General features: G+C 55.6%; 2 protein-coding genes across 2 annotated transcripts; both read right to left on the bottom strand.

The window, feature by feature from the left end:
* Positions 1-2,395: 2,395 nt before the first annotated feature.
* PPARA (peroxisome proliferator activated receptor alpha) lies at positions 2,396-68,952 on the bottom strand. Its single transcript, XM_047067261.1, has 7 exons — positions 68,820-68,952; positions 27,361-27,596; positions 17,491-17,651; positions 15,697-15,835; positions 14,753-14,955; positions 6,636-7,083; positions 2,396-3,698 (listed from the first exon to the last, which is right to left on the bottom strand). Exons 2-7 carry the CDS (start codon positions 27,566-27,568, stop codon positions 3,451-3,453), a joined length of 1,407 nt encoding a protein of 468 aa, XP_046923217.1. The 5' UTR covers positions 27,569-27,596; positions 68,820-68,952; the 3' UTR covers positions 2,396-3,450.
* Positions 68,953-101,187: 32,235 nt separating this feature from the next.
* LOC124502009 (uncharacterized) lies at positions 101,188-107,059 on the bottom strand. The gene is made up of 5 exons (XM_047066418.1): positions 106,925-107,059; positions 106,080-106,274; positions 104,694-104,825; positions 102,018-102,401; positions 101,188-101,709 (listed from the first exon to the last, which is right to left on the bottom strand). The coding sequence occupies exons 1-5, from the start codon at positions 107,057-107,059 to the stop codon at positions 101,296-101,298; spliced, it is 1,260 nt and encodes a 419-aa protein (XP_046922374.1). The 3' UTR covers positions 101,188-101,295.
* Positions 107,060-121,896: the final 14,837 nt, after the last annotated feature.

Raw genomic sequence — 121,896 nt, 5'->3', positions numbered from 1 at the left:
CCGGGTTCTGCTCAAACTCTGTGCCGCTAAACGGGGCGGCGACTTCTGCACACGTGTATCTCCGAGGCTCCCTTTAAACAACAAGCGTGCCTTCAGAAAGCAATAACCTTCCATCTCCGTGTGCGCAGTCAAGCAAAGAAAGGTGAGCCTGACTCCACGTGCTCCAGAAGGACCCCACGCGTTTTGTGCACCTTAATTTTAACAGTGCCTTTTGATGTAGCTCATTGAGGTAGCTGCTACGCTGTGGATTTGGGGAAACAGTAGTGGCTGAATGGACAGTTTACTTCTCACCGGACGTTGAACCAAGGATTGTACTTGTGCCTCGAGCTTCTGCTCAGATCGTGGGGTGCTGCCCGGTCTCGGGGACCGCCACACGACCCTTGAGGCTGCTCGTTTCCTTAGAGTTCTGGACGGCCCAGAGTAAGAAATGCATCCAAAACCCGGAAAGAAACGTTCTTGCTTTGAAAACGAAAAGAATCCCTTGACCACAGGGACAGCTCTTGCGGACATCCTGGAACGCCCTGGGCACCACGTTTCTTCTCCTGGACTTGAACGTTCTTACTCGTGTAGACGTATACGTACTCTTTAGGAAGATGCTCTCAATGCGTCTCGTCCGAGAGTCTGAGGAAGGCTGCGGGGAAACTCGAGCAAGGCGGGACGGACGGAGCAGCTCTCTGGCACTCCGGCGATTCCCCCGCGTGCTGATGCGGTGGCCAGCACCCTGGTTTTGATGATGCTGGGCCTCGCCGAAACGGCCGCGGGCGCGTGCAGCCCTCAGGGTGGCAGGGGCAGAATTCAGCGTGTGGGACGCCCGGCCGGACCCGCCCAGGAGGCAGAAGAGGAGGGACGCTGGGGGAATCGGGTGGAGAGGTCCGGCTGGCTCCCGGGCTCAGGATTCATCCTTGTCAGCCCTGCAAAGGCCGTTCGTAATCCTGTGGTCTCCCGGGCGTTTGGCATTTGTGGCTTGGTGAAGAGGGGAGCCGCCCCGTGGGCCAGTCCACCAGGAAGGAAGGGCTCCGGGCTCTGGCTTGAGGCTTCTTGAACCTGTTGTGTCCCATCTACTGAACTTCACGCTGACGTCAACTGAAACCCAGCAGGCACTGCATGCAGTTTAAAGAGTCCCTGCTGGAAATGCTACAGTATTTTGAACTGGTGAACAGTTTGTCCATCTGACTGTCAGTGGTCTGAGAAACTTTTCAATAGGTGACCCAAAATATTGAGTGGCGATTAGTGACTATTATTTAAAACGAATGTGTGATAAACGTGAACGAGTTCAAGTGGCTTTCGAGCTGAGGTCTCCGCGGCCTCCTCTGTGGCTTCACCGGGAACGTGGCTGGGAGTCTAGCTGGGCCCCGAGAGTGCCAAATGCTCGCCAACGCTAGGAACGCAGGACCTGTGGCTTTGTCAGCCTGTCGCCACAGGATGCGTGAAATAAGGAGTTTTTCAAAAATAAGTTTCATGAAAATAGAGACGGTGTGAGCGACTCTTCTGAAAGCCTGGGTCTCGAGGCTCACTTTCCGAGGCCACGTCTGTGAACAGCGTCTATCTGGGGCACCTCAGGAGAGAGGCCAGTGGTCAACAGAGGCAGCAAGGACCTGGCATCGGAATGTAGCCTCTGTCCCTGAACCTGTGGACAAGCCACGGCCCTTCGGCCCCACAGATCCAGGGAGCCCCGTCCTAGGGCAGGACGCGGACGCGCCTCTGACTCAAAGCTGAGCTCCCTTCTGATTTCGGATGACCTCTTGACTGGTGTCATCCATATGTGGAAATACTTTCACTTGCTTCCAACAGATCCTTTAACCGGATCTTTCCACAGAGTGAAAAGTGAAAAGTACCACTCACGTTTAATTCTGAAAAGGATGCGCCCGTTGTAGCGTGTGCCTTTTCCAGCTGAAACCTCAGCTGCCCTCTCTGTGGCTGCATTCCCGGGGTGCCGATCTTGGGAACTTGATCAATTTCAATCCTGATCATTCTTCCAACAGCAAATAGCATCGACCCGCTAGAGCCACATTTTCTAAAGACAGAGGGGGAGGGGCGCTGAGGGCACAACCAGGTCCTAAGTGCTGCTGGGAGGAGAGGTGGCCGGTGTCCCCGCCCCCCACCGGAAGCCTCAGCCCTGGCAGGCTCAGCCCGGCCTGGCTTGGAGGGCGGGGACTGCCGCCACCCTCCCATGGGACGCTCACCTTCCATGGTGGACAGAAAGAGAGAGTCTTTCCGGGTCCATATGTTCTAGACAGAAACCACGATCAACACTGCTTTCCTAACCAGACCAAGGTTGAGAAATGACCTTTAAGGCTGAAATAAGTATTTTAGGTGTTGGGAAAGCTACCACACGAAGGACTCTGTGCCTGCCCCCCTCACTCTCCAGGTGCCCCCCACCACCCCTGCCCTGGCCCGTGTCTGCCTCATTTTCTCCACTCTCGGGAGCAGCTGCTCTCACCAAGGGTTAAAAAAATAAAGCTGCCCATTTGAAAAAGTGACACAGGAAAAGACCAAGGAGCTGCCTTGACACACAGGGCTCAGAGGAACATCGACAGACCGTTTGTCAGTTTGCTCCTGAAAACGCTTTCGTGGCCCCCAGACAACCTGACTCGGTCGGTTCAGGTTTGGAAACAGAGGTCAGAGGAACAGAGAGCCTGACATACTTTCTTTTTGTCTTGCTCCTGCTGCCCACAGACGCCAGCTCGAAACGGGCAGGCCGTCAAGCCCAGGGGCGGTCTTGGGACGTGGCTTCCTGGGATCTTCCACACAAACCTGGAAGCGGGCCTTCGCGGCGCACTAGCTACAACCACAAAGACAGCGAAAACCAACCGGCCGCTGCGTCCCGGTGGCTTATCAGGCATATCTCGGAAACTTTAAATCCTCCGATTAAAAACCAGCATGCTGTCTTTCCTCACACGCGGGACACAGAATTAACACCTTCCCAATAAATATTTTACCACTTTTTACATACCTGACCTTTGGGTTCCTCTAGATTTACAGGATCATAAAAGTTAAAAAGTGCCGATTAGTTTTCAAAACGATACAGGAGCGCAAGAGTCAAAAGGTGGGGAAAAGAGGAGGCCGACCACATATGTCGAGGTCACCAGTTAACCCGACAGTAAATTGCTAACGCGACATGAAGAAATCCGCACTAACACCGGGTGAGTCAAAACCAGACGGCTGCGCGTCACCCCCCTTGACTTCCCAAGAACTGCATCTCGGCCACTTGTCACCAGCTTTTCAGTACTTGGCACGCTCTGAGAAGTCCTGGTGTGAAAGAAAGAGAGAGAGAGAGAGAGAGAAATGCGGACTAGGGTTCCGGTTACCTAGAGCTTTCGTCCCGTTCTCTGAGGTGAGAACGGTGGAGTTTGTGCAAAGTGGGCATGGCTCCCACTTGTCACGCGGTAGGGCTGTCGCCTCGGAAAGACCCTCGGAGAGCCGCGCGCTTCGCCGTTCGCTTCGCAGCCGTCAGTACATGTCCCGGTAGATTTCCTGCAGCAGCGGGTGCAGGGCGGCATCAGACTCCGTCTTCTTGATGACCTGTACGAGCTGCGCGTGCTCGGTGACCAGCTGCCGGAGGTCCGCCATTTTTTGCAGGAGCTTCGGGAAGAGGAAGACGTTGTCGGGATGGTTGCTTTGCAGGTGAAGTTTGAGCACGTGCACGATGCCCTCCTGCATTTTTTCAATGTGTCCCACGTTGAGAAGGCCCGGCCGATCTATCCTCGAAAGAAAGAAGAGGTGGTTGGGATCGTCACAGCGTTAGCGCCTTGTAACTATTTATCAGTGCGGGAAAGCAAACCTCCTTATTTTGTGTGACCTTTCTAAATTTTTTTTTTTTTTTACATTTATTCATTTTTGAGAGACAGAGCACAAGCGGGGGAGGAGCAGAGAGAGAGGAGGAGACACAGAATCCGAAGCAGGCTCCGGGCTCCCGAGCTGTCAGCACGGAGCCCGACGCGGGGCTGAAACTCACGAGCTGTGAGATCACGGCCTGAGCCGAAGTCGGACGCTCAACTGACTAAGCCACCCAGGCGCCCCTTGTATGACCTTTCTTTCTTTCTTTCTTTCTTTCTTTCTTTCTTTCTTTCTTTCTTTCTTTCTTTCTTAAATTTTTGTAATGTTTATTTATTTTTGAGAGAGAGAGAGAGAGAGCGAGTGTGTGAGCAGGGGAGGGGCACAGAGAGAGGGGGAGACACAGAATCCAAAACAGGCCCCGGGCTCCAGCTGTTAGCACAGAGCCTGATGCAGGGCTCAAGCTCATGGACTATGAGATCATGACCTGAGCCGGAGTCAGATGGCTAACCCACTGAGCCGCCCAGGCGTCCCTGACCCTTCTTTCTTCCACTGCCTGCCTTTCGATAATGACTCAGCCGGAAGACAACGTTCCTGGGCCCAGTAGGGGCAGACAGGACAGATACTCGGCCCTAAATATTTATACGGCCTTAACTCGACCAGCTCCCTCAGAGCGTGGCCCTTTCCTTATGCATGTCAGGAGAAGAACCCCAGAACATTAGGAGAACTTTACGTTCCGACGATGATGGAAACAACCAATGCTGCATAAGATGAAATGAAATTCTTCCTGAGTGAAAACTAGATATTCGCTTTCAGGTTTTCCGCCACTATTTCAGGAGTGGTGATTGTTTCAGAGGGGGTTTTGCAGTATAGACAGGAGTCTTCCGACATGATTCAGCCAAATAGGAAGTAGAGTGAGATGTGAGTAGGAGGGCAGACGCCAGCTAGACACGATGCTGCCCGAAGCCAGGGAGGAGATCTGAGATCTGCGCGGGAAGGGTCAACACTCACGGCGGGTGCCTTCCCTGGGGTAGTGCAACCTCAGCACCAGACTTCCTGGGCCGGTCTGAGACCACGTGTCCTGCCTTTGCTCCAGAAAGTACCCCGCCCCCACCGCTGTCCCCACAGGCAGTGGTCCCTTTAAAGCCCTGCTCCTTAGCTAGGATTTTTTAAAGGGTCGCTAAGGATGTGGGTGTTTTTATTTTTTTGGTTGTAACACAAATATGATTATTACCTTTATTTTTTATTTTTTTTTAATGTTTATTTATTTTTTTTGAGAGACACAGAGACAGGATGCGAGTGGGTTAGGGGCAGAGAGAGAGGGAGACACAGAATCCGAAGCAGGCTCCAGGCTCTGAGCCGTCAGCTCAGAGCCCGACGTGGGGCCCGAACTCACGGGCCGTGAGATCATGGCCTGAGCCGAAGTCGGACGCTCAACTGACTAAGCCACCCAGGCGCCCCTATAATTATTAACTTTTTAGACAGATTTTCAAAAACAAAGGTTTAATGTATCATATGGGTTTAATGGAGACCTCACCACTTTTCTGTATATACAGGCTTGATCTAGGATTGTCATTTCCTTTGGAGAACTGTGGTCACCCTACGTCTCGAGCACCCCAAGGACGGCGGTAGCTTACGTACAACCGTTTTGCAACTTCACACGTTTCGCCAGAGCGCGAGGACTCCCTCCACCTGACTGTGTGCAGACGGATGGGAACGGGGCAGGCCTCGCCGGGCCGCCGGAGTCTGGGCGGCCGTGGCCAGCCTCAACTCTGCGGGCGCGCGCACCCGGGGGGATGGAAGAGCATGTGGCAGCGTGAGGGGGCGGTCGCCCCCTCGGTCTCCCCCAAGGCCGGGTAAGGTCAGCCGAGTTTACAGTGCAGGGAGGACCTTCTTATACCAGGACAGGGTTATTTAAAGGAACATGACGGGGAGCCAAGATTCTGGGAGCCGCAGAGCCGGCGAAAGCCCAGATTCCCTTCCGTGGGATCCACGTCCTTGGCAAAGCAAACTGCAATCGGCCAGTTAGCTACTAATGATTTTCACTACGAAACAGGATAAATATACCAACAGTGAACAAAACTGTGCTAACATCTATATGGCACTCTATACACTACTGTCGGTAATATGGTCACAATCCTGTAATAATAGAATCATATAATAGTCCATAATAGAATCTGTAATAATATCTGTTAATAGAATCATATAATCCAAGTCCAATATTATACACCGTATAGTATAACATAATTCTATCTAAGATGTATTAGATATGAGATACGTTACATCAAATTATATCGCCATTATACCTAATATATATTTGATATGATTATAATTAGAAATAGGCTTATGTATATAGCATTATAATTATGAATAGGACATGTTTATATAATGTACAAATAGGTATTCGTGTATTTTTTTAATTAAAAAAAATTTTTTTGATGTTTATTTATTTTTGAGACAGAGAGAGAGAGAGAGAGCAAGTGAATGGGAGGAGGGCAGAGAGAGGGAGACACAGAATCTAAAGCAGGCTCCAGACTCTGAGCCATCAGCACAGAGCCCGATGCGGGGCTCAAACCCACGAACTGCGAGATCATGACCTGAGCTGACGTATGACGCTCAACCGACTGAGCCCCCCAGGCGCCCCTACTTATTTGCATATGTTAACGTATAACGCTGTAATATGACACGATAGGATGTAATTCTCACTTAAGTCTTGTCAGGGGTGATGCAGGGGCTCAGATGCCCTCCCGCCTGCCAGCACACGCTCCACGTGCCCGACTCCCGCGCGTACCACATTTACGGCTGTTCTTCAGATCGGGAGGCTGCAGGTGACATGGCACCAGGTCACGTCAACGACTTACCTCCGCAGCAAATTATAGCAGCCACAAAAAGGGAAATATCACTGTCGTCCAGTTCCAACGCGTTGAACTTCATCGCAAAGTCAAACTTAGGTTCCATGATATCACAGAACGGTTTCCTTAGGCTCTTTAGGAATTCACGAGTTATAAAACCATTTCCATATGCCACCAGCATCCCGTCTTTATTCATCACAGAAGACAGCATCGCAAATATGGCCTCATAAACTCCGTATTTCAGCAAAGTGACTTGGTCGTTCAAGTCCAAGTTTGCAAAGCCAGGGATGGACTTGGCGAACTCCGTGAGCTCCGTGACGGTCTCCACGGACGTGCACTGGCAGCAGTGGAAGATGCGGACTTCTGCTTCCTTGTTCTGGATGCCGTTGGCCACCAACTTGGCCACCAGAGTCTTCTCGGCCATGCACAGTGTCTCCATGTCATGTATGACAAAGGGCTGCGAAGAAACACCGGAAAAGGTCAATTAACTGGTGACAGGCAGTCCTCTTCATCATCAATGAATTGATGAACAGCCACGGTCTCCAAATCACCCATGGGGCAGTCTTCATCCTTAACCTCAAAACTAATCGGGGACATGAAGACACACATAGAGAACTAATGATGTAAGTCAGTAAGATAATAATCATCACTTCCTGACACTGGGTGGAGATTTCATGGCTAAGACGACGAGGGTCTGATTTGGGCAGGAAAGCTAACAACAGAATGTTCGCAAAGCACTTTTAATATTTTATTAAAAAAAATCTTTTTTAATGTTTATTTATTTTTGAGACAGAGAGAGAGCATGAACGGGGGAGGGTCAGAGAGAGAGGGAGACACAGAATCCGAAGCGGGCTCCAGGCTCCGAGCTGTCAGCACCGAGCCCGACGCGGGGCTCGAACTCACAGACCGCGAGATCGTGACCTGAGCCGAAGTCGGACGCCCAACTGACTGAGCCACCCAGGCGCCCCAATATTTTGTAATATTCTCTGAGCTCCTAAATTGCAATAGCTTTTGAATTTTTATCATGGAAGTACAATTGACACACCACGTCACATTGGTTTCAGGTGCGCAACATGGTGGTTCAACAGGTGTACGTGTGATGCCGTGTTCACCACAACGAGCCTCGTTGCCAGACGTTACTACAATATTACTGACTCGAGTCCCTGAGCTGTACTTTTCATCCCCCTGGCTTCTTTATTTTATAATGAAACACATGTGCCTCTCAATCACCTGCACCCATTTCGCTCATCCCATAATAGTTCTCAATTTTACCATTTTACGAACTTTGGAGACATCCATCGTTATCTAACACGGCTAAGGGAACAAACTTGACACGTGATATACAGAACTCAGAAAGTTGGCAAAGCTTGCATAGCGATAAGCAAACAAGCGTTGTTAAGTCCTTGCTCTTTGGGGATAGACTGGGAAAAGTCTCCAAGAACCTCATTTCCCTGTGCATAAGACTGAAATCGGCGCTTTAGCGCTCCGTTCCAGACCAAGTGCCAAACCCCCACGGTATGTTGCCATACCATCTGCATCCGAGCCCACTGGTTGTGCCATTTTCTGAGGGGGGAAGAAGAGACGGTTGGCCATATTACTTGAAGCCAGCACGCCCAGAAGGGATTATAATCTGGTGGGGCACAAGAGAACGGATGCACATACATGATTTGCACTGCCGGCCAAAACGTACACCAGATCTGTGTGCAGAGCAGAAGAAATGACAGCTTCTACGTGACCTCTGTGATTTATAATGTGTTCTACAGATCAGTAATGAGGCGGGCCGAAGCATTATTTTCAATTCCTCCTGGGATATTTCAATGTAGAACGCATAAGCCGCTCATGATTTTAAGACGCACTCTGCCAATGGGCAAAACACGTCACTGACATTGCATCTGGACCCTTGGCATGGTGTGTTCCCTATTTCTGGGCCCCCAAGAGCATCTGGAGAAACCACAGTGCAAAACCACCTTCAGGGCGCCTGTGGGGGGCTATTTGTCCCAGAAGCAAGGCAGAGTATCGGAGCGATACACGAGAGCGTTTCTGAAAAAACTTTTAAAAATGTTTTACTTATTTTTGAGAGAGCACAAGCAGGGGAGTGGCGGAGAGAGAGAGGGACAGAGGACCCGAAGCGGGCTCCATGCTGACAGCAGCGAGCCCGATGTGGGGCTTGAACTCACGAACCGCAAGATCCATGACTCAAGCCAAAGTCAGACGCTCAACCGACTGAGCCACCCAGGTGCCCCATTTCTGAAATGTTTAAACAAAATCAGAGTTTGCAATACAGCGTTGGACGAAAATATAATTTGATTCTCCGTCTGAAGAGCATACTCTAAAAATTCCCTGTGAATGAGCGAAAACATTCGAAATACAAAATTCAGAGCCAAAATTTCCAAATATCTCCAGTTTGATTAAGGAAGACTAAAACTGTTGCTCTCCAAAGATCATAAAAGCCAGATTACCATTGTTTTGAGGAAGCTTGGGGGCAGTTCTACTTCATGGGAAATTGCTCCGATTTAAGGAATTAACATTCTAGGATGGACTGGAGACATGCTTTTAAAAGAGTTCATGGGGGGCGCCTGGGTGGTGCAGTCGGTTAAGCGTCCGACTTCAGCCAGGTCACGATCTCGCGGTCCGTGAGTTCGAGCCCCGCGTCAGGCTCTGGGCTGATGGCTCGGAGCCTGGAGCCTGTTTCCGATTCTGTGTCTCCCTCTCTCTCTGCCCCTCCCCCGTTCATGCTCTGTCTCTCTCTATCCCAAAAAAAAAAAAAAAAAAAAAATTATTAAGAGTTCATGGGGGGCGCCTGGGTGGCTCAGTCAGTTAAGTGTCCAACTTCGTCTCAGGTCATGAGCTCGCGGTTCGTGGGTTCGAGCCCCGCGTCAGGCTCTGTGCTGACAGCTCAGAGCCTAAACCCTGCTTCGGATTCTGTGTCTCCCTCTCACTCTGCCCCTCCCCTGCTTGTGCTCTGTCTCGCTCAAAAAGAAATCAACATTTAAAATAAATAAAAGGGTACGTGGCTTTCCCCTCAGTTCCAGAAAATATACTATTAGGCCACCTTGGCTACATCACTGGCTTTTTCAAAGTACAACAGCGGGGAGCCTGGGTGGCTCAGTGGGTTAATAGTCTGACTTAATTTCGGCTCAGGTCATGATCTCACAGCTCGTGAGTTCAAGCCCCGTGTCAGGCTCTGTGCTGACAGCTCGGAGCCTGGAGCCTGCTTCGGATTCTGTGTCTCCCTCTCTCTCTGCCCCTCCCCCACTTGCACTCTGTCTCTCTCAAAAATAAACATAAAAAAAAAAGGTACCTATGGCAGAAATAAAGGTCTTAAAACAAAGTTGGGTGGCCAGAGAAATTTGGGAAACACTGAGTTAAAGGAAGTTAGGACCTTCCAGAGTCTCTATCGCAACAGGTGTGTGCAGTGAAGCTTCGAGAGCAGGGACAGGCAGTAGCTCCCAAAGTATGTGACCATAGAACATGGGTTTCTTTTTTGACGGCGCATCTCACAGGACCGGCTGCAGAATTTGCGGGCCTCAGGGCAAAATGAAAACGTGGGGCCCCTTGGTAAAAAATGATGAAGAATTTCAAGACAGCAACAGAACATTACATCCCAGCGTGGGGCCCTTCCAGGCACAGGGCCTTCTGAAATGGGATACACGCCCCCGAAACCCGTCCGGGACTGGTTTTATGTGAAACATACTCTCATAAATGGAGATATAACTGGCACAAATATTTCATTTCATTTTTATAAAATCATCACTTGGATTTTAAGGAGGCAGGGACTCACTAACAGAATTAGGAACCATTTGAATTCAAAACAGGTGCTCATATTAAGAAACCAATGTTTATTAAAGAGAAATTATGTATGCTATAACACACTTGATAAACACAGTTGATAGGACCATCTAAAAAAACCCATGCTGCTTATTATATATAACTGTGGAATGCACCTTTTATACTTAAGTTAGAATATGAATGTTATCTGCCATCACGGGTGGTCATTTCAAATAAATAAAGCACGCTGTGATGAGTTTAAATAGCGTGAGGCAGAAACCTGCCCAATTTCCCCCCAAATCACTCCCCACTGAGACCAGAAGGTTCTCCTAACTGACATCTATCACTCATGTGCAAACCTGATTGGTATCGTGTGTGTTGATGATGTCACTGACAAGAACTCATCTTTACTTACTTAAAAAAAATTTTTTTTTAATGTTTATTTCTGAGAAAGAGAGAGAGAGAGAGTGCAAACAGGGGAGGGCAGAGAGAGAGAGGGAGACACAGAATCCGAAGCAGGCTCCGGGCTCCGAGCTGTCAGCACGGAGCCCGACACGGGGCTCGAACCCACGAGCCGCGAGATCATCGAGCTCAAGTCGGGGGCTCCACCGACTGAGCCACCCAGGCGCCCCAAGAACTCGTCTTTAAATACATTTAAACAGCACTTTCTATGGAAAGTCAGGCAGCACCAGCTTTTAGGAAAAACTTACTTGTGAATTATTGGTGTAATTGCTTTGGACGAAACCATTTAGTAAGCTTCAGTTAGGTTTTACTACACATTTCTAGTAAACAGTATAAAAGTATGTTTTTCAATCTTGAAGCAACAGCCCCTAAAGAGGTGATGCCATTTCAGGATGACACCAGGAGGCCCCTTGTCCCGAAGAATCAGGAACATGGCGGACAGGGGCGCCTGGGTGGCTCAGTCGGTTGGGCGTTTGACTTCGGGCTCAGGTCATGATCTCACTCACGGTTCGTGGATTCGAGCCCCAAACTGGGCTCTGCGCTCCCAGCACGGAGCCTGCTTGGGATCCTCTCTCTCCCTGTCTCTCTGCCCCTCCCCCCACCCACGTGCATTTGTGCCCACATTCTCTCTCTCTCTCTCTCTCAAAAGTAAACAAATGTTAAAAAAAAAAAAAAAGAAATGTTGAGAATAATGTTGGCATTCCTTTCAAAACTAGTGTTAGAGGGTTAGCCACCACCTGGGTGGCTCAGTCGGTTAAGCGTCTGACTTCGGCTCGGGTCTCGATCTCACGGTTGGTGAGTTCAAGCTCCACATCGAGCTCGCTCCTGTCAGCACAGAGCCTGCTTCGGATCCTGTGTCTCCCTCTCTCTGTCTGCCCCTCCCCCGCTCGCGCTCTGTCTCTCTCAAAATTAAATAAACATTCAAAAAAATTAAACAACAAGTGTTAGAATCCATTCCCAGCCACAGGTCAAAAATTCGTCCCCTTGCTTCATTTAGTCTTCTCAGACAAGACACCTGACTCTGTTACTATAATCCCAGTTTGCATTCGGGCTGGCTGCTACTGACTCATGATTTTGTCTAAAAATTATGTTCCCAGAGGACAAAGATTTTCCATAACTGGTGACATTCAAAGACTCTAACTATAATCCCTGACAATTGTGGGCAACACGGGAATCTTTGAGAGGAACATCTGAATTAAGAAACTTGTAGCCAGGCCTGGGTGACTCAGCCGGTTAAGCGTTAAGCATCGGACTTCGGCTCAGGTCACAATCTGACCTGACCACAGCTGGTGGGTTCGAGCCCCGTGTCAGGCTCTGTGGTGACAACTCGGAGCCTGGAACCTGCTTCGGATGCTGTGTCTCCCTCTCTCTCTGCCCCTCCCCCACTCGCCCTCTGTCTCTTCAGGGCTGTAAGGCCTCTGAAGCCAGAAGTGAGCTGGAGCGAGGACGCGTGTGTGCACGTGTGCAGAGCTGGGGCCTGAGCACTTGGGAGCGGCCCGCACGCGGAGGGCGCCCTTGGGAGGGGACAGAGCGCGGAAGGCCCAGACTTCAGCGCTCCTCGCCATCTCATTGCAAGTGGCCTCCTGGAACGTCTCCTTGTGACATTCTTAACACCTCACACATCAACACACGGACTTTTTAGGACACCGTTGAAGAGCACTTCTTTTGGAAGCCAAGTTCGGATGGCACCGATGTTGCCTCTGAACCTCAGCTTGTTCCTGGCTCCCTCATATCAGGGGGCAGCAAGGGACCTGACAAGCGAGGACTAGGTAACCGAGGACCCTGCTCGTTTTCTGGCCTCAAGGTTCGGAGATCTCAGGGGCTCAAACCAGCCCTTGTGCGGACGGAAACATTCGCTATCCCTGCCGGCACCCCCCTGCGGATCTTTCCCCAAAGCCCCCCCATGCTTCCTGCAGCCCCCTTCTTCCTCTCAAGACCCTCTCTGCAGCCCTCCCCCTTCCCCTAGCATCCCCCTTGCCCCTCCCACAGCATTCCCCTCCTGGCCCACCCAGCCTCCTAACTGGTTCCAGGTCAGCTATGGGTCTTTGTAGAGGCTGTGTCCTGCACTGGGGGCTCTAAGTCCCAGGAAGTGCCCCATTGGGCTGGCGGGGAGGAGGGGGACGGGGGAGGGCCAAGGCAGAGGGCCTTGGGTGGGAAGCAGTCCGGCCCTGTGCAGACACCACGATCACAGGATCACCGGCCATGAGCAGCAGACACCTGCACGCTGCCTTTCAGACTGGTGACCTTGCACTCTGGTTTGGAGGTGGGGGGCAGGGGCAGGCACGCGCCCCCCCGCGAGCAGTTTCCTGAATTCCCTTTCTCCTGTACAGTGAAGCCCCAGCCCAGACTTCAAGTCTGTTATTTATTTCCTTAAGATGAAAATAGATTCCTCCCAGAGAGGAAATGCCCAGATGGCATCAGCTCGGGCCGAGGGGGCTCCTTCCAAGGGCGTGTGGATCTCGGTGGGAAGGATCTCGGAAAGATACTCCGTGGGAATGAAATTAATATTAAAGAACAGTGTTTGGTGAAGAGTAAAGATGACTTTTAAGTTCCCTTTAAATTCTAAAAACCCAAGCGAGCAAGAGAAGATCTCAAAGAGATCAGAATTGCCGGTGACTCTAATACAGGGTTATTCTAATCGTTTCCAAGAGGGAAATTCAAAATTAAAAAGTTATTTTATTCTCACCCTTGTGATCCAGAAAGGGTCTCATTTATAAAAGCCTCTGGGGCCTCCCAGCATGGGTGTGGCTTTGCCAATTTAATAGAGTTTGCCTGAGCTGTTCTGAAATGTCTCAGCCTATTTAATGGGAGAATTTCACTGAAGAATTAAAGACTCCGTCAAAGAGAAGGTTGGTTTGTTCATGAAAGTAAGTGGCTTGTGAAATACTTCATTTTCCTGTGACTAAAAAGTCCAGCTTGTAATTCCCAATCAGGATTGCTTTCGGCTAGCTACTCATTAGCACAAATTAAACCTGTTTCACCATGCGTGTAGGAAAAAGGCAAAATATCTTCATCAGCCAACCGTGGGCCGGCCCCTCTTTGAAGAGGCCCTGAGATTAGTTCTGTAATGGAGACGGAGGCTGAGCTGACCATGGGGGGGGGGGCAGGAGGCAGAGTGAAGGAGGATCCCCAGACACCCGCTCAGTGCTGCGGAAAAGGTCCAGAGAAGACAATAAAATTTCCGTAAACGAATAGCCCTTTCTAAGCCCGGAGATATCTTTGCCTTTTCAATGAAGAAACAGGAGGAGGCCTTGGGGGGGGGGGAGGGGAGGGGTGATGGGAAAAGAGGGAGGAGTTTTAGGGGAAGGATAAGTAAGAACGCATGTTGGGGGGCACCTGGGTGGCTTGGGAAGTTAAGCATCTGACTCTCGATATCAGTTCAGTTCATGATCTCATGATCTGTGAGCTCGAGCCCCTCATCAGGCTCTGCACGGACAGTACGGATCCTGCTTGGGATTCTCTCTGTCTCTCAAAATAAATGAATAAATAAAAATAATAAAAAGAACACACGTTGAATGAAAAGAAAATGCTTTCGTTTTCTGGCATAAAATAGAGATTTTTTTTTTTTAACGCACTTAAGAAATGCCCCTAAGCTATTAACCAGATTTGTGTGTGTGTGTGTGTGTGTGTGTGTGTGTGTGTGTGTTAATCACGCAGTCATTGTAATAACTTGGTTGCCAGGAGCTCTGAGGCGCAGCGAACCCAGGAGTTGCGAACCCTTAAGCTGCCTCTTAGTCTCTGGACGCCTCTATCCGTGGCCTCTCGTTCGCCTTGGGGGTGACACCACTCTCCCAACATCTAACGCCTGTTTCCTCAGCCCCTCCGTGGGACTCTAGCTGACGGGTCACCAGGGGGACACTTCAGGCTGGATGGCAGACAGCCGCGGGGACACCTACCGGGTTGTTGTTGGCTTTCCCCGCCAGGATGACCCGGGCCTTGACCTTGTTCATGTTGAAGTTCTTGAGGTAGGCCTCGTAAATTCTCTTGGCGAGGGATTTCAGATCCGCCGTTTCAGCGTCTTCTGGGTCGTGTTCACACGTGAGAATTTCCGCTTTCAGTTTTGCTTTCTCAGACCTTGGCATCCGTCCAAAACGAATTGCTGGGGGGCGGGGGGGGGGGTGGGGAGAAACGGGAATAGGAAGCGAGCAGAAGTGAGCAAGGCGGCCCGTGACAGCCGCCGACCGCCGGGCAGAGAGTTCGCGCCGAGGATTCATCCACGAGTGAAAACCCACCCTCCATATCGGCCAAGGTTCTGCTCTGGAGCAAGGAAGATAAAACTCAACCTTCATAAATCCTGGACTTTAAAAAAAAAAAAAAATAAGGTGAAAAGAAAAGGCCACACCATTTACTCATTTCAGCAACAGGACCGGCTGGGGGTTGTTTACTGTCGTCAGGTCCAAAACTGACCCTCAGTTCAAGGAGACGGAAGTGACCGCTAGAACGAGTTCGCCCGGCACCCTTTTTCTTTTTCCAGAAGGGACACGTGCCGCTGCTGGGAACTGGTTATGCCTTCACGTCCTCACTGGCACGTTCTAAACTCGCGGCATGATTCCGAATAATGCAATTCAGCGTGGGAAGGTGCCTACAATGGATGCGTGGGCACCCAGCGGAAACCTCAGACCCCGGTCCTACCGTGTGGAGTTTCTAACGGGAATCGCAGGCACGCTGCGCAAGCGCAGCCACGTGAGACTCTTACTTTCTTAGGCTACTCTGGTTGCAGAACGACCCGGGTCCTAACTGTCTTTGCAGCGCATTCATGGAAAACACGGTGCGCTGCGACCCAACGGGGGAGGAAAGCTGAGGCGCGGGCCGGGAAGGCACACCAGACAACCTTACCTACCGTTATGGGACATCCCAGCCGAAAGGCACTTGTGGAAACGACAGTATTGGCACTTGTTTCGATTCTTTTTCTGGATCTTGCAGCTACGGTCACATTTGTCATACGCCAGCTTTAGTCGGATCGTTCTCCGGAAGAAGCCCTGAGGGGTTGAGACACAGTCGATCAGCGACCGTGGGCCGCGGCCAAGTCGGGGTCACTGCCTTACTCGTGCTCCCTGTTGCTCATTTATGGTCCTTTGCAAACGAACTAGAATTAGTAGAACGGTTCTAAAAAGTCTGACATAATTGGGACAGACTGGAAATCGCAAATGTCATTACACCTAAGACGAAACACAACAAAATGTGGCAAAGTGCAAAGCAGTTTCCGAATGTCCTCCCCGGGTTTGGGGAGACGCATGTGAGGTCTCCCAGGGCTACTCGGCCCTGCTCCGGGTCGGACAAGCGTCACCCCTCCCTGTCCCACCCACACCCTTACTGGGGACTAAACACTTCCTAGGCATCTTGGAAGAGAGTATTAACTCCTTGCAAGACAGCGATTCCCATCGACCACAATAAAAGGGAGCCAACTGTTTGTAAACAGTTGTCTTGCTTTACAGAAGCATCTTAAGCTCTCCCCAGTAAGAGAAAACGTCACTATTTCGCCCATAAAAAAAAAATGAAACGAAAGGAACGTAGGTGCGGCCCCGCAGAAGAGGCCACCCTGCGACTAGCTTTGTCACAGGCACGTGGTCAGAGGCTTGTGAAGGAGTCTGTGTATTTGCTTCGGTTCTTGTTCTCTCTGCTTCCCACGCCTTCCTACGTCTTTCTGATGGGGCTGGTCCCGGGGCCCGCAGGAGGGGGGACAGCAATTTCTTGGGGAACAGGAGGGGAGGCTGGTGCCTTCACTCAGTTGGTCGTCTGGGTCTGTGCAGCGGGATGGCCGGAGGAGGCACAGGGTCAGGCGGGGGGCTGGAGACAGAATTCTAACCGTCGTCGGGAGGCAGAGCCGGCCCCGCTCACGCAGCCCTTTTCCCCCCTGCGACGCAGGCCTCCCAGGCCGCCCCAGGTTCGGGTGCTGCGACAGCGTCTCAAGGAGGCAGGTCGCACCTGCACCGGTAAAGGCCGCGGCATCTTCCAGGGGTCAGTAAGCTGTCTCCGTGCGCGCAGGGGAAGGAGATTTCTGCCTGTAACCGGACGCTGAGATTGTCGTGTACACGAAACCCCAGAGCTGAGAACACATACATCGCCGTAAAGGCACGATGTGGCGTCCGGCCACCTCCGATGGCCGTGAGGACACTGCCCCCCCGGCCTGCTGAGGACTGGAAGAGCGAGTGGGCTCCCTGGCCCCGGCCTCAAATAAAGGGATCCCTCTTACTGTGTCTTTTCTTTCAAACATGTCTCTTCCACTTGCTAACGGGTACGGTCCAGCAATCTGCCCCAGACCCTCTGAACGGAGAAGCTAATCTCTTACGTGGTCTGTTTCTTATCTCTCCTCCTGGCAGATCTTTTTAGTAGTGACGAAAATCTGTGTAAAACATAAAAGGAACCAGGGGCGCCTGGGTGGCCCAGTTGGTGAAGCGCCCGACTCCTGATTTTGGCTCACGTCATGCTCTCACGGTTCGTGAGTTCGAGCCCCACGTCCGGCTCTGCGCTGACAGCGTGGAGCCTGCTTGGGATTCTCTGTCTCTGTTTCTCTCTGCCCCTCCCCTGCTCTCTCGCTCTCTCAAAATAAATTAAATAAGTTAGTAAGTAAGTAAAAGGAACCACACGCGGCCCCTGGAGCAGGGACCTTCCCCTCCACCAGGGGCCACCGTACCTTGCAGCCTTCACACGCGTGAACTCCATAATGGTAGCCTGAGGCTTTGTCCCCACAGATTCTACATTCAATGTTCAGGGCTACGCTGGAAGGTTCATCGGCACTGCCTGGAGCCACCGGATAAGTGACCGACGAGGGACTCGAAGCTGGTGAGAGGGTGTCTGAGAACAGAGGAGGGAAGACTCATGAACACTGCAGACGCATCACCGGTGTCTACACCAGGTTTCCAAGGGCACGACTGCTCGTGAGGTGTTCAGTGAGGAGCCCCCGTCCCGGGCTGGCCCACCCCCGCCTGTGCCCCTGCTGTTACCGCTGCAGCGTCCCCGAACCTGCCGCTGGGCCGTCCCCGGTTCTGGACCCCAACACACCCAGCGGCCTCCCCACCCGCACCGGGCGCGGCCCACACACGAGCTGTTACTTTGCTTCCCTCCAGCGCTTTACTGTAAACTCAGTAAATCACACCAGAATACAGGATAAAAGTCCACGTGGGCAATACCGAAAGCAAAATCCATGAAAGACTTAAAAAAAAAAAAAGTTGGACTTTCTTATAATTAAAAACTTCTTTCTGCTCTCCAAAAGACACTGCCAGGAAAACGAAAAGACGAGCCACAGATGTGGAGAAAACATTTGCAAAGCACACATCTAATAAAAGACTTGCATCCAAAGCACACAGAGGAGTGTTAAAACTCAACAATAAGAAAAACCAACGACTCAATTAAAAAACGGGGAGAAGATCTGGACAGACACCTCCCTGAAGAAGATACAGAGGTAGCAATGAAGCCCGTGAAAAGATGCTCCGTGTCCCTGGTCGCTGGGAAACTGTGAATTAGAACAAGCAGACGTCGCCCTGCACCTACGAGCCTGGCTTCAATGAAAACAAGACGGAACGAAAGAGTTGACAACACTCAGTGCTGGCGAAGATGGGGAACAACGGGAACGCTCATTCGTGGCTGTTGGTACGAAGACGAGTGGCTGGGGTCGGGGGTTGGGGGGGCTTGAGCAGGTGAGGCAGGTCTTTTGGAAATGGTAAAACAGTTGATGCGAAAATGTAGTGGTGACGTGACACTGTGCGTTTGTCAAAGTCCACGGAACGTTGCAGTACAGGGCAAGCCTTAACGTGTGCAAACAAATAAAAAATATTTAGGAGGCTGGGGGACTGTGGGGTGACATACGGAATGGGACAAAGTCGTCTCACTGTGTTACATGAGTACGAAAGGGCCTCCCTGAAGGAGGAGTGGAGAAGACATGACCTAGGAACCCTGGAAACCAGTGGCGTCTATGGGACGGAAGGCAAAGGAGCTGTGTGCAAGCAAGGCGCATCGGCGGATAAAGTGGCCCCCACAGGGGTACGGCCCGCCACCCTGGTGCCGCCATCGTGTAGACAGAGATGGACAATGAACTGGAGGGATGGTGGGCATCAGGACTTTCACTGCTGGAGCGTGCCCTTGTAGATCAGCTGGGAGGCGTGAGACCAACCCCCGTGGCGGCGGCTTAGACCCTTGCAGATCAGCTGGGAGGGGTGAGACCGACCCCTGTGGCGGTGGCTTAGACCCTTGCAGATCAGCTGGGAGGGGTGAGACCGACCCCTGTGGCGGTGGCTTAGAGCTGCCGGCATCAGTATGAGCTCCTGCTTAGAGATCCAGATGATTATGTACAGAAATATTTATAGACGTGCGTGTACACACGGGTTAGCATGTGCACGTATCTCTTTGTTCTCCCAGCTAAGAGAACCAAAAGGAAAAGACGCTCCAGTGGCGACCTGAAATGACAGAGGAGACGGCATCCAGGACTCTGATAAGGCTGCATAGAGTTCCGTGACCACCATTCACGACGCAAGTCTCAGAATTCGTAGGCCATCAGGTAAAGTACTCAAAAGGGTCTGGGCTCAGTATCGCGGCACACTTACCTGCAGACTCCACACCGTTATGGTTCCATCTAACACAAGACCTGAAAGGTCAAACCTTTTCCAAGTAAGGTAACTGCATCCCAGAACAAAACTCAGAAATATTTACGGGGATACAAAAATATCCACCGTGAACTAAGTTCACAATGTATGGCATCCAATTAAAAAATTAAAAAATACATGGGGCACCTGGGTGGCTCAGTCGGTTAAGCGCCCGACTTCGGCTAAGGTCATGATCTCGCGGTTCGTGAGTTCGAGCCCCGCGCTGGGCTCTGTGCTGACAGCTCAGAGCTTGCTTCAGATCCTCTGTCCCCCTTGCTCTTTGCCCCTCCCCCACTTATGCCCTCTGTCTCTTTCTCAAAAATATATAAACATTAAAAAAAATTAAGAATACGTAAAGAAGCAGAAAGATATGACCCACGATGAGGAGAAAAATCAATGAACTTAAACTGACCCCAAAGTAACAAAGATGATAGAAATTTATGAGTGTATCCTAAGCGTTTAAGGAGCTGAATGAAAGACTGGATGTGTTAGGTAGAGACTGGTCATGCCAGTAAGTCTACACTAACTGATGTGGAAAATACACTGGATGGGATAAGGGCCAGATTAGACACTGTAGAAGAAGAGATTAGTGAACTTGAAGACCCAGTAAAGAAACTATCCAGAATGAAACACAGAAATATGACCAAAAAATTTTGCTTCGTGTGGGAAATCTACTAAGCATTTAAGAAGAAAGAGTATCAATTGTACAGGGATATACAGAAAACGGAGAATAGGGCGGACTTCCCAACTCATTCTATGAGGCCAGCATTAATCTGATACCAAAACCAGATAAAGATTTTGCAAAAAAAACTAGAACCAATATCCTTCTTGAACACGGATGCAAAAATTCTTAACAAAAACTTAAGAAGTCCAATAATATGTAAAGAGGACAATATGTGATGACCAAGTAGGATTTATTGTGGTAATGTGAAGGTGACTTAACCTTTGGAAATCAAACAGTATAATTCGCCCTATCAATCAATCATAAAGATAAGTCATTTGATCATCTTACCAGACGCAGGGAAAACATTTGCCAAAATCTAACTTCAATTTCTGATAAAAATTCACAGAAAACTAGGATGAGAAGGGGAATTTCCTTGATCTAAGAAAGGGCATCTATGAAAAATGATGGTCATCATCATACTTAGTGGTGAAAGGCTGAGATCAGGAACAAGGCAGGGGGGTCCCCCCACTTAATTCAACATTGTACTGGGGGTTCTAACCAGTGTAATAAGGCAAGAAAATGAAATAAAGGCATCTAGCTTAAAAAAGGAGAAGTGGGGTGCCTGAGTGCCTCAGTCGGTTGTGTCCAACTCTTGATTTCAGCTCAGAACTTGATCTCAGGGTCATGAGTTTGAGCCTCACGCTGGGCTCTACACTGAGCATGAAGCCTATTAAAAAAAAAGGAAGAAGTACAACTCTTTATGTACAGATGACATAACTCTCTGTGCATAAAATCCTAAGACCTTATAATATATGAAACACTTAGCAATAAATCTGAAAAAACTGTGAAAGACCTGTGCACTAAAAACTAGAAAACAACGAAGAATGAATCTAATGGAGGCAGTAAGTCCGTGGCCCCAAAGGCTTCGTGTTGTTATGATGCCAGTTCTCCCCACATGGACCTTTTGGTTCAAGGCAATCCCAATCAAAATCTTAGCAGGCTTGTTGGGTAGACATTGAAAAACTGATTCTGGAATTAACAGAATACCCAAGGCACCTTTAGCAAAGAAGAAAAAAATTGGAGAACTTAACGCTACTTGACTCCAGGCCTTATTTTAAAACTACAGTGGCCAGGAATTAGTGGCATTGGTATCAAATGAGACAACAGATCCGTGAAACTGAACAGAGGGTCCGGAAATAGACCCAGGCAGGTAAGGTCAATTGCTTTTTGACAAAGATATGAAGGCCATTTAGTGGAGACAGCAGTCTTTCTGACAAAGTGTGCTAGAACTTTACAAATGCAAAAGAGAGAGAGAGAGAGAGAGAAAGAAGCAGCGAGTTTTGATCTACGTACGAAGATTAACTCAACAGATCCGGTACATCAATGTAAAACCTAAAAAACAGAAAACTTGTAGAAGAAAGTGACTTCGGGCCAGGCAAATATTTCTTAAACGTGACGCAGAAGGCATGATCCATGCAAGAAAAAACACTGATGAATCGCATTTCCTCTAAATCAAGGACTTCTGGGTTTTGAAAAACACTGTTAGGAGAAAGAAAAGACAAGCCACGGACTAGGAGAAAATATTTATACGTCACATATCTGATGAAGATACTTGCATCCAGAATAGAGGAATAGCTCTCGGCAGCCAAGAGCAAGGACACCACTCGGCTTAAAACGGGCAAAAGATCTGAACAGAAATGTCACCGAAGAAGACGTGTACGTAGAAGAGGTACAGACTTGGTAAACGAGCCGTGGGGACGGAAAGTACGGCACAGGAAACACGGCCGATACTATCACGATAACGCTGCGTGGCGGCGGATGGTGACTACACTTGCCGTGGTAAGCGCTCTGTAACGCACAGATTATCGTATGGAAAATTCACTGTGTTGTGCACCTGAAACGAACATTGTACATCCGCTACGCTTCAGTAAAACTTTTTTAAAAAGAAGATATCTGGCAAAAGATTCTCAGCATCACATACCGCTACACGCCCGTTGGAATGGGAAAAACCCAGAAGACTGACCACAACTACAGTTGGTGACGGCGGGCTGGGGCTGGAGCTCTCACACGCGCTGGTGGGAGCCTGAAATGGTATCACGTTCTGGAAAAGATTTTGGCAGTTTCCTTCCTTTTTTTTTTCATTAAAAAAATTTTTTTTTAAAAACATTTATTTATTTTTGAGAGACAGAGAGAGACAGAGTGCGAGCAGGGGAGGGACAGAGAGAGAGGGAGACACAGAATCCGAGGCAGGCTCCGGGCTCCCAGCCGTCAGCACAGAGCCCGATGTGGGGCTTGAACCCACACACCGCGAGACCGCGACCTGAGCCGAAGTCGGACGCTTAACAGACTGAGCCACGCCAGTGCCCCGATTTGGGCAGTTTCTTAAAAGCTACACAAACATCCACCTTATGTCCCAGCCATTTGCTCCCAGGTGTCTACCCGGGAGAAGTGAAGGCACGTGTCCACACAGAGACTGGTACACGGCTTGATCTCTGGCAGCCAATACCTAGAAGCGACTCCGGTGTTCATCAGCAGGTGCACGGAGAAGCAAACAGGAGCAGAGCCACACAACAGACAGAAAGACTGAACTGGTGCAGAAGAAGCTCCAGATAATTCTGCTGAGCGAAAGAAGTCAGACTGAAAAGACAACATACTGTATTCTTCTTGTTTGTTTTCAGTTTATTTATTTTGAGAGAGACAGAGAGAGCAGGGGAGGGGCAGAGAGAGAGAGAGACAGAGAGAGAATCCCAAGCAGGCCCCGTGCTGTCAGCACAGCCCCGACATGGGGCTCGATCCCACCAACTGTGAGACCGTGACCTGAGCTGAAATCACGAGGCGGGTGCTTCAGTGACTGAGCCACTCAGGTGTCCCTGTATTATTCTTTTTATGTCAAATTCTAGGAGACACAAACAGATACACAATGACAGGAAGACCAGGGGTTGCTCAGGGGAGGGGAAGGAAACCGAGGGTGGAGAAGAGGGTTTATAAAAGGGCACAAGTAAATTTGGGGTCGATGGATTGCGTCACTATTTTGATTGCGGTGACGGTTTCACACTTAAAATGTGTGTGTGGGGGGGGCGCCTGCGTGGCTCAGTCAGTTGAGCATCCGACTTTGGCTCGGGTCATGATCTCGCGGTTCATGAGTTCGAGCCCCGCGTCGGGCTCCGTGCTGCCAGCTCGGAGCCCGGAGCTGCTTCGGATTCTCTGTCTCCCTCTCTCTCTGCCCCTCCCCTGCTCGGGCTCTGTCTCTGTCTCTCAAAAATAAAACATCACAAGAACTTTTTAAACGTGTGTGTGTACGTATACACATCAAGTGGTACACTTTAAAATTTTTTTTTTTCAACTTTTATTTATTTTTGGGACAGAGAGAGACAGAGCATGAACGGGGGAGGGGCAGAGAGAGAGGGAGACACAGAATCGGAAACAGGCTCCAGGCTCCGAGCCATCAGCCCAGAGCCCGACGCGGGGCTCGAACTCCCGGACCGCGAGATCGTGACCTGGCTGAAGTCGGACGCTCAACTGACTGCGCCACCCAGGCGCCCCTCAAGTGGTACACTTTAAATATGTGCAGTTTATGGAATGCCAGTCAAGTCGCCAAGAAAAATCGAGGGGAGAAGGACAGATCAGGCTGCCCCAGCCGCCTCGCCCATCTGGTCTCCTGGGCGTAACACGTGAAGTGAATACACTTTATAGACGGCCCTTCCGCGGGAGCGGTTTACGAAATTTCGCACCATCACCCAAGGGGTGGAAGATCTAATTTACAAATGAGGGATAATCTTATCTCTCAAATTAGCCAGTGACCCGAGCACGGGGAAACCGGTAAGAAGTATGAGGTGATTCCAAATGACCGAAAGGATCAACAGTCAGGGGCCGGAGGGGCTACGAGTGGCGGACCACACGCCCACCGCGGGGAAGGCTGGCGGTGCAGAGGCAGGGGCGTGTGCCCAGCACACCTCGGTGTGCTCACTTTTGCTAAGTTCCCCCTCCTGTTTTGGTCACGAAGTTCCTTGGAATTGGTCGAAGGCCAGCGTGGAACTCTCTCCCCCCAAACCCTCGCCCTTTACTTTCTTTAGACGGGACGTGCGTGGCAGCCCGTGGAGCTGGGTCAAACGTGGCTTCCCACGAAGCGTATGGACCACGAGGCTAGTTGGCGTGACGTTTCCAGGTCTTACCTGTGTCCCAGCTTTCAGACGGCGTGTAGCTCCCGACAATGACCCGAAAGACGTTAGTTTTAGAAAAGCTACCTTGCCCTAAACTGGAAGAACGTGAGGACTTGGGAAGAGAAAGCCCGGGCCGAGCGGCCGCCGTGTGGCCTCTGCCTTCCCGGAGAAAGTGGGAGGGTGTCTGAACACTCTTCGCGTCCACGGCTAGAACAGAACTTTCCGGGGGCTTTACCATGACACGTCCGCCCCGCTCACGCATGTTCCTTATTTCAGAAGGACCTCGAGACTGTGTCTGGCCTGAAGGAAGGCGTATCCTCGAATCCTTTCATTATAAGAGGGACTGTGTGTTTTCCAAAGAAGGGGGAAGAAACCACTTCCTTTAAGAAAAGAGACAAATTGACACAGATAAATCTCGAATCCGGAAGAAAACCGATTTCTGACAGTCAACGTAACCACAAATAGTGCACAAAAAACACCCCGGCGTGCGGCGTGTCTACGATGTGGAGAAGAAAGGACCCATTTTGAGGGGTGGAGAGCTGGGTGTTGAGCCCAGGTTTTCTCCTACTCTGGGCTTGGAACCTCCAGCACGTCCCAAAGTCCCGGGGTCTGCCTCCTTTCCTCTTCCCTTCAATAAACATAACGACGAACTCAAACACGGCTCTTGGGATTCAGGGAGATAAGGCCCATGCGGTGGCTAACCGGTGCCGGATAGCCGGGCTGTCACCGTCCCTGACCCCGGCACGGGCTGCCCACAGGACTCGGCAAGGTGGGCCTACAACACAGAGGCTCTTCCTTGCTCCCTCCCTCCCTGTTTCTGGAAGCGGCCGTCACCCGGGACACTCCCTCTGGAGCACGTCATGGGAAAAGCAGCCAAGACTTGAACCGTTTATAAAGGTCTGTTGGGGTCACCACAAAGGCTGCTCGGTCACGAAGGCCGCAGAGTCCTTTAACGCATCATCTTCACAGGGTGTCCCACGGATCGCACGATCCCTGAGTTACAAGGTCGAGAGCGGGGCGTCAAAAGGGATGTTCGTACGAACAACGTGGCGTGGAGTCAGCTGGGGTGCACGGGGTCAAGTCTCGGCGCGGCCTCTGTCCAGCTGCGTGACCGGGCCACGTTACCTAATTCCCGCGGGCTCGTTTCCACTTGCAAAGCGGCAACAATCCGGGGTTTTCACAAGGATTACGCGAGCCTCTGCACAAGCTGCCTTTTTTTCCTCCTGCCAGGAATGCTCCTTCCCGCTGCTTTTATTTTCCTTTAAAGTACTTCAAACATATAGGAAAATATAGAGTATAACACCCACCGCCCAGATTTCCAAACTGTGACGCTTTCTCACACGGCTTCACGTCTCTGTTGAAAGTACCACCTGCAAGGGCTGAATTCCCCACGGAGCTCCCCCCGCCCCCCCCCCCCCGTCTCTTTCTCGGCCGGAGACCCCTCCCTCCGCCCCCGCCCCCCTCTCTTCTCTCGGTGGGTGATCGACACAGTAAAGCTGGAGCCAGCTTTACGAGGTGAGGTGCGCGTCCGAACCCACCTACCCCACGCGGCACTCTCTGGTGCTGGAGGTTTTACGGGAATTGAATCCTGCTGAAGATATCCTTCAGCATAGTTTCACTCCGTGCCACTTTTTACACGGATTCGTGTTGACACAAGCGGAGCGAATTCATTCCTTGAAGTTACCATAGAGCGTTCCGCTGCAGGGAACGCGCACGATTTCTCTGCTTTCCTTGTTTCCTGTTCGTCCCCATCACAGGCACCGTCGCGTCGCACGTACCATGAACCATGGTTGCCGGGCACACCCCCATTCACGTCTCCTTCTATTTATTTCTTTTTAATTTTTTTTAATGTTTATTTTTTTTGAGAGAGAGAGAGAGACAAAGACAGAGTGCGAGCGGGGGAGGGGCAGAGAGAGAGGGAGACACAGAATCCGAAGCAGGTGCCGGGCTCCGAGCTGTCGGCACAGAGTCCGACACGGAGGGCGAACCCACAGACCGTGAGATCATGACCTTCAGTCGGGCGCTTAAGCGACTGAGCCACCCGGGCGCCCCATTCACATCTCCCTTTGAACAATGTCTGTCCCCAGTGGGCCTGCTGGGTTTAGAGTGCATCCGCTTTGCACTACTCTCTCTGCACAGGTTTTATCAGCGCACGCTGTTCAGCACAGCACAAACCCTCCCTTCCCACCGTCACTAAAGTCAGTGCAATCGTCACAAAAACCATCTTCCTGGAGCAGGAATGAGTGAGAAGGCAGTAGGGAGAAACGTGCTCCGGGTTCAGGACTCATATGGGGGCCACGGAGGGGAAAGAACGCAGAGACCTTTTGTGGACGCTGCCGTGGAGAACATTCTCCCTCAGTTCCCCGGAGGGCCCCGGTATTCCACGCTCAGAGCCGACGACCACACGTACCCCTGTTGCCAACCGCTAGCTGGGCCGACCCCGGTCCAGCCCAGTCAGTCCCGACCGGAGACCCACTTTTGCCAGGAAGCGTGTGGAGTCAGGTGCACCCCAGACGGAGCCTTTTCGAATCGAGGGCACGGTTTACGCCACGTTACCCCGGGCTCGCTTAAGTGCTGTCTGGAAGGATGAACCGTTTTACGTCTTCTTCCTTCCCAGTGATCCCAGAGGTTACCCGAGTGGCCCCCGTGTTTCATTTCTTTGTTTCTGCCTTGCTGGCACTCGATGTAGTTCGTAATGCAATGTAGAATTTAGGAGATGGCTCGTATACATCTCCAGATTTTAAAAAACCGTCATTTTTATTAGAATAGGAGCCTCTGCTTTAAAGAAATAAGAAGTCAGATTTTTTTTTTTTTTAGAAATGTGGCTGACTGCCTTAACTGAGTTTCAAGTATTATTTGATGCGTGTATGGCTTTTAAAAGAAGCGTACTGTGAGACACACGGCACAGCAGGCCCAGGGGAATGGGCTATGCTTTATCATGTCTAAAGAGTTTGCTGCACAGAGATGTGACCTCTTTTCCAGCTAGAGAGAACAATTTTCTCGGCAGGAAAAAAGAAAAAAACACAACAAACCAAAACCAAAACCAAAACACGAAACCAAAACATTTCTAAATAAAGCTTTTAAGGATACAGCACACTCACCTGTAATAACAGATCCATCTGATCCCGGGCCACTTCCTAAATACTGGTATTCTGTAAAGCTGAAGCTTCCGGAACTGTCCTCCCCAATGGACTGAGAAATCTCTTGGATGTTTCCCATTTCTTGCAGGAATTCTTCGGATAATGGGCTTTCCAGATCATCAGCCTCGAGGGGGGACAGGGGGCAAATCGGGCTTTCTGTGTCTACCATCTTGCTTAGATGGTTCTGGAAACGCAACCTGGGAAGACAGAGAAGTAGCTCGTGAACCATGGATATAGAAGAACACTGGTTTTCCTCCGATGAAAGCATCATACCCGAACTTATAACCTAAGGAGGGACGTCGCTAACCACCTTTTCTCAGCATGCCTTTAGATAAGCACGCTAAGGAAATGAAAATCTTTAAACACAAAATGTGTAAGGACACAAAGCCGATCCTGGTAGAATCGCTCACCTGCTACTGAGTCTACACACTGTGCTCAGCGCAATCTACTATATCCGAGCTGGACGGAAACAGCAGCGGACAGAGTCCCCACTTCCCTGAACACCGCGTTTGGTGGGGACACAGACAGTTAACAAATAAACAAATACACAGGTGGACTGTCCGATCCTGGTCCGACGGCTCATCGGATGGGGAACGGATGCTGCCTTACACGGGACGCTGCCTTGCAGATTTGGGGATAACAGGGTCTGAGAGGGGGAGGTGTGCGGAGGTCTCGGGGAAGAATGTTCCAGCAAACAAATGGCAAGTGCAAAGGCTCCATGATGGAAGCCTTCCAGGAGCGAGCAGGTCGAGGTGGCTCAGCCGAGGGGTGCAGGGCGAGTGGGGTGGCGGGGGGACACGCCGTCAGCATGTTCTCCTGGTACCCATGGGCTAATTCACGCAGGTTTTCCTAAAACATGATTGTGCACTTACGGATACATCGTAGAACTAAAAAAACCCAAACAGGCGCGTCCCTGACAAAGCCAGACTGTTTCAGCTGGCAAAAAACCAACAGAACACGCTCCAGGTGGGTGGGTCCTGTTATGAGCTGAACTGTACCCCCACCAGAATTCATATGTTGGAATCCTAACCCCCGGGACCTCAGGACGTGGCTATATTTGGAGGCAGGGTCTTAAAGAGGTGTTTATGTCAAAAGGAGGTCTTTAAAGGGGGGCCGAATCCAATCCGATTGGCGTCCTTCTAAGAAGAGGACACTTGGACACACACGAGACAGCCGGGGCGTCCGTGCGCACAGGGAAGGCAGCCGCCTACAAGCCCGGGGGAGAGGCCTCCGGAGAAGCCAGAGCCGCCAACACCCTGTTCTCGGACTTCCAGGCTCCAGCACGGTGAGAAGGAAACGCCTCCTTAAGCCACCCAGTCTGTGATGCCTCGTTCGGCCTCCCTGGCAAACGATCACGGCCACAGAGTCAAAGCAGTGCCACGTCCCGTGTCGGTTGGTTTCACACTCCTGCTCAAACGCCCAAAGCCACTTCCTGTGACCTCCGGACTGAAGTCCCCCTCCTCGACACAGCACTCGCGATCTCATGATGCGTCTCCTTCCTGATCTCGCCTCTTCGCCGTCTCCCTGTCCCCACCGTGACCCGCGGCACCGGGCCGCCACCTGGTCCACGCCTTCCCCGCACCGCTTCATTTCTGCACCTTCGTCCGAGTCCACCTGCCCAAACTGCCCTCCCCACCTCCGTCCCCCTGAGATCCCGCCCCACGACCACCCCCGGGCCTGGCGGTCAGGCGTCCTCAATGAGACGGACCAGGCGACGCTTGGTTTCTGGAACCACTTTCCCAGCTGAAGCGGTCACAGTGAGGCCCACGGCTCCCGGCACGGAGGGGACCCAAGCAGGTGCATGCCAGCAACGGCCAGGGCTCTCCGCCGAGGTGAGGATGCCGTTCCCCAGCGAACCCACAACCCACGGTACTCGCTCCCGTGAAACGCTTCCGTGAAAGTCACATCTCACCCTTGGAGTTCTGACAAGCAACCATGATGGTGACAGTCACACACGGGAAAAATCAGAGAGAATCGTTAGCCTTTCACGAGCTTTAAAAGGAAGGGACCTTCCTTCTCTGTAATCTAGGAGTGTAGATGGGGCTGTGAGTCTGTGCGGTTTTTCTACCGTATTTCGTTCCGCATTGTATCTGGAGGAAGATTTCTTCAAATGGCAAGCAAGACGGTGGGGTAAGCATTGCTTACGATGTTCTTCACCACGAAAAACTACAGTCCCTCACTTCAAGGTTTAACCATGAAGTCCAGCCTAATAAGTATGGGCTGGGCAGAGGCTGCACTGTCAGTGGGGCTGTGACCACCCCCCTCCTCGGCCCCTTCATATTCCCGGTGCTACAGGGGACAATGCAGGTGGACAGCAGCCTTTTTGTTTCCCTGCAAGTATTCTGTCTTTCCTGGCAGGAGCGTCGAAACTGGAAGAATCGATCGCGAACCGTAAGATCGTGTTAGTTTCCTTGTCGTTACATTCGGGGAGTTGGAATACTGTGGGACCTTATCATTTCACTTTTCAGTTGCTTTTAAAGCATACCTGAGATTTATTTAGGGAAACGTCCGTCTCACTGCTAATGAAGAGCTAACGAGATAAAATCCCTCCAGCGAGTGAGGCAATACCGTCCTGAACTCTGGCCAGGGGACTGGCGTTTGCACAAACCACCGCCCGCCCTTTCTGGCGTCCGGCTCGAGCAGATGAGGCTCGGCTCCTTCGAAGGCGTCCCCAGGTAGAGAGCGCAGCCCACCTGCCTGGCGGCTCTGAGCTCCAGGGCCTCCCCGCCTCCCCCGGCCCCCATCGCTGTGGCTTCTGCTCAAGAAGCAGAAATATCACGGGAAGTCTGGCTCTGAAGCCCACATAGCACAGCCACTGCCCAGTTCCTCGGAGAGCAAACCAGGTGCCAGTTAGCGTATCCTCTGCCCTAAGTGCCTTAGGAGGGGCAGGCGGGCACAACAAACGATCCGTTTTCTCCGCAGCTCCCAGTGTGGCCGACGAGGCAAGGCAGAAACGACTGGAGAAAAATCAGAGAGCGCCAGCACAACTCCAGTGGGGCTTGGGTTTCCTAGCGCAGAGAGGCTTCCGCGGAGGCCGAGAGCCCAGGAAAGGACAGCGGGGCTCCAAGCCCGGCTCCCACCAAGATGCATGTGCCCGGCCGTCCTGGCCCTCCTTCCCTGTCCCCGGGGCCTGCGGGGCTCTAAAGGCATCGTTTCGTGCCGTCCCATTTAAATGTTAGAGCTGCGCCTTGTATATCGGAAACGCCAACGTGAACGGCTAAAATTCAACTTTCAGGTCTCAGGAGCGCATTTACCAATCGGAGTATTCCTTTGGGCAGAGTATACAAAAGTGACAGAACATTAAAAGAAATGATAAGAATGAAAAGAAGGAAGGGAGGGAGGGAGGGAGGGAGGATGGAAGGGAGGGGGACAGAAAGGGAAGCAGATACGATGAGCGTTTTGTGCCGAGGGCCGCTGAAACACTGGAAGGACTGTCACATTAACTGATAACCTGTAAGCATTCGGCACATCAACAGCTCTCGCACGGCACGTTGTTGTTGTTGTTGTTGTTGTTGTTGTTTTAAAGACGAGGCTAAAATGAGTCACAAATGGCATGATGAGCTCTTACTCTGAAGCCGAGGAGGGTCCAGCCCAGGTAACTCCGGGTCCCGGCAGCCCCGCGGCTCGGTTCTGATGGGGCCCTAATTCCACGGGGCGTGAGAACGTTTGACGTGCGTCTTGAGGGTAGAGAATGGATTTTGCTAACTTTGTATCCACGCTTCTCGCACGGTCTAGCAGGAGGTGCGGGGTTTGTGTTTCTGACGCTCAGCCAAGCCTGGCACAGCAGGCGCAGTGACACCCCCAGGAACTGGGCGACAGCCCGTGAGGACGCGGCCCGCTGTGCGTCAGCACGTGTGGCCGGCCGCCACCCAGATGGCAAAATGGCAGGGCCGGTGTGTCCAAAGACAACACGACGCAAGGGCATCTAGAGCAGAAGTCAGAGTGATTCTGCGTTGGGACACTGATCAGAAATTTGCACGGTGAAGTATCATCATCCCAGGGGCTTAAAAACAAAGCACAGGGGCACCCGGGTGGCTCAGGCGGTTGAGAGTCTGACTCTTGGTTTCGGCCCACGTCGTGATCTCATCGTTTGGGAGTTCGAGCCCCGCGTGGGGCTCTGTGCTGACAGTGCAGAGCCTGCTTGGGATTTTCTTTCCCTCTCTCTCTCTGCCCCTCCCCTGTTCATGCTTTCTCTCTCTCAAAATAAATAAACTTAAAAAAACAAAAACAAAAACTTGGGGCACCGGGGTGGCTCGGTCAGTTAAGGGTCTGACTTTGGCTCAGGTTATGATCTCATGGTTCGTGAGTTCGAGCCCCGTACCCAGTTCTCTGCTGTCAGCACAGAGACTGCTTCGGATCCTGTCTTTCTTTCTCTCTGCCCCTCCCCTGCTCACAAGCACTCTCCTTCTCTCTCGTTCTCCCTCTGTGTGTGTGTGTGTGTGTGTGTGTGTGTGTGTCTCTGAAAAATAAACATTTAAAAAAAAGAAAAAGCATACAAAAGGAAAAGAAATCTCAGCCTCACAGTAAAAAACAAAGTCCCAGATCGGCAGGAAAGAGCGTGCATCACACAGGGATGTAGGGAGCTGAGCTGCGGCCCGTCAGCAACTTCCCCAGGAGGAGAGACCCGGGCGCAGAATGTGGGGTAAAGACATGAACAGACAGGTGGTCAGTCTGACTCTCCACCTTAGAAGCGACAGAGAATGTGGGAGATATTCTGCGCTGGCATAAATCAGGCGCTTCGAAGAGACAGTGAAGAAGTTTCGTTTCGTCAAATGACTGGAAATCAAAGACCCAGGAGGGATCAGGTCCTCGTTGGCTCCTGGGGCTGTGACTGTGTACAATCTTTCTCTGTGTCGCTACGTTAGTAATGGAGTTTCTTGGACCTTCGAGGCCCTTCGTAAATATTTTCTGAAATTAAGTATTAAATAATAGCTCGATATTGCCCCGACTGTCAACACATTTTTAATTTTTAATTTTAATTCTTTCAAGATCAGCTACATGTTTATTTTCGGGAATGCGACTGTAACAACGTGATGGCATTCCATTTAAACACAAAAAAACACAGTTCGTCCCCATCTGATACATCTGACAATTAAAAGCTATTTGTTTACATCTACTTTTTATTTTTAAGCATTCATTATCTTACGGTTCAAGCTTAGAAAGTTATTTTTGTACAAAGGCTAGCTGCCCTTCCCCCCGCCACCCCAAAATAAGTACTTTAAAAGATTTTGCTGTCTCTATAGTTAAGGCTGAAATAACACTGAAAAAACAAACTTGCATTTTCCTAGATCTTCTTTGCTACCATTAATTTTTGCAACCATAAAATTTACTTCCAAACTTACAAGGCTGGATATACTAATTCAACTATGACTCACTTTTTTGTACTCAGAGTCTTAGATTACGTATATGAAAGCTAATTTATTAAACCTTTGCGCACAAAGATGAACGCACCTGCATTGCAAACTTACATGAAGAATGAAGTTACAAAAAAAGTAAAAATGTTATTAAAGTTGATGTGTGTGTAAATCACTTACAAAAATCCCCCAAACGGGATAAAGTTGTTCATCCCTGATTTTCCTCGTTTGGCTGTCAGAGTTGAAATATGAATATAAAATGGTTAGAATTCAAAACATTTTTATATGCGAGGGGATTAGATACTCGAGACAAAGAACAGATGAATTTTCCCCACTCGGAACTTGTATTCGACACAAAAAGGGTCCAAATAAATAGTTACAAACATTGGACTTTTACTTTGCTACGACTTATCTTTCTGTAATCCACCTGAGTTTGTTATACTGTAAAACCCCCCTCGAATTATCACTTCATGTGCTTACCGATGTCACCTTATAGGAACCCATTTACATTTCCTTTTGCTAAATTAGGTCCGATAAGACTTCAGAATGGTAGAAAGGTTAAGGGTGGAATTTTTGTCAAAGGAGTACCATTTGCACGGCAGACAAGAGAGCCATCAGATAATTTTCCCATTTTCCACCCACTGTAATTCACTACCTTGTCAGATTCTTTATACTTTTCTGTACACCTTTTAGATCTTTAATATTTAGAGCCTCGTAGCTCAATTTGTTGGGTTAGGACTTAAAATCACATTTCAAAATAAACAAAGAAATGCTAAAAAGCCTCTGGGACCTTCACCTGGCACCAGAAGTTCAGAGAAATTGAGTAATCATTGCCGTCTGCATAATGATCAGCGAGGGCGCTCCCAAAGTCAGTAAAGAAAATGCCTCGGGAAATACATCTGAAACGGAGGAGGAGAGCACCAGGCTGTAGCAGTGGTTAAGAAGGCAGGGGCTGGCCTATTTCAATGAATGCGACCAAAAATGGGATAATTATGACTGGTTTGCACAGTGCACAGCTTTATCTGGGAACATCTAAGATCTTCCCCGGCGACGCCTGAGGCATCGGCATTTTGTAATCACAAGAATTTGGCCCATGAAAATGCGTGAGGAGCCCAATGTGGCAGAGTAGCAGTGAACCCCTAACGTCTATCTTTCGAGGCGCAAGAAGAATGTTCCCTAACACTTCCAAGAAAACTCCTGCCAGGTTTCCACAAAGTTCACACGACATGGCAGCATTTCCCTTCACTTCAAACCCAGCAAACCTTCCCATTTTCCTGGAACGGGAATTCTCATTTTTAAATCTCATCTTACCTTTGTCGGTGGGGATACTACAATCGTTACAGGCCAGCTGTCACTTTGGACACACCGTGTGCCTGTTGCAGTGAAATCTGAGCTGAAAAGCTTGTCGCGAGAATCAACAGTCAACGGAGACGAGGTTCACGTTTTCCCAGGCAAAAGCTTTGCTCCGACGCACACAGAAGCCTGGCGACGAGGGTAACGCCGGAACGTTGACCCACCGGACGGCAGAGAAGCAACAGGGGACCCAGGGCCACCCCAGGGACAAACGGGAATGATGACATCGGGAGCAGGGGAGGGTCTGACTGGTTGTGGCCGGATGACATCAGACACGCGACAGCAAACTTTGTAAGGCCGGGCCTTCATTTTCTGAGTGAAACCGATGGTCACCTTGGGGTTGAAAGACCACGTTTTATGAACTTCAGGAAACACACGGGCATCCCTGAGCTACAAACTGGCTTAACCCTGGAGAGGGCACTGGAAGAGGCAATCTTAGCCCTGCAGGGACCCGCAGCCCCAGGGCAGAGGGTGCGGGGCCGGGAACAGGGTAGAGACGGAGACGGTAACACACGGGTTGAGCCCCAGTAACAGTCACATGCGTCGTTTGAATTTTCCCAGTACCCGGGGCTGGGCAGGCAGTATGGGTACCGTTTCCAGAGGAGAAACTCAGCAATCCAGAGAGTAAGTACCTCGCCCGGCTAGTAGGTGGGGAGATACGAACAGGATTGTCGAGGCTGTAATGTGGGGAATCTGGAGGGTCCAGAAAGGCTCCCTGAAGGCGGGACGCCCGAGCCGAATCCTGAAGGGTGGCGAGAAAGAATGACAGGGAGAGGGTAAGGGGCGTCTCTAGCGTGTGCACGGTGACCTAAAGCATCACTGAAAAACCGCTGAGACGGGCAGTACCGCCCTCTTCGAGACCTGTCGGCTCTGCGTTACTGCCTGGCTAACAACCCTGCCACGTCGTGGCTTGAAACGCAAGCGTTTTCGGTGCTCACAGTTCTGCGGGCCAGTGGGCCGGGCGGGCCAGCTGGTGGCGGCATCACGCGCGGATGGATGGCCGGTGGGGGTCGGTGCCGGCTGCTGGGTGGGCCTTTCTCAGCGCAGCGGCACCCCAAGGGTGAGGGCAGCAACTTCGAGGCCACGGGCCGCGTGGCCCAGGGCAAGCCACAAGGCGAGCTCGGACCCGAGGGATGGGGACATGAACCCTCCCCCCTGATGGGGCAAAATCTGTGCCCATCTGTGATGCAGCACGACGGGAAGCGGCAGGAGACGAGCGGCAGAAGCAGGAGAGGCCAGTGGTGACGGTGGAAGGGGTGTGGTCCTGTGCCTCGAGGCGACAGGACTCAGGGCAGGGTGCTGGCCAGCAGGGGGGCCTGGCGACACTTGCCTTAGGACTTCCTGGCAGGTGGGTGGGACCTGGTTTTAAAGGCGAGGAAGAGGGGCGCCCGGGGGGTTAAGCATCCGACTGGTCTTCAGCTCAGGTCATGATCTCAAGGTCCGTGGGATCGAGCCCTGCGTCGGGCCTGCACTGAGTGTGAGACCTGCTTGAGGTTCTCTCTCCCTCTGTCTGCTCCTTTCCCGCACTGGCTCTCTCTCTCTCTCTCTCTCAAAATAAGTAAAGGAACTTACGGGAAAAAAAAAAAAAAGCCTTAAAGAAGAAGCATCCAGAGGGCTTAGGAGGCTGTTGAGACCGTCCCCAGGAGATGTGCCCGTGCCCCTGGGAGGGAGGGCCGGAAGGACAGGAAGAACCGTAACGCTGGGGGCTCACGGCAGCAGGGACGCGGGGCAGGCGCAAGGCTTGACCTACTCTCTGGCGCAGGTAACCGGGAGGATGAGGTGAGGTCCAGGAAACCCAGGACGTAAGGACAGCAGGTGTCCCTGGCGGAGGCAGAGAGATGACAAGGGCAGTCGTAGAGCAGGTACGAGGTCTCCGAGGGACACACGGGCTGGGCCCCTCAAGCCGCCTCCCCTCCCCGGGGAAGTCACAATACAGCTAGCGGGGCTCACCTCCCCTGTCCTTAGCAGCAGTCGGGGAGGACGCGAGTCCCACCCTCAGGACTGACCACATGACCACATTTCTTGGAGCCTGGGTTTCGGTACCTCTGGTCGGGGTCAATTACATCTGCCAGGCCGGTTGTTCTGAGCGTTCGCGAAACGATGGGCACGTGGCTCCTCCCCAAACAATCGCGCCCCCGGAGGCCAGACCGGGCCGCCTTCAAGTGCACTGCTCAAAATACACCCTGCAAAGCACTGAGCCGACGCCAGTCCGAAGCAGAGCGCTCGGGCCGTCCCGCCAACCTCAGAGAGACACGCAAGACCAGTTCTGAAGAAAAAAGTCCCTTTATCTTTCACTTCGAGGGGACGCCTCACTGGAAGTCCAAATTTGCTCAAGGTCTAGAGCAAGGAGAACGAGGGTTACTTCAGGCAACCTCAACATCCCAGGGGTTAACGCCGGTTTGGTGATCTCGGGAAGGTGATGAGAAGGTGGGTCTCGTTTTCAACCGTTCCCCTTGGACTTCCCTCCAGGTTCCAGACTAAGGCCATGGTATTGAGTTTGGCCGGCGGACAAGTTCTGGACGTGCCTCCGTTTCTTCAAAGCCCAGGGAAAAGCAGCATCGGAAGAGCAGAGCAGGGTTCTGGGCTAAGGGAACTTCCCGGCATGGAAAATGCCAGAAGCTTTCGATGAGGGCAAAGCCTCTCCAGCAACGCTCTGGGCGCCCAGCGCCCCCCTCGCCCGTGGTCCGTCGGCAGCCCTTCCGCACTCAGAAGAATGACTTTATCAACATGGGTCCACCTGTCTGCAGGGTGAGAACCACATCTACAGCTTCGTCATTAACGCAACATAACGAAATCAGTAAGTTCGTCTTCAGGGTTTTCTGCCTGACCAAGGGAGGGATGCCTGCTCGTTCTCATTCTGTGTTCTGCTCTATGGCAGGTTAGACAAAAGGAGGGGGAAAAAAAGCCTGAATGTGGGATAGCTAACATAATACTTCCGCTGCTTTCCTCCCCCTGCGTAAGGAGACGAGGAAAAGGAAACGCTTCCTCTCTGCATCGGTTCGAGTTAGAGAACTGACATTCGACGTTAGAACTGTATTTCTTCCGTCACCGAGAGGCCGTTGTGCCTCTCGGCATCTGTGTGTGGCCTGAAACGGGCAGTTGGGAGGCAGCTGACGAGGACACTGCTCTTTATACTCTGAGGAGCTCTCAGCCATTGGGGAGGGGGTGGAAGATAAAACACGTTGACCACTAACCACCCCCGAAATACACGACGCCAGGAGGACTGTGGGAGGAGACTTTGAGGGGCCACAGAGGAGAAACCCGACGGCCATATTCAAAAAGCAAACAGGAGTCAGGCCTTCCAGAATTGGTTATTTTTTTAAGAATCCTTTTTAAAAAATTCTTTAGAGGGAGAGAGAGCATATGAGCGCGGGAGAGGGGCAGAGGGAGAGGGAGAATCTCAAGCAGGCTCCGCTCTCAGTGTGGAGCCCCACATGGGGCTCGATCCCATGACCCTTGGATCATGACCCGAGCTGAAATCAGGAGCCGGACGCTCAACCGACTGGGCCACCCAGGCGCCCCAAGCTTTGTATTAAAAGTAAATTCTGGGGGCACCAGGGTGGCTCAGTCGGTTGAGCACCCGGCTCCTGATTTCGGCTCGGGCCATGAGCTCACGGTTCACGGGATCGAGCCCCGCGTTGGGCTCCGCGCTGACAGTGCGGAGCCTGCTTGGGAGTCTCTCTCTCTCTCTCTCTCTCTCTCTCTCTCCCCCCTTCTCTCTTCTCCTCCCCCTCCCCCCTCAAAATAAAGAAATAAACATTAAAAAAAATACAAGGCGGTAATCTCATTAAGTGTACTCTTGTCCCAGTCCCGGCTGAAACCACGGCAGAAAGATTGAAACAGAAAACAAAAAAACAAACGGTGTAAAAGGATATGTCAACGGGAGCCCTGGAGGCTGGAGAGTAGGTGGGGGAAGGGCTGGGGCACAGGGTGTCAGGGCACGGCCTCCCCACACTGCAGGGGCCTGACAGGGGAGGCCAGGAGAGACCAGCAGGCCCCGGCGGGGCCCATCCCCCTCCCGGCCTGACGCGAGCGTCCCCACCCTCGGCCCGGGACCCCGGCCGGCTTTCTGGTTCCTCGCTTGGTCACACAGACAACCCCCAAGCACCAGGCTTGCTCCGAGGAAGGCCTCTGACGGGAAACACGGCAGCCAGCCGACCGGCCCATCCAGAAAAGTCGACGTGGAGGAAACAGCATACAGGAGGAAGAAAACGACAAAACCAGGGGAACCGTTTCTCACAGCCCCGGAAAGAGAAGCCACCGCCCTCGTCGAAAGAGAACGTGCCACAAAAAGGAATGTTCAGAGAACAGAAAGCTCCCTTGGGAATTCAAGAAGCCCACCATCACAGACTTAATCAAGAGCTGTAGGAGGGAGGCCTCGGTCTCCCAGAAGGAAGTGGGGGGCAGGGAGGGAGAGACAAAGGAGAAAGGCAGGCAGGAGCCCAGGGGAGGCACGAGAGCGGAGGACATTCGCCGCCAATGAACTCAGGAACATGTCTCAGAAATGAAGGCCCTGGAAGGGTCCACCGGGTTCCCAACAATGGGCACATACGGACCCACAACAAGGCACATCACCGGGGACAAAGAGAAGGATCCCACAGGCTTTTGGAAGAGGGAAGACAGTCACATGCAAAAGATCACACACCAGACGCGTCCGTCTGGGGTCCTCAAGAGAGCGCTGGGGGCGGAAGTAAGGCCCCAGACCTTTAGAACGCGGAAGAAAAATTACTTCTGACGCCTTACTAAATATTCAGGTAAGCCATCCACCGGGTGGGCGGGCAGAAAAGTTCCCTTTTATTCTCTTCGTGCGGTGACTGTGTCTCTGGGACTCTAGACTCTTCTCCCTCCGTGATGCTCGGTATTTGTCTCGTGTTGGGGGTAATTCTTGCGGAACGTGGGTTTTCCCAGAGGCCTGGGGTTTACCTCTGCCTGGCCCGCTCACTCGTGGTGGGGCAGCAAACGTTTCTTGTATGCATCATGTCGTCACGGTTTTACAGAGCTCCGTGGGTCAACTCCAGGACCTGGTCACGGCTGGCCATGATTCCAGGCACAACACCGCCACCGATCAGATGCCGACATTGCTGAGGATGGCCGTAACGCTTCTCGAATCCTCATCGCCCGCCAAGGAACGTGTGGCCTCATTTCAATCTTAAAACACCCCCATGAGGTGGGCACTATTAATATGCTCACTTTACTGATAAGGACCCTGCAGTACAGACAGGTGAAAGGACACGCTGGGGGTCACAGAACCAGCGGGGCCGGGGTATGAGCCCAGACAGGCAGCCTTGGGTTTCTGCTCGTGAGGGCCATGGAACCACCCTCTAACGTTCAACCCAACTATGAGCAGTTTAGGGATCTGATAATCCGGTTTCTGATTACCGGCGAGTAGTCAATCCCAGTTCGTCCGTGCGGAGCACAAGCTCCGCCGTGTGAATAGCGTCCTTTGCCAGAGTCCTTAGTAAAGTTGGGAGGTGAGGAAAAAACCCCACAAAAACCCAGCGTTGTTCTGATTTGTTTTTATTTTTTAAATTGTATTTATTTTTTGGAAGCAGGCTTCGCGCCCAGCGTGGGGCTTGAACTCATGACCCGGAGATGGAGGCCTGAGCTGAGATCAAGAGTCAGATGCTTAAATGACTGAGCCACCCGGGCGCCCCTAAGTCGTTTTTACAATAAAGACTGGAGGTTTCCGCTAAAGGCAAAACGAAACGGAGGGACTACCGGCATCCCCAGTTCTTACGCTGCTAAATGCCTGCATAGCTAGTGAGAACGGTCCCCTCATCCAGTAGATGGAGTCACTTCTGCGAGCACCTTCACACGGACCCCTCGAGGCTCAGAGGAAGCGTCCGAATCAAAGCGTCAGTGCCCGTGCTGACTAGGAGCTGGTTGCCTGTTCCGTTGTGCGTGTGTTTTTTTCTTTTAAGGGGGCTTTATTTGCCTGGGTGGCTCAGTTCAGCATCTGTCTTCAGCTCAGGTCACGATCTCGCGGTCCGTGGGTTCGAGCCCCGCGTCGGGCTCTGTGCGGACAGCTCGGAGCCTAGAGCCTGCTTTGGGTTCTGCGTCTCCCTCTCTCTCTCTGGCCCTCCCCCACGCATGCCCTGTCTCTCTCCATCTCTCAAAAATGAATAAACGTGAAAAAAAAATTTTAAGTGGGTGTAGTACAACGGGCATACAGTGATCTGTGCATACCTAAAGTATGTAATTTAATAAGTTTTGATATAGGTATACACCTGTGAAACCAGTATCACAGTCAAGGTAATGAACATATCCATCACCCCCAAAGTTTCCTGGTGCCCTTCTGTAATCTCTCCCTCTTGCCCTCCACACTCCCGTCCCCACCGACCTGCTTTCTGTCCCTGTATATTACATGTTTGCATTTTCTAGAGCTTTATATAAATAGAATCATATAGTATACGCACATTTTGTCTGGCTTCCTGCACTCGGCATAATTATGTCGAGATTCATTCACATTGTCGTGCATACCGATGGTTCATTTTTCTTTATTGCAAAGGAACATTCCAATGTATGGCTGGCCACCGTTTGATGATCCCTTTACCACTGATGGGTATTTGAACCATTTCCAAGTCTTGGCTACTGCAAACAAAGCAGCTATCAAAACTCACATACGGTCTCCAGATGGACATATGCTTTCTTTTCATTGGCTAAATACCTGGTCATGGGATTGCTGGATCATACGGTTAAAAAGTGTTTAACTTTTTTTTTTTTTTTTAATTTTTTTTTTTTTCAACGTTTATTTATTTTTCGGACAGAGAGAGACAGAGCATGAACGGGGGAGGGGCAGAGAGAGAGGGAGACACAGAATCGGAAACAGGCTCCAGGCTCTGAGCCATCAGCCCAGAGCCTGATGCGGGGCTCGAACTCACGGACCGCGAGATCGTGACCTGGCTGAAGTCGGACGCTTAACCGGCTGCGCCACCCAGGCGCCCCAAAAGTGTTTAACTTTTTAAAAACCGCCAACCTGTTTTCTAAAGTGTGTGTGTCATTTCACAGTCCCTCCAGCGGTGTACGAGAGCCCCAGTCCCTCCACACCATGGCCGACACTTGGTATGGACAGTCTTTCTCATCTGAGCCCTTTTAACGGGTACGTTGTGCTATCATACCACCACCGTGAAAGCTGTGAAAGTTAGCATGGGACTGTAGGTTCAATGGCACCAGGAAAGCTGTGAACATTAGCATGGGGATTGTAGCTTCAATGTGCACTGCCCTGATGACTAATCATGTGGAGCATTTTCACACTGCTATCCATACACCTTCTTTGGTGAAGTGCCTGTTCAAATCTCTTGCCCATTTCAAAAACTGGGTTGTTCAGTTTCTTATAGGTGAATCTTCAGAGTCGTTTGTTTTTTCAGCATTCTGGATACAAGTCCTTTATAGGTGTATGCTCTAGAAAGATTTTTTTCGCAGTCTGTTTTTAGTGTTTTCATTCTCCTAAAACTGTCTTTTGAAGAACAAAAAGTTTCATTCTGACGAAGTCCAATTTATCAACTTTTTCTTTCATGGATTGTGCTATTGGTGTCATATTTATAAAATCTTTGCCCAACCTAAGGTCACAAAGATTTTCTCTTGTATTTATTCTAGAAGTTTTAGAGTTTTAGATTACATTTAGGTCTATGATCTATTTTGAGTTAATTTTTGTATATGGCGTGAGATATGGACCAAAGTTCACTTGAGACACATGGATAGCCAATGGCGCTGGCACAATTTGTTGAAAAGATTGTGTCAACATAAGATTTCTCAACAGAATTGCCTTTGCACCTTTGTAAAAAATCAGTTGTTTTATTAGTAATGATTAGCTTTTCTTTTTCATTCTGTTAAAATGGTGAATTACATATATATTTTTTTACTGTTAAGCCAGCCTTGCATTCCTGGGCTGAAACTACTTAGCTATCAAATAATATTCTTTTTATATATTATTGAATCTAAGGTCCTAAAATTTTGTTGGAATTTTTGCATCTGTGTTTATAAGGGATATTAGGCTTTAGGTTTCTTTGCTTGTAATGCCTTTGTCTACTTTTGGTATCAGATAATGCAGGCCTCGTAGAATGAGCAAAGTACTGCAAAGTACTCCCACCCCTCTTTGATTTTCTGGAAGGTTTTTGTGCAGAATTGGTATTATTAATTCCTTAGATATTTGGAGAATCTACCAGTGAAGACACCTGAGCCTGGAGTTTCTTGGGGGGAGGGTTTTTAACTACAAGTTGTATCTATTTAATAGATGTATGGCTTGTCAGGTGATCCATTTCTTCTTGAGTTCAGTTTTTGGAAGTAATTTGTCCTTTTCATCTGAGTTGTCAAATGTACTGGCATATAGTCATTTATAATAGTCTCTTGTTATCCTTCTGATACCTGTAGACTCTGTAGTGATGCTGCCTCTCTTGTTCCAGACATTGGTCATCTGTGTCTTTTCTTCCTTTCCTGGATCAGCCAGGCTAGAGGTTTATCGATTTTATTGATCTTCTCAGAGAACCAGCTTTGTGTTTCATTGATCTCCTCTATTGTGTTTTGGTTTTTTTGTTCATCGATTTCCACTCTGATCTTTATTGTTTCCTTATTCCTGCTCACATTGGATTTAATTTGCTTTTCTTTGTCCAGGTTCTTAAAGTCATTGTTCGAGCCCTTTCTTCTTTTCTAACATGGGTGTTTAGCTGCCATAAATTTCCACTTAAGTGCACAGCAGTATCCCACAAATTCCCATAGGTTGCTTTTATTTTCATTCAGTCCAAAGTACTTTCTAATGTCTTTTTAAAGTTTCTTTATCAACCCATGGATTATTGGGAAGTGTGCCATTTAGTTTCCAAGTATTTGTTGGCTTTTCAGTCATGTTCATGTTATTGATTTCTAACTTAATTCCACTATAGTCAGAGAGTCTACCGTGAATGACTTAAATTTATTGAAACTTGTTTTATGACCCAGAGTATGACGTATCTTGGTAAACCTTCTACGTGCATTTGAAAACAGTGTCTATTCTGCTGTTGTCGGGTGGAATGTTCTATACATAAGGGTCAATTAGGTCAAGTTGGTGTTGTTCAAATATTCTGTATCTTTGCTGATATTCTCTGTATTTGTTCTACGAGGGGCCTCTGACTAAAACTGCACTGAAACTGCACACTTGTCTATTTCTCCTTCCAGCTCTGTCAGTTTTTGCTTCATGTATTTTAAAGCTCTGCGATTAGGTGCATAAACTTTTAGGATTGTTAAATCATTCCAATGAATTGACCCCATTGTTTTTTTTAAATATTTTTTCCTGTTCCCCACGCCTTTCCAGTTATACATATTGTAAGCTGTTTCGCCATTGTTGTTGTTCCACTGTTACTGATGCGGTTTTCATCTTTTAAAACTCTTTTTGTCCTCTATGTGTGTCATTTTATTTTTCATTGCTATGCCTTCAAGTTCATGAATCTTTTCTTTTGCAATATCGATTCTGCTATTAAATCTACCTGGTGTATTTTTAAAAATTTATTGATTTATTTTGAGAGAAACAGAGTGAGCAAGGGAGGGGCAGAGAGAGAGAGAGAGAGAGGGAGACAGAGAATCCCAAGCAGGCTCCACACTGCCAGCACAGAGCCCAACGCGGGGCTCGAAGTCATGAACCGTGAGACCATGGCCTGGGCCAAAACCAAGACTTGGATGCTTAATGGATGGAGCCACCAAGGTTCCTCTACCTGGTGTATTTTTAATCTCACATACTGTAGTTTTCAGTGTAGAAGTTCAATTTATATCTTGTGTTGTATCTACTTAACTTTTTGAATGCCTAAAATACGGTCATAAAAACTACTTTAATGTGCTTGTCTGGTAAATCTAATATCTATGTCAGTTCTGGGTAGGTTTCAAATCGTTGATCTTTTTCCCCTCATTATGGGTCCTCCCTTCCTGCTACTTTGCATGTCTAGTAATCTTTGATTAGATGTCAGGTATTTTGACTTTACTTTGTTCAGTGCTGGGTAGTTTCGTATTCCTGTAAATATTCTTGAGCTACATTCTAAGATGCAGTCACGCTACTTGGAAAAAGCCCGATTCTTTCGTATCTTATTTGTGAAGTTTGTTGGGCAGGACCACAGCAGTATGCATTCTAGTATAACCTTTCCCCACTACTGAGGCGAGATCCTTCTGAGTACCCTATCCAATTCTGTTCAAAGTATGAGGTTTTCCAGACTGGCAGGTGAAACGGGCCTGTTCCCGGCCCCATGTGAGCATCAGGCACTATTCCGGGCCCCAGCTGTTCCCTCCCATCCTCTCGGATGGCTCCTTCCCTGGCCTCCAGTACTTCTGTTCCCTGCACACACCAATCGGCACCTCAGCACATCTATAGAGATCTCTTTCTGTGCGGCCTTCTCCTCTGGCACTTTGCCCTGGGGACTCTAGACATCTCGGTCTCTCTGGACCCTCAGCTCCACCTTCTCAACTAAGGGAGTACTCCTCCTCCCCCATCATAGCCTGTCAGCTCTCAAGTCACACCCCTCACCTTGGCTGTTTGCGTCTTACAACATCAGTGCCATTCAGGGCCTGATTCCAATGTCTTGAAAAACTTGCTTCATATGCTCTGTCTGGATTTTTGGCTGCCTCAGGCAGGAGGGTAGATCAGTCCCTGCTGTTCCACCTTGGACAGCAGAGCCAATCCTTTTGACACACATAGAGTAAGTGAGTTACAAGGCCACAGCCAGTGTGTCTCCATTTTTTAAAATTCACGTCCCCTTCTGATAAATAGAAATAGCTCACATGCTCCTTTCACCTTGCTTTAACTTTTTAAGTAAATTAATGATTAGACTATACTTTCAAAATCCACCCCCTCCTCAGAATCCTGCTAAGCCTCCTTGGGTATATACCTGAGATTCTGATATATCTTGATCATAAACCTGAGATCCCGATACAAAATCCTGACTATATTCCCAGGACTCCGATTACCTCCTTGGGTCTATAGCTGAGACTCTGTCTACACCTTCTTGGGGAAGTACCTGTGATTCTGACACATCTCCTGGATAAACCCGAGATCCTGATAGAGCTCCTGTGTATATTCCCAAGATTCCGGAACATCTTCTCCTCACATAGACTCAAATTCCTGCTTGGGCTCAACACTGAGATCTATCTAAAAAATCCATATTTATCAAGAATACTTAAGATGGTTCCAAATTCACTTTGAATCTTACAGAGCATAATACTATCAAGTTTTCACATACAACATTGTCACTTCTGACATAACGTTAAGATTAACAAATGTCAAATAAATAGGAAAGGCAGAACACTAACAGACTATTGAGCAGATTATTTTAAAATGTACTAAGGTTGGGGTGCCTGGGTGGCTCAGGACATTAAGTGTCCGACTTCAGCTCAGGTGATGATCTCATGGTTTGTGGGTTCAAGCCCTGCATCAGGGTCTGTGCTGACAGCTCGGAGCCTGGAGCCTGCTTCGGATTCTGTGTCTCCCTCTCTCTCTGCCCCTCCCCTGCTCGTGCTCTGTCTGTCGCTCTCTCTCAAAAATACAGTAACATAAAAAAATAAAATGTACTAAGGCCATCAAAAAACGACAAAAGGATTCATCTACTAGGAAGACATAACAATAATAAATATGTGTGTACCAAACAATCAAGCCTTAAAATACCCTCTTGGCAACGAATAGAATTACTGGAAAGCCAGCAAGGTTATAGATATGGACAACATAAGTGACCAGTAGACTCTAACTGACATAAATAGGACACTCCATCCAACAACAGCAGAATATACTTTTTTTCTCTAAGCACCCATGGAACATTCACCAAGACAGATCATATCCTAGACGGTTAAATAAACTTCAACACATTTAAAAGAATCAAAAGTTGACAGTGTGTATATGCTAATCACAATGGAATCAAAGCAGAAATTGGTAACAAAGACAATAGGAAAACCCCTAAATATTTGAAAATTAATTAATACGCTTCTAAATAACCCGTAGATCAGGAGGAGGTCACAAAGGAAATTTAAAAATACCAAAAAATGAATGAAAAAGGAAAATGTAGAAGTACGTAAGATAAAGTAAAAGTGGTGCTGAAAGGGCGTTAAATGCTTAAATAGCATGAAGTCACTGGGGCACCTGGGTGGCTCAGTCGACTAAGTGTCCGACTTCAGCTCAGGTCATGATTTCACGGTTCGTGGGTTCGAGCCCTGCTGTCCGCGCAGAGCCTGCTTCGGATCCTCTGTCCCCCTCTCTCTCTGCCCCTCCCCTGCTTGCATACGCTCTCTCTCTCCCACTCTCTCAGAAATAAAATAAAACATTAAAAAATAGCATTAATAAAATAGCATGAAGTGCTTACAATGGAGAAGATGAAAGGCCTAAAATCAATAATCTAAATCCCTACCTCAGGAAACGAGGAAAATAATAGCAAAATAAACACAGAGGAAGCAGAAGGAAGAAAATAATAAAAGTAAGCGTAGCAATCAATGAGACTGAAATCAGGGAAACCACAAAGAAAATCAATGAAACAAAAGGCTGGTTCTTTGGGGGGAAAAAGTCAATAAAATTAATAAACCCCTGGAAATACTGACAAAAATCACAAGACAAGGTATAAATCACTGATATCAGAAATGGAACAGGATATCATTACAGATCACAACTAGTAAAAGGTTTAAAAGAAACTACTACAAATAATTTTAGGCTCATAAAATCGACAACTTGGAAGAAATGGATCAATTCCTTGCAAACCACAATCTACCAAAACTTAACTAAAATGAAATGGAAAATCTCAATAGCTCTCTAACCATTTAAAAATTCTGGCATACCGGAGTGGCTCGGTGGGTTAAGCATTGTGATTTCAGCTCAGGTGACAGTCTCACGGTTGTGAAATCGAGCCCCACGTCAGGTTCAGCGCGGAGCGTGAAGCCTGCTTGAGATTCTCTCTCTCCCTCTCTGCCCCTCCCCAGCTCATTCTCTAAGTAAATAAACTTTTTTTAAAAATTGAATTTGTGATAAAAAAAAAAAACCCTCCTGAAAAAGAAATTTCCAGACCCAGCTGGTTTTAGTAGAAAATTTTGTCAAACATTTAAAGAAGAATTAACACAATACCACTTTCCTATAATCTCTTCCAAAAAAAAAAGAGGAGAAAAATTCATTTTCATGAAGCTAGTATTGCTCTGATACCACAACCAGCAAAGCCAATACAACAACAGCAACAGACAAAAAAACCACAGACCAATATTGTGATCGTAGACATAAAAATTCTCAATAAAATACAGTATTAGCAAATCAGGGGTGCCTGGGTGGCTCAGTCGGTTAAGCGGCTGGCTCCTGATTTTGGCTCAGATCAGGATCTCACGCTTCGTGAGTTTGAGCCCTGCTTCGAACTATCAGCAGGGAGCCTGCTTGGGATTCTCTCTCCCTCTCTCTTTCTGCCCCTCCCACATGCTCTCGCTCTCTTTCTCTCAAAATAAATAAATACACTTCAAAAATATTTAACAAATGTCAGTAAATCAAATCCAAAAATCCATAAAAAGAATTATACGCAATGACCAAGTGAGATTTATTCCAGGTATTCAAGGCTGGTTTAACATTTGAAAACCAATCACTGTAATCCACCATACCAACAGACGAAAGAAGAAAAATCATATGATCATGTTAACTAACACAGAAAACATATTTTATGAAGTCTAACACCCATTCATAAAAAAATTCTTAGCAAGTTCGTAATAGAGAAGACCTATTTCAATATGATAAAGAATATCTACAAAAAACTAATATCTTACTTAATGATGGAAGCTGAATGCTTTTCCTCTAAGACCAGGAACAAGGCAAGGATGTCCACTCCTACTACACTTGGTCAACATAGCGCTGGAGGTCCTAGCCAGTGTAATAAGGCAAGAAAAGGAAATAAAAGGCATGTGGAATAAAAGGAAGAAATAAAACAGTTCTTATCTGCTGATGACACAATTGTCTAGGTAGAAAATCCCCCAGGAATCTACAAAAGACCTCTTAGAACTATAAAGTGAGTGCTTCAAGGTTATAAGATCAACACATAAAGATAAACTATATTTCTATCTAGTAACAATAAATATGAAGAAAGGAAAATTAAAAACAATGCCACTCCAAAGAAAATAAAACACTTAGGGATAAGCTTAGCAAAACATATACAGGATGTGTATACTGAATATTACAAGGTGCTGCTGAAAAACATCAAGGAGACCTAAGTAAAGAAGAAACACACCATATTCATGGGATGGGAGACTCAACACAATAAAGATGTTAATTCTCCCCAAATATGAGTTTAGTAAAATTCTATTAAAGTCCCAGCAAGATATTTTGTAGGCATAGACGAGTTTACTCTTAAATTCATATGGAAAAGCATATGCCCTAGGAGGGCTAAGATAATTATGAAAAAGAAGTATAAGGTATAAGGAAGATCTCTAGTTAATATTAAGACCTAGTCAGTAATCAAGACAGCGTGTTATTGGCGAGGGGATAGACACACAGACCAAAGGAACAGATTAGAAGACCCCGAAATAGACCCACACAAATACACCCAATTGATTTTTGACAAAAAAACAAAAGCAATTCAGTAGAGGAATGACAGTCTTTCAGCAAACGTGCTGGAGCAAATGGACGTCCATTAAAAAAAAAAAAAAAAAGAACCTCAATCTAACTCTCACATCTTGTACAAGAATTAACTCGAAGTGGTACATGGACATAAATGTAGCATATAAAATCATAAAACTTTTAGAAAAAACATAGCAGAAAAATTTTCAGGATCTACAGCTAACTAAAAAGTTCTTAGCCTGGATACCGGAAGCATCACCAAATAGAGAAACTGGCAAAATGGTCCTCATCAAAATGGAAAATGTTTGGTCTGTAAAAGCCTCTACGAAGAGACTAGAAGACAAGTACATTCTAGGTGGAAACATCTGCAAATCACGTAACTGACGAAGGACAAGTATCTTGAACACATAAAGAAATTTCAAAACTGAACAATAAAAAACCAAAAATCCAATTAGGACATGGGTAAAGACAGCAAGAGACATTCTACCAGAGAGGATATACAGATGATGAACCATGCACGTGAAAAGATGCTTCACATCATTAGCCACTAGGGATTTGCAGAAAACCACAGTGAGATATCACCGAACACCCATCAGAATGGCTACAATAAAAAATAGCACCCACACCAAATGCTGGTAAAGATGCAGACAAACAGGGTCACTCAGACGTTGCTGGTGGGAACGTGTAGCAGTAGAGCCACTTTGGAAAAGAGTTGGCCAATGTCTTATAAAACCAAACGCACAACTACCATATGACCCAGGAATTGCCCTCCTGGGCACTTACCCCAGTGAAATGAAAATTTACGTTCACCGAAGAACTTACACACACACCAAAGGTACAAGTGACGAGGAAAAACAAATGAGTTTGATATCAAAACTAGACATTTTTGTGCTATCAACACACCATCAGGAGCGTGAAGGCAGCTCACCAAATGGGAGAAAATATTTGTAAATCATGCATCTGGTACGACACTTGTATCCCGAGCAAAAAAAGAACTCTTACGACTCAATAAAAAGACAAATATCCCCACTTAAAGATGGGCAAGGGATTTAAATAGACATTTCTCCAAAGGAGATGTACAAATGGCCAGTAGGCCCACGAAAAGATGCCCGATGTCATTAGTCAGTAGGGAAACGCAAATCGAGATGACGGTCGGAGAGCTGTCCACGCCTGCTAGGATGGCTTTGGTCAACAAGACGCACGACAACAAGCCTTGGTGAAGGTACAGAGAAACTTGAACTCTCACACATTGCCAGTGAGACTGTAAAATGACGTAGCCGTGTGGCAAACGGTCCGGCAGGCAGTTCCTCGAGAAAGTTAAACGGAGGGCTACCACGTGACACGGCAATTCTACCTCCAGGGAAGTGAAAACATCTTCACAAAAACTTGTACACGAATGTTCATAACAGCATCATCCGTCAGAGCCCAAAAGCGAAGGCTGTCCGCACGTCCACCCACTGAGTGCTGGACCAAGAAAATGTACTGAGCACAGTGTAGGCTGTATCTATACAATATTTTCCGGCAAATAAAAAGAAATGAAGGCTGATGCATGCTATTGCACGAATGGCCCCCGGAAGCATGACGCTACCTGAAAAAAGCCAGTCGCGAAGGACCGCGTGGAGGATGCCATTCCAGTATACGCAGTACAGAGACAGAACGCAGATCCAGAGTTGCCCAGGGCTGGACGGGGCGTGGGCGGAGGAAACAGCGAATGGGGATGTGGTGTCTCTCACGGGTGATGAAAATGTTCTAAAATTAGATTGTGGTGACGGCTGTACAACCCTGTCACTATAATAATAATAAAAAAAACATGGAGTTTTTTGTGCACTTAAACCCATATGCTGTCTGGTATGCAAACTGCCTCTCAACAGAGCGATCCCAAACAAAACCAGAAGACCTGGACACCAACGTCCACAGCAGCTTTACGCATAACGCATAATAACTCGTAACTGCGAACTACCCAGATGTCTTTCCGCGGGCGAATGGTCCCACAAGCCGTGGCCCACCTGTGCCGTGGAACGCTCCAGAGCAATAAAGAGGGCGGGCACCCAACGACGTGGATGAATCTCACCAGAATCGTGCCGAGTGAAAAAAAAAGCCAATCCCAAAAGGTTACGTACTACAGGATTCATGGTATAACGCTCTTGAAACGACGGAGTAATACAAATGGAGAGCGGGTTGCCAGAGACAAGGAAGAGGTGGGCAGGAGGGATCAGTGTGGCCGTATCCGTGTGAGGGATCACGGGGTGACGAAAAACGTTCTGGGCCTTGTCGACATCAGTGCCGATGCCCCGACTGATAACCTGATTGTGATGGCGCGCTATTGTTTTGCAAGAGGAAACCGGGTCAAGAGTCCTGGGGATCTCTCTGTGTTATCTCTTACAACTATACGTGGATCTCTCATCATCTCAAAAAAAAAAACCACTTTTTTTTTTTTAAACTTTAATTAGGAGTGATTATTTTAAGACCTTGTGTTCATGTGTTCCCATCTGTGGCTTTCACAACCCAAACGGGGCAGTGCATGTAGCCGGGATACCTAATGTAGCTGCCATCTTTTGTGTTGATCTCTTCGCTCTTTAACTTTTTATTTGGAAGCAATTTCACTTGCAGGGAAGATGCACCTACGCAAAAAAACAGCACAAAGAACACCGCACTCCCTTTACCGGCATCCCCTTATAATTACCGTTCTGCCCATCGTCTCTCTCCTTTGCTTTGTCTTTATAGGCAGGGAGCCACAGAACGTGTGTGTGCACGCGCGTGTGCAAGTGCGTGTGCACGTGTCTGACGCGCAGCCCCTCCCCCTCCACACTGAACGAAGTCTGTGCTTGCAAAGAATAAGGATATTCTCTTGCACCGCCGTGCACTTATCAACGTCACTAAATTGACAGAGATACAGTACTTTAGTCTACGATTCGTGGTCAAGTTTCGCCAGCTGATCTGAGAACGCACGGGAAAGCATCCCTCCCCCCCCCCCACCCCCCCGTACGGGATCCAGTCCGGGGTCAGGTATTGAACGTTGCCGTCACGACTTCTCAATCCGAAGCCCTTCCACGGTTCTCTTTTGTCCTTAGTGACATCACACATCCCTCTCTCTTCCTGTTTTCCAACAGGAGTGGAAACGGAGTGAACAACTACTTGCCCTGAATAACCTACTCTCAGGAGGTCTCTGTGGAGAAGCAGCATTCGGTAAGACCCCCTAACTGAGGTACCCGAGGCCCCCTCCCGACGCTGGGAACTCCCACAGGCTCCGAGCCTCTCTGGCAACTTCCACGCCTTGGGTTTGGTCAACGTGCCAGCTGGAAGACCTTGCGAGGCTTTCTTGCTTGGAACTAGAGGTTCTCAGAACGACATAGCTTCAAGTCCCATTCACCATAACACAGAAGGCGGAACACAGAATTATTCTGTCTATTCCCAACTAAGAAGAGGGTGCAGAGAACCCCGCCGAAATCCACCTAACGCAGATGGGAAGCAGCTGGACGCAATTCAAACGTCTGGCTCACCCTCGTAACAGCCAACCAAGGGCCCGCGTCGGTGCAGAGCAAATGCTTCCCTAAAGAAACTTGGAGAATGCAATTTACAGAGACAAGAGCGCGAAGGGAACAGGGGCAACCTGTTTCAGGGGGGAAACACGGACTTTTCTGCTAGAACGCTCTGCATAAAAATAAGAGAGAGAAACAGGAGACTACTAAGGGTTTATTCATAAGAGCGAGTGCCGGGGATTTGAAGCAGGGGACCGTCCTGTTTCTGCGGTAACTGACTATGCACTTCTGCAGGGCGGAGGAACCTGTCAGAGCAAGGATGCCTTACGTGCAGGAGGCTCCTCCAGCCACCGTGCCAGCAAGAGGGCACATCTGAGGCCAGGGACAGCTGTCACCATGCCTTGTACCCAGCACGCCTGATACAACCTCGGTCTTTTACGTCTGCATGAAGTTACAGCTTGGGGTCCTCGGGACGCTCTGCTTTGTTTGTGGTTTGTTTTGAAGGACCGTTTTCTTCTGAAGTCACCTGCATCCATCCCACCTGCAGCCCAGCGCGGGGCATCACACCCTCCGCCTGGACTCCTGCGACAGCCTTCCAATGGCCTCCCTCGCCGCCTGCCTCCCCCTCGTGGGGTCTTGCTGCCAGGTTCATCCTCAAGTGCAGCCCTGATCGTACCACCTCCTGCTCACGGAGCACCCCCCCCCCCATGCTCATCACCTGTCTGTCCCTGCTGGAGCACCAGCTCCAGGAGGAAGGGGACTCTGTAGATTTTTGCTCACCTCACGTCTCCCCAGTGCTCGGACCCATGCCTGACATGAAGGAGCTCAGTAAATACTTGATCCTGAAGGAATCGATCTTGTCTTCGTTTCCCTTTGCAAACCCTGTACTCTGGCCAAAACAATCTACTCATCATTTGCCAGACTCAACTCGTGTTTTCCAGCTTTTATACTTTATCCTATTTCGTTGGCTGGGATGCTTCCCATTCCCACACATTTTAGGGGAAGCTCAAACATCAGTTCTTCCCCAAAGCCTTCCCAGACCCGCCTGTCTGTCCTCTGCGTCTACGCAGCTCACACCCAAGGTATTGACCATCGCCTTTCCTGCCCAAACGACCCGTAACTTCTTAAAGCAGAGTTCACATCTGCCACCGTCCTCTGCTATTCCAGGCAAGTGTTCTATAAATATTGGCTGAATGAATCTAACATTGGCACTAAATTGCAAACGTCGCTCCCTTTCTTACAAAAAAAAACCCTGAAATCATTTTAACTAACAAGCCTATGAGAGAGTGCAACTGGGGGAGGGGCAAAGAGAGGGGGACAGAGGATCTGAAGCGGGCCCTGTGCTGTCAGCACAGAGCCCGAAGTGAGGCTCGAACCCACGAAGCACGGGATCATGACCTGGGCTGAAGTCGGATGTTGAAGTGACTGAGCTACCCAGGCGCCCCCCCCCACCCCACTTTTTCCTTTTTAAGCTGGATGTCATTTAAAAAAATTGTTTCTAAGTTTATTTATTTATTTTTAGAGAGAGTGAGTGAGTGAGCGAGCAGGGAAGTGGCAGAGAGAGAAGGAGAGAGAATCCCAAGCAGGCTCCAAACTGCCAGCGTGGAGCCCGATGCGGGGCTTGAACCCACGAGCCATGAGATCATGGCCTGAGCCGAAACCAAGAGTTGGACATTTCACCGACTGAGCCACCCAGGTGCCCTGAGCTGGATGTCATTTTTAATTTCACTTTCAATTAATAGGTTTTATTATTTAGAGTAGATTTAGGTTTACAGAAAAACTGAGTGGAAAGTACAAGAGTTTCCATAATACCCCCCAACACACACACACACACTCTCGACAGTTTTCCCATTAGTAGCATCCTGGTACTTTTGTTACCATTGATGAGCCAATATCAATATATTATTATTAACTGAAGTCCATGGTTTAACTTAGGGTTCACTTTTGTTGTACATTCTGTGGGTTTGGACAAATGGCTGTCTCAGACAGACGAGTCTCACTGCCTAAAAATCCTCTATACTTTGCCTATTCATCCCTCCCTCCCCCAGCCTCCCGCGACCACCGATCCTTTGACCATCTCTACAGTTCCGCTTTCTTCAGAATGTCATATGGTTGGAATCATACAGTGTGTAGCCTTTTGATTTGGCTTCTCTCAGGTGTATGATATTTCTGATAATAATGTCAGTGATACCATTTGCCAAAATGTTTTCCAATGTGGCTGCACCATTTTACATTCCTGCCATCAATGTATCAGAGTCCCTGCTGTTCCGTACCTTCCGCCATACTTGGTCAGGCTTTTTAATTTTAAATTCGGTTATTCTAGTTGGTGTGTAGTGATGTTTCTCTACTACTGACAGTGATATCTACTGCTGTCAATCCCCATTTTCCTAATGATAATGATGCTGAACCTCTTTTCATGTGCCTACCTGCCATCCACTGCCCTTTGTTGAAGAGCCTGTTCAAGTGGTTTGCCCATTTTTGCTCTAATTCTTAATTGGGTTCTTTGTCTTCTTATTGAATTATAAGAGTTCTTTATATATTCCAGCTGTAAGTCCTTTGTCAGATGTACATTTTGCAAATATTTTCTCCAACCCTGTGGCTTAACTTTTCGTTTTCTTGTGTCTTTTAGTGAGCAAAACTTTGTAATTTTGATGAAATACAATTTCTTACTTTTTTCATAGTTCATGCTTTTAGAATCATATATAAGAAATCTTTGCTAAACCCCAAATCACTAAGACTGCTTCAATATTTTCTTCTTGAAGTTGTGGTTTTCATCCTTACCAAATGGGTCTGTGACCCATTTCAAGTTCCTCCTCCTCCTCCTCTTTATTTTCTTAAATGTTTTATTTATTTTGCGAGAGAGAGAGAGAGAGAGAGAGAGAGCGCTCACACCACTGGGGGAGGGGCAGAGAGAGAGGGAGAGAGACAATCCCAAGCAAGTTCTGGGCTGTCAGCACAGAGCCCAACACGGGGCTCAGAAACACGAGCTGTGAGATCAGAATCACGAGCCGTGAGATCATGACCTGAGCTGAAATCAAGAGTCAGACGCGTAACCAAGTGAGCCGTCTAGGTGCCCCTACTCCTCCCTTTCTTTAATATGGTTTTTGATGAGATTCAAGATTTGTTCTTTTGCATACTGCTATCCAGTTATCCCAGGACTCTTTGTTGAAAAGATGATTTTTTTTCCCCATCGGAATGACTTGGCACTTTGTTGAAAGTCTATTGACCATACATGTGAGGATCTATTTCTGGACTTGCTGTTCTGTTCCATTCGTCTGTCTGCTTTCATATCAACACCACACTGTCTTGACTACTGTAGCTCTAGAACAATTCTTGGACTCAGGTAGTCTGAGTCTTCCAACTGTGATCTTTCTCAGTGTTGTTTTAGCTGCTCTCACTCCTGTACCTTTCCACATAATTTTAGAATCAACTTGTCCAATTCTACAAAAGGGCATGCTAAGATTCAATTCTGATCGCTTTGAATCTATAGATCATTTTTAAATTTTTTTTTCAACGTTTATTTATTTTTGGGACAGAGAGAGACAGAGCATGAACGGGGGAGGGGCAGAGAGAGAGGGAGACACAGAATCGGAAACAGGCTCCAGGCTCCGAGCCATCAGCCCAGAGCCCGACGCGGGGCTCGAACTCACGGACCGCGAGATCGTGACCTGGCTGAAGTCGGACGCTTAACCGACTGCGCCACCCAGGCGCCCCGAATCTATAGATCATTTTAAGAAGCACTGCCATCTAAACAATACTGAGTCTTCTGATTCAAGAGCATGGGATAACTTGCCATTTATTTTAATATTTCTCTCAGCAGTGCTGTGTAGATTTCACTGAGCACATCTCATGCATTTTATCCCTACGCAGTTCATAATTTTTTGATAGTTGATTGCTGTTTAAATGTTTTTTTTTAACGTTTATTTATTTATTTTGAGAGAGAGAGAAATCATGTGGGGAGGGGCAGAGAGAGATGGAGAGAGTCCCAAGCAGGCTCCATGCTGTCAGCGCAGAGCCTCATTTGGGTCTCGAACCCACAAACTGTGAGATCGTGACCTGAGCTGAAACCAAAAGTTGGATGCTCAACCGACTGAGCCATCCAGGTGCCCTGACTTTTTAAATGTTAAACTAACCTTTCATTCCTGGGAGGAGAAAAACAACTTTCAGTACACTGAAGGTGTCTTTTCATTGTCTTCTGGCTGAGAAAATTATGTTTTGGGTTGAGAAGTCTGAAAATGTGGTTGAGAAATTATCTCTGACTTGTTGCTCCTCTGAAAGTGATGTCTTTTCAAATTGTTTTAACCTCTAGCTTCTTTTAAGATGATCTCTTTGTCTTTATTTCTCAGCCGTCTTACCATAGTGTGTCTAGATACAGATTTTTCTTTTTTAATTCTGGCTGTAGTTCCATAGGATTCTTGAATTTGTGACTTGATGTCTTTCATCGGCGTTAGAGAAACTTCAGCCACTATATCCGTAAACATTGCTTCTGTTCCATTCTCCCTTTCTTGTCCTCCTAGGATTCCAATTATACGTATAATGTAATTCTCCATACTTATATTCTGTCCTTTTGTCTCTTTGTGCTTCATTGTAGATATTATTTTCTGACCTAGTGTTAATTCAACAATTCTCCCAGCAGTTGTGTCTACTCTGCTGGGAGTACACCATTTAAGTTTTTGCATTTTTTCCTTTTGTAATTTCTACCTGGGTATTTTTCCAATGTCCTTTCTGAATACATAATGTCTAGTGCTCTACCAAAACCCCCAACCTTGTCGTTTATCTTCTTGAATAGAGTAAGCAGGTGCTTTTAAAGTTTATATCTTATAAGCCTAATATTTAGAGTCTTGTGGGTCTGTTTCCATCATCTCTCATTTCTGCGTTTCATGAGTCTTCTCTCCACGTATGCTTGGTCAGTTTTGTTGTGTGTCATTCTCTACAAACAGTCTCGATTTGTACGGTCCTGCCTGACCATGAAAAGGATCATGCAGGCAGAAACTGGGCAAAATGATTTTACTAATCAGTGGTGAAAATTACCATGACCTTCAAAAGGTTTTGGCAAAACATTAAAAATTCCCTTATTATCAGTTGTAAATGAACCAGGGAACAAAAAATATAGTAACACTAATATGGATTTAGTACACTGTAATCTAAAACATTAGAAACACTGAAATTCAAGTGTTTTATTTCCTTGTAAAAAAGCTTTGCAAGTATGTGAGCCATGCTTGGCTTCCTCTCGTATAAGTCACGACTTGGAGTGAGCATCTTTCCTGTGCTTTCTTTCGTAAATTGTCAAACTCCTAAGTTTGGACTGGCTTCCATCACTTACTTATGCTTTGCACGTTCAATATCCTGAAATATCTGGGACACATCCTCTAAGGTAAAGTTTGCTACGATCACCTCTTCTGGGACATGTCCCTCTTTCTGTCCCAATCACGTTCCTCGTTTATGCAGACAGGTCCCTTGTACCAGGTGCCTCTGGATTTCCATCTAGCGTCTCTAAATGGCAGCATCCCCACCGCCAGCTGTTTTTTGGTAACTCCGTTTAGGTCCGACTCAGATTTTATTCCCCGTGTTACCACCTTTCATTTACTTGCTGCACCTTTTTCTTTGTTGCTTCGTTCCTCTTACAGGCTTATCTGGTGCTAGAAAAGGTCAGGTGGGTTTGTCGCTGGGAGAGGAGGAGGTGGTCTATGGCAGGTACTGAATGATAGACGCACAGGGCCAATCACAGACCGACTTTGAAAGGAGAGCGGGGATTGGTCACAGATCTGTTATCTGTGTAGTGATTGGAAGACTGGCGAGGGGGCCGTGGGCTTCCCGCAGCTGCTTAATTCAGGTACCGGGTCATGGAAACCTGAACTGTGTTTTAGGGAGCCTGGTGGTATTTAACTGGTCATTGGAATTTGTGCATAATGGAACTGACGAGCGAGGAATACCTATGCTTGAGAATTTATTCCTGGAAATAGAGGCCCAGGGTGATGCTTTCTTCCTGCAAGTGTCTGCCAGGGTCCTGGCAATCTGGGACCACCTTCATCCCCCTCAAGGAATGCGATTAGTTACAACCGGGCTCAGTTCGTGAGCAAGCTGATTGATCTCCAGGTCGCTGTATTCCTAGAGGACAGCTTTTTGGGTCCCGACCCAAAGTTTGGGATGTTTCCCAGGGTCTCCCCTTCTCGTAGGTTTTATACCCCCAATTTTTACTCTTAGCCGTGCTCTTTAGCCTCTTAATTGCTTCATCCATAAACTGGGGACAAAACGACCCCAAATGTCAAGCGTCCAACTTCTCCAGACCTCAGCCTGGCAACTGTTCACTACCTGGTGAGCTCTCCAACGCCTTGGCACATGTTTAAAGATTTCGTCCACCTTTTCCGGTTGGCTTCCAAACTCCTACGCCATTATCAAGACTGGAGCCCCTATCTTAACATTTTTAAACCACTTAATAGTTGTGACTCTCGCTCCAGAGTTTTAAATGGGCGTTTTTCCCTTTCGTTTTTACTTCTGGAGCTCCAAAGTACTTCTGTGCCCTAAAATAAACTCCATAGCCTGGTATATGGGGAAACAACTACACTTCCTTCAAGATTCCCTCACATTCGTTTAGGCAGTGTTACTGAAATCACACCTTTCTAGTAAAATGCCAGCAAAATTTTAGAACAGAAAAACGGTCATCTTTTCAACAAGCATTAAGTAGACAGGGAGGCTGTGTCCGTTCAACGTTTTTAGCTGCCTTCTGTGCTCGGTCATGTTCTAGGCACTGAGGGTACAGGAGCACAGAACACAGACAAGATATCCCTGCCCAGTTGCCGTTCTTGGGGCGGGGGGGGGGGGGTGGAGAAACCAACAAACAGGGATGGATGTCCTGTGTCCTATGTTGGATGGAGACAAGACAGGAGGGAGGGGCCGCAGTTACAAATACGGGGTCAGAGAAGACCTCCCACGTGGGGAATGAGCACAACTCGGGTGTCCTCCCTTGCTGTAAACAGGGACACAGGGCTGGGAGAGTCCCACGCGGCCGCGACCTCCCAATACTCTAGAGGCGTCCATTGCTCACGCCCTCCGCAGGGCACCACGAGGTTCTCCCGGGCATCAGCCAGGTGGAGGGAAGGAAGGAAACCACCGTGCCCGGCCACTCACCATGCTGTTACACACGTCCCCCTAAAACTCTCCCCGCTTGTGTCTGTGTGACCCGCCCTACCCCAAGGGCCTAACGCACCGACAACCCCGGTCCCGGCTTTTCCTCTCTGCTGTTCCAGAGACGTCTTTAGTGGACAGGGCTGGACGCTAAAGAGGTCACTCGTATTCGAGTATGAACAGGAGAGGCCGTGAATTCCACGAAGGCAGGATTATGACGTGGGGCCAAATAACGGCCCCCAAAGAGGTCCATGGATACGCGGAGCCCCAGTCTCGGAGCCCACGGAGATGTGGCCTTGCGTGGAGAAGGGGGCTCTGCAGGTGTGACCGAGGGTTCTGCAGGGGGTGATGTGTGTCCCGCCCGCCACCCTCCAAAAGACAGACCCACGCCCCACCTCACCTCCGGGACTTCAGAATGTGACCTTATCGGAAACAAGGTCTTTGCAGATGTAGTTACGATGAGGTCACACTGCAGTGGGGTGGGCCCTTAATCCAATAGGACTGGTGTCACGGGGGAATTTGGACACACACACACACATACACACACACCCCGAGACCACCGTGTGGTGACAGAGGCAGAGACTGGAGGGATGGGTCTACAAGCCAAACCACACCAAGCCTGACGCCATCACCAGGGGAGAAGGGGAGGAAAGTTCTGCCCCGAGCCTCATGGGGGGAGCAGCCCCGCTGGCATCTGGACAGCCGACGTCCTGCCCCCAGAACTGCAGAGAATAAACTGTCGTCTCAAGCCACCCAGACTGTGGTGCTTTGTTACAGCTGCTCGAGGAGACGGACGCAGACAGGCACAGACCCCTGGCTGGGGAGATGGGCCCGGATCATTCGGGGAGGACCACTCGAGTCTCCTGAGCCCTTACAAGCAGAGAACTCTCTCTGGCTGCGACGAGGCAGAAAGGGACGCCGGAGAGATTCCGGATGTGAGGACAACTCAACCCATGTTGCCGATTTTGACGGTAAAGGGGCCACGAGAGAAGGGATGTGTGAAGCCTCTAGAGGCCGAGAACCACCTCTGGCTGGCGACCAGCAAGGAAACAGGGACCACAGATGACATTCAAAACTCACACAATCATAGGGGCGCCTGGGTGGCTCAGTCAGTTAAGCGTCCGACTTCGGCTCCGGTCATGATCTCGCAGTTGGTGAGTTCGAGCCCCGCATCGGGCTCTGTGCCAACAGCTGGGAGCCTGGAGCCTGCTTCAGATTCTGTGTCTCCCCCACCCTGTCTCTCTCTGCCCCTCCCCAGCTTGCTCTCTGTCTCTCTCTCAAAAAATAAATATAAAAAACAATTAAAAAAAAAAAACACCTGACTTCAAACGCATCTCGGTTGTCTGATCTGGGGGGAGCCTAACAGAAAGAGGGCAGTCTGGTATTGGAAGCCAGCCCAACACATCATCACACCCACGGAGGAAGGCGGCCGGGATGATCTCCCAGGCACCTCGGGGAGTCAGTCTGCTCCCACCTGACGTGACAGGGCTCATGACAGCCCCCGGCGGGACACCACCACCTCCCTCCCCACCGCCGCAGCCACGAAGCAAGACGCCTGCCTGCCCTCGGAGGCCTTGACATCACTCATCGTATGTTATCCTGGGAAAGGGGCTTGTACTCGTCCAGGGAATAATTTGCCCGGTTGGTTCACTGCTATCAGACCCAACGGTGTCAAGCAAACAGCACACAATCCAGCTCCTGTCCTGTCAAGGTGGCCTTTCAGGAGGCAATTACCATGCTCACAGGATTAAGATAGACTCACTGCACAGAGGGCTTATCTGCTTTTACTGCTGGAAGTTCGGCGGCAAACAGAAGGCAGACCCTGCACCTGAACGTACAGTGTTTCCTGCATATAGGTCATTAGATGCACGATTAGAGTTAATATTCACCTCAGATCTAAATTCTGCAGAACGAAGTGGGTCAAAAGGATCTCACTTGAGCACTTAATGCCTTTAAGATAATAACCAGAACGAAAATGGGTTCTGAAATCTCTTGGATCATTGTTGTTCACGATTAATCGCCGCTTTCTCGACTTGCTTCCTTTAATGAAAGGACGTTCCGAATTAAAAAAATGTTTGTTTTAATGTTTATTTATTTATTTTGAGACAGCGAGCAAGCAAGGGAGAGAGGGAGAGGGAGAGGGAGAGGGAGAGGGAGAGGGAGAGGGAGAGGGAGAGGGAGGGAGAGAGAGGGAGAGAGAGAGAGAGGGAGGGAGAGGGAGGGGGGAGGGAGGGAGGGAGGGAGAGAGAGAGAGAGAGAGAGAGAGAGAGAGAGAGAGAGAGAGAATCTGAAGCAGGCTCCGAGCTATCAGCATAGAGCCCCATATGGGTCTCAAACTCATGAACCAGGAGATCATGACCTGAGCCAAAATCAAGTCTGACATTGAACTGACTAAGCCACCCAGGTGCCCCGGGAATTCTGAACTTTAAAGACAAATATTTATCGAGTCGTCCATCCAGACCACTGTTAAAACTCTGGCATTATCTGCTTTGGGCCCTGCCTCCCCTCTTAGCCTGGGAGCCCCACTCGTCCAGAAATGCAGTGCTTTCTAAGGGTGACTGTGCGTGTTGTCTTTCGACTGCTTCCTCAGCGCCTAGAACACGGCCTGGCACAAGGTGGGCACTCAGTAAATATTTGCTGAATAAATGCTCAGGCTTAAAAATAAATGACTGAAGTACTCAGTGAACAGCTGCTGTGGTGAAGGCGGAATCAGACCAGAGAGGTTCCCAGTGCCGTAGGGTCTGAATACCCGAGGGACAAAATTCTCGTATCTGGTCTGGGGGAAGATCTCGGAAGGCTTCCTGAAGGTGGTGGTACCTGCTTGGGCCATGGGCGAATCTCAGCGGGAGGGCGGCCCTACGGGGGCTCGCAGCTCACTCGGGGGGCCCCGCCCGAGCCGGCAGCACAGTCCTGGGCGATGCTGGGCTGACGGAGAGCGAGGCAGCTACGGCTCCGGGCTTTGGGGTCCGCGTCTGGCGGGGACAGCAGCGGTCATCAGGCCGCCACGACGGCGAACCCGTAACGCGTGCGTGCTTTGGAGGAAAAGCACCGGGCGTCGGAAGTGCTCACATCAGAGGGATACAAGCCGGGCAGGCAATTCAGAGAGGCTTCCCTGAGGAAGCAACTTCAGGCTCGGATCTCCAGGCAGCGGTCACGGGGGCGAGGGGGGATGGTGAGGGTCCGGGGTAACGGAGCAGCCCAGGCAACAGGAGGAACCTCGGTGCGTGAGAGGGTCTGGGGGTACGGGAGCAATGTCGGCCCCTGCGAGTGAGGCCCGGGCCTTCCCGTGCACCACGGGAGCAGGCGAGTAGGGCTGGGTGAGTCACCGTGAAGGCTGACAGTCAACATAAGCAAAGAAACGCCTACGGACGTCTTACTATGTGCCAGCCGCAAGCACCCACGGAAAGCACTGGGAGTCGCCCCATTTGTCACTGGGGAAACTGAGGGGCAGGCCAGATGGGCCCGTGCGAGGCAGACAGCCACAGGGCAGGACCCTGCCCTCGTCCCGTCTCCACTGGCCCACCGGGAGGCCGTGTGCTGGCCCAGGAGCAAGGGCTGGACAGTCTGGGTGGGAGGTCCCGGGAGGGTCAGGGTGACGGCCGTCGGGAGGCCGGTGGACGTCGGACCTGAGGTCAAGTGCACGGGCCTCCAGGGAGGAGGCGAGGCCGGGCGCCCCAGGCAACAGCGGAGACTGACTGCTGGAGCCCGGAGAGGGGCGCCGGGGGCTCTGCGGAGGGCACGAGCCCAGGACCAGAAAGCAAGCGTCTGCTTCCCGGGTCCCTGGGCCACGCAGCTCTGTGGGAGCAAACGTGATGACGGAAGCTGTCTTGGAACAACAGGCGGATGACGTGCCGACACCTCGGCCGGAATTTCACTTCTCATCCCTTAAAAGCAACTCCTTTGCTGAGTTCTAAGTTTCGGTTCCTGCTCTTGTCCCTCTGAGACTTTGTTCTCAGAGACGGTGCCCGTTTTGATACCGTATCTGGCCACGGATCTTTCCGGAATACTTTCTAGAGCATGCCTTCCGCAAACCTGGAAAGCCCACCTCTGAATGCACTGTGGCTGAGCGCTTCCCCTGCCTTTGCTGTCTCAGTGGGCGAATCGGCCACGGATGTGTCTGCTTTCCTGGCTAGCTTCTTCCTTCTAGATTCTTGTGCCTTTACTGTCCTGTGCCCCTGTGAGAACGAAAGACTACCAGCTGTCCTTGAATGTGTCCTTGAATGTGGTTAAAAATTCACCTTCGTGTTGGGGCGCCTGGGTGGCTCGGTCGTTGAGCGTCCGACTTCGGCTCAGGCCATGATCTCATGGTTGTGAGTTCGAGCCCCGTGTCGGGCTCTGTGCTGACAGCTCGGATCCTGGAGCCTGCTTCGGATTCTAGGTCTCCCTCTCTCTCTGCCCCTCCCCCGCTCATGTTCTGTCTGTCTCTCTCTCTCTCTCTCTCTCTGTCAAAAATAAACATTAAAAAATTAAAAATTTTTTTTTAAATTTAATTTTTTCAAAAAAAAATTGAAAAAAAATTCACCTTCATGTAGATTTCTGACCCAGATGTGAAAAGCTAACTTGGCTGGATTCGTCTAAGCTAGAGAACGGAGCAGAAGAAGGCCCATCATTTTGGGGCTCTGGGGTGAAAACAAAGGACCACCTTTTCCCCTCTGCTCGTATGGACATCCTGCTGAACGCCCTCTCCCCCCTGGACGCACACACCGAGGCGGGGACCTTGCCAGCATTGGATCTTCCTCTTCGGGGTGGTTTCTACCGGCGGCTCCAGCTGTGTGAGCTTCCCGGCTCTCCCGGGACCCCTATCCCTTCACTTGACCCTCCTCCCGCATCTAGAACCTTCTTTCTCGGCGCTGGAGCAGCGCTCCAACGTCTGCGCCCGTGTCCTTTTCTCGTGGCCTGGCACGCGAGTTTTTTTAACCCTGTTTACACTGGTCTTTTCGCCCAAGGAACGCTACCTTCAGATGCTGCTACACACTCAATGCCTTTCTCCTCACACCTCTTATTTTCCAAAGCCTTCTTCCCAGGGCACGGCTCCCCACGAGGCGCGTGCGGTCAGCATCCTCCCACGGCCGAACCTGTTTCTCAGCTACTCGTCCGGTCCCTCCCAGGACTCCTCCCTGAGGAGAACGGATTAGGTTTACTTTCCTGGTCTCAGAAGTACCACAAGATGGAATGTCTTCCCGGGGCGCCTGGATGGCTCAGTCGGTCGAGTGCCTGACTCTTCTTGATTTCGGCTCAGATCACGATCCCAGGGTCGTGGGATCGAACCCCACGTCAGGCTTGGTGCTGAGCGTGGAGCCTGCTTGAGATTCTCTCTCTCTCTGTCTCTCTCTCTCTCTCAAATAAATAAATAAACTTAAAATGGAAAGTAAGTGGACAGTGAGTGAATAGGACTCTGACCCAGGTGCCAAGCTGTCCTGAAAAATGAGCCAAAGGAGACCGTCGAATTTATCAAATTTCCTCACCCTCCAAGACAGGGGGAGTGTGCTCCTCGTGGAGGTATCCTAACGGATGTCAACTTGTCCAATGATGAAAGCTGCCTGAGATGCTCCTAAAAATTCTCCTGGCAAAGAATACCCCATTTAACATACAGGTAATAGAAGAAAACTTGCTCTCAGATCATCAAAATTTGGTGGCATGTGGATTCTTCAATCCTGTGTCTTACGAGCCGCGTTGCTTAATTGTTGAGCATGTGTTTAAGTAGTCAGTTATGGCCGACAACTGACGGCTTAGAATATTTCAGACAGGGACGTATCCACGGGTCAACTTCTAAATGACTGGGTCCGTTTTACTGGAGCTTGGCAATTTGTCACCTCAGTGTGGTTATCACATCACCACAGGCTTATTCAGTTACAAGTGGCTGCAAGAAAACGCGGGGCCTCCCCCACACGTAAAAATGAAAAACAAACAACAAAAAAAAGGGAACTACGGTGTCCCATTCACTTAAGTGTATTATAGGTTCAAATCGTTCACATGAGGCTTCGTCGTCTTTGAGGCAATGAGTCATCCCGCATTTGCTTTCCTAACTTGGACGATTCAAAGTGATTCTTTCCTAAAGGTTGACTTGTGGTCTCTAAGCGAAAGGCGTGAGGCATGCAGATCAGATGCGAAACTGTCCCTCCTCTTTACTTACGAATCCCTGAAAACAGAGCAAACTAGAAGCAGGCAGGTGAGCACAGCGTCCCGGAACACACGGGCATGTAGCCAGGGTTTTCTCCGATTCCTCCTGTGCCTTTCTTCCCCCCGCAGGGACTCCTGCCCTCTTAGAGATGAGCACTCCCCACCCCACACGGGTGTAAACATACCCCTTGCCTAATAAGTCAGTTGCTTGGCATCTGAATCCATGACCTTGCAGAAAGAAATCGCATTCTATTTAATTAGACTCTCGGGCCGTCTCATAAAAGGTCTATCAAATACCTAACATACCCCAGACCTAGCGATGAGCGCGGGCAGAATCATTTCAACCGGAACTACCACTTCATAATAGGGATGCAGAGGACACGGCACGTGGCGGTCCAGCACGGGTGCGGCGACACCCGTCTCGTCGGGAGAGAGAGGGTGGTCCGGCCATCCCAGTTTGGGGGGTGGGGGGAAAGCTGCAAAACGCCAAGGGGGGGCGGGAGGCAGGCCTGCTGTCTGCAGCACCGAGGGGGGTGCCCAACGAAGTCGTGCCCACGTCCGGGAGGATTTCACCCTCCAAGGATGAGGAACAGACCTTTGCACGTCCCACGTACAGTGGAGTAAGGGCCAATGCAAAACGCATCAGCACCGAAAACGTGAGGGCGCGGCCACATTCGGAGAAAGCACAAAACTGCTTGTGACAGTTGTTCTCACTGATGTGGGACTCGTTTACCTACTGAGAAATTCCTCCTAAGACCCCTCTGGGGCTCTGCACACTTGCCGATACTTCACAAAGAATCTTCACGTAAGCCACCACCTGTGAGCGTCCCAACCCTTCCGACAGGTGGAGCGGGAAAGAATTCCATTTTTCTGATGTGGCAAGAACCGTCCAGACAGGTGGACGAAGACCCCGGGCCTGGCAGGCAGCAGCCGAGGAGCGAGAATCCAAATTGATGACCTAACGTGATTAATGAGCTAAGGCATTTCCACCGTGCCCAGCAGCAACCCGATGCCAACCAAAATGCTCAAAGACTTTTTCGGAAACTACACGACAAGCTCAGAACAAACGCCGCTCCACCACAAAAATAATTGTAACGGGGCTGACCTAGTAGGGAGTAAATTCTTCACTTTTCGGAGTGTATACGCTCTTCCAGACGTCTCAACATCACCCCTACAAGATGTTACATAAGTAAATACTCCAGAGGCAAAGAACAAACACACCTCCCCGTAACAACAACAATCAGACCACGTCATGTCTGATTATCCGTAGGACCAGCTGGAAAACTCGCACGCCCGTGCTCTTTTCCAGAAGGTCACGGCATGTCAGCATTAGAAATGCATGGAAGGGGCTCCTGGTTGAGCGTACAACTCTTGATTTCGGCTCAGGTCACGATCTCACGGTTATGAGATCGAGCCCCGCATGGGGCTCCACACTGTGCGTGGAGCCTGCTTCAGATTCTCTCTCTCTCTCTCTCTCTCTCTCTCTCTCTCTCCCTCCCTCCCTCTGCCCCTCTCCACCCCTCCCAATAAATAAATAAATAATATAAAAAAGAAATCCTTGGGAAAAGAAACAGGTTCTTTCAAACACGGTCCACTGGGACATCCTTTTTGGTTTCTTACCTTAAAACTATGTCAATACCAAGTTGGAAATTAAAGTTCATCGCCTGGGTTTCCCTAGCCACGTGACATGGCCTTGGAGGTGAACCGACCTGCTCCATGTCAATGACCAGGTTTAAGTAACAGACGCAGCAAATGTCCACGCCACACACAGAAACTATGCCTTTCTTTGAAATGTTTGTGGGACACTCGAAAGAGGGATGCGGTATCAAGCCACCAAAAACAGAAATAAAACTGAGAGGTCCTCAAATTGAAAAAACATTGCTTTCATTTAAAATTAAAAAAAAAATTAGAAAAAAGAAAAGGCAGAAACTACACAGGCCACACCCTCTCCCTGCACTGCAGCAAAATTAGTTGAAATGTTCAACAAAATCACCAGGCACTTGGAAGGTGAGGCACCTTTAAGAACATTCAGGTGCAGAGACTGTGGGAGAGGAAAAAGAGAAAAGAGGATTTGGTGTGTTTATAATGTGTTTGCACTAAGCAAAGAACCATTTAGTTAATTAATTTTTTACAATGCTTATTTATTTATTTATTTATTTTGAGAGAGAGAGAGCGTGTGCATGAGCCGGGGACAAGAGGAGAGAATTCCAAGCAGGCTTTGTGCTGTCAGCACAGAGCCCCATGGGGGGCTTGATCCCATGAACCGTGAGATCATGACCTGAGCCGAAATCAGGAGTCAGACCTTTAGCCGACAGAGCCACACAGGCACCCCAACATTTTTTTTTTTTTAAGGACTACTGAAAGAATATTTGTCATAGGTACACATTTGCTCATTGCATGCAGGAAAGAGATCACCGGTTGACCAGCAACCAAACAGTAAGATGTTTTGGCAAAAATGGTTTCTCTCTCCAGACTCCCCAGAATCATCTTTTAGGATGAGGAGGACAATCTCCAACTTTCTTTTTTGTATTTTGGCATAAAAATCAGCTTCACGAGCAGATCTATGGTTGTTCTGCTCAATACTGAACGCTCATTAGCCCATAGCAGCTACTCAGTAAATATCTGTGGAATGAATAATATATACATATTACACACCGCAATATATAGACACACACACATTAAGGGCTGGCTAAACAGTGGCTGTACCTAAGCACAATGGAATAGTATACGGACATTCAAAATGATGAAGCAGAAACATTTATTTCACACGGCAAGATCTCTCCTCGCCCAATAGTCAATGAATGAAACGGAAGCCGGTGACAAAATGGTTTCTATCGAAGAAACACGCCTTTCCTCTCCTCTCAGTCTCTCTCGCTCACGCACAACCTTTAAAAATCTGCTTACGAGCCTGACAGACATGAGCCGGTAGAAACTATTTCACGATTATGGGACGTCTCTCAGTATATGTCTAAGATCTGAGAAAAGAGAAAGACATTTTCTCAACTGTGGGTGAACCTGCTTTTGCTTCAGAGTTGCACAGGAAGAATCGTGTCTGCTCCCGGCTGTGCCTGTCCTGCGTGATGACGGTTCCAGGCCGGAGCAAGCTACCTGCCTGATATTCAAAGCAGCCTGAACACGGCAAGGAGCCAGCACGTTTGGGGTTCAGTACTCGTCAGCACCTGTCACCGCACAGTCTGTCAAGGAATAACATTTCTTAACAGTTCCACCGTCCGGTTTCGTATCACATGGAACCGAGCTGCTATAAAGGAATGAAACTCCCAGTGAAACAAACCCAAGAACCGGCAACTGAGCACGGCCCACATTGATCTTACTTTCAAAGCGCGGAAAACATACCCCCAACTTTGCACCACTGAGTAATAATTAACCCCCGGATGGCCAGCGTGTAGGGCAACCAGAAGTAAACACTTAAACATGTCGGTCTGGAAACACGAGCCAATCAAACCTTCTATTTACCTGTGATGACAGCGTCTTAGTGCCGAGCCTGGGTCGCCGGGAGCGGTTCCTTCAGGGAGGCAGAGCCTTTCAAGGCAGCCTCGGCAGTAAGAAGGTAAAGGAGGAAATGATGACGATGTGTCCTCTGGATTCTCCCCAACTCTCCACCACCTTGGAAGAGGAAAGTCACCGTGACCCTACTCGGGCAGCAGTGGAAAACCCTGTGCCCCCCGCCCCGCGCGCCCTTTCCCAGGCGGCCCCGGGAGAGGAGGGGGGCTCCCCGGTTTGGGGAGGGGAGCGGGGGGAGCCGGGGCTGGGGTGGGCGTGCAGCCCCGAAGGGCCCGGGGCGCCCCGCCAAATCCGAGACGTTACACCACCGTGGACTTTTCTCAGACAGACGTTTGACACTGACATTGGGGCACGCCGTGCCTCCTTTCAACTTAAGAAGGCGAGGAAAGCACGGGCACGCAGTCGGCCGTCCCGGGTCGGCGTGGGGACAGAGCCCGGCTTCCGGCCCGCACCCCCCGCACGCCCTCCCCCCGGGGCCGCGCGGCCCGGACGCGGGGAGACCCGGGCGCGGAAGCGGCGCGCCGGCCCCGCAGGGCCGGGCTCGGGAGAAACGTGGCGCGGCGCCGCTGCCCTGGGCTCGTCCCGACCGGCCGGGGCGCCGCCTGCGCCGGGGCGCAAAGTGCGGCAGCGACTCCAAGCCGCTCCGCGGGCGAGTTTCTCCCGTCCGCCCGCAGCCGCCGGGCGCGCCGCCTCGGGGGTCCCGGTGTCCCGGCCTGCGGCTACCCAGCCCCGGGGACCCCGGGGGCCTCGGGTGACGCCCCCAGTCGGTGACGCCCCGACTCGACAGCGCCGAGGGAAGGGCGCGCCCGCGGCCCCCGCCCGGGGGGCCTTCCCTCCCGCGGGACGACCTGTGGACACGGCGTCTCCGGGGCCCCGGGCGCTCGGAGCGAGGCCGGGCAGGGGGCGGCCCCCCCCCCCGGGCCCCGGGGATCCCCAGCGGCGGACCCAGCGCGCTCGGCCCGCGCCCCCGGGTCCCGCGCATGCGCCGCCCGGCCCGGCCCCTCCCCTGGCCGCCGCCGCTCCGGGTCCCGAGAAGGGGAGGCCCGGTCCGCGGACCCCCCGCGCGCGCGCGCGTGCCCGCCCGCCCCCGAGCACCTGGGGCCGGTCCGCCGCCTGCGGGTCCCGCCGGGCGAGCGCGCCGAGGGAGGCGGCGCCGGGCAGGGCGCTAGCTGCCGCCGCCTCCGCCCCCGCCGCCCGCTGCCCCCGCCGTGGGGCCGCCGCGTCCCCTGCCCATGCCCGGCGCCGCCTCCCCGGGCCCGTGCCAGCCGCGCCCCCCGCGGCACGCGCCGCCCCTCGGCCCCCCGCCCCGGCCCGGCTGCGCGGGCGGCTCGCGCGGGTGGCCCCCGGAAGCCCCGCCCCGCCCCGGGCCCCCGGCCTTGCCCCGGGCGGGACACACCCCCCTGGCGGCGGCGCCCGATTGGCTGCCCGCCGGGTCGGAGGCGGGGCCGCGGCCCCGGAGACTCCCACCTCGTGCCCGGCGGCGGCCGCCCCGGTGGGGAAACTGAGGCCGGGGTCACCGGGCGGGCGGGTGCCGCGCCACGGGGGGGGGGGGGGACAGCGCGTGCGCCTGGGGGTAGGCGCGCGTCCGGGCCCGCGCGCTGGGTGGGGCTGCAGTCGCGGCGGGGGCCGGCGCGAGGCCGCGGGACCCTGGAGGTTCCCGCCCGGCGCCCGGGCCACGCTGGCGAGGCCCCTCCTCCTCCCTCGGGAGCCCTGGCCTCCGCCGAGCCGGTCTAGGCCCGGGCCGAGGCGCGAGCGCCCTGGAGTCTCGGGGTGCCCGGGGTGGGAGGGGGGCGGGGGGGGGAGAAGGACCGGTCCCGAGGACCCCAGGATTCAACAGAAGGAGAAAGAGAACACGAGCTGGGAGGACGCGTCAACAGGTGGCGGAGGTGCCCCGGCGGGCGGGGGACAGAGAAGGGTGAAGGGCAGCGGGGACAGCGTGGAGAAGCGCTGTCAACTCCGACCACCCGCCCCGCACCCACACCCGCACCCGGACCGAGGGAGAGCCGTGCCCCCTCCCGCCGTGCGTCGGGGGTGAGGGGCTGACTTTGTGCCCAGCCGAGGCGCTGGGCCTCTGCCAGCGCAGGGGGAGGTCGCGGCCCGGCAGCCAATGACGAGGAGCAGGGGAGAGCGCTGCAAAGCTGCTCTGTTTGCGCGGCGACGCACGGAATGCACAAAGCCCCCGGTGCCAGCGCATCAGGACACCCCTCCCTTGGGAACGAAATGTGTGCTATGCCAGCTTCCCTCCCTGCCCTCCCGCTGCTCCTGCCACTGTTCTATTTGTAGCGGCGAGCGCCCAGGAGGACCTGCGCAGGGCAGGATACCCAGCTCCCAACAAATCCCCGCATTACGGCGGAGACTCTGGAGCCCAGGCCGTACCTGGCCCTTTCACCGACGTCTCTTCAACTCACCCGTGTTGATGGGCCCCTAGGTGTGGTGAACTTTGCCCCGCCCTGCAGACACCCACATAACCTTCCCGCTCTCAGAGCGACAAGCCCAACTTTTATTACTAACGCAGCTAGGAGCCACACAGCGCTGGGTGTCATGGATGTAGCGGTGAGGGAAGTACAGAGCTCATGTCCTCACGAGGACAGCCAAGTTCAAAGACGTCACCTGACACGCTCCAGATCCCAGGCTGTGAAAAACCGAGGATCCAAATGCAGGGGTGTTGGCTTCTCTTCCCAGATCCGCGGTGATGGTCTGGCATAAGCCCCGTTCAACCAGGCAGCTGGAAAGATCTGGTGAAAAATCGTTTCCGGTGAGGACAAAGGAAGCCGGGCTCAACAGAGTAGCGTTTACACCTGGCAGACGTGGAGAAATTATATTTTGGGGGCTCCCAAGGTTTTAGGGAGACAAATCCTGTTTTTCATGCCTGTGTTCGAAGTTGTCACTTTTGAACCGAGTTGTCGCTTCTGAACAACAGCTTCCCCCTCCCTCCCTCCCCCCAGGTACAAACAGCTCCATGAAACAGCTCCAAGCATGGGGGCAGGGGTGTGGGTTCCTGTTTGCCATGAAGAACCCGTCACACACACCCCCCATAGGAGAAACTGTCACAAAGGATACGGCCCCCAGCTCTTGGAAGTCTCTCCCTCCCTCTCTCCTTACCACCAGTGTCGCAGAATGTGAGCCATGCAACAGAACAGAGACGGCTTCCTTTGCAGGACTGAGCGGAAATCTGTATCTTCAGAGACACATTAATGCCCTTGCCAATGTGTCTGCGCCCCACCTGAGTCCCTCTGGAGCCTCACTAAATACTAGGAGTGTTGGGGGTACACAGCTTCTCTTTGGTGCTGATGCCGTTTTAGCATTTCTTGCTTTTTTTTTTAAATGTTTTTAATGTTGATTTATTTTTGAGGGACAGAGACAGAGTGTGAGTGGGGAAGGGGCAGAGAGAGAGGGAGACACAGCATCCGAAGCAGGCTCCGAGCTGTCAGCACAGAGCCCGACGCGGGGCTCGAACCCACGGACCGTGAGATCACGACCTGAGCCGAAGTCGGACGCTTAACCACTGAGCCACCCAGGTGCCCCTGTTTTAGCATTCCTACTCAGTTTCTTTTTCTTTTTTTTTTTTTTTAATTTTTTTTTTCAACGTTTATTTATTTTTGGGACAGAGAGAGACAGAGCATGAACGGGGGAGGGGCAGAGAGAGAGGGAGACACAGAATCGGAAACAGGCTCCAGGCTCCGAGCCATCAGCCCAGAGCCTGACGCGGGGCTCGAACTCACGGACCGCGAGATCGTGACCTGGCTGAAGTCGGACGCCTAACCGACTGCACCACCCAGGCGCCCCTCTCAGTTTCTAATCTTAAAGATGTTCAGAGACATAACTTATTATTGTGCCCACATTACAACCGGGAGGCCAAGGCACAAGAGAAGTCCCTTGTCACATAGGCCAGTTGCAGAGCCCAGGTTAGGAGGTGGGTCTGTGGAACCCACACCCGGTGAGCCGCTCCTGGATGAACCAACTTGCCTGATCTCACCAGAGATGTCGAGGCTCTCCCCTTGGCTGCTGGGGGGAGAATCGGGGTGTTGGGGCATGGGGGGGGGAGGGAGCTGGACGAGGCTCCTGCCACTTGATGCAGGCAGTGGGTTAGACCCTGAACTTGTAAGAAGGTGCCATCAGCCACCTGTGTTTGGAGAGAATGTGAGACCTGACTGCTGGCCCCAAGCCCTGTGGGGGAGAGCACCCCCAGTGGGGCTGGGGGTGCAGGCCAGGGTCTGTCTGTTTGCCCTACAGCTTAGGTAAGCCCTTTTCCAGGAACCGAGGCCTCTACAGGTCACCTGTTTGCCCTTTGTTGATCTGCAAAGCCTCTGATGAGACGGACTTTGTGCTTGGGAGTGTCATCCGCCAGGGCAGTGGCCCCTGATCTCCTGGAAACCTGCCCTCAGGTCAGATGGTGGAAATCGATGGGGGCAGGGAACACAGACAGAGAAAGGGAGAGTTCACTGCTGGCCGGGACAGAGCTGCCCCGTGGCCCGCGGCTGGACCTCGGTGGGAGGCCGACCGAGGGCACGTACGTGGCTGCCGTCCTAGTAATGACAGCAAAGCCTCACGGGTCCAGATAAAGAAGTCTTGTCACGTTAAGGCATGGAACTCACAGCAGTCCCACGAGGCAGCTAGGTTCCTCCCCATTTGACAGATGAAGAAGCCAAGGGCCGGAAATGATATCGTGTGGCTGAGATCTCCAGGAGGGAGCAAGAACCGGGCTGTCAGAGTCCACATCCGTTCTGCCATCTGCACCAGCCCCAGGGTACCCCCAGAGGTGGGCTGTCTGGTCCAGAAGCCAGCGCCCCCCTGGCCCGATAACCCAGCTGTCTCTGGCAGGTGCAGGACCACGGTATTAGGGATCGGTCTCGGCCCCAGCACCGTGGGGGGGCAGAGCATGTGCGGAAGCCCGTGGCAGGAGAGGGGGGCCGTGTTCAAGGGGCGAGACTGGAAATGGCCCAAGACCCGCAGACGTGGCCCGGAGGGGAGTTCGGCTCGATTCCGTCAGATTTGTAAAAATAATAAATGATACGTGCTAACCGATTGCCGTTACTGAACCGGCCCCGGCTGCCGTTTACGGGCTGGCTTTGCTAGAGGCTCCGCCTCAACGTGGGTCTCTGTCTCCGATCAATCTGTCTCTGTCGTTCTTGAGAAGCCCGAGGCAGCGATGCTGCCCCCCCCTCCCTCCCCAGCAGCACTCGCTAGGCCTTCCCCGGATGGCTTCAGCTCCTTAGGATGGGGGCCGGGTCGCTGATGTCTTTTGTCCAGTTTAGAGCAGTGGGCTTGGAGCTTCGGGACCCGTGTGACCCAGTAGGTCGGAGCCTCGCCATAAAGCATGATGGATAGGTGAATTTCCTTGATGGAGGATATTCCACTCTGCCGGATACGGGGTTCGCAATCACCTGAGTCCGCTAGGGAATTACACTGTCGTGGGTGGGCAGGGTCAGGGGGAGTGCAGACATGAGACACGGGATGTTGGACACAAACGCGTTACAAATACAGGGATATATGCACATCACTGCCTCTGCCTCGGACATCCCCGATAACCCCCGTGGAACCAGCAGACATTAGGAATCCAATAGATCTACGGGAGCCTGGGGGGCTCAGGAGGTGGAGCGTCCGACTTCAGCTCAGGTCAAGAGCTCACCGTTTGTAGGTTCGAGCCCCGCGTCGGGCTCTGTGCCGACAGCTCGGAGCCCGGAGCCTGCTTCGGATTCTGTGTCTCCCTCTCTCTCTGCCCCTCCCCACCTCTCCAAAATAAATAAACATTAAAAAATTAAAAGAAAAAAAGGAATCTAACAGATCTAGAGTCAACACCTGGCTCTACCTTTTACTCATACCATAACCTTGGACAAATCACCTGACCTCTGGACCGAACTTCGTCGTCTATAAAACGGGACAGCGATGGTTATCTCCGTGGGCCCTGGGGTGAGAATTAGGAGGGAGTGTGCAGGAAGTGCAGGCACAGGACCTGATAGGCGAGTCGTAGTAGTCGAAATTTGGCGACCACCTGCCTGAGGGCTCTGCCAAGGGTCACCTCCTCCAGGAAGCCTGCTTGGCCTTCATCTCACCGGCAAAGCTGCCCCCACCTCCCCTGTGGCTTTTGTCTCGTCTAGCACTGTCTACAAAGGTGCCCCTCCCCTTGCCTGCCTCACCACTCCAGTGAGCTGGCATTGCCTGGGCCCTCAAACCTCTCCGACAGCAGGCAGAGTGCCTTTTTTTTTTTTTTTTTTTTTTTTGCTCCCTCCTGAGACCCTCAGGTCTACCCTGGTATCTGGCTTTTACAGCTGAGTCCTTCCGGCTCATCGAGGCAGCATGGACCGGAGCCCAAGTAGTATGCAGGCCCCCCCACCCTGCCGGCTTCGGCTGCAAGCTTCCGGACAGAGCTCCCCGATGCAGGGGGTTGGCCCGATGCAGCTCTTCACCCGGCACAGGGGCCGGGACGCACAAGGCTCCCTAAATGTGCAAGAGAACGGCCAGGATGTTCTACGGGCATCTCTAGGCCTTGGTTGTCACTGAAATGAGAAAGTGGACCACAGTCCCCAGTCCTCTGCAGGGACTGACCACGTTTGCCAAATATTCCTGGTCGGCAGAAGACAGGGCCGCAAAGCAAGGGCATTATGGGGTTTGCTGTAAAGCTTCATCTAGTCACTTTAAAGAAATATCCCTTTTTAGGGGCGCCTGGGTGGCTCCGTCGGTTGAGCGGCCGACTTCGGCTCAGGTCATGATCTCGCGGTTCGTGAGTTCAAGCCCCGCGTCGGGCTCTGTGCTGACAGCTCAGAGCCTGGAGCCTGTTTCAGATTCTGTGTCTCCCTCTCTCTCTGCCCTTCCCCCGCTCTCACTCTGTCTCTCTCTCAAAAATGAATAAAAATTTAAAAAAAATTTTTTAAAAATTTTGTCCCTGACAGTATGTACTTTACGCTCTTGTATTGTTATTGAAAATGCCACCCCCCTTTTTTAAAGTTTATTTATTTATTTTGAGAGAGAGAGAGAGAGACCACAAGCTGGGGAGGGGCAGAGAGAAGGAGAGACAGAATCCCAAACAGGCTCCGCACCATCCGCGCAGGGCCCGTTGCGGGGCTGGAACTCACAAACCGTGAGATCACGACCTGAGCCGAGGACAAGAGCCGCCCCCACGTCAGCCCCCAAAGCCGTTTAAAACATTGTTGGTTTGGAAAGCCCAAAGTCCGGGGCCTGCTGGCCCAGATGGGCTCTGTTTACCAGTAAACACAGAGCATGTTGCGAAGGCCTCCTGACATTTTTCCAGTCTTTCTGTGCCCGGCTAGCTCTCTCCTCCAGATTTACTTATGGTATTTATTTGCAAGTCAACATTCTGGGCTGTGTTGGGACTTGCACGTGGAGTATACGATCCTACGTGAGGGCCTGATTTTGATCTTTGACAAATCGAGGGAACGGGGTGTGGGCGGCTGGCTGCCTTGGGAGCCCTGGGGAGTTACACCCACGTGGGGGCCTGGCTCACAAGCCATCAGGCAACCTGGGGTGGGGGGAGCAGGGAAAGGTTCCCTCTGCTTGGGAGCCTGGGGTGTGCAGGGCAAGGAGCTGGCTGGAGGCAGAAAGAAGGCTGAATTCCACACGTGCGTGAAGGCGATCACGGGAACGGCCTCTAGAAGGTGACGGTGGCGTGGGGCAGGACACCAGAGCAGCACCCTGGCGGGTGGGGTTTGTAGATGGCTGGTGGGAAAACCAGACCCCGGGTGGGGTGGTGAGGTGGTGAGGGGACCGTCAACTTACCCCTTCATTTCTCCACGTGGAAAAGCAGCATCTGAGCAAAGTGTTAGTGCTGAGTCTACTTTCATGCATTTTTTTAAATATTTATTCATTTTTGATGGGGCGCCTGGGTGGCGTAGTCGGTTAAGTGTCCGACTTCAGCCAGGTCACGATCTCGTGGTCTGGGAGTTCGAGCCCCGCGTCGGGCTCTGGGCTGATGGCTCAGAGCCTGGAGCCTGTTTCCGATTCTGTGTCTCCCTCTCTCTCTGCCCCTCCCCCGTTCATGCTCTGTCTCTCTCTGTCCCAAAAATAAATAAACGTTGAAAAAAAAATTTTTTTTAATATTTATTCATTTTTGAGAGACAGAGGCAGAGCGTGAGCGGGGGAGGAGCAGAGAGAGAGGGAGACACAGAATCCGAGGCAGGCTCCGAGCTCCGAGCCGTCAGCACAGGGCCCGATGCGGGGCTCGAACCACGAGATGGTGATCTAGGCTGAAGCCGGACGCTTAACTGACTGAGCCACCCAGGCGCCCCTAGTGCTGAGTTTAATTTTAAAACAACCCTCCCCCACCCCAGAAAACACAATCTAGTATGGCTAAGCAGGTGCCCAGGACTGGGCTGGCGCTTTCCACACAGGACTCCTGTTTCACTGGCCGGCGACCCCCTGATTTCCCCGTGCGAGAGCAAGGCAGTCTCTGGGCTCCTGCAGACTTGCCAGAAAGTTCCCCCACGCCACCTTGTTTCCCACTCTCTGGTGTGTGTGGCCTTCGGGCCCCCTGCTTCACACGAGGGAGAGCCTCCCATTAGAAACCTGGTACCTTGACTTCTGTCCTCACATGTCCCGCTCCGCCAAGGTCAAGGCCCCAACTTTCCAGATTGGCAAAGGCCCTCAGGACAAAAAGGCTGTTGCAACCTCTCTCCTTGCCTGCTGTCCCTCCCACGCCAAACTTGGCCTGGAGGTGTGCCACTATTTTGGCCACTTTTAGAGGTTTTTAACATCATTTGTAAGCACTTTAAATTTTTTTTAATGTTTATTTTTGAGACAGAGAGAGAGAGAGAGAGAGCGCACGAGTGGGGTAGGGGCAGAGAGAGAGACACACAGAATCCGAAGCAGGCTCCAGGCTCCGAGCTGTCAGCACAGAGCCCGACGCGGGGCTCGAACTCACAAATGGTGAGATCATGACCTGAGCCGAACTCGGACACTCAACTGACTGAGCCACCCAGACACCCCAGCATTTTTTAATACATTTTTAAAAACTTATTTCTAGAGAGGGAATTGATCCAAGTAACCTTGCCCGCCATTGCCTCAATCATCGATGATATTTATGTATCTTTTGGTTCAGATGCTAAGCACGGGGACCTGGCTGGGTGTCCCTTATGCTGGGTGCATCCCTGCCTTGCCTGGCACGGGAGCAGTGGTCACTAATCAGGGGTTACACCTTAAGAGTGGCGTCGATCCGGAGCAAAGCAGTTCACTGCCGTCCTTCCTGGACAGAGGGTCAGGTGCCCGGGCTCTCTCCTTGCTTGGCTGCCCAGGGGGGTCATCGACGACACGCCCCCTGTGCACAGGGCACTTGGGCCTCAAGTGGGCCTGCAGGCTTGTGGTCTGCTCCCTGCTCCCGGGGTTGGCGGCCACAGAGGGGCTGAGCCACAGCCCTGAGCCGCCAGCCCGGGAGCCGCGGGCCTGGCCCCAGCGCCCGCCGGCCCGGCTCACGTGTCCTTGCTTTTTCCACTGTGCCCACCGCTCCCCTCCTGGGCTCTGTGACCTTGGACAGCCACAACCGCCCGACGTCCGTTCCTGACTGTAAACTGAGAGGCCGGGCCGGCTGATCTCAAACGTCCCCCGCCAGCTGGGGACTCTGAGTCGTGCCTGGGGTTGTGACTGGGACATGCCCCAGGAGCCAGCTGCCAGGGCCCACGAGGGAGGCATTTTTTCCTGCCTCGCTGGGGGGGAGCAGACACATGACTATCCGGGCTGAGCGCTTGCCGTGAATGGCGATCAGTGGCTCGTGCTCTGTGCTTTGGAAATGTGTTCGGGACCGACCTCCAGGCCTGGGATCATCGGAGCCTGTGGCCTGGTTGGGGAACCAGCTCCCTTTTCTGCCGGCACCCCCCGGGCCAAGGCAGGTCAGCGGGAAGCCACCCAGCTCTGTCTCCTGCAAACACAGAGTAGGAGGGCGGCTCCGCGTCGTGTCCCAATCACATCCCACGGAGGGGACACTCACTGTGGCCGTCCAGCTTGCTCTTCCCGTGGGTCTCCCAGTCGCTTGCTGCTTTGGTCCAAAAATAGCGCTTCTTGTTGGAACCAGCGGAGGTGATAGATCCTGCCATAGGATGGAGGGGTTCCTGGATGGGGCGTGCTCTGGCGGCACAGCGGGAACCCGGGGCTGGGTTGTCCTCACTCGGGCACCCGGGTGTTAGGGAAACAGGAGGCCGGTTCCCACCCAGACCGGGGCCTCCTTGCCCAGTCGCTTCGGCCCCCTCCGGAAGGGAACCTGAGAGGTCGGCCCGTGGCAGAGCGGGGCGGGGGTAGCTCTTGGCAGGACCCGAGGTCCCGCTGGAACTTTCTGGACTGGGGGAAAGGGCAGGACCCCCCGTGGAATCCTCACTGGGCCCCCCGGGGCCGGGTACGGGCCCTGAAGGGAAGACTCAGCCAGCCGTGTGCGTGACACGGGGCTCACCCTGAGAGAGGCTCCCCGTCCTTAGCACCCTTTCGTTCAGGGCACCGAGGTCGTGCTGGGTCTGAGCTGCAGCGCCGGCCTCACCCCTCAGCGATTCTCTCTCCTCGCGGGGAGAACTGAGGCCGCCCTGGAGGGTCACTGCCAGAGTCAGAGGCAACGAAGACCAGCCTGGCCCAGTCAAAAGGCTCCCGGCCCTGACTCCTCCCCCAGCCGCCTGCACAGCCCTTTCACGTGGGCCCTCGTTTCTCCCTTCCCTTATCCACCAGCCGCCAGGCTCTGACCCACCCTCTCACCACATCCCTGAGGGCCAGGGTCACATCCCCGCGTCTCTGCCCAGCCTCCCCACTCGCAATCCGATGTGCCACACTAGCTTTTCCTTGCGCAGGGCACCACCTCTTTCAGGAAGGCCTCCCTGATCTCCTCTCTCCGGGCCCTGTTTCTCCACTGTGTTTCATCAGCCCCAGGGCCTCTGTTCTTCCTGGGTCCTACATGCCTGTTTCCTAGTCTATCTCCGCGAGACTGGAAGCTTCTTGGGGTTTAGGATCTTATCTGAGGTTATTAATAAAAACAAGAACAGCACAGGGGCGCCTGGGTGGCTCAGTCGGTTAAGCATCCAACTTGCTCAGGTCATGAGCTCGCGGTTCGTGAGTTCAAGCCCCGTGTCGAGCTCTGTGCTAACAGCTCAGAGCCTGGAGCCTGTTTGGGACTCTGTGTCTCCCTCTCTCCCTGCCCCTCCCCTGCCCCCCCCCTCAGGAAATGAATAAACATTAAAAAAAATTTTTTTTAATGACAGTATAAAAAAATTACCCTTTTTTTTTTTGGTATTTTGCCTCCTACATGTTCAGATTTAACAAGGCCCAGCTATTTTGTGCAGGAGTCTCGCTAGCACTGCAATATTATTTTGTAATGAAATCTATCACATAGGTGCTGTGTAATTTTGCCTGTTTTTTTTTTTAATTTTTTTTTTTCAACGTTTATTTACTTTTGGGACAGAGAGAGACAGAGCATGAACGGGGGAGGGGCAGAGAGAGAGGGAGACACAGAATCGGAAACAGGCTCCAGGCTCTGAGCCATCAGCCCAGAGCCCGACGCGGGGCTCGAACTCCCAGACCGCGAGATCGTGACCTGGCTGAAGTCGGACGCTTAACCGACTGCACCACCCAGGCGCCCCATAATTTTGCCTGTTTTTATGGTGATACATATGACATCAACTGTGTTCGAATAAACTTTTTATTTTTTTAGACAGTCATTTTTTTGTTGGGGTAAAATATTCATCAGATAAAGTTTACCATTTCTAAGTGGGTGGTTCCATGGCATGAACTTCCATATCGCCGCGCAAACGTTACCACGGTCTGTCTCCTTTCCTCTTTGCCAACAGAAACTCTGTCCCCACGAAACACTCACTCCCCACTTCCCATTCAGGAGTTTTAGTTGCTGTAAAAGAGATTTTGGAACATTCGGTGGAATCAGAGATCTGCGGCTGAGATAGGGTCCCATCAGGGTTAACTTCCTGATGCGAAATACTGCTGTGGTTGTGGAGGACAGACATTCCCAAAGATTTTGTTTTCGTGACTCCTTTGCGCTCTTAAAAGCTATTGAGAACCCCAAGACATTTTGCTTACGTGGGCTATCCTCGTCGATATTTCCAAGGATTCGAATTAAAATGAAAAAAAAATACCAAACCCCTTTAAATATTTACTAATTCATATAAAAATAAGAAGCCCTGCATATATGAAATTTAAAACATTTTTTACACACTGATTATATCCTTCAGAGCCCCCCCAAATTGTTTAAAGCATTTTTGTAAGGCTCTTGAACGTCTGGTTTAATAGGCAGTGGCTGGGATCTCACCAACTTCTGCGTCTTGTCTGCTGCCTTGTGTTGTTTCTGGCGATGCCTGTGAAGAAAATCTTAGCCTCACGCATGGTCGGGGAGAGAGGCGATTTAATAGTTTTTTCAGGTAAGTGTGGGTATTTGATCCTGAACCTAAATTCAGCAAATGAGTGTTTCTTTTCAATTTTTCTTTTTAAATTTTCTTGATAATTTAATTTTAGAGACAGCACGAGCAAGGGGGGTGGGAAGAGAGAGAGAGAGAGAGAGAGAGTGAGAATGAATCCCAAGCAGGCTCCACGCTCAAAAGGAGCCCTACACAGGACAGGGCTCAATCCCACGCCCCTGGGATCATGAGTTGAGCTGAAATCAAGAGTCGGACGCTCAGCCAACTGAGCCGTGGTTCCCCTGCTGTGGCTCCTGAATGGTGGATACGCTACCCTGGAGGGAAAGCCAGTCTGCACCCCAGAGCCCATGGGCCCACCTCCCAGAGGACCTCCCGCCACCTGGGCAGGCCCCTTGGGTGGAGCTGCATTGGCAAGACCCAGGGAGATGCCCTGGTTCAACCCGCCCTCCAACCCCCCGTTATGCGGGTGAGGAGACAGTGGCCCGGGGAAGGACCGGCCAGCTGGGGAGGCCCGCCTCCTGGCTCACTGCCGTTTCCACACCTTCTGGCAAACGCCAAGTGACGTAGGTACAGGCAATGTTTCTGGAACCTCCTATGTAGCTATGGAGGGACTGGCCACTTGGGTCAGCGGTCAGGACACCGTCCACCTGTCCGTCACCCCTTCCTGAGGGCACCGTTTCTTGCACAGGCCCCTGTCGCGTGGTGGGGGATGGGAGGGCAAGGAGGAGGTCCCCATCGCCTTGGTCCACATAGGGCTTTTCCTCGGATTTGACCGGTTTACAAGAAAGGCCTGGAGTGTCCTTCCGTGTCAGGTCCTCCCATGTCCTGCGATGTCAGAGGCGTGACATGCACACTTGTTGGATGACGAATCATCTGTTGGTCGACTGGTGGACGAGAGATAGAATCAGAATTTCTACCCCTTGGCTGTCTCAAAGCCATTTTGCTCTGTTAACATATAATGGAAGGGGTATTTATTTCAAAACAGTAACAAGAACTTGGCCCCTGCAGGCTGTGTGACCTTGCCCCGGTGGGCACAGCCAGCCCCCAGCCGCGGGAGGGAAGGGCCCCTGGAGGCCAAGCCTGGCACCTGAGTGAGCTACTCCAGCTGCTTCGGCCGCTGCCCCCAGGGCAGAGCTGGGAGCTCCCCGAGGCCCAGTCTCTACCTCCTCCTCCAGCAGGGGAGAAAAAGAGGGGAGGGCTGCGGGACTCTGCAGGGGGGTGGAGGTTACATGGCCCTCTCAGCTCAGGACCCCGCAAACCACCCAGGGCGCGTACACGCGTGTGTGCCTGCCTGCGTGACTGTGTGTGGTACACGCCTGTGTGCAAACGTGCACGTCTGTGAGTATATTCTGTGCTCGAGCACGTGCACGGATGCATTGGTGTGCCTGCAAGCCCGTGTGCGTGAGCATACGCACCTGTATGCACGTGTGTGCCCTGTCTGTGTGCGTGTGCACGTGCACGTATTTGCGTGGGGTGTGCATTCACAGCTGTGCATGTGAGCCTATTTGTGGGCGTTCACGTCTCCGTGTGTGCACACGGGTGAGTGTTTCGTTTCCTCCCTGGGGCCCCCCTGAGTGTTGTGGAAATTTGGGGGGGGGTGTGCAAAGGCAGGCCTGGAGAGAGCGGCTGGCTTGGGCCTGGTCCTGCCCTTTACTCACCCACAGTCTGCTCAGATCAGAGGACCTTGGGACCTTGCACCCTGCAAAGCCATGGTCAGCCGGGTAGGATATGCTTCCCAGGAAGACGCTGCCAGCACCTTTGACCGTCTCTGTTTGCTTATTTCCATCTTGACCTCATCTTGCCTGTGTTTTTTTTTGGTTTCTAGCCCGTTCTAAGAGCCAGCCGCAATGCTGTCCCTGGGGGACCTCCATCTTCCAGTTGCACAGGGAAGCGTCCCCACTCCTGGAGGGAGCCAGGTGCAGCTTGCTCCAGGCCTGACTTCGGGGAGACGCCCTTCCCTGGTGATCCACCTTCCCCCGTGGCCACTGAGCTCGCTGCCTGGCGTCCTTCCCCCTGGGCCCTGGGGGGCATGTCTTTAGGGCTCAACCATAATGCGAACAGAACAGCCGTCGGTTTCCCTATCATTTGCTCCACCGGAAACAAAGACAGGATTGTAAGGGCTTGTGGGAAAGGGCAGCAGTTCGTGTGGCACAAAGAATTTATTTTTTCCTTCCCTGATCTGAGCCCCTGGCGGCCTGGGAAGCTGCTGTTGGAGAAGGCTGCTCAGGTGGTGTGGGTGGCCCTGTTGCCCCCAGTGTGCCTCGGGGGCGTCTGTTCTGTTCTGGGACATCCCAGTCCTCCCACATACATGTCTGTCCTCCCTCCAGACACTGGTCTCTCTGCGCCTCCTCCTCCAGCCTCCTCACTGGGTTCTGGGGTCTCGCCTCTGGCCTTAAGCACTAGCCCCTGTTGCTCTGGGCTGTGTCCCGGGCAGATCTCCTCCTCTTCCCCGTCGTGTCCCCCTCCTGATGCTCCCCAATCCCCGTCTGGCTCCACAGAACCCCTCAGGAGGGAGCCTGGCACCCCACTGCCCCGGCACACGCCCCCCCCAGCTCCAGCCAGTCTCCTCACGGGTGCCTCTCTCATCACCTCCTTGCCCGGCTGAGTCACCACCTGACCCACCCCCCCCCCGACACCGCGCTGCCCCTGCACCCCCTCCCCCCGAAAGCACTTTGATTCCTCACTGCTGCCTAAAGTGCCCCGCAGACTTTGGTGTTGTGCAGGAGAAAGTGCCTCTCAAGGGCTGGGGGTTTGCATGCAGGGGGCTCACGGGGAGGAGGAGGGACAGGAGGAAGGCGACCCCGAGGGGAGCCAGGCCAGGGGGCAGCGCACTAAGGCTTGGTCATCCGGGCAGTGGGGAGCGGGGTCAGAAAAGTCACTCTGGGGGAGGGGGTCAACTCTGCAGGTGGAGGGGTCAGGGAGGCGACGGCATCGTGAGGACAACAGCACCAGAGGCCTGGGGCCTTCAGGAGGCTGGCAGTCACTTGGCACGGCCGGGGCAGGCTTGGGTCTTACAGAGCTGAGGTGAGGACCGTCAGGGAGCAGGGCACCCGAGGCCAGGGGCAAGTGGCAGGGAGGGCGTTGGAGACAGAGCTCTGCCAGCAAGGCCTGGGGGGAGGAGGGAGGCGGAGGGACGGAGCGGGCTGAACCGATACATTCAGTCCCCAGCTGGCCCCAGCTGGCCCTGTGGCAGGCTGCTAGTGACTCCGTGCGCAGGCGAGGAAACTGAGGCAGAGAGGCTCAGAGCTAGGACTGGCGGAGCCGGGATCTGAGTGGCGGCTCCCAGCACTGTGCAGCTCTCCCCCTCCAGGGAGGGAGGGGCCCCGGGGTGGGGGCCTCTGCGGGGTGAGGGGCTGGGCTGGGAGGAGGTAAGGGGGGGTAGCTCCGAGAGGGGGGCTAGGAGGGGGGAGGGGCTGAGCTGGCGCGGGGGGCCTTGTCCCCGTGAGCTCACCTGCGGCCCTTCCTTCTGTTCAGAACTTCTGATCTCCTCTCCCCTCCCCCCCCCCACGCTCAGTCACCCTCCCCCTCTTGGAGGAGTCGCAGGTTAAGACACAGGTTGCAAGAACCGGAGAATTCTCGTGCTTGCTTTTGGGGGAGGTCACCGGGAGGAAGTGTCCCCCGGGTGACCCTCCAGCAGGACCCGGGCAGTCGGAGGCTCCTCACCCCTCCCGTGCCCTTGGGATCTACACTCTGCCCACCGTTCCCACCCTGGGAGTCCTTTTCTGAAGACACAGCCTCGAGAGAGTGAGGTGTTGTTGAGACCCCCTGGGCTGTGTACTCGACTGAACCGGGTTGAAGCCTCTAGATAAACCCTGATGATTCTGGCAGGCGGGTGTGGGGGGCGACACATCTCGTGGCCACTGAAGTCAAGCCTTGCGACGAAGTTCCTTTGCTTTGTAAACCCGTCACCTACAAAAAAAAAAAAAAGTGGAGTATCTGGGGCCCCAGTGATGGGCTGGAGCCCACACAGCAGTCCTCAGAGCCCCGTGAGACCCACGACCCAAAGCCGGGCTGGTGGAAGTGCCAGGTGGGCATCCTGGCAGCATCGTCCGCGGGGCAGGCCCGGGAGCGTGGCCTGGAGTCGCCCCTCCGCAGGGGCCAGGCTCTAAGACACCCAGCCTCCTACCTAGCTGTCCTGCCAGGCAGCTGCCCCTTGGAGGAGACAGAGGAGGACTCCCGGGTTCCTCGCTGCTGGATGGGGGTTTAGGGAGCCCAGACCACCTGCCCCGCCAGCTCCCGCCCACCCTGGAGAGCAGAGGGTGTCCCCAGGCTCACTCTGAACCCGAGACCCCGGTCCAACAGCTAACGCAGCCTGGGGCTGGCTTCCCCAGAAGAGTACAAAATCACGACCTCATGCTGTCCCAGTCCTGCCCGCTGCAGAGGGGGGAGGGTGCAGCAAGGGAGAAGAGTCCTGGCTTCCAGCCCTGGCCGGCCCTGACCTTGGCCTGGCCTTTGGACTCTCATGGCCATGCCGCCCGGACGTTGAGTGAGGCCCTCGGCCCAGTGGCTCCAGGGATGGCCGTTCCCGTAACAATCTGCCCGCATCACCTCCCCACCCCGCTGCTCCCCTGACCCTGAGTGTCTCCAGTCCCCCCAGCCAGGTTCCGGCCACCGGCCAGCCCTTGGGCAAACGGCACCACCACTACCCTATGCCCCCAGGGCTGTGTGAGGCCCAGCTCTTTCTGACACGCCCCCTCGGGCCTCCAGCCTCCGCGAGTGCCCAGGACACCCCCCTCCCCGCCACCGCAGCTCCTGTCCACGCAGCACCCAGCACAGATCAGGCACCCAGAGAACGTCAATTACAAGATGAAATCCCAGGCTGGGTCTGGTTGGAGGTCAGGGGTCAGATCAAGGGGTGGGGAACGCTGGGTCCCTCCCTGCACACAGCTTCACAGGCGACCTGGACCGAGAGGCCAGAGCTGAGCGGGTGCACATCTCGTTGTCCTGCGGGGCGGGCGGTTGCAGACCACCGGCTGTCCCGGCGTCTGGATCTTACTGCTGGACGTGAGGCCTCAGGTGCCAGGCCACAGCCTAGACAGCGCCCCCTGTCCCCCAAAGGAGGCACCTTGACTTACCTTCCCAGCCTGCCTGGGGCCGGGCTGGGTGTGAAAGCATAACCCAGAAGCCCGATGAAGATGCCTCTGGCCTGGGCCTCGATCCCACCCATCCTGGGGGCCACTTCATACCCTCAGCTCCTGTCATCGGCCCAACCTCCTGAATTGAGGCCCCGGCCCTGGCCCCGGCCCCGAGAACCACACCGATGCTGGACAGCTCCTTCCAGAAGCGTCCGGGCCCTCAAGCCACGTCCCCGCGCCCGTGGGGCTTTGCAACGCTCACTGGTGTCACTGACACCCCACCCCACAGTCCCTGAAATGCAGGGAGGGCTCGGGAGCTGTCCTGCAATGACAGGCCTGGTTCTGGGTTACTCTTCCCCATTTGACGCCCCCCCCCCCCCCCGCCGCCCCCGCCAACGACTTCTATGCCTTGCGGGTGTCTGTCTTGTCTTCTTAATCCCTCACGGGGCCTCCACACCTCTGTCCTCCCTGCCTGGAGTTCTCGCCGTCATCTACACTGACTGTAAATCTCCTCCTGCCTGCAGCCGAACTCCCCGGAGTCTCCCCTGCCTCATCCTGCCACCTCCCCCCACCTAAGGTTCCAAGGGGCCTGCCCCAGGACCTTTGCACTGCACCTTTGCCCCTTGCCGCTCCCTCTGCCCGAAGCCCCCCTCCCGCCCCTGCTGCCCGGTGATCCCAACACACCAGAGGCTCTCAGCCTTCTAGAGGCTTCCCTGGGCCCTAGCGGAAGCGAGCCCCTGGCCTGTACTCTCCTGGTGAACTGCCGTCCCCGAAGCCCGCCAGCACCGTCAGGGACAGGATGCGGCTGGCTGCTCTCGAGTCCCCTTGTGTGCACGTGACTTGGGAGAGCGGCTCCTTCAGGGCCAAGTCTGTTCCCAGCGTTAATGACCTCTGAGATTGGACCCCAGAGAGCATCGGGGAAGAGAATGAGGCCAGAGGGCCCCACAGCACCAGTCCTGGGGCCGGGACTGGGGAGCGTGGGGTGGGTGGCTGCTGGGCTCCGCTGAGTGCCCCGAGGTGACGCTCCCTCTAGAGGCCCGCACCTGCCTGGTGAAACCCTCACCCCCTCGCCCAGCTCTCTGCCACGGCTGTCCCGGCTTCCTGTCCTGCCTTCCGGTCCACAAGGCAGCCCCAATGAACTTCCAGGACGCACACCTGGTGTCGTCACAAGCCCACTAAAAGCTTCAATTGGTCCCCGTGTTCCACAAGGACCCGAGGGTCCCCAAGGCCCTTCATGGCCTGCCCACTGGCCTCTCACCTCCAGGCCCCGTGCCTGCGGGCTACTCCCTCACCTGCGACACCACGTGTGTCTATGCCCTGCTCGTTGCCCTCAGCTCTTTATCCTTAAAGACTTGGGTGAGCCGTCACATCACCTCCTCCAGGAAGCCTTCCCGGCCCCCCCCCCCTCCCTCGGCCCTTGAGTGCTTTAAGCAGCTGCCATCACCCCCAGATGTAATGCCTCCCAGATGAAGCTGTACCCTCCTGGTTCAGGCCAGACAGACGAACCCTCTTGCTCGGGAGGGTTGGGGAAGAATACGGAGGCCCACACCCAGGGGCGGGGCACGCCACCGGGAAGCGCTGGTCTCGAGTCCACGACTTAGGACTCCTGACCAGTGCGACCTCAGGGGCCGCTCTTCCCCGGGCCTCAGTTTCCCTGCCTGGGAAATGGGGGGCCGTCTCCCAGCACAGAGACAGCAGGGCGTGGTGGATGAGACCACAGCCTGGGACCGTGGACGTGGCCCACCCCAGCCCCATCACTCACCCCTGCGTGACCTTGGGTTGACCTTGCCGAGCCTCCGTCTCCTGGCTGGGAGATAGGCAGGGCAGAAGTACCCAGAGCCTGAGACTAAGGTGATTGGGGGCAGCAGGGCCCAGCCCCACCGGGTCAACAGGCGGGTCGCAGGGGAGGGGTGGACGACTGGCCCCACGCTTCTGGCCCCTGCCTGCCTGTCTGCCTCGGGCAGGTCCCCGATGTCTGAGCTGGCTGCCGCTGGGGGCCCTCCCGCGGGGCCAGGTCCCGCCTCTGTTCCCAGGCCTGGGTAGTGGCCCAGCTGTTCCTGGGAGCGGGCCCCCGCCGGACACGGGGCTTCTGCGTTGAGCACAGGGCTTGCAGGGGAATAAAGTGGAGGGGCCCGTCCTCCTCTTCCTGCAAACAATGGAGCCCCCAGGGGTGCGCTTCCCAGGGGCAGGTCAGCTCCGGCCGCCGGCCGCCGAGAACCCTCTAGCTGGGACAGGCTGTGGTCAAAACTCCTGGGGCTGGCACTGGCTGGGAGTGGACAGGGTGACCATCGGGCATGAGGGCACCCGCATGGAACCTACGGGTGTCACTTCACCCCCTGTGCCTTGGTTTCCCCAGCCCTTCACCGTCTCCACTGAGTGAGTAATTTGTCCACAAAACACATCCGTGGCCCCGTCTAAAAGGCCCCCATCTGGTCCGGCTGATTCCAGGATGGGGCAGTCTCTGCCGGACGGACAGGGGAATACGGTGCTGGGGGCACGAGAAGAGAAGGGAGCCACGACCGTGGTCCGCGGACGGAGACCCGGGAGGCTTTCCAGAGGGGGGGCGCTTGGGGCTTCCCCGCTAGCAGACCCCTGGAGCTTTATCGAGCCCCCGTCACTCTAGGCTGCGTGGCTCCGAGCTCCAGCTGAGGCCCAGAAAGGGTGAGCAACTTGCCTGAGGACACCCAGCCTCAGGGGAGAGCCATGCGAGATGATGGAGCCCGCTCTGGCCACGGCATCCCACCTGCTCCTGTAGCCTCCCATCCGGACTTCCTGAGCGCGCATGGCGGGGGCGGGGGTGGGGTGGGGGGGGCCTGGCCAGGGGCCCCTGTTTCTCCCTCGCCCGTGAGGTGGAGGGGCAGCTGCCACCCGCCCTGGTGCCACCCCCAGGGAGAGTCTGGGCGCTGGGAGGAGGGCCCTCCGAGCCCCGTGATCAGAGCACAGGACAGCTGCATGTGCTTGGGAGGACGGGGGCACCTCACGCTGGCCGCCAGCCCAGCCTGGGGGGGGGGCGTGGTGGGAGAGCACCCTGGAAGCTCAGGTCCCCACTCTGTGGGGACGAGGAGGAGGGGTGGGCCACTGGGCGGGGCTCTCCTGGCAGGGCATGCGGGCAAAGGCGGGGGGCCTGGAAGGGTCAGTGCGGCCGGAGGGCACAAGACGGAATGGCAACACAGGCAGGGGACCTGTCATAGGGCAGCAGTGACTGGCCAGCAAGACCGAAGGCCATGGGGGGACACGGGAGGGGGTGACCCAGCTTTCTCCTTGGAAAGTCTATTGCAGCCCTAGCCAGGGGAGAGGCTGGGGCTCGGGAGAGCGGGGCAGGCTGCTGGGGCAGGTCGAGTGGGGGTGCTTTTCAAGAGGCCCCCGGGCCGGGGTCACCTGGGTGGCTCAGTCCATTAAGCATCTGACTTCCGCTCAGGTCACGTTCTCGAGGTTCGTGGGTTCGAGCCCCGCGTCGGGCTCTGGGCTGACGGCTCGGAGCCTGGAGCCTGCTTCCGATTCTGTGTCTCCCTCTCTCTCTCTGCCCCTCCCCCACTGGTGCTCTGTCTCTCTCTGTCTCTCGAAAATGAATAAATGTTAAAATAAATAAAATAAATAAATAAAAATTATTTAAAAGAGAGAGAGAGAGAGAGAGAGGCCCACCGGCCGGAGTGGGGGAGGGCAGGGGGAGGGGAGGGGCAGCACGGGGGCCCACCCGGCTGTGTCACTCACCAGGGTCTGCCGGGGTCCCCGTGCCGGCATCCAGCCGGAAGGAGTTCTGTGCCATTTTCTCGGGGTTGGCCTCAGGTTTGGGGCAAGGGATCCCCAGCTTGACCCACTCCGGCCGGATTTGTCGCTGTGGGTCACCCTGGCACCACCCTTGGCCTCACTGTCTTCACGGGTCCAGTGGGTGCCGTCCAGCCTTGGCGGGGGTCACACGGGCTGTCCCGGGTACCGTCTGGGCGGCAGGAGCCGCGGGAGGCAGAAAGTGCCACCAGCCAGTGCCAGGGAGGCCCCCTGGAGGCGGCAGCTGGGACTGGGAGACGAAGGAGAAGCAGGCCAGAGGACTAGAGGTGCCCGCAAGGCCAAGGGCAGGGCGGCGTGCACATTGGCTCCCAGTGGACCAGCTCCCGACTTCTTCTTCCTCATGACTGCGGGGCCTCAACCTCTCCCACAGCAACGGGACACACAGCCCTCCTCTGGGGATGTGCCTCTCTTCTTCGCCTCGATGAACTCCTATTCATCCTTCAAAGCCCAACAGAAGCGTCACCTCATTTGTCCGCCTGGCAGATGCTCGCGGAGTGCCAGCTCCGTGCTGGACACAGGGCACAAAGGAAAAGGACTGTGGCTCCGGAGCACCTCCTTCCTGCAGCACGGCTCTCAGGTTGTTGCCATGGTGATCGACATCTGTACTTGTGGGTCTCGCCGTCTGGAAAGGGCTTTCCTGAGGCTCGCTGGGGTGGTGCTCAGTACCGTGGCACTGAGATGTCGAATTCGGAGGCGGGGTGGGGTGGGAGAGCCAGGGGCAAGGCGGGAAGCTCTGGACCAGGGAGGGGAGCCCTGCGCCGGGCTCTGGGCACCCCAGGACCTTGTCCCTGGGACTGGGCACTTGGGGAAGGTGACCTTCCACAGCAGGCCGCTCGCCCCGTGCAGGAGGGGGCTGGGGCGGCGGGGCGGGGGCCCAGGTCACGCCCGGGGGGCTCAGGTGTGGACGACACAGGGCCACCCGTGGTTGCAGCGCGGTCCCCTTTGGCTGAGTCACAGAATTACCTGTCGTGGGCTTCTGGTCTGTGGAATGAGGCAGGCGCCTCCCCGGTGGCTGCTGGGGCCTCTCCGGGGGGTCCCGCGCAGCTGCACGTGGCCAGGGCGAAGGCGCACGGCCAGTGCTCAAGCCGTCTCTCTGACCTTGTGGAAGCCACGCTGGCCCGGCCTTGAGGGCTGCTGCTTCCCTTCCAACTGTCCGGCCGGGGTGGACACAGGCCCAGCCCCCACGTGCCACACAGAACTGACACCTGCGACTATGGCTTCCTGATGAATTCTGAGACTCGTTCTCGAGACGACCTTCGCTTTTGGGCATGAGTGGGTCCCCAGTGCCCACAGAGGGTTCCTCACCCTTTCACCGCATCAGCGTACCCACCTGGCGACCTCCACAGGCCCCCACGGCATGCACATACAATCACAGCGTGTGAGGGTGGGCCTTCTCATTCCTTTTCCTACTCTGTAGCTACCAGACTCCTACTCATCCTACAAAACCCAACTCGGGACTTAGCCGTCCCAGGACGCGATCCATGAACTCTCCCCCACCACACCCCTGCTCTTTCTCCTGTACCTCCACAGCCCCTACCCCTACTGTGCAGTCTTTGCTCATTCCAGGACCGTCTCACACTTGGAATGTATCGAAGGATCGTTTGGAGGGCAGCACCTCCGAGGCGATACCTGAAGGTGATGAACATTCTGCCCCGGCAGGTCTGGGGATGGGGCCGCCCTGGGCCCCTCCCTCCGCTCCCAGCTATCCACAGTGCCCGGGGGGCCAGGGGCTTAGGGACGTCTGGGGACAAGCGTGGGAGCTGGGGGGAAAGATTGCTGCCAGGAAGGCTCCCCAGAGGCGGAGAGGCTGGACCCTGGCCTCCAGGGCAGCTGGTGGAGGCAAGGCCAGGCGTGCCCGTGTTTGTGCAACAACGCCGGAGGCCCCGGGCAGAATGTGCATCTGCTGGGCTGCGGGACCTCGGGCGGACTTCTCCCCCTGAAGATGAAGAGAAGAAAGGAACAGCCACAGAAGGTCAGACGGCACGATAGTGCCGGGCACGTATTAAAGAGGCTGGCGGTGGTGGCTGTAATGGAAGGCTCCGGTGACAGTGACCAGTGCTGCTCCCGGGAGCGAGAGACGAAGCCGAGGCCGCGAGCCAGTTGGGGGAGGACTGCGTGACGGCTGGCCCGGGAGTCGCTCCCTCTGGGAGGCAGGCCCCGTGCTGGGCAGGACGGCAGGCTGGCCTTGGCCTCCCCAGGACTGCCTCGCCCAGGCCCGGTGAGGCCGCACTGCCTGCCCACTGCCAATGGGGCCATCTCCCCTGTCACACCACCTGCCCCTCGCTGGGACCCGGGTCAGCCAGGCTAGAAGAGCCTATGGCTCCCATGCCCACGTGGACACAGTTCCCATCTGCTGCCCACCCAGCCGTGGCCATTCCCACGCTCCCTGTCCGCCCTGCCACCGGTTTGTCCTGGTGAGTCTAGAACTCGGGGGGGGGCGCGTGGGGGGGCGCTCCTTCCGGTGACTGGAAGGTGGGGTGTCCCGCCTCTCCCCGCCCCCACCAGCCACCAGAGCACCGCCCCCACCCAGGGGGTGTTGTGAGGGGAGAGGGGGCCCTGCCTCCTGTGCCGGTGGCCCAGCTGATGCTGAGTCCGTCCCACGCAGCCGGGTGAGCTGAGTCCGTCCCACGCAGCCAGGTGAGACGGGGGCCTTGGGACTGCAGGGGAATGTGCCCCCCCCCCCAGATCCCCCCGCCGACAGAGGCCAAGCACGGAAGCCACAGAGGAAGCGCTGCCCTTCTACCGGTCACTGGGTGCCACCTGGTGGTCACCTCGGACGCCACCGCGGAGGCTCGACCGGAGCCGCTGCTTGTGGAACACGCGGCTGAAAGCGGGGCCGGACCCCCAAGTTCTTGCCCTCCTCATGGTGCACATGGGGAAACTGAGGCTCACGGAGGGGTCGGGAACTCCCCGGGGCCCTCGGGGAGGGACAGAGGCCGGCGCTCCCGATGTGACTGCGGTGCCTGCTTCTGGTTGTGCGCAGAGGTCAAAGCGGCTCGAGCCCTGCAGGGATTCAAGCCACAGAGGGACGAGTGCGGGCCCCCCCAGTGGGTGCGGTGCGTGTGCTCTGGGCCCGCCGAGCCCCTGCCCTGCCGTCCCAGCAGGCTGTCGGAGCGCACGGTCGGCCGGGACCTGAGAGGAAACGGGACCAGAGCTGGTCCCTGCGCCGTCCCGAGGCCCGCCTTGCCTGGCCGCCGGCCTCGCACCTGACGGTCCACGTCAGCAAGGGAACGGTGGCTGCTTTGCGTCCGCAGGGGTGAGGGGCCCGGGGGGCTCCTCTGGGGCAAAGGCCTGGCCTCCAGCCCCCGTGGGGCCCCAAGGTCAGTCCCTGGAGTACCTTACATGAAGGCCATGTCCTAAACCTCACCCGCTGCGGACCTTCCCAGCCTGGCCCCTCTGTCTCAGTGGCCGTCCGCCCGTCCACCCGGAGAGGCCTGGGCCACCCAGCGAAGCCCCAGGCCCGCCCCTTCAGCATCACTGCCCAGGGATTCTCAAACCCACGCACTTCAAGGTCGCCGCAATCGTCCAGGCATCGCTGCTCTGGTCCGAGCCTGCTAGCCACCACCTCTTGGGGCCCTCTGCCTCTACAGGGCCCTCTTGGTGGCCACAGGGACATGCAGAGCTGGGCCACAGCTCGCTAGGGTGGCTCCTGTTCCAGAGCATACGCCCACTGGTGCGACTTGACCAGGCCCGTCTGAGAAACCGTGGGTTAAACTAAGTCCGAGAGGCCTGTGCCCTCCGTGCAGGCCTTGTCAGAGCCTTCCATGGGCTCATCAGTTCCAAGAGAGGACGCTGAGGCAGCTGCTCTGGATGTATGTACCCGAGGAGCCCGTTGGATCCGAGGCCTTTTCAGGGGACAGCCGGCTCCCTCCCCAGCTTGGTCCCCAGGGTCCCCCGCGGCTGCCTCCTGCCACCCACCTGCCCTACTGCCACTCCCACCAGCTTCCCTCAGAGTGCTGGGCTCCACCCCAGCAGACCATGGGCTCACTCTAATTCATGTCTTCAGCCAGTGGGTATTTATTGAGCACCAGCTGTGTGCCAGGCACCGGGCCAGATGTTGGGGATAGTGCGGGAATAAGACGCCGCGAGTCCCTGGAGCCCACAGCCTAGTGGGGGGCGGGAGGGGGGCATGCCCAGGAAGATCTAGAACATGGGGTGGGTAGTGCTGAGAAAGCGGGAACAGCCCGACGGCTGGGAGCAGGCTGGGACATCAGTTGGGCCTGGGTGTCCTCCCAGGAGCACCAACAGTTTCCCAGATGAGCATCGTTCAGGCCGCGGATGGCCCCCTCCCCCGCTGGCCCGTCTCGGCCCCCCAAGCTGTCCAGGGTCTGACACGTGCAACGTGGCTCCGGCTGCCACCGCCCCCTCTCCCTCTAGAGAGAGAGGCGGAGCTCAGCACCTTCGCCAGCTGCGTGGAGACTCCCCAGCCCCCCAGCCCCCGGCCCACTCTGGCCCCTCAGACCCGTCAGGGAGACCCGTCTCTGCTCAGTGACACCGGGTGGGCCCTAGGTCTCTGCCAGGGGGCCACGGTCACGGTCACGACAGCAAGGCCCTGCCCCACCCCCGGGACACATTCCCTCCAGGCTCCTCTGCCGGGGGGGTCACCCCCGTCTCCAGCTCTGCAAACAACCCAGTGCCCCCCACTCTCCCACGCTTGGGGGGGCCTCTCCCTTCCCGGAGGGAGCCTGGCCTCAGGCCAGCAGGCAGCGTAAGTCCCTTGAACCCTCGCATACGGAAGGTCCCCAAGCCCCTCACAGGTCTGCTCTGGGTGTGGTTGTGCCACTGGAGGGCAGTGATGCTGACGGCTCAGTGACGGTGAACGGGACACTACCAGCTGTGTCCCCTGGGACTCAGCGCCCTCTGGGAGTGGGACCAAGGCTGGGGCCGCCCCAGCTATTGCTGGCAGGGGCTACCGGGTAATTGCTGGAGACCCTACTTGGTCTGAAGCACAGGCCCCACAAGCTAGAGGAGCAGAAGTGTCCCCAGGGTCCCCTCCCCTGAGTTGACCTGGAACCTGAGGCATCTGGCCCAAGAGGGGTCATCCGCTGCCACAGCCTTGGGCCCCTCCCTTAGGGAGGGGTGTGGGCAGCGCTCTCGGCCTCCACTGCCTCTCACCGCCACACCGTGTCGCTGTCGCTGTCGGGAAACGAAGGCAGGGTTGCTCAGCAGCTGGCCCGGGGCTCTGGCTGCAGGGGGGCGGGAGGAGGGGGGAAGCGGCAGGGAGGGGAAGGGGAGGGGGCCGTACGGAGGACGAGGGTGGGGATGACGGCAGGACAGGACGAGGCAGAAGGAGGCGCTCACCCTCTTGGCGGGTCCCAGCCCTGCTCCGTGGGACGGGGCGCTTTCCCTCCCTGGGTCCTTCCTTTGTAAAACACATTACAGAACATGTTGTATGACTGGGTGGTATATAACGAATGTAACATCGGGACAGGTTCATTATTATAGAGGTCAGGGGTTGTATACTGCGTATTGATATCATTCACTATACATATCGTACACATACACTGTTTTCAAAATTTCACGGGACACCGTTTGCCTTTTACAAAAGACGTCCGTTTTCGCTATAGTAGCACCTGTTTTTTCGCTAACTGAAAAAAAATCCGAACAGGAGTTCTCCTTTTACGAAAACAAGTGAGGAGGGAAGATAGCATTCAGCACTGGTTTTCACAGTGAGCCGGTATAGACACAGTGCGCGCCCTGAGCAACGGATCCGCGAGCGGCCCCGCCCAGCTCCTTCCCGGGAAACGCTCAGCATCCAGCCGCCTCAGCTCTGAACCGTGTCTGTGAGCCTCTGTGCCGTATCTCGAGTGAGTGTGTGCATCCTTTAGCAAGACGGGTCCTAAGAGTATCAGAGAGGCCAAGGGAGGTGATTTATTACGTCTGGAAACCCTCAAACATTTCCCATATAAATTAACGGTAATTGCTTCTTTGCTTTACGGCATTTTGGCTTCCGGAAGTTTTCACAGGAGCGCTCTACTTTTGGATAGTGGGGGACACCTGTATCCATTTTTTCCTCGGATTTTAAAGGAAACTGAAATTAAACCTCTTGTGAGCTTTAGCTCTGTGCCCACCAGACTGATGGACAGGCCATCCTGCCACGTGACCCCCAGAGTGAGGCCCCCGAGATGCTGGGCCTCTGCCCCCTCGCCTAGTCCCGGCCCTGGGTGACCGCCCCATCCCTCAGTGCCACGTGGCCCTGGCTCTGATCTCAGCACAGACCCGGCCTGCCCGGGGAGCTCACGGGGCGGGGGGCCCAAGCCCTCTGCCCAGCCTCACCTGCCGCCCAGCCCCAGGCCAGAGCCACAGCCCAGATCGGGCAGCAGGGGGCGCCAGACGCCCGGCCGCAAATCGGGCCTCCGGGCCTCCTGCCCGGCCCCTGCCCTTCTGTGTCCACCGTGCGCCCCCTCGAGCCAGAGCAGGCCCCCCTACCGAGCGGGACGGGGGGGAAACGGAGGCTTGGTGAGTAGAGCTACTGCCCGGGGCCTGTGTCCCCGAAGGTGGGGGGCCCTTCCCGCCACCTAGCAGGGCTTCCCAGCGCTGGATGAGGGGACGAGAACAAACTGGCTGCTCTGACCGTGCCGTCCACGCCATCTGGTGTGTTTCAGGACCGAATGGCTTCCACGTGTCCCTGATGACCCACGGTGGGTAACCCTGGCCATGCCCCCCCCCCCCATCACTCAGGCCCACATTTTGCTGGGTTCTGACACCCTCGTCTCTGGGGAGAGCCAGGCGACAGAGGAGAGGCTGGAAGTTGGTCGGTTGCAATGTGGCAAGAGACACAGGGTGATCCAGGGAATCCCTCCTCCAGGAAGCCATCCTTGACTACAGGGCTGGGTCCAGGGCTCCTTGGGGGCTCTCCCAGCCCCCAGGCTGCCCCAACCGTGGAGCTGACCGCAAGGAATGGCTGTCACATGTCCCTGGCTGCCCTCCAACTGCAGGGCTGGGCACAGTGGAGGTGCCAGGAGGGAAAGGTTGAACTCAGGGCGTCGGCTCAGACACAGACCACCACGGTCAGAGGTGGCGCCTGAGCGGACGACACCCAGAGGGGGGCGCTGTGCATTCAGAGCCCTGAGAAGCAGGGGGGAGCAGGAGGGGTCCAGGTGAGGACACGCACAGGTACGAGCACGGAGAGTCTGGAGAAAGGGGTTGCCCACCCCCCAACAGAAGCTCTGAGGTCTGGCACACGGAACGGGTCTGCAGAGAGGGCAGGGACAGACACAATGTTCAGGGGACAAGAGTGGCCAGGCTCTGCCACTGACTGACCACGGGAGAGGAAGTGGGCAGTGCCCAAGTCTCCCACCCACCCTGGTGCCAGAGGACGACGGGGGCAGCGGTGGGGGGTAGACGCTCCACGGAGGTCTCTTCTCGGGAGTCTCGGTTGTGAACTCCTACACAGCCGTCAGGACCCAGCTCAGACGGCTCCCAGCATTGTTAGGTTTCTCCACCTCTCAGGGCCCCTGCTCTGGGCACCCACAGTCCCTGACCTGTGGGGTAGCAGAGGCTTCCGGAGGGCGGGCAGGTGTAGACCCCCCGTGGCGGGGGGGCCGGGATGCTCAGGACGGAGGCTGGGGCCAAAATGGTGGCTTGGGGACAGTCACGGTAGGAGAGACCAGAGCACCAGGAGGAGGGCCCCCATAAGGCCTGCACACGACCGAGAAGTGCCCGGCTAAGCCGGCCCCTCCACAGCCTCTTCCGGTCCCCGTCTGAGGACTCTCTAGGTCTCATCTGTTCTCCTGTCAGGCTGGGACATTTGGGGGCTGTGTCCGTGTCCTGTTTGGTGTGCCCCGTGCCACCAGCAAGGGCCAGCCTGGAGCTGCCTCTCACAGGGGGCGGTGGGCAGACTCAGGGGGCTGGCCCCAGCTGAGGAAGGCAGGGCCTCGTTGGGTCTGTGCCGGGCACCAGGGGCACAGGGGCAGGATGTAGACTCCCCTCCCCCAGGGGTGCTCTCGGGGCGGGGGCAGGCATGACAGGGCTCTCCCAGGAGCCAGACTGGAACCGTGGGGACAGGCACGCACTGGCCATCGACACGAGGCTCGAGGCCTCCGGGAGAAACGTGAGTGAACGCTTTGGCCCAAGGACGGCCACCAGAATGACGGCTGTCCCCAGAACCCGTCCCGAAGGAGCTGGGTGTGGGCAGTGGGAACTTCTGAGCACGGGGTGCTGAGGTAGCCTTGGGGGCCAGGCCCTGGCCTGCGCTCAGAGCTGCTGATTGGGCCCCACCCTGCAAGGGGCCCCTAGGGGTCCTCTCTACAGGATGGGGGCTGAGAGACACATCTGGGGCCTGTGCTCAAAGGGGCGTGAGGGCGACGGGCTGGGGCCCGGGGTCCGGGACCGAACCCGTTGGAAAGGCCCACGGACAGGCAGGGGGCAGGCCTGGGGACCCCCAACAGCCCACATCCAGCTCCCCAGCCAAGTCTCACACACACACACACACACTCCTCCACGGCCGACGCGCCCACCTTCGTCACCCGGTTCCAGGGCTTTGGGAACGAACAAGGCGTGATTCCAGAGTCACATCAGAACAGCCTTTATTGAAGTCGAGCAGTGCACGCTGCAGCCTCCCGCCCGCCCGGCCCGTCGCTCGGGGCCCCAGAGTCGCCTGCCGGCCGTGGGGGCGGCCCTCCCGCGGGCACGTGTCGCTGGGCTCCTCGGGGAAGGCAGTAGGTTGTATAGTTATCTTCCGAGGGGGCAACATCACTGCCCTGAAACCACACAACCTACTACCTCACCCCGCCGGTGCCCGGGGAGCGGGAGGCTCCGATGTCCCGCCACTGCCCCGCGCCCAGCCCCGGCCCCCGCCCGGTGGTCTGCGGCCACCGGAGCCGAGCTGGAAGGCTGGGCAGGTGCAGGGCAGGAGTGACGACGCAGATGGCCCGTGGGCTTCCCCACACACAGTGAGGCCCACGCCATCCACCTACGAGCTGTCGGGGGCGGGGGCGGGGGGGGGGTAGGGAGCGTGTGTCCCCAAGGGGCCAGACTCCGGGGAGCCTTCCTCCCTCCTTCCTGCCTGGAATGGCGAGTGGGGAGGAATGGGGCGGCCTCGGCCTCCCTCTCTGGGGGACGTCCCACCGCTGACCAGAGCCCAGACGCTGAGCCGGGCAGGCTGGGAAGGACATGGCGGCGGGGGGGGGGGGAGGGGGTGTGCTAAGGTCGCCCGTGGGAGTCCCTGGGGGCCAGCCCCGCAACCCCAGCCAAGTCTCAGCTGCCCCTCGTCCTTCTGGGTCCACGGCTGCACCCCACTGGTGCCCACGGCCGGCCACGGGGGCGGCTCTCAGTGCAGTGTAGGGAGGGGGAGGGGGTCGGCTTTGAGCCCCGCCCCGCTCTGGACACTTTACACGGTATCATCTTCAATCCTCATTGGTCCCCATTTCACAGACGGGGGAAGTGAAGCCCAGAGGTCAAAGGCGACCTGCCCAAGGTCACACGGCAAGTGGAACCTAGGCCTGCCCGACTTCCTGCCCGGCGGCCACCGCCCCCACCCTACCACGGCCGCTACCCATCCCCAACCTGCACCCGGATCTCCGCCCAGCCAGGGTCCCGGGTGCTGTCCATCGGCGAGATTACAGCCACTTCAGGAAAGACAGTAGATTGTATAGTTACCCAGAGCAGGGCAGAGCCCCAAACTATACAACCTACTACCTCACCCCAAAGGACCGTCGGTCGTGACGCAGGGACGGGCTTCGCGGCTTCAGAGGCACCTCCTGGAGGGGGCGGGAGAGCTGTGGGGGAGGGGGGGGCCAGGCCGGCGGGCGCCGAGGACTCAGGGATTCCGGCAGGCAGGCCAGCAGGGGCCCCGGGCACCGCGTACTCCCCAGAGCCGCCGCGCAGAGGGGGTCCCGCAGGAGAAAGCCACCAACCAGAGGAAGAAGGAGAGGAGACAGAGGGAGGGGACAAGCACTGCAGTGTGGCTTTGGGCGAGCGCTACAGGTGACTGATCACTCCCATCCGGATGGAGCGGCCACCGTGTGGCCAAGGGACATCTGCTGCAAGGGTGACACTGGAAGGCTGTCACTTAGAAGCCAACATGTGGCAAAAAGGTGCCATGTCCTCCCGGCCGCCCGCCCTCTGACAGCACAGCCTCCCCTCTCTGGCTGCCCGAGACGCGCGGGTGGCCTCAGGGCCTGCTCCCTCCACCCACTGGGCGGCAGCGGGGGGAGGGGCGGCCTTCCCCATAGACTCTGGTCAGTCCGGTCCCGCTGTTCCAAGTGACCTGAGCTGTCCCCACTTTGGGAGACATCCCAGGACGCTGTTCTTTCTTTCCAAAGGGACCTGGCTCCCCTGGGGAAGGCAGCCGGGGCACAACCGTAGGCCCTAGAGGGCTCGGCATTCAGTGCCCGGAGGCACAGGCGGCCTGGATAAACGTCCACCGTGGCCGCCACCTTGCCGGGGGCCCCCGAGGAAAAGCTGGTGAGGCAAGGACTACTGTCAGCCCATCTTGTAGGTGAGCAGACTGGGGCCCAGAGAGGTAACCTCACCTTCACGGGGTCACACAGCTGACAGGCGGCAGAGGGGAGGTTACGACATTCTGCTTTCCGCCCAGCGGTATAAGGGCTCTGAGCTTCCTTCCACACCCCTCCTAGCAGGCTGCCTCCTCCAGGCAGGCCCCAGGCTGGGCCATGCCATTTGGCCCTCACGGGTCTGGTGAAGCTAGGATTACGGATCCCTTTTTGCAGTGAGGAAACGGAGGCTCAGACCGGTGGGGGCCTCGGCCCCATGTATGTGGTGGGGGCGGGGGGGCTTGCTCTTGGGCTCTGCCGGGCTTGGCTTTTTGCCCCCTGCTGCTGACGGAGGTCTCATGCCCGGCCCCTAAGCACCCTGGGCGCCCGCCCAACTGCGCTGTGGGGAGACTGACTGCTGTCGGCCTCACTGCTGAGGAGAAAAGTGGCCAAGGCTCCCAGCCCAGGACTCCCCCGAACGTCCCAGGGGGAGGGACCCTGAGCACGGGCTCTGGGCTCCAGGGTCGGCCGCTGAGACACCCATGTGCTAAGGCTGCAGGGAGGGCCCAGCCCCAGCTGGGAGACACAGACGGCACAACAGGCCGGGCCGCGGGCCGGGCCCTGCGGGGTGGGGACAGACAGGGAGACGGGAAGAGACCCTCATCCCGGTCCACCCTGGCGGTCACCACACGTACCCCCGCTTCATCCCCGCCCTCCAGCCCAGCCTGAGAAGCAGGTCGCTCGGCTTCCTTCGTTCGCCCTTTGTTCTTCTCCCAGGCTGGACTTACCGAGTGGCCTCTTGGGCCGGTGGCGGGCGGCCGAGGCACATCAGGATTGCAGTCGAGGGCTGGTTCACGGCTGGGCAGAGCCAAGGGGCTCCCTCAAGGATTCCTGGCCCCAGAGGCCCTCCAGGCAAGGTGGGCCCGAGGGTAGCAGGTGCACCTGAGAGACAGAGCCGAGCACCCCGCTTGCATCCGCTCTCACAGACCAGGGCTCCTCCGGGCCACGTCCGGTAACCGTCAAAGGTTACAGCGTCACAAGCGCGTGGTGGGTGGACGAAGCGCGTCGCCTGGGGGAGTGTGCCGGAGGTGGCAGGAAAAGGAGGCGTGGCTTCGGGTGCAGGGCACGGCTTGGGCAAAGGTTTGGCAGTGGGACCGTTAGATCTCCGTCCAAGGACCCTCGTGGCTGACGGCAGGACCTGGAGACGAAGGGCAAGGGGACAGCTCCTTAGCCAGACTTCCAGAGCAAGGACGGCGGCAGAGGTGGGCGGTGGGACCGGGGGTCACCCGTGCCGTCGTGTGAGTCACTGGGCGTGCACCCACGCCAGCCCCAGTCTGAGGCTGGGGCCACAGACTCACCGGCCTGTTTCCCGTAGGATGACCGGGCGAGGCCTCCCGAGGGCTCAGGCTGGGTTGGGCAGAGCGGGGGCGGGTGGCGGGGGGGGGGGGGGGGCTCGCAGGGTGGAGACCGCCTGGGCCCAGAGGCCCCGCCCTGACACCCACTCACCGCGAGGAAGGCCGACCGTGGACAGAAGCCCCCTTCCGGACACCGCTTCTCGACCTGTTGGGGATTTAGAGAAAAAGTAACAAGGATCAGGTGTGGGAGAAACACGCCCGCGGCCGCTCTGTGCCTCCTGCCCGGGCACACCCCACCAACCCTCACATCCCGCACTCCAGTGCCAGGGACACGCTCCCCGCAAGGGCCTGTAGACAACGGCCTCCGTGGCCGCCGTGAGCTGGACGACTCTGGGTCAGAGAGGACCGAAACCAGGGCTTGTCCCTGAATGGTCAAGACCACCGATGTTCCCACGCCAAGCTGGCACGGATGTTCTGGGGCCTGGAGTAGGGAGGACCCAAGAGGGAGGAGCTGAGGTCCCCGCTTTCCAGAGCTCTAGGCGGGCGGGGGCTCCTGCCCTGTGGCAAGCAAGGCCTGGGGTCCTCCCAAGAGCAGAACCCCGAGGAAAGGGCTCCCAGGACCCAGCCTGAGGCCTCAGCCAGGACTTGCTGGAAGGATCACAGTCCCCTCTGGTTCTGGCCCATTCTGGCCAGGCGACCGTTCGGGACTGGCGTAAAGGGCGGGTGGGGGCGGGGAAGCCAGCAAGACATGTCCTCCAAGGAAAAGAAAAATGCCCAGGGCAGGCCTCCTCTGAGCCGCCCGGCCCATCTGTCTCTGTCCTTGCTTGTTCTCTGCCGGGGACGACAGCCCTGCTTGTCCCAGCTCCTTGCCCACGAGGGCCCCGTCTCCCGTACCATGGGCCTCTCTCACTGCCCACCCGGAAGCCCCGGGAGGCCCCCAAGGGGAATCCCAGCTCTGGGACCAGCTGTGCTCACGTCTGCGAGACCCAGCCCTGCGGCAGGTGGTGCTGTGGGTGGGAGCGGTGCCCACGGAGGAGGCGGGAATCCACTCTCCCCGGGGGCCTGGGGCGTGTTTCCTGCATACTCAACAGCCTGCTTCAAATTTCTCTAGGTGACCAGGAAGCAGGTATTGTGACCCCCAGCAGGGTCCCCACTCTGGCTCTGCCCTTACCAAAACAGAGCTCACCCAAAACGCGGCTTTCTTTAGCCAACAGCTCTGGAGAGGGGGTTTTTTGGGTCAGGGGCAGGGTTTACATTTCTGGGTGGGTGACCCATGTGCAGAGACATTTCTGAGCTAGCGGGGAAAAGGCCCCAACTCGGGGAGTCTGAGCTGGAGGGGAAGACTGGCCGGGTCCACCTGCCGGGCAAGTCCCACGAATCACCAGCGCCCTCGGCCTGGGGAGGAATCCCGAGACAGACCAAAGAGACCCTTCCCCGTCAGCCTGGAGGAGGGCTGGCGGCAGGGGCAGGAGCGCACTGTGAACGGGGCTCCCTGAGCAGGGCTGCGGGGGAGAGTGGTGGGCAGCGGCCCCGTCCCAGTCTCCCTCGGTGTCCGCTTGTGGGCAGGGTGCTGGGCGGGCCCCGGTGGGAGGGGCCGGGCCGGCCAGGGACAGGTGTGTGGGAGGCCTCGGCGGGCAGGTGGCCCTTTCAGGGCTGGGCGGATGTCTGGAGCAAGGGAGGCAGACAGACGGTGTCACCCCGCAGTCACCTCGGGCTTGGCTCGGGGCCACTGAGAGCCGGGAGCCCCCCCGTGGCTGCCCCCCGCCACTGCCGCCCCGATTAGGTTTCTCCCCATAAAGCGGCCAGTGTTTCTGCTCGGCAAGCCGTGCCAACAATGGAGTCTGGGAAAAAGCTGTGGGGGTGGCATCCGGGGGCCCGGGCAGTGGCGGGCGGGGGGGGGGGGGGCGTGGGTCTGTCCCTGCAAACACGGCCCATAAAGTTCAGGAGACATGCGTACCAGGCAGTCTGACCGACGTGCGCAGGGGCCGTGTGCCCACCGTGGGCCTGGTGTGGCCAGGAAGCGGGGAGCCAGCCAGACCCTCACCTCCGGCACACAATTTATGGGGCGCCGAAACTCAGCGACGAGGACAAATTATTTTGAAGTAAAATTCTTAAAATGAACGCAAAAATACCCATGACGAAAAAACCTCCAACCTAAAGACGGACTCCTCCGCTCAGGGAGTACGAGGCCCGGTGGCCTCACGGCCCCCAAAAGCCTGTCTGGGGGGGTGGGCCCGCAAAACCAGAGCTGGAATCCAAATTTCTCTGGCCCCAGGCTCTTTCCATGGCCGCGCTTCCCTCTGGGCCGCAAAGGCCACACAGGTGGGTGACGCCTCCAGACGGAGCCCCGGCCCCAGCCCTCCTTCTGTCTCAGGGCCCCAAAGCGTTCTCTCGTTGGCACCTTCCCTGTCCAGCTTCCCCCACGGCTGTCGCCTCAGAAGACTGTCCCGCTCCAGCTCCTTGCTTTCCTGTCCCCAGAGGCCTCCGAGCTGGCGTGGTGAAGGTGGCCAGGCCTGGGGAAATGAGGGCTCCCCAGGGCAGGGGCCGGGCCTGCCGTGATGTCCTGAGCCTAGAGGAGGGCCAGGCATACAGAGGAGGCTGAACTGTCACTGCCACATTTGCCCGAGTTTGGAGGTCCCAGAAAGGACCACTTGGGAAGCCGGGGGGCTGGGGCTGGCGCTGCCCGGGGAGGCTGGCCAGCGCTGCAGACACACTTGCATCCCCGGGGGCCGTGGGCAGGTGGGAGGAGCGGACAGCTGGCTCGGAGGTCCACTGGGTCACGGTCCGGGCCCCCTGCTCTGGCGGCGAGCCGTGGGCAAGTTGGTACCTTCGGCCTCAGCCGCCCGCCCTGTAGAGTGGGACCCGGATGCCGGCGGCTGTCAGAAGGAAGGGCAAGGTGCCTCTGTGCCCGGGAGAAGGCGTCGGCCGGGGAGGCTGTTCTGTCCAGGGTTCGCTCAAACTCCAAAGGGAAAAGCACGAACGCAGAGCCCTCTCTGATCCCGAGCGTGTCTCCGTCAGGTGTCAGAGGCAACAGCGTCAGCCTCAAAGGCGCACGCGGACTTGAAATGTTCTCAGTTCGGGCCACAGTCTGGGTCACGAGGCGAGGAGCAGGGGTAAGGGAGGGGACCGGACGCACCCCTACCATTAGAAACACCCAGCACGAAACCCCGCCCCGCAGCAGCACACCTGGCGGCCGCCCCCTCCGAGACGGTCGGTCGTTCTGCTGCGGGGCTCCCGGCTCCTCCAGGAGGCTCTGCGCCTGGCCTGGCGTGGGGCCGCCATCCCGTCCGGCAGGCCTTCCCCAGAGGGAGCCGGGGCGTGAGCAAACCTCACTTCACGGTGATGGAATGTTCTCTCTGGGAGCCGCGAGGAGAGAGCGTCTGGGAAGGGCCTGGGGCAGCGTCCAGCGGCCTTCCCAGCCTGAAGGGCTTGGCCGGGCCACAGGTGTCTGGCGAAGCCGTCTCGCAGCTCCGGGGCCCTGCCCTGCTGCACGCCTGCTTTCTACCCCTCGACGGCGCGAACTGACCCTCGGCGATGCAGGGAACACAGGCCGGGGCTCGCCCCCACGGCGCCCGCGTTACCCCGCACGCTGCCTGAGAATCCGCACCGGCCCCTTTAAAAGGCGCCTGCTCTCCTCAAATGCCATTCCCTCCTCTACGAGGACGTTTCTACGAACCTCCTCTAGGAGGTCCACTGCCCTCCGACGGCCTCACGGCTGGGTACCACGGGTGGGCATCGACGCCCGGCAGGCCGGCGGCTCCCTTCCACCTGCCGAGGCCGGTGGAGTCCCTGTCCCTCCAGTGAACGGGCCCAGGGACAACCGCGTCTCCCTGATATTGCTCCCAGGCCCCGCAGCCAAGGCTGCCCGGATGCCGTGCGCCCACTTCCTGCCCGACCGACTCCCCTCTGTAGGGCGCTCCCTCTGACCCACTGGGTGCCGTCAGAGGGGCAAGCTTGAGAACGCTGTGCGCAGAACGAGAGCAGGAGGCACAGGAGGAGGCCGGAGGCTCTCTGACGAGGAGGGAGACGCCTGGTCGCTCCCAGCTCCGGAAAATGCCCTTCAGGGAAGCCGAGGTTCGGGGGATGTGGGTCCCGCGGAAGAGAGGACCGCGTAGGGCAGCGGGCTGGGCTGGAACGGGCTCACCCCCAGCCTGGTGCACCGAAGATTCTCGGCTGGCCCCAGCCCCACGGGAAGCCCGGCTGCAGAGCTCACCTCCTCCAGGAAGGCCCCCGTCCCTGCTTCCTGAGGACGGGCAGTAGCTGCGTCCAGACCGGAAACCTGACCGACCTCCATGAGCCCCGGGCCCAGCACGAGGCCCAGCCAGGGAGCCCGGAGGCTCCTCAGGCAGGTAAGGGGGCAGGGCGGCTGGGGCAGGACTGAGGGGGCCGCTGGTCTCCCCAGCGTGGCCTGAAACAGATGGGGCCCTGGTCACGGCGGGTCCGGGGAGCCCATCCCCGCCCACTCGGGCGAGCGTCATTTCTAGAACTGTCCGTGCCGGCCCCGTGGCTGCCAGGACTCCCTCCAGGAGCATGGCTTTAATTACAGCTCTTCTGGGCTCTGGTCTACAGCATCTCCGTCTGCTCGTCAGGGGAGGCCGGGGGGTGGCGAGGGGGCCGGCGGGCTGGGTGAAGGGCCGGGGTTCCCGGACGGCCTTGCCAAGACTCTGGCTGGTGCCAAGCCCAGGGCAGCCGCGGCCAAGGCCGGGCTGGGGCGGGGGCTGCTGCTGGGCTCCGTCCAGGCCACTCGGGGCAGGCGGGCGGGCGGTGGTCTCCCTCCCTCCTCCCCCGCCGGCCACCCGCCCGCCTGCCTCAGACACAAAATGGCGGAGGGCTGCGGCGGCCATTTTGTAGAGCCCCAGAAAGACAAAGGCAGCCAATAGCCCGGGGCAGGGACGGGCCCCGCAGCGGCAGGGAGGGGTAACGTCCACTCTGGAAGTGCGGCCGCCTGTCCTGCGTGGAGGCCCAGGGGGGCCTGGCCAGAAAAAGTTGGGGGGGGGGGCAGGCAGTGCCTTCTCTGGAAGCTTCCTCCTGCCCAAGCTCCCGCCGCCCTGAGCTTACCCTCTCGAGGGGCTCCGGGTGGTCTGGGGAGAAGCTCTTGCCCAGGGCGGTGGCTCTGACGCTCTCCCGCCTCACGGAGGAGATGGCCCGGCTCGGGGCGGCGATGCGGGGAGGCAGGCGAGAGTGTAGGCTCATGGCCTCCTTCCACAGGAAAATCCTCCTTTGCCCCAGACCCTCGAAGGGTGGTCTTCATTTGCCTGGCGGCGGGGCGGCCTCTGACCAGATGGCCGGAGGGGCTGGCCCGCATTCCGGGGACATCCCAGCACATCCCACCCCGGGGTCCAGGCTGCCGGCTTCTCCCTGCCCATTGCTGGCAGGCGCAGGGACAGCTGGCAGGACCGGCCGTGCCAGGGCAGCGCCGGGGGCGGGGACACCGGGGAGACCGGCCCCAGCCCCTCCCCGACCTCCCACAGCACCCAGGGCCCTGCCCGACGGGACCCCGAGCCACGTCCCAAACCTCGAGGCTCCTGTTCTGCCTCCGTCCGGTGACAGCCCACCTCCTGTTCGTGTCCCCTCTGGGGAGCCCCTGCCCACGTCCTGTGGGCGAGAGGCGCTGCCCCATCAAACACCCGCTGGACAGGAAGCCCCCTCTGCCGCACCGCCCGATGGGCGGTGGGTACACCCCAAGGGCCCACGTCTTTCCGACTCTGTGCTGCCCGTGGTCTCCGCACCTTTAGCACGTCTCGCTCCGAACCCCAGATGGAAGGCAGATACACGCAGGACTGCTCCGGGGGCCCTGGGCCCAGGCACAGGCCACCCCTCCCAATCCCACTTTACAGATGGGCAGACTGAGGCCAAGGGTCCGGGGAGACGGTCCTCACTCACACAGCTGGGGCCTTGTGCTCTGACGGGGACAGGCCGATCCAGAGGCAGGGGCAGGGCCTGTGTCAAGAAATAAGACAGCGAAGGGCGCCTCGGGGGCTCAGTTAGTTAAATGTCCGACTTCGGCTCAGGTCGCGATCTCGTGACTTGGGGGTTCGAGCCCCCGCGTCGGGCTCTGCGCCGACGGCTCAGAGCCTGGAGCCCCTTCAGATTCTGGGTCTCCCTCGCTCTCTGCCCCTCGCCCACTCGCACTCTCTCAAAAATTAAATAAACATTTTTTTTTTTTTTTTATAAAGGAACAAGACAGTGGGATTGGGAAGGCAGCCCCACACCTTTCCTACAGGGTGGCTGCTACCCTAGGCCACGGCACGGCATGGAGGGCAGGGGCCACGGTCCCCATCACCTGCGTAACCACGGCTGTCCTGATTACACACGCCGGGTGTGAACAAAGCGGTGTCCTCACTGAGGACCGCTCCCGGGAGCAGATTCTCCGTGGGAGCTGCCCCACGGGGATGAGACAGCCTCACAGCCCAGGTCCGCCCCCCATTTACCCAATACTGCTGCAAACGCGTCCCCCTTCCCGGGCACGTGCTCCCCATCGGACACGCGGCCAACGCAAACCCCCAGCACGTGCGACATGCCAGGCGCAGACCTGCGTCCATCCCGCTGAGGGCCTCAGTCAGTCCCCGTTACAGCCTATCTGCCGAGAAGGGACCAGCACAGAGAGGCTAAGGCACTTCCCCACGCTCACACAGCCAAAGACAGGCATCCTGTGCCTACGGCACTGGGGAGCGGAAACCCACGGACGTCTCCACTTACGGAGCCCGGGTCACACAGCTGCTAAGAAGGACCGGACTCCTCTGTACTTGGGGGACCCTAGGAAGCCCCACTTCTGAGATGTTTGCCTTCTCTTCCTCAAGGTGACAGGGTGTTGTGGCGTCCCCGATTCTCCGAGGCCGCCAGGCTAGGTGAGCGTCGGTGGTGCTGGAGAAGAGAAGCTCGGACCCGAGCACGCCGGAACAGGGACAGCAATTGGGCTGCTGAAGAGTGGAAGCCTCTCTTTTCCCACCAGAGCCGGCCAGCTGGCCTTCCAGCACCGTAGTGTCTGGGGAATAAGGCCTCCAACCAGGGGGGATCTGAGGCCAAGCGTCCAGCCAAGCCCAGACCTGGGGGAAAGTGGCACTTTGGGTTGCACCCTATCGGACAGTCTCTTTCGACACCCCCCAGCCCACCCTGGGCACCACTCCGGTGAGGGCCTGAGCTGGAGGCCCCGGCCCCGGCCCCCTGCCCGCCCCCCGGGGAGGCTGCCTCTTAGGATCGAGCAGCCCGACAGCTCAGGGGGACCCTGACGCTTCAGGGAGGCCACACGCTCCTGGAACCCAGACAGACGTGCTTCTCAGCAGGTTGGGGCCAGGCCCCTGCTCTGCTGCTGGGCGGCCTTGTGGTCTGGGGCTGGCCCCTTGACCTCCCTGAGCCTCTGTCCCCTCCCCCCCCCCCGGGGAAGTGGCACCGAGACAACCGCCCAGCAGGGCCGACAGCACCAGCGATGGCACTGGGGGGAGGGGCGTCCAGCTCAGGGCCTGGCACCAGAACGGGAACTGAATCGCAAGTCGCTTTGCCCGGCTCTCTCGAAGAGCAGCAAAGCGTTTGCTGCTTCCTTCTCTCCTCACGTCTCAAGGTTAACCATTCCCGGCCAGCGCGCTGCTGCTCAGAACCAGTAAGAAGCACCGGATGAAGCCCGTCATTCTGCATTCTGTACTTTCACTGGGACCAAAAGACCAGACGCAAGGTATTTTTTAAGGCCTCAACTTCCGAGTGAATCAAGGCTGGCTGGACGTTTAGCGTCAGAACAAATTCCTGCTTCTCCTCGGCCGTGGGCACCAGACTCGGGTCAGCCCCGGAGCAGGCAGATACGGCTCCTTGGCGTGGCTCTGCCGTGGGGTGTCGGGCCCGTGACCCCAGGCCTCGCTTTTCCGTGAACCCCCGTCTGTGTCAGCTTCGGAAGAACACGGCAGCCTGTCCACCCACAGGCGGCCGGGGTGCCGGGGAGGGCAGGGCCACGTCCCTTCAGAGAGCAGGCCACCTCTGGGAGCCGAGCAGAGGCGCGTGGCTCCTGCCCTCACCGGGCGTGGGGGAGACACTAGGGGCTCAGTGCAGGGGAAGGGACTAGAGACGGAGGGAGCCTCCCGTGCCCAGACCTCTCCCCATTCGGGGCCAAGTCTGGGCACACCTCAAGGAGAGCAGTACTGGGTCAGTTCAGAAAGAGCCCACTCACCAAGTCACCGTCCCCCCACAAACCTTTGGTGCCCCCAGCCCCGCGTCCTGAAGGGGCTCCATCATCCCAACAACCCCCCAGGGCCACAGGTGAGGCCAGAGCTGGGCTATTCGCAGCCCCCGGCCTCCGTTTCTAGCTGGACAGAATGGAGATGATGAACCCCACCTTGCTGGTGATGCTGGGGCTACAGGAGGGCGTGAGTGCACGCGGGAGGGGCGCCCTCCCCTCTGGCCCGGGGCATGTTCTCACCCCTGCAGTGAGTGCCTGGGCTGTACGGTCATCCTGGTGACCACTCAGGCTCTGGATGAGCACAGAGCAAGCACCTGCTGTGTGCATCGGCCTGGTCTTCTGTCCCCTGCACAGTATGGGGGGGGGGGGTACAGGTCCTGCCCCGGGAGAGCCCGCTCCTCCAGGCCTGTCCTTCTCCGCCCACAACCCTCCCCACGTCACCTGGGCCTCGGCTACTGTGTACGGACCCCCTCGTCCTGGTCCAAGAGCCCTTCTGGCCTCCTTCGACCTCCGCCCACGGTCCTGGGGACACACCCTCGCGGCCTCCTGCTTGTGTCTGTCAGGGCTTGGGGACTCAGGACCCGAGTCTGGTGCCCGCGTCTGTGTGAGGAGCGGACCTCCGGGGGCCTGGGTTTCGTTTGGGGCCTGGAGGCTACCTGCAGCCAGCGGGACATCGGGGGATGTCGCAGCGTGCGCCCGGGAAAGCACCTGGACTAGATGGCCTCGGGCACAGCCCAGGAGGCCCTGGGGACATCTGGGACCAGCTGCACCCCCAGGCCACACCCCCCCAGCTTCCTGTCGCTCTGCTCCGTGTCTCCTCTCTTCCTGTGCCCTGCCCTGCTTTCTCTCTGCCTCCACTCTGTCCTTCCCCTTCCTCTGGTAACCCCCCCACGTCCCCCTTTCCCTCTGTCCCACGTCCTCTGGGGGCCTCCCCCTCTCCCCACCCACATTCCACCCCCCATCTCGGGCACCGGCTGGCGCCCGCTCTGCGTGCAGACACAAAAGCCCCGGGGGCCGCGTCTGCAGAGTCTTGCGGGCAAGCTGGACCTATAAACACACGAGGCCCAGATGGCAGAGGGGTCCTGAGCCCAGACACAACAGCCTGGGGTCCTCTCCACCCAGACCCGGGAGGCAGGCCTGCCCCTGGCCATGGCAACAGCGGGGGAGGGGAGGGGACGCCTGTCTGGCCCACATGGCCCCACTGACTCCCCAGGAGGCTGGAGGCAGCCGAGTGGGTCCTGCGGCCGGCACCGCGGGCCGGCTCTCGGGGGGGGGGGGCGCGGGGCGTGGGCAGGGGGCCTCTGGGCACGACAGGCCTCCGCCAGGGCCACGAGGCCGCCAGGATAGGGAGTGGCAGGCCGGGGCCCCCTCACCTGCTGAGCCCCTGAGCTCTGCCCACTCCACAGACACTTCCAACAGTCCCCAGCAGCTGGCCCGGGCCCTCCCACCACGGACCCCCGAGACAGATGGCGCCTTGCAGAAGGAGCTTCCCTCGGCTTCTGTGCAGAAGGGAGCCAGAGAGACGGGCCTGAGTCCAGCTTCTCGGGGCAAGAGACCAGGGCAAGCCCCTGGCTTCTGGCGGACCTTGGTCCCTCGGCTACGGAGAGAGGCTGGTGGCAGGTCAGGGCCGACGCTGGAGCAGGCCCAGCTGAGCTTGCAAAAACGTGAGTACCGCCAGCCCGGCTCCTCTGTCCTCCGCTAGCCTCCACGCGTGTTACGTGCGTGCGCGCGTCCCTCTCCAGACGTGCCCGGCCCCGGGGGGTACCTGGGGGGAGGGGGAGCCCTGACTTTCGATGTCCAAGGTGCTGCACTGACCTGAGGGTGGTGCACGGTCAGTCGTCTGAACGTCAGGGGTCACTTGCAGAACAAGGTGACGGGACGCAGGGGTGAGTCCTGGAAGGAGAGAGATGCTATGTGAATCTCGGGAAAGAGCCCCCCAGGATACGTGCGGTGCCCTTGCCCCGACCCACCCTGCCCGGAGCGCCTGTGAGGTCACCTCAAGGGCCCCAGCTGTGACCGTGTGCCCCAAACACTGGGAACGGAACACCCCGATTTTCTGGGGTCGTCCGTCTCTGGGCCGCAAACGTGCGGACTCGGGGCCAGAGACAGACGTTCGCCATCAGCCTCGGCAAGGCCTGATGGCTCGGCCGGGGCCCCTCACTGCCTCTCTCTCAAACTAGGCTTTTCGGGTTGGGGACAGTCAAGTGACAGAGCGCGTGAGGCGCTGGCGAGGATGAGGGGACCACGGCCGTGCCGAGTGTGAGGGAGGGCCCTCCTCTCCACCCGCCCTGGTCCAGGGCTTTGGGGCATCCTGGAGCGTCAGCCCCAGGCAGCTCTCTTGGGATCACTGGTGCAGAAAACGCTCTCTGAACGTCACTTCCTGCAAGGGATAGTCTTTTCCTCTTTGCTTTGGACGCTAGAAGTTCAGAGCTGAATTTACAGGTCCCCACCGGCAACCGGCAGACTTCTACATGACTTGGCTTCGGCTAGGCCTAACTTCGAGTTTCCCTCTGCCCTAATTTCCTCAGCCGTTTGTTTTTATTCTTCTGCATCGTCTGTGTTGCTCGAAGCTTCAACGTAAACGTACGCACTTTTTATAGTTCTACGCCTACTTATTTACGTGGCAGGACAGAAGCAAACGGAACGTAAAACACCTTCGTTCCCTCTCTGCCCGCGAGATCAGTGGGGGCTACGTGCAGAGGCTTCATCTTTACAAGGGGTGGGTTGTGTCTGTTCCCAAGCCAGACCCCCCCCGCCCCGCCCACTTCTTGGCCAGAAAAAGAGGCTCCCTCTTCCGCTTCTGTTGGTGCCGAGGGGGACGCACAAGAGGTCTGGATGCCCAGGGAGAGGCCACGGCTTCCCCGAGACCACACGGCAGCGAGGGCCAGGTGGGGCTGGGCCCCAGGAGGTTTGATCTGGAGGCCCAGTCCCCTGCGATGGCATGGCCACTCCCGTGAGCCCTCAGGGCCGGCAGCGGCTGTCCCAGGCGGAGCGTGGGTTTGGAGGTGCCGTTCCGGAACACTGCAGAAGGCGCGGACAGAGAGCCTCGGGGGAAACAGCCAGTCTGGACCCCCGGCCGGCCCTACGCAGCCCCTGCCACGGGCAGGTGCAAACAGACCCGGGACCGCCACACAGAGCTGCTCAGATCACGGAGACCTCTCCCCACGTGGATGTCTCCCCGAGGCTGTGGAACTGACCGGAAGCCTGTGGTCGTGGCCACGGCAGGCCTGGGGTCCGGCTCCCGGGGCCCGGAGACCCTCCCGGCTGCCTCAGAGACGCTGCCGACAAGGCCCCTGGCCGCTTGGGGCGGAGGCTGCCCACGAGTCCTCACGCTGCCTCAATTCACCGTCTCCCCTCCCGCAGCACCAGAACACGTAAACGGGAAATAACGGAGGGAGGGGACCGGACCCCGCTGGGCTGCAGCACGGAAAGAGCCCGGCACGGCCCAAACACCCGGAGAGTTTGCTGCCTTTGAGCGAAGTATAAACCACTGTGCTTCTTGGCCGCGTCCCGCGTGCAAAGACTTTTGTCCCATCCCCTGGGCCCTCTCACTGAAGCCACGCGTGCTCTGGGATTTACTTTGTGTCCCCAACACTCCACCAGGAAGAACACCTACCCTGAGTCTTAGGGATGAGTAAACTGAGGCCGCAAAGGGGCCGTCCAGCCTGCCGGCTCGCAGCTGGGGTCGGGCGCGCCCGTCACCCCCACCGCCGCAGGTGCCGACGGTCAGAGCTGGCTCAGGAGAGTCTCTGTGCCGACAGCTTGGCCCTCCTGGCCCTCCCTGATCCCGTCTGCTTCGAGGAGGTGACTCGGAGACTCGGGCCGCAGGACTGAGAGGCACGGGCACACGGCAGGCCAGGGAATCCCATGCTCTGCGCACACCTCACTTCCGCCCTGGAAGAAGGATCTCATCCACCTGCCAGGGGCCAACGAATCCCTCAGGAGCTCTGGGCAGGGTGGGTCCTGCTGCCAGAATCTTCTGAAAGATGGGCTCACGCTCCCCTCCTGGCCAGGCGGCCCGCCTCCAGGGCTGCCTCTCCGCCCCGGCCCAGGACAAAGACCATCTGCCCGGGCCACGCGGTCCTGGAGTGTCTCCCAAAGGCCACGATGGGTCCCGCTTCCGTGGGGGTGCTCTGGGATGAGGCACGTCCCAGAAGACACAAGGTGACCGAGCAATCAGCCGGGCAGGCCCTGGGGGCACGTGGCCCCGAGAATGGGACAGGGCTCAGCGTGACCCTCCCCACCACAACCACCCACAGAGGGGCCGGGCCCACCGCGCACCGCGGGCAGGTGCCGAAGCGCCCGGAGGTTACCGACTGCAGGGAAAGCCTCGTCTGACCGCCCTGGTCGGGACTCCCACCCAAAACTGAGCCCCAACCACAGGCTTCCTTCAGCCCAGCCGCACACGGCTTGTGTCTGCAGGGAGAGGGCCGACGGTGAGGTTGCCACCACGGTGTCTCCACCCCCTTGCTCCAGCCCTGCACTGGCACCTGCTGTCCCCTGGGCCAGGAACGTTCTCCTGCCATCAAACACCTATCCCTATACCCATCGTTCAGGTCACTCTTCCAGGGATGCCGCCTGGGTCAGAGCGGTCTGGGGGTCCCCTGCAATCAGCTCACAGAGTCCCGCCCTGCCCGCCTCCCCCAAGGCCAGCAGCTCTGCAGCAGGAACCATCACCCCTGCAGCCTCGCACGGGCACAGCCTCGCCCCTGCCCGGCACCCAGGATGACGGCAAGCGCACCCCACTCTTGGAACATCGTCTGCTAGCTGGGACTCAGACGGTGTAGACAGGTCTCTGGGTCTTTTCCCAGTGAGCCAGTGAGAGGACACTCCAGAACGGACGGAGCAAAACATCCGGCCCAGGGTGACTCCGAGGCCCAGCTCAGGCTTGTGTCTGGGGTCGCAGGCTCTCCGGAAGCAGGACTGGCACCCCCCCCCCCGTCTGTGCATATGTAACGGGAGACCCAGTCCAACTCTCCGAAGAAAGAAACAGACCCACTCTGCCTCTGCCCCAGGCTGGGCGTGGACGGTGGCCTGGAGGAGGAGAGTCCCAGCACCGAGTCCCAGGTGCTGGTTCCCTTCCACACCCTCCTCCCCGGCCCTCTGTCAGCGCCCCCAGGTTCCTGAACATGCCTAGGCTCCCACAGGCCCCCCCCCCCAGGTGCAAGAATGTGGCTGCTCTGTCCCCTCAGGAATGCGACCTTCCTGGGACCCTTCCTGTCACCTGAGCAGATCCTACCTGGAGCCACCAAGTGGCTCATAGCCCTCCTGGCAGAGGCCCTGGGCAGTGGGTGTCATGGGACTCTTAAGGCTGTCAGAGGCCAGAGGGGACCTGACTGCTGCTCGGTTCCCAAGGATGTGCTTGGACTCCCAGTCCCCAAATGCTGGGCGGAGCCCCAATGTCACCCCTTGACGGAGACCTACAGGAGCTTGTGACCCCGACGCCCCAACCGTACGCGGCGTGGACTCAGACCCCCGAGTCACACAGCTCTGGGTTCTAATCCTGTTTCTCCTAGCTCAGCCTCAGTTTCCCTAGCTGCAAGATGGGGCTTCTGACCTGGAGCAGCTCACTGTCCCGTTTTACAGCAGGGGGGCCATCCCCGGGAGGGGACTTCCCTGAGACCACACAGCCCTTGCGTAGCGGGCTGGGATGCCCTCCCGGCCTCTCCTACCAGCAGGATGGGGCCCCCCGCCTGTGCATTGATGTTTGAGAACCCCAGGCCCACCTGCCCGAACCTACGAGATACCCCCGGGGCTGGTCAGGAAATCCCTCGGGCGAGGCTGTCTCTGACACCCTCACCGGGAGTTGATGGGACAGTTGCTCTGGGGCCTGCCCAGGGAAGGAGCCCCCAAAACAGCACCAGGGAGCCAACAGAGAAGGCAGCCACTCTTCCCTCTGGACGGCGAGCAGGGCAGGGGCTCACAGAGGGGTGCTCCCACACCACCGTGCCCGCAGGCCCAGCAGTCGATGCCCCCTTTCTGCAAATAGCCCAATTCAGTATATCCGGGGAGCTGGGGGAGGGTCCCCCCCCCCGTGCCTGTTCTGGACGCACAAGGGGTGTGAAACTTCTGTCCTGGCAGGTGAGTAGGGCTCCAGCTACAGGAGCAGGTGTGGCTCTTGGCCCAACCCTTGAGACACAGGAACCACACGTGGCCATGGCTGGAAAACTCTCTAGGACGGCTGCCCACGGGGGGTGATGTGAAGCCAGGATGCCCCTTCCAACTTCAGAGCAGCACTGACAGCATGCTCTCCCCCTGGGATACTCTGTGGCTCCCATATCCTTGCACCCACTCTCCCAATGACGGCACAGAACAGTGGGCTGAGTGTCCCCCGGGGACCCACTCAGGGGAGGCCCCAGCGGGCACCGGCACACCGAGGCACTCTCTCGGTCTTCCCACCTTCACTCTGCTCGCTCCTGAGCTAGACAGCCCTTGTGTGGCCTGCCCTCGGTGCCTCTAAAAATCTGCCGAGTCCAGCGTTCCCCCTCTGGGCTGTCTGAGCCTTCCGACGCTGTCCTCCATCAACAGGCCGGCCCACATGGTGTGGGGGGCAGGGAAGCGTGGCAGGGGCCCCCGCCTGTCTCAGGGTCACTAATCAACTCCGAGCTTGGGCCCCCAGGTTCCAGAGGTCACAAGGCAGGTTGAGGGGAGCGTGGGGAGCCGGCCAGATCTACTACCTCTGTTTGGGGTACAGCTCCAGGCACAAGATCATCCTCTCTTGCCCTGTCTCCTCCTGGGACGTGGGAGACACTGCCTGCCTCCCGGAGCTGTGGCCCGCGTTTCAGGGGACAAAAGCAAAAGTCACAAGCCCGGGGCTGGCTTGTAATGATGCCTACCACTGCTCCCCTTCCGGGACCCCGGAACCACCCAGGGGCCCTGTACTGCGACCCCGTTCCCCCTCAGAGCCTGTGCCCCATGGTGCGGTCACTCGGATGACGGGGCGGCCCAGGCCACCTTGGCAGCTTTTTCTCTTGCATTTCTGTCACCTGCAAGGCTCTGTCACAATGAGGCTGTGCTTAATCTTTCAGAACCAACACCAGGGCCTCACCCTGGTCCCCTCCTTGCCCACGCCCATGCCCATGAGTATCCCTGGTCTCTGGAACATTCCTGTGTCTATCTGCAGGGTGGTCCGGGGGCCACCGAGGTCCCATTTCAGCTCTGGACAAGTCCCTGTGCCTCTCTGGGCCTCAGGCTCCCAAAGTGTCACACAGGGACAGCGACATACACCTCAGATTTACGCACAAGATTAGATGCGATGCCTGCTCCACACCCAGGCCGAATGGGCTCCCCGGAGACCATGATCACCACCCCTGTGCCCTGCGCCCCCCAACCACCCCCACCCCCGGTGCTTCGAGGACATGTGAGAATCACTCTGGGTCATCCTGGAGAAATTCCTTCCCAGCCTCTTGTCTTACCAGTGACCAAGTCGCCTGGGGCCCGAGTGGATACCGTGCGGCAGGAGCTCGGAGCCCCCAGCAGGAACCCTGACGTTGGCCGAGCCGCAGGGCCCAGAGCCACGGAAGCCCAGACCCCCAGAGGGCTCGGCCTGCTTAGTCCACACGTCTCCTCGGCATTAAACTTGGCCTTTCTCCAAAGTCACGTGTAGGAGAGACATCCTCCCCACGAGAGCCAGTTGCTAATGAATCACGCAGAGCACACCCTCGACTTAGGCGCAGAAGTGGGAAGGAAGGAGGTCTGGCCCTGGGTCCTGTCGGACACCCAAGGCCTCAGAGGGACCCAAGACAGGCCGGGAGGGGTCAGAAGTAGGCCGTGAGCTTGCGGGCAGCCACATCCTGCGGCTTCATTGGGGTCAACACGGCCCCGGCAGGGACGTGGGGCGCCGATGGCCGGCGTGGTAAGGGCACAGGAAGCCCAGATCCCCGAGGACACGGCATCCAGTGGCAGAGCCGCTGGCCCCGGGGAGGAGCCCAGGCTGCGGCGCCAGACGGCCACGTAGAATCTTCCGGGTTCCGTGGCCTTGAGAAGCCTGGCCTCTCTGGGCCCCAGTTTTGTAGCTTAAAAAGCAGCCATTTACAGCGCCTGACATCAGAAGCCGAACGAACACGAAACTCCCGACGGCAAGTGTCGGGGCCCACGGGGGGTCCCCCCGCAGGTCAGCTGCCGACGCCACGCTAATCCCCAACTCGGTTCCGGAAAAGTGAGCCGCTCCCTGGTGCGCCTCCGTTCGCACACCTGCCTTGAGCTCTACGGAGTCGGGGTTTGTCGAGAAGGATGTCAAGGTATCTTAACGGCAAAGTACCGGGCCCGGTGCTAACGTGACCATAGAGCTGTGCTCCACAGACGTCCCTTCCAGACATCACGCTCTGAACGCTCCGCACGCGGACGGACGCTTGAGGACGGGCCCCGCCCCGATGCGGCAGCACAGCCACCAGCATGGGCCTTGAGGGGCCCCCACGCGCTCCCCAACCTCAGCGGCCCCTTCAGCCCCCCCCCCCCCCACAAGTCGCCTCTGCTCATTTTCAATGGCCCCAAACACGCCCCGGCCAGGGCGCCGCCTTGCCGGCCCCCACGACATCAACGTCTCTGGTTTCGGGGCGCAATATGCGGTGATGACGTGAGTCAGTGTCACCCCGGCCAGGCGGTGGGCTTCGTGGCTTAAGTGACGTTTCCTCATTCAACAAGATCTGCGCAAGCGAGAAAGACGCAGCAGACGCTCGGCCCTCCTCTGCTGAGCCCTGGGCGGACCCACTCCCAGGAGGGGCTCGCTGTGTCGAGGCGGGCTGCCTCGGCCTTTCCCCGCAGCGTCTCGACCCGGCGTGCCCTCCGGTGGCTCCATCACAGCCGCCTGGCCCAGACGTCAACGCCGGACCGGACCCAGCTGCTCCCCTTCTCGCGTTCCGGAGAGGCGTGAGGACGCACGCCTCTGTCTGTAGGCCTAGATCTTTCCCCCCTCCCCAGGGGAGACCCCCAGAAGCGGGGTCCCAGCTCGAAGACCCAGGGGCACTTGCAGACACCCGAGGCAGCCGCTCCAAACCTGGGGCCTCAGAACCTTCCAGAGACTCACCAGAGGGCGGCGGCGGAGGTCACAGGGATGGTGGCAAAATGGAGGCTCAGAGTGGGGGAGGGACGGGCCCGAGCTCACACAGCAAGCCGACAGCAGAGCCGGGGAGGCGTCACCTCCCCGAGGAACGCTTTTTAAAAGGCCTTAATGGTGGGCGCCTGGGTGGCTCAGTCAGTTAAACATCTGACTCTTGGTTTCGGTTCAGGTCACGAGATCGAGCCCCGTGTCAGGCTCTGGGCTGACAGCATGGAGCCCGCTTGAGATTCTCCAAATCTCCCTCCCCTTCCCCTGCTCACACTTGGTCTCTCAAAATAAATAAACGTTAAAAAAAAAAAAAAAAAAGCCTTAACGGAAGCTGCCCCAGACCTGTCCTGGCTGGACAAAGACGCCAGGGCCCTCGGAAAGGCCTGGGCACCGATGCCCTCACTCATCACAGACCCGTGAAGACGAACGACGGGGAAGAAGAGGGGTGCGGGAGGTGCGACGGAGGCGCGGGGCGGGGGGCGGGGGAAGAGGCCGGGGGGCTTTGGCATGTTCGAGGACTTCTTGGAGGAGGAGGACCCCCACAGGCCGCAACGCGACAGAGCCGTGCGGGAAATTCACGAACTGGAAACGTCCGACCTAAACAGAATGTGCCAGTACTTGCTAATGACACGCGGTGGGGAAACGGCCCCAGAGCCTTCTAGGACACCTCTCACAGCCTGGTCTTCCCGCCTGGAACCCCCGGAGAAGCAGCCGTGGTTTTCCCGTGGCCTGGAATCCTCCCTCCGTGGGCCGTAGGTGCTCAGGGTGCCTCCACGTGGTCTGTGGGGAGGTTAGGGTTAGGCTCACAGGCCCCTCAACTTACTCCCAGAAGGGAACATACTGGTGGGGGTGGGAAAGTAGCCTCTGTCCCGTTTCTCCGAGAGCCCGGGTGCCCCGGGCGGTGAGGCCAGCCCAGTGGCTCAGGCTGCTGCCCTGAGTGCAGGGAGTTGGTTCACAGCCTCGGCTTCTTCCGTTTCAGTCTCTGGATCCCGTCTCATTCATTCATGAACTGTTCCCCAAGAGCCTGCCCTGTGCCAGGCTGGTGATTTTGGCCTGTCCTTCTGCAGAGGCTCAGTCTTCCAGGGCAGACACATGCCATGAGCGGATCACCCAAGCTCGGAGCCATGGGACTACAGGGCAGCGGGCAGGTGAGGAGCAGGGAGGGCTTCCAGGAGGAGGTGACGCTGTGCTGCACCGTAGAGCGTGGACGGATGGCAACGTGGAGGGACAGCCCAGGCTGCTGGACTCTCAAGTCCCCCGAAGGGGGGAGACTGGACGTTAGCCAGGAGCTGGAAGGCAACCCCACAGGGCAGCAGTCGGGGCAGACGCCTGCATGGTGATCCCACGTCCCTGTATGGGTGACACATACAGTCTAAGCTGCAGCAGAACTGGCAGGACTTGGGCACCATCTGGGTGTGGCAGGGAGGCGAAGTCAAGGGTGAGCCTGCAGGTCAGCAGCTGGGGGACAGCCCCCAGGAATTCTAGGAGGCAGGGAGGGGACAGTTTTGGTCCCAGCAGAGGAAACCCCGCAGCGGGGGGGGGGGGGCTGCCCATAGTTGGGCCCCAAAGGGCGTGCTGTCCAGGCAGCCCCCCCGGGCCAGCACCAGCCTCGCTCGCAGCCCGGCCAGCGTGGCGAGCCGTGCCCTCCTGGCCTCTGCCCGAGTCCGTGGCCCCGGCTCCACCTCCCCCTGCAGCAAGAATGAGGGGTGACGCATCCACCCGACCATCACCGCTCTATTGGGCCGGCTGGTCGGCTTCGGCTCCTCCGTTAAGAATCCTCGTGAGGGGCTCAGCCTCTCAGGCCTCGGCTCCCTGGCCGGCAGCTCACCAGTGTTCCGTGAGGTCGCCCCAGAGAGCGGACGCCAGGGCTCGCACACGGAGGGGCTCTGCCCCCAGGACACAAAGCGGGGCCTCGGTCCTGGGCGGCGCCCGCTGGCCTCGCTGCCTCCCCCACCAGCGGGTCTCCGGGGGCACGAGGGACCGAGAGGGGAGGGGCGGCAGAGACCCAGAGGAGCCTGCCTGCTGGCCATAAATCACCACGCCATGCTTTATAATTATCGAGGCACTTAAGCTCCTCTCTCTTCTCTTCCCCCTTTCCCTGGGGAAATTTCCTTCATTTCCTACATTATCCCAGTCTCCCCGCATGTCTAAATCAACCTCGGCCACGCCACAGCCTGCTTCTCGCGGCGGCCTACTTCCACGGAGGGAGGGCGGGCAGGGACGCACAAGGGTGGAGGCCACCGGGATGCGGTTGCTCCAACCCAAGTCGCTCCGGCCCGGGAAAGAAAGCTGAAAACGCCCCCAGGCCCATCCTCTGAGCTGCGGTGATGACATTCCCGGTGTCGGCTGCTTCTCCCGCCACCAAGATCGGTTGGCAAAGCCAGGCGGCCTCGGGCTTCCCCGGGGAGGCAGGCCCAACGTGGAGTGGGGTCCCGGGCGAAGAAGAGGGCCAGCTATACCCGCGGCCTTGCGGTAACAGTTCCAGGCGACCTTGAGAAACACCTTTCCCTGGGGCCAGGCTGGGCGGGCGTCAGCCTCCCCAGGGCGCGTGGCAATCTGGAAGGTGCAGCCTGCTTCATTCGTGGTGAGGACGCCGGGGTGGGCGCATCCACCGCGCGTCCAGCCCGACCCCAAATCTCGCCTAATTCCCATGTGCCTGCAGGTTTGTGTTCCTATCCCCATTTCACAGACGAGAACACTGAGGCCCGGGGAGGAAAGCAATTTGCCCCAATCATTCCTGGCTGCTGCGAAGGTCTGCCGCTTCCGAGGTCCTGCTCCTTGTACGTAAGCTGGAAAGCGTCCCCAGATGACGGTGGCAGG

This window comes from Lynx rufus, unplaced genomic scaffold (genome assembly GCF_022079265.1).
Source record: "Lynx rufus isolate CCGP_SWC_20201006 ecotype Redwood Valley unplaced genomic scaffold, mLynRuf1.p SCAF_7, whole genome shotgun sequence".
Taxonomy (NCBI): Eukaryota; Metazoa; Chordata; class Mammalia; order Carnivora; family Felidae; genus Lynx; species Lynx rufus.
This window is presented reverse-complemented; position numbering and strand designations above follow the sequence as displayed.

Excerpts from the sequence above, each read along its gene's own strand:
- PPARA (XM_047067261.1), bottom strand. The coding sequence starts at position 27,568 with ATGGTAGACACAGAAAGCCCGATTTGCCCCCTGTCCCCCCTCGAGGCT. Across the intron at positions 15,836-17,490 it reads ACGCGTGTGAAGGCTGCAAG|GGCTTCTTCCGGAGAACGAT; the intron begins GTACGGTGGCCC and ends TCAACCCCTCAG. Across the intron at positions 7,084-14,752 it reads GGAAAGCCAACAACAACCCG|CCCTTTGTCATACATGACAT; the intron begins GTAGGTGTCCCC and ends GTTTCTTCGCAG.
- LOC124502009 (XM_047066418.1), bottom strand. The coding sequence starts at position 107,059 with ATGAGCCTACACTCTCGCCTGCCTCCCCGCATCGCCGCCCCGAGCCGG. Across the intron at positions 104,826-106,079 it reads CGGGGGCCTTCCTGGAGGAG|TTTGAGCGAACCCTGGACAG; the intron begins GTGAGCTCTGCA and ends TTCCCTTTGGAG. Across the intron at positions 102,402-104,693 it reads GCGGGCGGCTGAGGCCGAAG|AGCTCTGGAAAGCGGGGACC; the intron begins GTACCAACTTGC and ends CCGCCCGCCTAG.